The sequence below is a fragment of the Arachis hypogaea genome, chromosome 4 (assembly GCF_003086295.3).
Source record: "Arachis hypogaea cultivar Tifrunner chromosome 4, arahy.Tifrunner.gnm2.J5K5, whole genome shotgun sequence".
Taxonomy (NCBI): domain Eukaryota; kingdom Viridiplantae; phylum Streptophyta; class Magnoliopsida; order Fabales; family Fabaceae; genus Arachis; species Arachis hypogaea.
In genome coordinates, this window is record NC_092039.1 from 99,130,957 (window position 1) to 99,275,135 (window position 144,179).

Genomic DNA, 144,179 nt, shown 5'->3' on the forward strand with positions numbered 1-144,179 from the left:
TATATATATATATATATATATATATATATATATATATATATATATATATATATATATATACCGGGGCGGGTTTAACCTAAACCCGACCCCGCCTCGCCCCGCCCAAGAACCCGCCCCGTTAAAACCTGCCCCGGTGCGGGGGCGGATAATTATCCGCTCCAAACGGTAGGAGCGGGGTGGATACTTGCGGATTCGGGTAGTATTGCCACCCCTATGTGCATTATTATTGCAAATATGAAAGAAAAATTTTGTGAATGAATATCCCTTTGTTTAATATTTTTTTTAGCAAAACTCCGATAAATATTTTCTTAATTTCTTTTGCTTTGTTATATTTATTTACAAGTAATAATGAAACACGTAAAAAAAAGAGTAAAAATAAATTAAAATGAAACATTATCTTATATTTTTTATTGATGGTTTGGATATTTTTTTTACTAGTCAAAAGGAAAATTATTTATTTTTTTCAAATATAACTCGAAGAAAATATATGTAAGAATTACATGACGAAATTGATCAAATTAATCATTATATAAAGCTTTCTAGCTTTTTTTTATAATCTTAACATTTTTATATTTTTTAATAATCTTACTAATTTATTTTTAGTTGTTTACGATATTTTTTAACCTGATAGGTCAAGAATTAATCTGTCATAAATTTGAATTACATTTAAAAATTTATCGCTGAACAATAGATTACTGCATATTCAAAATGAAATTTAAACCCCTGATATTTACTTAATTTCATTTTTACACCTTAAAAAATACAATTATCTTTGACATTCTAGTGTTTATATCATCATGTTGGGTTGGGATTCTAGCAGAAAATTTAAGAGATGAGAGACAACTTGATCACTTCTAAGACATCCTATTTCGTGTTATATCTTATGTTTTATTTTAAACCATATTACATAATCATATAATATTTTTAATTAAAATATATCATTTAAAACATTTGATTATTATTTAATTTTTATTTTTATTTTTATTTTATATTCACTTTTTTAAATTAATTATTTTTTGATTGTATAAAATTATTAAAATAAACATTAAATTTTGTTGAACATCTATAAATTAAAAAAGTAAATACTTTATGATTAATAAAAGTATTCTTTTACTTTTTATAGATGTTTAAAAAAATTTAATGTTTATTTTTATAATTTTATACAATTAATTTTTAAAAAATGAACATAAAATAATAATAAAATTAATTAAATATAAAATAATATTTAATTAAATATTTTATATTATATTTATTAATTAGGAATATAATATGTGATTATGTAATATAATTTAAAAAACTTAATATATAAGTAGTAATAGTTAAGTTGTTTTCCATTTTTTAAGTCTTTTTTTTTAACTCACATTCAAATATAATTAAAAAATTAAAGAAAAATATCTTATTTTTTGTCACAATTTATTTTCTATAAAAAATTATTAGAATACTTATTAACAAATAATTTATATCTATGAGACGTTTAAATAAGTTTTTATTTTAAAAACAGAGACCGTGAATAAAAAATAGAATAAAATAATCAAATTTAAAGACAAAATATGGAAAAATATTTTAATTGTAATACATAATTAAATATATGTATAAAATATTTAATTTGATATTATATTAAAATTAAATTAAAAAATATATAAAAAAATTAATTATTTTAAGAAGAAAGAAAAAAAATTTAATTATAATGATGAGAATGTTATAAAATAACTAATAAGGAAGATAAAATAAAGAAGTGTAAATGAAAGACTCTAGAATTAATATTTACTAATATGAATATCCTACCATAATAACAATAATTTATATATTAATATTGTATTTGTAGTATATGAAGAGAGAAAGAGAAAGAAAAATTTTATATTGTACGCAGAGAGAGAGAAGAAATGCTTTATTGATTGTAGTGTGTTTTCATTCAGAGGCTTAAGCCTCTATTTATAATGAAACATTTTCAAACTACATATAATAGAGTCATCCTTAGTAAAGAGAGTTTCTTTGGAAATGGGCATCCACATCAGAACTTATCACAACACTCCCCCTTCGATGACCATTTAGGATTATTGCCTCGTTAAAACCTTACTAAAGAAAAATCCAACGGAAAAAAACCTTAGTGAAGGAAAAAGAGTACAATATCCTTTAGTGATGGGGATTGCCTCATTAAAAACCTTGTCAAGAAAAACCTAATCGGAAAAAATCTGACCAAGGGAAAAAGAGTACAGTCTCCCCCTCTTGCCGACATCATTTAATATCTCGAAATTGGCGCATCCCAATCTCATGTACCAATTTTTCAAAGGAGGATTTTGGGAGTGACTTTGTAAATAAATCTACCAGATTATCACTTGAACGGATCTGTTGGATATCAATTGTCCCTTGATTTTGAAGATCATGGGTGAAGAAGAATTTGGGAGAAATATATTTTGTTCTATCACCTTTGATATATCCGCCTTTAAGTTGAACAATACATGCTGTATTATCTTCAAACAAGACAGTTGGAGCTATCTTCTGATCAATCAATCCAAATGATGACAGAATATATTGGATCAAACTCCTCAGCCAATAACACTCTCGACTGGCTTCATGTATCACTAGTATTTCGGCATGATTAGAGGATGTTACTGTAATTGTCTGTTTCGTGGACCTCCATGATATAGCTGTACCACCATATGTGAACAGCTATCCTGTTTGAGATCTCTCTTTATGTGGATCAGACAAATATCCAGCATCTGCATATCCAACTAATTGTGACTTGGATCCATAGGGATAAAACAATCCCATATCAACCGTTCCATGAAGATATCGAAAAATCTGTTTAATTCCACTCCAATGTCTTCTGGTTGGAGATGAACTATATATTACTAATAAATTCACAGCTAATGATATGGTACTTCAAGACTAAGGATATCTTCATTTTCTTCTTTAGGACGGAATTGATCCTTTCCCACATCCAAAGATCTTACGATCATTGGGGTACTCAAAAGATGTGACTTATCCATATAAAATCTTTTCAAGATCTTTTATGTGTATGTTGTTTGATGAATAAAGATCCCACTTTTTGTATACTCGATCTGCACACCGAGGCAAAATTTAGTCTTTCCAAGATCTTTCATATCAAACTCTTCTTTTAGAGTTTTTATAATTGTTGGAATCTCTTCAGGAGTTCCAATGATATTTAAATCATCAACGTACACAGCAATTATAATGAATTCAGATGCAGTTTTCTTTATGAAAACACAGAGGCAGATATCATCATTCTTGAATCCGTTTTTGGCCAGATACTCAGTAAGACGATTTTACCACATTCGTCCAGATTGCTTCAGACCATATAAAGATCTTTGCAATTTGACTGAGTATAACCCTTACGAATATTCATATAGATATCCCGATGTAATGAGCCGTATAAATAGGTTGTTACCACATCCATTAAATGCATATGCAGTTTATGATATGCAGATAAACTGACCAAATAACGCAATGTTATCGCATCCACTACAGGGGAATACGTTTCTTCATAATCTATACCGAGCCTTTGTGAAAAATCTTGTGCCACAAGTCGGGCTTTATAGCGCACAACTTCATTTTTTTCATTTCGTTTTCTCATACCCATCGGTATCCAATAAGTTTTACATCTTCAGGTGTACGGATTACAGGTCCAAAGACTTCATGTTTTGCAAGTGAGTCTAATTCAGCCTTCATGGCTTCTTCCCATTTTGGCCAATCATTCCTATTTCGACATTTTTTTACTGATCTTGGCTCAAGATCCTTACTATCATGCATGATATTTAATGCCACATTATATGCAAATATTTCATTGAAAATTGTCTTATTTCGGTCTCATTTCTCTCTTGTAAAGACATAATTTATCGAGATCTCATCATTTTCACAATTTTCAGGTACCTGAACGTCTTCTGGCGTTAAAACTATATTAGAATTTTGGACAACTGCAGGTGTCTTTACTATGTCTTTTTCAACAGGAATCGTATTTACCTCTTTTCTTTTTCGAGGATTTTTATCTTTGGAACCGACAGGCCTGCCACGCTTCTGGCGTGTATTTGCTTCGGTGGCAATTTGTCCAACTGGGATATCAATTCAAATTGGGGCATTTTCCGCTGGTATATAAGATTTAGTTATCCTCTTTGTATCGGAAAATGCATCAGGCAATTCATTTGCTATTCTTTGCAAATGTATAATCTTATGAACTTCTAGTTCACATTGCCCTAACCGAGGATTTAAATGCATCAACAATGATGCATTCCAATTAAGTTCTTTTTTAGGAAGCTTATTCTCTCCCTCTAATGTTGGAAATTTTGATTCATCAAAATGACAATCCAAAAATCGGGCTTTAAATACATCTCCAGTTTGTATCTCAAGATACCTCACTATAGAGGAAGAATCATATCCAACATATATCCCCAATTTTTTTAGGGGTTCCATTTTGGTGCGATTAGGTGGTGCAATGGGAACATATATCGCATACCCAAATATCCTTAAATGGAAAACATTTGGCTGCTGGCCAAAAGCTAATTGCATAGGAGATAACCGATGGTAACTCGTTGGTCTCAAACGAATAAGTGCTGCGGCATGTAAAATAGCATGCCCCCAAAATCAAAGTTGGGAGATTTGTTCTCATAAGCAAGGGTCTAGCAATTAATTGGAGGCGTTTAATAAGTGATTCTGCTAACCCATTTTGTGTGTGAATATAAGCTACTGGATATTCAACACTTATTTCATTAGCCATACAATAAGCATCAAAAGCTTGGAAAATAAATTCACCAGCATTATCAAGACGAATTGCTTTGATTGGATTTTCTGGAAATTGTGCTTTTAATCGAATAATTTGAGCCAGTAATCTCGCAAATGCCAGGTTGCGAGAAGATAATAAGCATACATGTGACCATCTCGAAGATGCGTTTATTAAGACCATAAAATATCTAAAAGATCCACATGGTGGATGAATAGGTCCACATATATCACCTTGAATCCTTTCTAGGAATTCAGGGGACTCAAATTCAATCTTTACTAGTGACGGTTTTAAAATTAACTTTTCCTGAGAACAAGCAGCACAACAAAATTCACTAGTTTTAAGAATCTTCTGATTCTTTAGTGAATGTCCATGGGAGTTTTCAATAATTCTCCTTATCATGGTTGTTCTCGGATGACCCAATCTATCATGCCAAGTTATGAATTCATTTGGGCGGGTAAACTTCTGGTTTACAATGGCATGTGATTCAATTGCACTAATCTTGGTATAATATAACCCAGATGAAAGTGAGGGCAACTTTTCTAATATAACCTTTTTATTTGAATCATGAGTTGCGATACATAAGTACTCATGACTTCCCTCATTCATAGTCTCAATATGATATTCATTTCGGCGAATATCTTTGAAACTCAACAAGTTTCTTAGAGACTTGGTAGACAATAGTGCGTTATTTATTATAAATTCTGTTCCTTCAGGAAACAAAATTATAGCTCTTCCGGAGCCTTCTATCACATTGCCTGAGTCAATAATAATATTAACATATTCTTTTTTGGCACAAGATGGGTAAAATATATAATACTTTTAAGAATAGTGTGTGAACTTGCACTATCCGCAAGGCAAATATCTTTAGAATATGTCCTTGTCATTTTTCTTCAAAAACAAATGATAATAATAATAAAATGAGTAGAAGTACATGCACAGTAAAATTATTCACATGAATACTTAACAAACACATACATATATCAAACTATTCCATCATTGATCAAATAGCCAATATTTCCTTCAAAATCCTTAAAGAAATTAGATATATATTAATGAGTGGTGAAATTTTCATCATTTGAAACAAAATTTGTTTCCTTTTCTTTGTCATCCTTTTTCAAGGATGCTTGATAAAGATCAACTAGATGCCTTGGGGTACGACAGGTACGTGACCAATGGCCCTTTCCACCACAACGGAAGCATTTATCCTCAATTGATTTACTTTGCCCATTGTTTCTTTCTTTATCCCACTTCTGGTGAGATCCTTTCTTGTGAACATAATTTTTTTTCCTTCCATAATTTTTCTCGTTACTAAAACTTTGCCATTTACCTCTTTTGGGGTAATAATTTGCCGCATTTACTTCAGGAAATGGGGCGACACCAGCTGGGCGCGCTTCATGATTTCTCAAAAGTAACCCATTATTGCGTTCAACAACAAGAAAGCAAGAAATTAACTCGGAATATTTTTAAATTCTTTTCCTCGATACTGCTGCTGCAGGAGCATATTCGAGTCATGGAAGGTCGAGAAAATTTTCTCTAACATATCGGGCTTGAGGAAGTATCACCGTCTTTTGATGATTATACCTTTCTTCAAGGTTTTTCCACAGATCTGTAGGATCTTTTAATGTGAGATATTCATTTTTCAATCATACGTTAAGATGACGATGAAGAAAAATTATGGCTTTGGCTTTATCCTTCTGGGATGTATTATTTTCAGCCTCAATGGTATCTCCAAGATCCATTGAATCAAGATGGATTTCAGCATCTATATCCATAATAAATAATTATTTCCAAATATATCAAGTGCATTAAATTCAAGATGAGAGAGTTTCAATATAATGAAAATTTGTTACCTGGAGTCTTCCTAAAATTTGATCAGAGTATTGTGCTGATAACGTGTTATAAAATAACTAAATAAGAAAGATAAAATAAAGAAGTGTAAATGAAAGACTCTAGTATTAATATTTATTAATATTAATATCCTACTATAATAACAATAATTTATATATTAATATTGTATTTGTAGTATATGAAGAGAGAAAGAGAAAGAAAAGCTTTATATTGTACGTAGAGAAAGAGAAAGAAAAAAAATGCTTTATTGATTATAGTGTGTTTTCATTCAGAGACTTAAGTCTCTATTTATAATGAAACATTTTTAAACTACATTTAATAGAGTCATCCTTAGTAAAGAGAGTTTCTTTAGAAATGAGCATCCACATCAAAACTCATCACAACAGAAAAGACGTGGTTACCTGGAGTTTTAAAAATTGTGCAGGGAGGGGGAAGGATTTGACATGTGTGATGTGCGGGCTTAAAATAGATGTCAATGTTTTTTATTCTTCTTTTACTATAAAATGCTATTTACAAATTGGTCTCTCTTTTTTAAGCAAATTCAATTTTTTTTTTACATGTCCTTCAAGATCTTATATTATACTTTTACTACCGAAAAACTCTCCATCAAATCTAACATTAATAAATAATGACATATCTTATTATTATTTACATATATTTTAAAGGAAAAGTCTAGGGGGCCAGCAATTTTATTGCATTTTAGCCAGCATGTAACCAGCAAAGAAAGGTGAGTCATTGGATGAAATCTCACACCAATTTCACGCCATCAAATCATCATTGATGGCTAGTTGATGGCTACCAATTACAAATGTTGCTGCCCCTAGCATTGCTTTATTTTAAATGATTACACTTTGTTAATTTTTAAATATATAAGTAATATACCAAATGATTTTTTTATTAACATTAAACATTACAAAAAAATAATCTATGATACATATATATATATATATATATATATATATATATATAGAGAGAGAGAGAGAGAGAGAGAGATTGATTTAATTCAACCAATATTTTTATAAGAAATTACATGAACAAGTTAAAAGTTATATTATTTGACTAGGTTTAACATTATATTTACTTAAAGTTATACCGATATTTTAAATATGAAAGCTTAAGTTTGACCGGGAATAAGGGAATGTTTTTTTGAAGATGTGAGTAGCGAAAAATGGAGCAGGTGGATTTACACCAGAGGTCAAAGGGATAGTTAAACAGTTCAGATTTGAAATTAAACTCTTGAGGTAAATATATTCAAGATCCTAACATAAAAAATCAAATCTGATATCTAGATTTGTCGTGTTCATCTAAATTCGATTTAAAAAATTGCAGATATGATCCGATTTACGAGGTTATTCGATCATATCAAATTTGATCCAAATTACGGTTTTTAGATAAGTATCTATAAATTCATAAAATAAATAAATAAATAAAATGGGAGTTCTTCAATTTGATATTGAAACAATTTGATTGAAGATTCTGTCCTGATGGCAATGCCGCCGTTAGTGATGTTTTTTTTATAGGTTTTGTACGTACCTAGACTTTAATTTCTCTCAATTGTGTGGTGGAGAGTGTTGAACCAATTATCAAGAAAAAAATTTGACCGTGAATAGAGTTATAATGTTGAGTATTACTATATTAATCTTATATTTGACATTGAATAAAGTTTAAAACTTTTTGTTTCAGTTTTCAACTTTACCTTTTCAAGAACTAACTAAAAAAATGGAAAAATAACGAAAATGAATATCTAAACATGACGTTTAATAGAGTACAAAAAGTCATTTCCTGTAAATTTATAAGAAAAATGGTTAAGAATTAAAAAGATGATAATTTAGAACTCCTCATCACTACCCATTTTGTAAAACACATTGTATTAAACATGTGAAATAAAAGCCTGATTAAGTCAATGACAAAAGCTTTTGGAAATAAGGTAAACAACCAAGTGTCTTTGCCTTGTTGGGACGTTGAATATTATTATCAGTCTATGATGCATGCATGATACATAATTAGTTCATCAACAACGTAAGTTTGGTTTGATATACATTATTGTCAATGTCAGATAAGCATAAACCACAATTATTCAATGATGTAATGGAATCCATGCATGTGATTTAAGCTAAACAATGCAGGTCTTATGGAAATTAATTAAAAGTTTGCTTAATTTATAAGCTTCACATACATTTGTGTGATAGATACATGATACATCCCATTAGCCGCCACTAGCTATTAGGGTGATCATCAGGAGGGATCAAATATATCAATCACACGTTTAATTTGTTCTTTAAAACCATAATATATGCAGTTGCTCCAAATGTTAGAATGGAGAGTTCTGTATTTTTGTCTCTCCTAATTAGTATAAAAAAATATTATGTAAACATAAATTTAACCACTATATATTTATATATAAATATATATTATTTAATTCTTTTTAATATATATTATATCGATTTAATAACTAATTTTTTATGTATAAATATAGCATGATCGTTAATATATACAGCAGCTCTACTGAACTTGAGCTTCATTCATTGTCCTTTTTTTTTTCTACGACTAATTATTATCTGATTTTATTAATCATTTATAATCATTTTAATAAGGGAGATAGCTAATTCGAAATTTAATTTTTTTTTCATGTTCAAAAAGAAGGTTTCATTAGGTTTAGAGCTAATAAAGTGCATTTTGAAAAAATATGATAACGTGAAATGAAATTGTATTGATGAAGTTTAAAATGCATAATACAATACAGAAGTATGCGTTTGTATATCATGAGATATAACTAATGAGTTGTTACATGCTAAGATGTTTATGCTACAATGATTATAATGGCAATTTAATTTTAACAATATTTAAAAATACTGCTAAAATTAAAATGATGTTTTTTATTATTTGGTAATATTTTTTAATTTAAAAAAATAAAAATATTATTAAAATACAAAAAAATATAACTTTAATTTTAATAATATTATTTTAAATGTTGATAAAATTATTTATCCACCGTAACCACTATCATAGTAAGTATTATAGATTTCATCAACTAATTAAGATTTGAAAAATTTCTAACTTGTTAAGTACCGAATAATATTGATGACTAGATCATACTCTTTTTTTTATTAACATGATAGTGTGATATATAAGTTTTTTTTTTATATTTTTTTTCGTGACATAAAGTTTTTTTATATTAGTCAAATATTTTAGTCTCTAACAAATTTTAATAACTAAATCAATTCTTATATCTTATTATGTTAGAAAATTCAATCTTTATCTCAAATTTTATTTAAAAAATCAGCCAAATTAATCTATATCATTATTTAATAAAAATATAATTAAAGTCTTTAAAAAATTCAAAATTCTCATATTAAAATTTTTATACATATAGACAAATAATTCAATATATAAATTAATTTGTCTAATAAAATAAAAATTTGAATATAAATTTAATAATTAAAATTTGTGAAAAATTAGAGTATAAAAAATTCAATTGGAAGTTTGAAAAAATATTACTTTTGTTCTTTTTAGACTCCAACACCATCGCCACCTTGTTCACGTCCTAGCCAGTAGCTAGCGCAGCCCCCTCATGATTCAATGATCACTTTTTGTACATTATTATTGTCAACATTTTTAATTTTAGTTGCTTTGTTGATAGGGTAATATAAGGTCATGAAATGTAGTCAGTTGGTTGATATTCTGGTAAAGTGGAGTAAACATATTTTTGGACGAAATATTACTATCAAATAATAAAAATATGATATGTTGTACGGGTTTTTTCCCTAGTCAAACTTAGTTTTCGCTGAAGAACAAATAGTCAAATAGTTGATATTGAATTTAAGGACTTTTTATTAACTATTTTATTTATTTATTTATTTTTAGAACCTGATTAGTTCAATTAATTTAGCCATTTTCAGTTCAACCATTCTCAGTTCAACCACAAAATAAATAAATAAATAAATACAAAAGTATTTTACTTTCATTTCATGTGAGACTTCTTCTCTCATTGATATAAAACTATCAATTTGGTCTTTCAAAAATTCAGGTACTAATAAAAAAATTCTTGAAAGATATTATCGATAAAAAAATACTTGAATAATTTAAAAATGAGATAAAAATAATTAATAAATATAAATATTATTTTTATATTTTATTTTAATTAATAATTATTATTTATATACGTTGTATTATTTTATTTTATTATTTTAAAATTTGTTTAATAATATTTTAAGAATAAACAGACTTAAAAGAATGAAAAATTGGTTTTATTGAGTTTTCTAGTAGAAATCATTTTTTTTATTTTGCGAATATATTTGATATCCAATCCGAATACAAAAAGAGTGAATATTGGATCAAACTCGATCTTATTATTTTAGTGCAGATTAGATTGAGATTTTAGCCACATTCAATCCGATCCAATTCGCGAACACTCCTAAAATATATTGGTGCTAATATGAGAGTTCTTCAATTTAACACTACAAGAAAACAGCTCTATTGTCGCGCTTTTAAAGCGTGGCGAAAGGATGAAAAAATGTGACAATATCTTTTTGCCACGCTTTTTGAGTTACTGACACGCTTTTAAAAGGGTCACATCTGCTAGTATGGCAGTTGCTCTATCGCCACATTTTTTGTGATCTATCACCATGCTTTATTTTTTGCCACACTTAAAAACGTAGCCGCATGTGAGAGATATGGCCACGCTTTTAAAGCGTGGCGATGGCGAGAGATATGGGCACACTTTTAAAGCGTAGCGATAGCAAGATATACGGCCACGCTTTTAAAGCGTGGCGATAGCGAAAGATACGGCCACGCTTCAAAAGCGTAGGATAGCCTTATCAAATTAAAAAAATCATTTTTCTGATTTTACCTTTATCATTGCACAATATAAATTTTCAGTCTTTTTTATTACCAAATTTATAAATATAGTATATAATTTTTATTACAAGACAAATCAAACAGTAATTAGTGACATATATAATTTTTGCTATAATTATTTTATACATTAATATTCAAATACAAAATAAATATCGAGTTCAAACTCTAATTTCTCAACAAGCTGGCATAAAAGCATAGAAATAATCAAATGGCTAATGCATCATCTCCATATATTAGTCCCACCAAAAAAAAAACACTAAGACACTCTTTTTATATGAATAAAAGAACAGAAAGAATTTAAGAGTTTAAAATTGCAAGTCTCATTATATATAATGAATTCTATGCTTGTCCTCTACCAACTAACAACAAAAATGAAATTATTTAAGAAGAGATAAATTTGTAAGTCACATTATATATAATGAATTATATATGTGCTTTACCATAAAACATATCAAGAGATAAGTCACTTCAAATTAAATCAAAGCTTTCCTAAAAGTTTCTTCCACAGTTTTTATTAAAGATTATATAAATGTTAATCATCACAGAAAGCACAGATCCAACTACCTTGTTACAAGTTACAACTTGTAAGTAAATGAAGAAATTTATAAGCATTTATTCACATTCTTGTAGCACAGCATGCCAACAAAATATTTATAGAAGTGAACAAATCAATAATCTTTTTGGGGTTAAAAGATATTCAAAAGTATTATACTAGTATTAAACCCGTGCGATGCACGGACTTATATTTTAATTTAATATGGTAAATCGAAAATAATATTTTATAATTATAAATTTCTCAAGTTTAGTATAACAATATCATCGTCATTATATAATAAACGTACTTAATATGTTGTTTTATTTTTATTCAAGTAAAATGCAAATGAAACAGTTTGAAGTCTATAATATTTTTGAGCTATAAGGAAAAAGACATGAAAAAATAAGAACATATATATAACTGTAATAGTAGAATGTCAATTTTACACTAAACTTTATATTATAAGGCTAATGACAATTTATCGACAACCAAGTATTTTACTAACCTCATTAGAAAAATAATTGGCATATGATGTTATGCTTCATGTTACTCATTTTATTTCAAGTCTAAAAGTATAGTTAATAAATTAGTTATATCTACGATAAATATTTATACAAAAGTATAAATCATAATATGTTACTAAAATAAAAATACTATTTTTTTATTTAAATATTATTAAAAACTTCGTTGAATACGACATTTGTTGTTGATAAGTTTGGATTGTTGTCTTCATCTAGAAGTAGAATGTTCAGACTATTGCGACTCTTAACTCTTGACAAAGCAACGTGAAGTTACCCATTGGTGAACACTGATTTTAGCAAGTAAAGTCCTATATGCGATAATAATTTACCACATAGTGAAATATCTTGGTTTTTAATGTTTTTCTCCTCATATATAGTACTCGTCAGCTAATAATGTCTAAGTTGTATTCCAAATACGATTTAGTTTGTTACGTTAATACTATTAGATATCAATAGCATCACAAACAGTTTTCTCAATTGATGACCAGACCTTATTAATAGCTGCAATGAATTTTCTATCGTCAAGCAATAGTCTCATAAAATAGAAAATATCTTGGAAGCTAGGATATGTAATCCCATTAACTATTATAATAGACTCATATGTTGTGCAACGTTTTTGAATAATTACAAAATTCTCATATAGTAGATATCACATGTACCCGATGGAATATAGTTTAATCTCCTAATAAAATATTATTTTTTGCGTGGATATCATTTCCTTTCTTCTATATTATAAACAAATTGATTTGAAAACTCAACATACGTTAAAGTTTGACATGTTTTAAATTCTTTGTTGGCCTCCATCCATGCTAAGAACATTTTATCTTTCCCTTTCTCTTAATTCATGATTTTCTCAAGATTATCATCGTATTTAAAGATGATATTTTGTTTTTCAGATAAATAAAAGGCAAATAATTTGTTTGCCAAAATTCTCCACAAAGCCTCCCGTGTAAACAAATACCCATAATTATAAAATCATTTAATCTCATAATACATTTTTTTAAGTATGCTTTATCTTTTATATATTTAATACCAATATATTAATAATAATATTTTAAATAAAAAGATAAAAAAATATTTATTCATCGAAAAAAATTTTTTCCTCAATAAATTAAAATTGTTTAAGCACAAAAAATATAATATAACAAAAATATTTATAATAAAATAAAATTAAAATAATAATCTAAATAGAAAATACTAAAATAAATAAATTTAAATTTATAGAATAAAATCTTGAAACAAATCTAAATAAATAAATTTACATTGAAATAAATATTAAAATTTTTAGATTTTATTTTACTCATCTAATATGTATAAGTGTTTATATTAAAAAAACTAATTATAACTTAAAAAATAACAACAACAAAAATTGTACCAAATTATATACATATATGTTTTATATTTTAAAATTTTAAAATTAAAAAATTCATAAAATTTTAAACACACTTTATAAATTATTTTTTATTAAAGAAATAGTTACAATTTAAAAATTAATAATCAATTATTTATTTTATTTTATAAAGATAAAACCAAGTATTTTTTTAAAAAATAACAACATTTTGACGATTGTTTCATGCAAGTTTGTGTCTCTCTCTCATTCTCAACTCCTTTCTTTCTTTCTTAAATCCTATTCGGTGGAATGAATGAATTCCAAAGAAGTGTTATATATATACGATAATCATAGGTCACGTTTGGCTTTTTTTTTTCACATTGAACAAAAGCCAAATAAATGATTCTCTTTTAATTAATAATAATATTAATTTTTTTATTTTTTTAAATATCTCATTATAATAAAAATAGTTTAAAAATCTTAATGAATTTTAAACTTAAAGTATCATAAAATTTAATTTTAATTACTTTTAAAAAAATATTTTTTTAATTAAAATTCTCAACAAATATAATAAATCATGAATAACGCATTATTCAATTTTTAAAAACTCAAGTTGATATAATATTCAATAACATCTAGAATGGATTAACATAACAAAAAATTGTTATCAATAAGTTTGTTAACTAAAAAATACAACCGAAATTATCAATAAAATAAATAATTTTATCCATGAATTATACTTTTTCTAAAACAATAAAATTACCAACTAAATACGTATAATCGAACTCAGGAGTATTGAGAGTGTCAAAACTCACAAAATTAAATCCATCTCGTGGGATACTTGATAATTCCGGAAGTATGTGCATATCGATATATTGGTTTAAATGAACCACATACTCATGATGTGTAGTCATAAAGTTACCCACATTGAGTTCAAAGATAAAGATTTTCATATGAGTGCCACGTTAGCATATAAGATTTTCATTTGTATTACTATAAAGATAAATGTTCTCTATATTTGATTGGCTTTAATTTAAATTTGAATTAAATTTGTAGATAAAATAAATATTCAAAATTTTAAATATAGCGTTCAAATAAAAAGAATCAACAGATTGTAAAAAAGGTGTTTTCTTAACTATAACTGAGGCGTATTAAACATGGTAGAAATCTTATACGACAAAAGTTGTTACTTAATTTATAAATAAAATTTATCTTAGCAAAATTTAAATAATTAAATATTATCTTTATTTAATTTAATAAATTTAAATTAATTTTTTTAAAAATTTTAATTTGTGAGCAAATAATTTAAAATTAAAAAATAACAACTTAAGTAAATAATAATTTATGATTTAAAAAAGTAATATGTATCTTAAAATTTAAAAAATAACAATCTAAATAAATAAATTAAAATTTAAAAAATAACTACCTAAGCAAAACAACCTAAAATTTAAAAAATAACAACCTAAGTAAAATAATCTAAGCAAATAATTTAAAATTTTTAAATAGAATTTCCTAATTAGCTAGTACAAATTTTAAATTTAAAAAAAAAATTATAAATTAATTCAATTTTATCGGAACAATATTAGAAACAGAATTAAGTATAGAAGAATGTCAAATTAATTTTTTAAATAATATAAATAACCTCACATTTTAATAAGACTAGTAATTCTATTTACTTTAATATAATCTTTTGTAATTAGTATAATAGCTTATAAATTATATAAAATTTTAAAAAATATTTTCAAACTCAATTGCTTACTTAAAATTCAAAAAAAAAGTTTATTTGAATTTAAATTTAAAATTTAAACATAATACTTTAATTAAAAATTATAATTAGATTTTTTAAATAAATACACATTAAAAATCAATAACTAACTTAATTGTATCAACAATAATTCATATGAGAAATTTATAACTTTATGACATTAAATACTAAATTAGAAATTCACAGAATATCAACGGTGTGAATAGAATTAAAAATAAAACCACAAGCAATAACCAAATAACTTCAATTTATATTTAAAAAAATTCTAAATTCCAAACGTATAAATCGAAGAAAACCAAAAGAAAAATAACAACTTAAGAAAAAACAATGTTTCTACCAAAATAAACGTATACTTGATATTATTCTATTAGATAGACTCTAGAAGGAGATTCTGAAACACGTGCATTCAAATTCTCAAGTTTCATTCTCAATCTTGATCTTCTTGCAGATTGAGGTATCTCCTTGCACCTTCGAATCTTCCGACTCCGAGGATAATCACTTGGCTGATGTAATATCATTTTTTAACACTTCAGATTCATCATTGTCCGCAACTTCATTGGAGAATTCAAGTAACAAATTCTGTACAAAATACTACGTTAAATTAAAGACTTCATTCTCACTTTTAATTTTATCTCAATAATATTTTTTTAATAAAATAAAGATCTAACTTTGAGAAAATAAATAAATAAAAGATTCATTTTTTGAACAAATACCTTAGCACATTCTACTTTTTCCCCTTCAATGATTGAGGATGTCTTTGAAATTGGAAGCAAATCATCGATGTAGTCAACATCCTAAAATTATAATTAGTTATTAATTATTATTTAAAAATTAGATACTACTAATTACCAAAGAAGAGAAAAATAAACTGATTTTTAATAGAAAGTGAAAAATGTGGATTATCAGTCATTTTCTTAACTTTATAAGAAGGTGAAAAATGTGGATTATCATATATTTGAACTTCAACGATGAAGAAAAAGGTCTTATCAATTAGGTTGAGAAAAAGTGTAAGTGTATCCCATAGATCTCCTTTCTACAAGGTATTACATAATATATTAATAATAAATAATATAAAAATTACCATTAAAAATATCTTCACTAATGTTTTTAGAAATAAATATTGGTTAGAACTTACCAATAGGAGTGGATCAAGTATCTCTACATAGCTCTTTTCCAGAACTTGTTTTGCCTCTTTGTCAAAGACTACAAAACATGCAAAATAAAATAAAATAGAATTGATTAACAAAAATCAAAGAACAATTAGATGGGAATAAACAAATAAATTTAAAATATAAATAATATAAATTTAAAATAAAATAGAAAAATATTAATAGAAAACTCACGTCTTCATCGAGCCAAACCATCTCAATTGAGTATGGCAATGGAGAATTTCCGTAACTTGGTAGTGTCCATAACCGTATCACTCATATACGTACACACAAATTGTCGATGGTAGGATTGATGTCTGCAATTTTACCAATTCACCAACCATATCCGAGGTTGAATCCGAATCGTCATTCGAAGAAGACACTATCTAATCTTCCATTGATACTACTAATAACTCTTCCATTGAATTAGGTACCGATACTATGGCCGCTCCAAAGAGGGTCACTCTTACGGAAGCCGGTGCTTCGGATTTTGTTCTTCAATCGCTTCATGTGTGTCATCCGGATTTGAATGTTAATTTTGAGCTCAAAACCGCTTTGATCAATCTTCTACCGAAGTTCCATGGACTTCCCGCTCTAGATCCTATTAGACACCTTAGGGACTTCCAAGGTGTATGTTCTACTACTAGCGGGAAGGTTGCGATGAGGTTGCCGTTTGGTCGTGGGAAGAGCTAAATAGTGGTTCTATATTTTGCCCAATGAGATTGTTAGCGATTGGAATTTGCTTAGAAGGGAGTTCCTAGACAAATTCTTTCATGTGGAAGTGATAGATAGGTTACGGAAAGAAATTTTATGCATTGTCCAAGGTAAATCGGAGACTTTATATGAGTATTGAGAACGGTTCTAAAAGTTTCTTGACTCATTCCCCAACCACATGATTGACACTTTAGTGTTGATTAGCTACTTTTGCCAAGGAATGAAACCGCAAGACAAAATCCTTTTGGATACTTCAAGTAATGGTTCCATGACAAAGTATAGAACGGCTGAAGAAGCATGGCAACTCAGCACCAATTTAGCCGAATCCACCCTACATGCTAGACAAAGAAACAATCATCCAAGAACCATCAATGAAGTTTCTTCTAGTGGTGAGACCACCGCCTTCACTAAAACCTTGGGAGAGATGACTAGCATTCTTAAGCAACTCCAAATTAATCAACAACAACCTCAACCTCCACCTCCTCAACAACAACAAAGTCAACAACTGGTTCCCCAAAGAGTGTGTAAAATTTGCTCTTGCTACTCCCATTATACGGATGAATGTCCAAGTCTCCAAGATGACAATACCCTAGCGGCTACTAATGTCTATTACAACCGTTCGAACCAAGGGTATCACCAATAAGGAGGCAATTATAACCAAGGTTGGCAAGACAATTTCAACCAATGATGGAGGGACAACTATAACCAAGGAGGTAGAAACAATGGAGGAAATCAAAGGTGGAACAACAACCATCAACAACATTGTTACCAACAAAACCCACCATACCAACAAAACCAAGGAAAAAACTTGCAAACCTACTAACCACCACACCAAAGGCAAGCACCTCAACGTAATCAACCACAAACCCCTCAAATCACCTATCCTTCCCCTTCTTCCAACCAAAATGAGCCATTCTAATTTTTCAAGGACAAAAAGAACTTTAAACCACACTTGCCTCTAGTCTCATAGGTCTTACATCTACCATCCAAGCTCTTCTAGCAAGTATGGAACCACCTTCTACCCACACTACTCAAGCTTCAAGTTCTCGTGCTTTGCCCTCTCAATATTTACCCAACCCCAAGGGTTGCATCAATGCCATCACCTTGAGGTCAGACACCAAATTGCAAGAGAGGAGTCCGAAGGCACCAAATTAGACTCAAAAAGAGGATGTGGTTGAGGTAGAAGAAATTGAAGAGGAGGATGAGGCACATGAGGTAGTTGAAGAAGAAGTCAACCAACCAAAAAGCAGAGTTTCTAAGGATGGAAGTGTCTTGGAAAAGGCTACTCCAATTCCATTTCCTACATTGATAAGGAAGACCAAGAAGCATGTAGAACTTGATCCCAAAATGGTGGAAATATTCAAAAAGGTAGAGGTAACTATCCCTCTTTTTGATGCTATTTGCCAAGTCCCTAAATATGCCAAGTTTCTAAAAGATTTGTGTATGAATAATGAAAGAATTCATTATTTAGAAACTATTCCATTGGAAAGCTCTATTTCGGCTTTGATGGGTACAATACTGGAGAAATGTGGTGATCCGGGTCCTTGCTTAGTCACTTGCACCATAGATGGGGTCCAATTCGTTGATTGCATGCGTGATCTTGGTGCCTGTGTTAGTATTATGCCTCTATCCGTTTATCATATATTGAAGCTCCCAACATTGAAACGGTCGGCGGCTCGATTTGTATTGGCAGACAAGAGCATAATACCTATGGTTGGTATTACGGAAGATGTGTAGGTGAGTATAAAGGGATGGGTCTTCCCAATTAATTTACATATTCTTGAGATGCCGCCAAGTGAATTCGAAAGAACATCGTCTATCTTGGGAAGCCGTTCTTGAGGACCTCTCGATTCAAACTAGATGTTTTCTCGGGTACTTATTCTTTTAAGATTGATGGAAGAGTTGTGAGCTTTAGTCTTGATGAAGCCATGAGACACCTACCAGAAGATCATTCAATTTTCTGGTGTGACTTGATTGACAATGTTGTGGCCGAAGTACATAATGCTAATCTTGATGAGAAAAGTAGATTCAAGGTCCAAATGTGGGGAGCCCCCACGAATGTGAAGAGAACATCTTATCCACTCTAGTCTTACCGGATGATCAAATGCCGAGTCATGAACAAAGTATAAAGTTGAAATCACTTCCACCCCACCTAAAATATGCCTATCTTGATGAAGATCACAAGCTTCCAGCAATTGTTGCGAGGGAGCTCACCTCCCAACAAGAGGAGAAGTTACTTCGAATCTTGAGGGAAAATAAAAAGGCTATAGGGTGGAGTTTGGCGGACTTAATTGGCATAAACCCTCAAGTGTGTGAACACCGCATCTTCTTAGAAGAAGGAGCTAAACCTATTCGCCAACCTCAAAGGCGTTTGAATCCTATCATTCCAGAGAAGTCCGGTGTTACTACAATCAAGAATGAGAGCGGGGAGCTTATGGCCACAAGGGTATCAAACTCATGGAAGGTGTGTATTGACTATCGTCATTAGAACATGGCCACTAGAAATGATCACTTTCCATTGCCATTCATCGATCAAATGCTTGATCGCTTGTTTGGTAAATCTCGTCGTTATTGTTTCTTAGATAGCTATTTTGGGTACTTTCAAATCCACATTGCTCCAGAAGATCAGGAGAAAACTACCTTCACATGCCACTTTGGAACATATGCTTACAAGAGAATGACATTTGCCTTGTGCAATGCATCAGCTACGTTCCAAAGATGTATGCTGAGTATATTTACGGATCTTACTTGAGCATTGCATGGAGGTGTTCATGGATGATTTTAGTGTCTATAGGACTCCTTTGACTTTTGCTTGGACAAATATGCAAAAGTATTAGAGAGATGTACTAAATCAAACCTTGTTTTTAATTTTGATAAATGTCATTTTATGGTTAGACAATGTATTGTTTTAGGACACATTGTCTCTAATAATGGTATTTCTGTGGATCCAGATTTCTAGTTTGCTTTACCTTTCCTCTATGAGGGAAGTCCGTGCGTTTCTTGGTCATGCAGGTTTTTACCGACGGTTTATTAAGGACTTTAGTAAGGTGGCACTACCACTCTCCCGGTTGTTGCAAAATAATGTTGAATTTGAGTTGAGTGAAGATTGCATGGAGGCATTTGACAAGCTCAAAATTGCTTTGACCCAAGCTCTCATTGTAGAAAGGCCGGACTAGAGTAGGCCATTCGAGTTCATGTGAGATGCATCAAACTATGCAGTGGGAGTGGCACTATCTTAGCGCGAAGGTAACAATCCTTATGTCATTGCCTATGCCTCTAAAACTTTGGATGGAGCCCAACCCAATTATACTATCACTGAGAAAGAATTGTTAGCTATTGTCTTTGCCTTGGATAAATTCTGAGCTTATTTACTTGGCTCAAAGGTAGTAGTATATTCGGATCATGCAGCATTGAAATATTTGTTGGCCAAGAAGGAGTCTAAACCAAGGTTGATAAGATGGGTATTGCTTCTACAAGAATTTGATTTAGAAATCAAAGATAGGAGTGGTTGCCAAAATTTAGTGGCGGAACACTTGAGTCGCCTTAAGCATACAAAAGGCGATCTCACTCCTATCAACGATGTATTTCCCCTTGAGGGCTCGCAAGCAATATCGAAAGTGATCCCTTGGTATGCACCTATTGCCAATTACTTGGTTGGTCGCACCTTTCCTCCCAAGTTCTCTAAGCACCAAAGGGATAAGCTTAAGAGCGAATCCAAATATTATATATGGGATGACCCATACTTATGGAGATGTGGTGCATACCAAGTACTCAGAAGGTGTATCCCACAATCTGAATTCCAGTCTATTTTGGAGGCATGCCACTCCTCTGAGGGAGGTGGCCATTTTGGTCCTCAAAGAACTGCAAGAAAGATTCTAGACTGCAAATTTTTGTGGCTTACACTTTTCAAGGATGCATCTCTCTTTTGTAAGTTTTGTCCACAATGCCTTAGATTTGGAAACATCTCCAAGAAGACTGAAATATCCCAACAAACCATGTTATTTTGTGAGATTTTTTATGTTTGGAGTATTGACTTCATGGGGCATTTTCCAAACTCTAATAATTTCCTCTATATTCTGCTAGTTGTTGACTATGTTTCCAAATTGGTGAAAGCGATTCCCACCCAGACTGATGATGCCAATGTGGTTCTTTCTTTTGTTCGGAATAACATAATTTGTCGCTTTGGATCATCACGAGCAATCGTGAGTGATCAAGGCTCTCATTTTTACAACAAGAGAATGACAGGATTTATGAAGAAGTATGGCATCATTCATAAAGTGGCCATGGCCTATCATCCCCAAACAAATGGCCAAGCCGAGGTCTCCAACCGAAAAATCAAGCACATATTGGAAAAAATTGTAAAGTCTCATAAGAGGGGGACGTGCTAAGCTTGTGATGAGCGGATAATTTATACGCTTTTTGGCATTGTTTTTAGGTAGTTTTTAGTAAGTTCAAGCTACTTTTAGGGATGTTTTCATTAGTTTTTATGTTAAATTCACATTTCTGGACTTTACTATGAGTTTGTGTGTTTTTCTGTGATTTCAAGTAATTTCTGGCTGAAATTGAGGGACTTGAGCAAAACTCTGAAAAAGGCTGACAAAAGGACTGCTGATGCTGTTGGAATCTGACCTCCCTGCACTCGAAATGGATTTTCTAGAGCTACAGAACTCCAAATGGCGCGCTCTTAATGGCGTTGGAAAGTAGACATCCAGAGCTTTCCAGCAATATATAATAGTTCATACTTTATTCGAAAATTGACGACGTAACTTGGCGTTGAACGCCAAGTACATGCTGCTGTCTGGAGTTAAACGCCAGAAACAGGTCATGATCCAGAGTTGAACGCCCAAAACACGTTATAACTTGGCGTTCAACTCCAATAAACGCTTCAGCTCGTGGATAGATCAAGCTCAGCCCAAACATACACCAAATGGGCCCCGGAAGTGGATTTATGCATCAATTACTTACTCATGTAAACCCTAGTAGCTAGCTTATTATAAATAGGACTTTTTACTAGTGTATTAGAGATCTCTGGACGCCTAGTCCTTAGACCATGGGGGCTGGCCATTCGGCCATGCTTGAACCTTTCACTTATGTATTTTCAACAGTGGAGTTTCTACACACCATAGATTAAGGGTGTGGAGCTCTGCTGTACCTCAAGTTTCAATACAATTACTATTACTTTCTATTCAATTCTCTTTTATTCTTATTCCAAGATATACGTTGCACAACACTTTGATGAATGTGATGATCCGTGACACTTATCATCATTCTCACCTATGAACGCGCGTGACTGACAACCACTTCCGTTCTACTCTAGGCCGGGCGCATATCTCTTAGATTCCCAACAGAATCTTCGTGGTATAAGCTAGATAGATGGCGGCATTCATGAGGATCCGGAAAGTCTAATCTTGTCTGTGGTATTCCGAGTAGGATCCTGGGAATCCGAAAAGTCTAACCTTGTCTGTGGTATTCCGAGTAGGATCCCGGTATTGAATGATTGTGACGAGCTTCAAACTCTTGAAGGCTGGGCGTGATGACAAACACAAAAGAATCAATAGATTCTACTCCAACCTGATTGAGAACCGACAGATGATTAATCGTGCTGTGACAGAGCATTTGGACCATTTTCACTGAGAGGATGGGATGTAGCTATCAACAAGGGTGATGCCTCCAGACGATTAGCCGTGCAGTGACAGCGCATAGGACCATTTTCCCGAGAGGATTAAAAGTAGCCATTGATGGTGGTGATGCCTTACATACAGCTTGCCATGGAAAGGAGTAAGAAGAATTGGATGAATGTAATAAAAAAGTAGAGATTCGAGAGGAGCACAGCATCTCCATACGCCTATCTGAAATTCTCACTATTGATTTACATAAGTATTTCTATCCCTTTTTATTTTCTATTTATTATTAATTTTCGAAAACCATAACCATTTAATCTGCCTAACTGAGATTTACAAGGTGACCATAGCTTGCTTCATACCAACAATCTCTGTGGGATCGACCCTTACTCACGTAAGGTATTACTTGGATGACCCAGTACACTTGCTGATTAAGTTGAACGGAGTTGTGAGCCTCTCTAACAGTGCCTGTAACTCTTTTATCACAATTTCGTCCACCAAGTTTTTGGCGTCGTTGCCAGGGATTGTTCGAGTATGGACAACTGACGATTCATCTTGTTGCTCAGATTAAGTAATTTTCTTTTCAAAAATCTTTTTCAAAATTTTTCTTTTCTTTTTCGTTTTTTCCAAAAATATTTTCGAAAAAAATTAATAAAAATCCAAAAAAATTAGAAAATCATAAAAACCAAAAATATTTTGTATTTCTTGTTTGAGTCTTGAGTCAATTTTTAAGTTTTGTGTCAATTGCATGCTTTAAAAATTTTTCTTGCATTTTTCGAAAATCTCATGCAATCATAGTGTTCTTCATGATCTTCAAGTTGTTCTTGACAAGTCTTCTTGTTTGATCTTGATGATTTCTTGTTTTGTGTTGTTTGTTGTTTTTCATGTGCATTTTTCGTTTATTAGAGTCCATGCATTAAAGATTTCTAAGTTTGGTGTCTTGCATGTTTTCTTTGCATCAAAAATTTTTCAAAAATATGTTCTTGATGTTCATCATGATCTTCAAAGTGTTCTTAGTGTTCATCTTGACATTCATAGTGTTCTTACATGCATTATGTGTTTGATCCAAAATTTTCATATTTTGGGTCATTTTTAGGTTTTTCTCTCTCATCTTTAAAATTTCAAAAATAAAAAAATATCTTTTCCTTATTTCCCTTCAAATTTTCGAAATTTTGGGTTGACTTGGTCAAAAATTTTTAAAATTAGTTGTTTCTCACAAGTCAAGTCAAATTTTCAATTTTAAAAAAATCTTATCTTTTTAAAATCTTTTTTCAAAAATCATATCTTTTCGATTTTATCTTTGTTTTTTGAAAATTTTCAAAAATCTTTTTTAAATTATTTTCAAAATCTTTTTCTTATCTTTATATCATATTTTCAAAATTACACTAACAATTAATGTGATTGATTCAAAAATTTGAAGTTTGTTACTTTCCTATTAAGAAATGTTCAATCTTTAAGTTCTAGAATCTTATCTTGAAGTTTTTTGTTAGTGAAGTAAGTAATTTTAAATTTAAAAATTAAATCTTTTTATCTTTTATCTAATCTTTTTCAAAAATTTTATCTTTTTCAAAATTTGATTTCAAAATATCTTATCTAACCTCTTATCTTCTTATCTTTTCAAATTTGATTTTAATATCTTTTTCAACTAACTCTTTGACTTTTTGTTTGTTTCTTATCTTTTTCAAAACCACCTAACTATTCCTTCTCTAATTTTCGAAAATATCTCATCTTTTTCTCAAAAATTCTTTTTTTAAAATTTTAATTTTAATCTTATCTTATCTCTAATTTTCGAAAATTACTAACACCTTTTTAAAATTATTTTCGAATTTTCTATCTCTTCTCTCTTATTCTATTTAATTATTTAATTACTAACACTTCTCTTCACCTAAATATTCGAACCCACTCTTCTTCATTCTTCTCCCCTTTCTTTTTCTACTAACATAAAAGAATCTCTATACTGTAACATAGAGGATTCCTCTTCTTTTCTTGTTTTCTTCTCTTTCATATGAGCAGGAACAAGGAAAAAGGCACTCTTGTTGAAATTGATCCAGAACCTGAAAGGACTCTGAAGAGAAAATTAAGAGAAGCTAAGTTACAACATTCTAAAGGTAACCTTTCAGAAACATTAGAACAAGAGAAGGAGATGGCAGCTGAAAATAATAATAATGCAAGAAGAATGCTTGGTGACTTCACAAAGCCAACGTCCAAATTTGATGGAAGAAGCATCTCCATTCCTGCCATTGGAGCCAATAATTTTGAGCTGAAACCTCAGCTAGTTGCCTTAATGCAACAAAACTGCAAGTTTTATGGACTTCCATCTGAAGATCCTTACCAGTTTTTAACTGAGTTCTTGCAGATTTGTGAGACTGTAAAGACGAATGGAGTTGATCCTGAAGTCTACAGACTCATGCTTTTCCCTTTTGCTGTAAGAGACAGAGCTAGAATATGGTTGGATTCACAACACAAGGATAGCCTGGACTCCTGGGATAAGCTGGTCACTGCCTTCTTGGATAAATTTTTTCCTCCTCAAAAGCTGAGCAAGCTTAGAGTGGATGTTCAGACCTTCAAACAAAAAGATGGTGAATCCCTCTATGAAGCTTGGGAAAGATACAAGCAGTTGACCAAAAGGTGTCCAGCTGACATGTTTTCAGAATGGACCATATTAGATATATTCTATTATGGCCTGTCTGAATTTTCGAAAATGTCATTGGACCATTTTGCAGGTGGATCTATTCACCTAAAGAAAACGCCTGAAGAGGCTCAAGAACTCATTGACATGGTTGCAAACAACCAATTCATGTACACTTCTGAGAGGAATTCCGTGAATAATGGGATACCTCAGAAGAAAGGAGTTCTTGAAATTGATGCTCTGAATGCCATATTGGCTCAAAACAAAGTGTTGACTCAGCAAGTCAACATGATTTCTCAAAGTCTGAATGGATGGCAAAATGCATCCAACAGTACTAAAGAGGCAGCTTCTGAAGAAGCTTATGATCTTGAGAACCCTACAATGGCAGAGGTTAATTACATGGGTGAACCTTATGGAAACACCTATAACTTATCATGGAGAAATCATCCAAATTTCTCATGGAAGGATCAACAAAAGCCTCAACAAGGCTTTAACAATGGTGGACGCAATAGGCTGAGCAATAGCAAGCCTTATCCATCATCTTCTCAGCAACAGCCAGAGAATTCTGAACAAAACACTTCTAATTTAGCCAATCTAGTCTCTGATCTGTCAAAGGCCACTTTCAGTTTCATGAGTGAAACAAGATCCTCCATCAGAAATCTGGAGGCACAAGTGGGCCAACTGAGTAAGAAAGTCATTGAAACTCCTCCCAATATTCTCCCAAGCAACACAGAAGAGAATCCAAAAAGAGAGTGCAAGGCCATTGATGTGATCAATGTGGCCGAATGCACAAGGGAGGAGGAGGACGAAAATCCTAGTGAGGAGGACGAAAATCCTAGTCCTTCAAGCAAGAAGGAGTTTCCTATTAAGGATCCAAAGGAATCTGAGGCTCATACAGAGACCATAGAGATTCCATTAAATCTCCTTCTGCCATTCATGAGCTCTGAAGACTATTCGTCCTCTGAAGAGGATGAAGATGTAACTGGAGAGCAAATTACTCAATATTTAGGAGCTATCATGAAGCTGAACGCCAAGTTGTTTGGTAATGAGACTTGGAAAAGTGAACCTCCCTTGCTCATTAGTGAACTAGATACTTGGATTCAGAAAATTTTACCTCAAAAGAGACAAGATCCTGGCAAGTTCTTAATACCTTGTACCATAGGCACCATGACCTTTGAAAAAGCTCTATGTGATCTGGGGTCAGGGATAAATCTTATGCCACTCTCTGTAATGGAGAAGCTGGGGATCATTGAGGTACAACCTGCCTTGTTCTCATTACAATTAGCAGACAAGTCATTGAGACAAGCTTATGGAATAGTGGAGGACGTGTTAGTAAAGGTTGAAGGCCTTTACATATTTCATAATCTTAGACACTAGGAAGGAAGAGGATGAATGCATTATCCTTGGAAGACCTTTCCTAGCCACAGCAGGAGCTGTGATAGATGTCAACAGAGGTGAATTAGTCCTTCAATTGAATGGGGAATACCTTGTGTTTAAGGCACATGGCCATCCCTCTGTGACAAAAGAGAGCAAGCATGAATAGCTTCTCTCAGTTCATAGTCAAGAAGAGGCCCACAGTCAAACTCTAAGTTTGGTATTAGGAGGCCACAACCAAACTCTAAATTTGGTGTTAAGACCCCATATCCAAACTCTAAGTTTGGTGTTGGGACTATACAACATTGACCTGATCACCTTTGTCGCTCCATGAGAGCCACTGTCAAGCTATTGACATTAAAGAAACGCTTGTTGGGAGGCAACCCAATTTTATTTATCTAATTTTTATTTTATTGTTATTTTGTGTTTTATTAGGAACATGATCATGAGGAGTCACGAAAAAATATAAAAATTAAAAGCAAGATAAAAAACAGCAGAAAAAAAATTACACCCTGGAGAAAGCACAGACTGGCGTTTAACGCTAGTAAGAAGCATCTGGCTGGCGTTCAACGCCAGAACAGAGCATGAAACTGGCGCTGAACGCCAGAAACAAGCAACATTCTGGCGCTAAACGCCAGGAATGTGCCTAGAGGAAAAGCTGGCGCTGAACGCCAGTAACAAGCATGAAACTGGCGTTCAACGCCAGAAACATGTTACATGTGGGCGTTGAATGCCCAGAATGTGCACCACTTGGCGTTTAAACGCCAGAATGGTGTGCAAAGGCATTTTACATGCCTATTTGGTGCAGTGATGGAATTCCTTGACACCTCAAGATCTGTGGACCCCATAGGATCCCCACCTACTATATTCCCACCTTACCTCTTAATCCTATTTTACTCTTCCCCATGTCACACTCCCCAAAAACCCTTCACCAATCACCTCAATCTCTCTTCCCAATCACCTATTCACCACTCACATCCATCCACTCTTCCCCATAAACCCCACCTACCTTCAAAAATTCAAAAACATTTTCCCACCCATTCCCACCCTAAATGGCCGAAACATCACTCCCCCCTCTCCCTATATATACCCTTTCATTCTACTTCATTTTCACACAACACTACCCCCTCTACTATACCTTGGCCGAATCCATCTCCCTTCACTCTCCTCCAATTTCTTCTTCTTCTCTTCTTTCTTTTTTTGCTCGAGGGCGAACAATATTTTAAGTTTAGTGTGGTAAAAGCATAAGCTTTTTGTTTTTCCATTACCATCAATGGCAGCTAAGGCCGGAGAATCCTCTAGAAAAGGAAAAGGGAAGACAAAAGCTTCCACCTCCGAGTCATGGGAGATAGAAAGATTCATCTCCAAGAGCCATCAAGACCACTTCTATGATGTTGTGACAAAGAAGAAGGTGATCCCTAAGGTCCCTTTCAAGCTCAAGAAAAATGAGTACCCGGAGATCCGACATGAAATCCGAAGAAGAGGTTGGGAAGTCCTAACCAACCCCATGCAACAAGTCGGAATCTTAATGGTTCAAGAGTTCCATGCCAATGCATGGATCACTAGGAACCATGATCAAAGTATGAACCCGAGTCCAAAGAATTATCTCACAATGGTTCGGGGAAAATACTTAGATTTTAGTCCGGAAAATGTGAGGTTGGCGTTTCACTTGCCCATGATGCAAGGAGATGAATGCCCCCTACACTAGAATGGTCAACTTTAATCAAAAATTGGACCAAGTCCTTATGGACATATGTGTGGAAGGAGCTCAATGGAAGAGAGACTCCAAAGGCAAGCCAGTTCAACTAAGAAGACTGGACCTCAAGCCTGTGGCTAGAGGATGGTTGGAGTTCATTCAACGCTCCATCATTCCCACTAGCAACCGATCTGAAGTTACTGTGGATCGGGCCATCATGATTCATAGCATCATGATTGGAGAGGAAGTAGAAGTTCATGAGGTCATCTCCAATGAAATCTACAAAATAGCCAACAAGCTCTTCACCATGGCAAGGCTAGCTTTTCCTCACCTTATTTGTCATCTATGTTACTCAGCTGGAGTTATCATAGAAGGAGACATCTCCATTGAAGAGGATAAGCCCATCACCAAGAAGAGGATGGAGCAATGAAGAGAGACCCTTCACGGTTCTTAAGAGATGCATGAGGAAGCTCGTCATCAAGAAATCCCTGAGATGCCTCAAGGGATGCACTTTCTTCCCAACAACTATTGGGAACAACTCAACACCTCCTTAGAAGATTTGAGCCACAATATTGAACAATTAAGGGTGGAACATCATGAGCACTCCATCATTCTCCATGAAATAAGAGAAGATCAAAGAGCAATGAGAGAGGAGCAACAAAGGCAAGGAAGGGACATAGAAGAACTTAAGGACATTGTTGGTCCTTCAAGAAGAAGACGCCACTAAAGGTGGATTCATTCCTTATTCTTATTTCTTTCTACTTTTCGGTTTTTATGTTGTGTTTATCTATGTTTTGTGTCTTTATTTCATGATCATTAGTGTTTAACTATGTCTTAAAGCTATGAATAAATTCTATTAATCCTTAACCTCTCTTAAATGAAAAATGTTTTAATTTAAAAGAACAAGAAGTACATGAATTTCGAATTTATCCTTGAATTTAGTTTAATTAAATTGATGTGGTGACAATACTTTTTGTTTTCTGAATGAATGCTTGAACAATGCATATTTTTTATCTTGTTGTTTATGAATGTTAAAACTGTTGGCTCTTGAAAGAATGATGAACAAAGAGAAATGTAATTGATGATATGAAAAATCATGAACTTGATTCTTGAAGCAAGAAAAAGCTGTGAAAACAAAAAGCTTGAGAAAAAAAAGAGAAAAAATGGCGAAAAAATAGAAAGAAAAAGAAAAAGCAAGCAGAAAAAGCCAATAGCCCTTAAAACCAAAAGGCAAGGGTAAAAAGGATCCAAGGCTTTGAGCATCAATGGATAGGAGGGCCCAAGGAAATAAAATCCAGGCCTAAGCGGCTAAATCAAGCTGTCCCTAACCATGTGCTTGTGGCATGCAAGTCCAAGTGAAAAGCTTGAGACTAAGTGGTTAAAGTCGTGATCCAAAACAAAAAGAGTGTGCTTAAGAGCTCTGGACACCTCTAACTGGGGACTCAAGCAAAGCTGAGTCACAATCTGAAAAGGTTCACCTAGTCATGTGTCTGTGACATTTGTGTATCTAGTGGTAATACTGGAAAACAAAGTGCTTAGGGCCACGGCCAAGACTCATAAGTAGCTGTGTTCAAGAATCAACATGTTTAACTAGGAAAGTCAATAACACTATCTGAACTCTGAGTTCCTAGAGACGCCAATCACTCTGAACTTCAAAGGAAAAAGTGAGATGCCAAAACTGTTCAGAAGCAAAAAGCTACAAGTCCCGCTCATCTAATTAGAATTAATATTCATCGATATTTTGAAATTTATAGTATATTCTCTTCTTTTTATCCTAATTGATTTTCAGTTGCTTGGGGACAAGCAACAATTTAAGTTTGGTGTTATGATGAGCGGATAATTTATATGCTTTTTGGCATTGTTTTTAAGTAGTTTTTAGTAAGTTCAAGCTACTTTTAGGGATGTTTTCATTAGTTTTTATGTTAAATTCACATTTCTGGACTTTACTATGAGTTTGTGTGTTTTTCTGTGATTTCAGGTAATTTCTGACAGAAATTGAGGGACTTGAGCAAAACTCTGAAAAAGGCTGACAAAAGGTCTGCTGATGCTGTTGGAATCTGACCTCCCTGCACTCGAAATGGATTTTCTGGAGCTACAAAACTCCAAATGGCGCGCTCTCAACGAAGTTAGAAGTAGACATCCAGAGCTTTCCAGCAATATATAATAGTCCATACTTTATTCGGAAATTGACGACGTAACTTGGCGTTGAACGCCAAGTACATGCTGCTGTCTGGAGTTAAACGCCAGAAACACGTCATGATCCAGAGTTGAACGCCCAAAACACGTTATAACTTGACGTTCAACTCCAATAAATGCCTCAGCTCGTGGATAGATCAAGCTCAGCCCAAACATACACCAAGTGGGCCCTGGAAGTGGATTTATGCATCAATTACTTACTCATGTAAACCCTAGTAGCTAGTTTATTATAAATAGGACTTTTTACTAGTGTATTAGAGATCTCTGGACGCCTAGTCCTTAGACCATGGGGGCTGGCCATTCGGCCATGCCTGAACCTTTCACTTATTTATTTTCAACAGTGGAGTTTCTACACACCATAGATTAAGGGTGTGGAGCTCTGCTGTACCTCAAGTTTCAATACAATTACTATTACTTTCTATTCAATTCTCTTTTATTCTTATTCTAAGATATACGTTGCACAACACTTTGATGAATGTGATGATCCGTGACACTCATCATCATTCTCACCTATGAACACGCGTGACTGACAACCACTTCCATTCTACTCTAGGCCGGGCACATATCTCTTAGATTCCCCAACAGAATCTTCGTGGTATAAGCTAGATAGATGGCGACATTCATGAGGACCCGGAAAGTCTAACCTTGTCTGTGGTATTCCGAGTAGAATCTTGAGAATCCGGAAAGTCTAACCTTGTCTGTGGTATTCCGAGTAGGATTCCGGTATTGAATGACTGTGATGAGCTTCAAACTCCTGAAAGCTGGGCATGATGACAAACTCAAAAGAATCAATGGATTCTACTCCAACCTGATTGAGAACCGATAGATGATTAACCATGCTGTGACAGAGCATTTGGACCATTTTCACTGAGAGGATGGGATGTAGCTATCAACAAGGGTGATGCCTCCAGACGATTAGCCATGCAGTGACAGCGCATAGGACCATTTTCCCGAGAGGATTAAAAAGTAGCCATTGATGGTGGTGATGCCCTACATACAGCTTGCCATGGAAAGGAGTAAGAATAATTGGATGAATATAATAAAAAAATAGAGATTCGAGAGGAGCACAGCATCTCCATACGCCTATCTGAAATTCTCACTATTGATTTACATAAGTATTTCTATCCCTTTTTATTTTCTATTTATTATTAATTTTCGAAAACCATAACTATTTAATCTGCCTAACTGAGATTTACAAGGTGACCATAGCTTGCTTCATACCAACAATCTCTGTGGGATCGACCCTTACTCACATAAGGTATTACTTGGATGACCCAGTACACTTGTTGGTTAAGTTGAACGGAGTTGTAGTCTTCTCTAACAGTGCTTGGAACTCTTTTATCACAATTTCGTCCACCAAGCAACTGAAAATCAATTAGGATAAAAAGAAGAGAATATACTATAAATTTCAAAATATCAATGAATATTAATTCTAATTAGATGAGCGGGACTTGTAGTTTTTTGCTTCTGAACAGTTTTGGCATCTCACTTTTTCCTTTGAAGTTCAGTGATTGGCGTCTCTAGGAACTCAGAGTTCAGATAGTGTTATTGACTTTCCTAGTTAAGCATGTTGATTCTTGAACACAGCTACTTATGAGTCTTGGCCGTGGCCCTAAGCACTTTGTTTTCCAGTATTACCACCGGATACACAAATGCCACAGACACATGACTAGGTGAACCTTTTCAGATTGTGACTCAGCTTTGCTAGAATCCCCAGTTAGAGGTGTCCAGAGCTCTTAAGCACACTCTTTTTGTTTTGGATCACGACTTTAACCACTTAGTCTCAAGCTTTTCACTTGGACCTTCATGCCACAAGCACACAATTTGATTTAGCCGCTTAGGCCTGGATTTTATTTCCTTGGGCCCTCCTATCCATTGATGCTCAAAGCCTTGGATCCTTTTTACCCTTGCCTTTTGGTTTTAAGGGCTATTGGCTTTTTCTGCTTGCTTTTTCTTTTTCTTTCTATTTTTTCGCCATTTTTTCTCTTTTTTTTCGCAAGCTTTTTGTTTTTACTGCTTTTTCTTGCTTCAAGAATCAATTTCATGATTTTTCAGATCATCAATAACATTTCTCTTTGTTTATCATTCTTTCAAGAGCCAACAGTTTTAACATTCATAAACAAGAAGATCAAAAATATGCACTGTTCAAGCATTCATTCAGAAAACAAAAAGTATTGTCACCACATCAATTTAATTAAACTAAATTCAAGGATAAATTCGAAATTCATGTACTTCTTGTTCTTTTGAATTAAAACATTTTTCATTTAAGAGAGGTGAAGGATTAATAGAATTCATTCATAGCTTTAAGACATAATTAAACACTAATGATCATGAAATAAAGACACAAAACAAAGATAAACACAACATAAAAACCGAAAAGTAGAAAGAAATAAGAACAAGAAATGAATCCACCTTTAGTGGCGTCTTCTTCTTGAAGGACCAACAATGTCCTTAAGTTCTTCTATGTCCCTTCCTTGCCTTTGTTGCTCCTCCATCATTGCTCTTTGATCATCTCTTATTTCATGGAGAATGATGGAGTGCTCATGATGTTCCACCCTTAATTGTTCAACATTATGGCTCAAATCTTCTAAGGAGGTGTTGAGTTGTTCCCAATAGTTGTTGGGAAGAAAGTGCATCCCTTGAGGCATCTCAGAGATTTCTTGATGATGAGCTTCCTCATGCATCTTTTGAGAACCGTGAAGGGTCTCTCTTCCTTGCTCCATCCTCTTCTTGGTGATGGGCTTATCCTCTTCAATGGAGATGTCTCCTTCTATGATAACTCCAGCTGAGTAACATAGATGGCAAATAAGGTGAGAAAAAACTAGCCTTGCCATGGTGAATGGCTTGTCGGCTATTTTGTATATTTCATTGGAGATGACCTCATGAACTTCTACTTCCTCTCCAATCATGATGCTATGAATCATGATGGCCCGATCCACAGTAACTTCAGATCGGTTGCTAGTGGGAATGATGGAGCGTTGAATGAACTCCAACCATCCTCTAGCCACAGGCTTGAGGTCCAGTCTTCTTAGTTGAACTGGCTTGCCTTTGGAGTCTCTCTTCCATTGAGCTCCTTCCACACATATGTCCATAAGGACTTGGTCAAACTTTTGATTAAAGTTGACCCTTCTAGTGTAGGGGAATTCATCTCCTTGCATCATGGGCAAGTGAAACGCCAACCTCACATTTTCCGGACTAAAATCTAAGTATTTCCCCCGAACCATTGTGAGATAATTCTTTGGACTCGGGTTCATATTTTGATCATGGTTCCTAGTGATCCATGCATTGGCATGGAACTCTTGAACCATTAAGATTCTGACTTGTTGCATGGGGTTGGTTAAGACTTCCCAACCTCTTCTTCGGATTTTATGTCGGATCTCCGAGTACTCATTTTTCTTGAGCTTGAAAGGGACCTCAGGGATCACCTTCTTCTTTGCCACAACATCATAGAAGTGGTCTTGATGGCTCTTGGAAATGAATCTTTCCATCTCCCATGACTCGGAGGTGGAAGCTTTTGTCTTCCCTTTTCCTTTTCTAGAGGATTCTCCGGCCTTAGGTGCCATTGATGGTAATGGAAAAACAAAAAGCTTATGCTTTTACCACACCAAACTTAAAATATTGTTTGCCCTCGAGCAAAAGAAGAAAGAAGAGAAGAAGAAGAAGAAGAAATTGGAAGAGAGTGAGGGGAGATGGATTCGGCCAAGGTATAGTAGAGGGGGTAGTGTTGTGTGAAAATGAAGTAGAACGGAAGGGTATATATAGGGAGGGGGGAGTGAAGTTTCGGCCATTTAGGGTGGGAATGGGTGGAAAAATGTTTTTGAATTTTTGAAGGTAGGTGGGGTTTATGGGGAAGGGTGGATGGATGTGAGTGGAGAATAGGTAATTGGGAAGAGAGATTGAGGTGATTGGTGAAGGGTTTTTGGGGAGTGTGACATGGGGAAGAGTAAAATAAGATTAGGAGGTAAGGTGGGAATATAGTAGGTGGGGATCCTGTGGGGTCCACAGATCCTGAGGTGATCCTGTGGGGTCCACAGATCCTGAGGTGTCAAAGAATTCCATCCCTACACCAAATAGGCATGTAAAATGCCTTTGCACCCCATTCTGGCATTTAAACGCCGAGTGGTGCACATTCTGGGCGTTCAACGCCCACATGTAACATGTTTCTGGCGTTGAACGCCAGTTTCATGCTTGTTACTGGCGTTCAGCGCCAGTTTTTCCTCTAGGCACATTCCTGGCGTTTAGCGCCAGAATGTTGCTTGTTTCTGGCGTTCAGCACCAGTTTCATGCTCTGTTCTGGCATTGAACGCCAGCCAGATGCTCCTTACTGGCGTTGAACGCCAGTCTGTGCTTCCTCCAGGGTGTGATTTTTTTTCTGCTGTTTTTTTATCCTGTTTTTAATTTTTATATTTTTTTCGTGACTCCTCATGATCATGTACCTAATAAAACACAAAATAACAATAAAATAAAAATTAGATAAATAAAATTGGGTTGCCTCCCAACAAGCGTTTCTTTAATGTCAATAGCTTGACAGAGGCTCTCATGGAGCCACAAAGGTGATCAGGTCAATGTTGTGTAGTCCCAACACCAAACTTAGAGTTTGGATATGGGGTCTTAACACCAAATTTAGAGTTTGGTTGTGGCCTCCCAATACCAAACTTAGAGTTTGACTGTGGGGGCCCTTCTTGACTCTGAACTGAGATAAGCTCTTCATGCTTGCTCTCTTTTGTCACAGAGGGATGGCCATGTGCCTTAAACACAAGGTAGTCCTCATTCAATTAAAGGACTAATTCACATCTGTTGACATCTATCACAGCTCCTGCTGTGGCTAGGAAAGGTCTTCCAAAGATAATGCATTCATCCTCTTCCTTCCTAGTGTCTAAGATTATAAAATATGTAAAGGCCTTCAACCTTTACTAACACGTCCTCCACTATTCCATGAGCTTGTCTCAATGACTTGTCTGCCAATTGTAATGAGAACAAGGCAGGTTGTACCTCAATGATCCCCAGCTTCTCCATTACAGAGAGTGGCATAAGATTTATCCCTGACCCCAGATCACATAGAGCTTTTTCAAAGGTCATGGTGCCTATGGTACAAGGTATTAAGAACTTGCCAGGATCTTGTCTCTTTTGAGGTAAAATTTTATGAATCCAAGTATCTAGTTCACTAATGAGCAAGGGAGGTTCACTTTCCCAAGTCTCATTACCAAACAACTTGGCATTCAGCTTCATGATACCTCCTAAATATTGAGCAACTTGCTCTCCAGTCACATCTTCATCCTCTTCAGAGGACGAATAGTCTTCAGAGCTCATGAATGGCAGAAGGAGATTTAATGGAATCTCTATGGTCTCTGTATGAGCCTCAGATTCCTTTGGATCCTTAATAGGAAACGCCTTCTTGCTTGAAGGACGTCCAAGGAGGTCTTCCTCACTAGGATTTTCGTCCTCCTCCTCCCTTGTGCATTCGGCCACATTGATCACATCAATGGCATTGCACTCTCCTTTTGGATTCTCTTCTGTGTTGCTTGGGAAAATACTGGGAGGAGTTTCAATGACTTTCTTACTCAACTGGCCCACTTGTGCCTCCAAATTTCTGATGGAGGATCTTGTTTCACTCATGAAACTGAAAGTGGTCTTTGACAGATCAGAGACTAGATTGGCTAAATTAGAAGTGTTTTGTTCAGAATTCTCTGTCTGTTGCTGAGAAGATAATGGATAAGGCTTGCTATTGCTCAGCCTATTGCGTCCACCATTGTTAAAGCCTTGTTGAGGCTTTTGTTGATCCTTCCATGAGAAATTTGGATGATTTCTCCATGATGAGTTATAGGTGTTTCCATAAGGTTCGCCCATGTAATTAACCTCTGCTATTGCAGGGTTCTCATGATCATAAGCTTCTTCAGAAGCTGCCTCTTTAGTACTGTTGGATGCATTGTGATGAGCGGATAATTTATACGCTTTTTGGCATTGTTTTTAGGTAGTTTTTAGTAAGTTCAAGCTACTTTTAGGAATGTTTTCATTAATTTTTATGTTAAATTCACATTTTTGGACTTTACTATGAGTTTGTGTATTTTTCTGTGATTTCAGGTAATTTCTGGCTGAAATTGAGGGACTTGAACAAAACTCAGAAAAATGCTGACAAAAGAACTGCTGATGCTGTTGGAATCTAACCTCCCTGCACTCGAAATAGATTTTCTGGAGCTACAGAACTCCAAATGGCGCGCTCTCAACGGCGTTGGAAAGTAGACATCCAGAGCTTTCCAGCAATATATAATAGTCCATACTTTATTCGGAAATTGACAACGTAACTTGGCGTTGAACGCCAAGTACATGCTATTTTCTGGAGTTATACGCCAGAAACACGTCATGATCCGGAGTTGAACGCCCAAAACACGTTATAACTTGGCATTCAACTCCAATAAACAGATCAAGCTCAGCCCAAACATACACCAAGTGGGCTCCGGAAGTGGATTTATGCATCAATTACTTACTCATGTAAACCCTAGTAACTAGTTTATTATAAATAGGACTTTTTACTAGTGTATTAGAGATCTCTGGACGCCTAGTCCTTAGACCATGGGGGCTGGCCATTCGGCCATGCCTGAACCTTTCACTTATGTATTTTCAACAGTGGAGTTTCTACACACCATAGATTAAGGGTGTGGAGCTCTGCTGTACCTCAAGTTTCAATACAATTACTATTACTTTCTATTCAATTCTCTTTTATTCTTATTCCAAGATATACGTTGCACAACACTTTGATGAATGTGATGATCCGTGATACTCATCATCATTCTCACCTATGAACGCGCGTGACTGACAACCACTTCCGTTCTACTCTAGGTCGGGCGCATATCTCTTAGATTCCCTAACAGAATCTTCGTGGTATAAGCTAGATAGATGGCGACATTCATGAGGATCCGGAAAGTCTAACCTTGTCTGTGGTATTCCGAGTAGGATCCTGGGAATCCGAAAAGTCTAACCTTGTCTGTGGTATTCCGAGTAGGATTCCAGTATTGAATGATTGTGATGAGCTTCAAACTCCTGAAGGCTGGGCGTGATGACAAACGCAAAAGAATCAATGGATTCTACTCCAATCTGATTGAGAACCGACAGATGATTAACCGTGCTGTGACAGAGCATTTGGACCATTTTCACTGAGAGGATGGGATGTAGCTATCAACAAGGGTGATGCCTCCAGACGATTAGCCGTGCAGTGACAGCGCATAGGACCATTTTCCCGAGAGGATTAAAAGTAGCCATTAATGGTGGTGATGCCCTACATACAGCTTGCCATGGAAAGGAGTAAGAAGAATTGGATGAATGTAATAAAAAAGTAGAGATTCGAGAGGAGCACAGCATCTCCATACGCCTATCTGAAATTTCCACTATTGATTTACATAAGTATTTCTATCCCTTTTTATTTTCTATTTATTATTAATTTTCGAAAACCATAACCATTTAATCTGCCTAACTGAGATTTACAAGGTGACCATAACTTGCTTCATACCAACAATCTCTGTGGGATCGACCCTTACTCACGTAAGGTATTACTTGGATGACCTAGTACACTTGCTGGTTAAGTTGAACGGAGTTGTGTCCACACATAACCAATAGCCATTAAATAAATCTCATGCGCTATGGGCTTATTGGACGGCTTATAAGACGCCAATTGGTATGAGCTCGTTCCGGCTAGTCTATGGCAAGACTTGCCACCTACAAGTGGAGATAGAACACAAGGCTTATTGGGCCATCACAAAATGCAACTCAAGATTGGGGGCGGAATCGAAAGGAAGTTACAGCAGCTGGAATTGGAGTGTCTTAGATTTGAAGCTTATGAGCATTTAAGGCTTTACAAAGAGAAGATAAAAGCGGTGCATGACAAGAATATCAGAAAAAGAGAGTTTTAGAGCTAGGGATCTTATCCTTCCCTACAACTCTATACCAACCTCAATCTAGAGTTGTAGAGAAGGATAAGATCTCCAGCTCTAAACTCTCTCCTTCTGATATTCTTGTCATGCACCGCTTTCATCCTCTCTTTTTTTATCCTTGAATTCTCATAAGCTTTCAATCTAAGACACTCCAATTTCACTAGTTGTAACTTCCTTTCGATTTCGTCTCCCCAAATCCTGAGTTGCATTCTTTGACGGTCCAATAAGCTTTGTGCTCTATCTCCACCGGTAGATGGCATTGCCATAGATTATCCAGAACTAACTCATACCAATTGGCATCTTGTAAGCCGTCCAGTAAACCCATAGCGCATCATTGAGCTTAGCACTTCCGTCCCTCCTATGAGGCTTCACAATTTTCACCAATATACGCTTGATTTTCTTTCTGGTTGGAGACCTCGACTTGGCCATTTGTTTGGGAATGGTAAACCGTGGCCACCTTGTGAATGATGCCATACTTCTTCATTAACCCTATCATTTTCTTGTTGCAAAAATGAGAGCCTTGATCACTCATGATTGCTCGTGATCCAAAGTGACAAATTAGGTTATTGCGAACAAAAGAAAGAACTACATTAGCATTATCAGTCCGGGTGGGAATCGCTTCCACCCATTTGGAAACATAGTCAACAGCTAGCAGAATACAGAAAACCATTAAAGTTTGGGAAAGGCCCTAATGAAGTCAATACCTCAAACATTAAAAATCTCATAAAATAACATGATTTTTGTTGGGGTATTTCATCCTTCTTGGAGATATTTCCAAATCCAAGGAATTGTTGACAAGACTTAAAAAAGAGAGATACATCCTTGAAAGGTGTAGGTCACCAAAATCCACAGTCTAGAATCTTTCTTGCAGTTCTTTGAAGACCAAAATGGCCACCTCCCTTAGAGGAGTGGCAGGCCTCCAAAATAGACTAGAATTCAGATTATGGGATACACCTTTGATTACTTGGTCTGCATCACATTTTCATAAGTATAGGTCATCCCATATATAATATTTAGATTCGCTCTTAAGCTTATCCCTTTGGTTCTTAGAGAACTTGGGAGGAAAGGTGCGAGCAACCAAGTAAATGGCAATAAGTGCATACCGAGGAATCACTTCCGATATTGCTCGCAATCCCTCAAGGGGAAATGCATCATTGATAGGAGTGGGGTCGCCCTTTGTATGCTCAACGTGACTCAAGTGGTCCGCCACTCTTATCTTTTATTTCTAAATCAAATTTTTGCAGAAGAAATACCCATATTATCAACCTTGGTTTAGACTCCTTTTTGACCAACAAATATTTCAATGTCGCATGATCCGAATATACTACCACCTTTGAGCCAAGTAAATAAGCCCGGAATTTATCCAAGACAACGACAATAGCTAACAATTCTTTCTCAGTGATAGTATAATTGGATTAGGCTCCATCCAAAGTTTTAAAGGCATAGGCAATGACATAAGAATTGTTACCTTCGCGCTGAGCTAGCGCTGCTCCCACTGCATAGTTTGATGCATCACACATGATCTCGAATGGCCTACTCCATTCCGGCCCTCTTACAATGAAAGCTTGGGTCAAAGCAATTTTGAGCTTGTCAAATAACTCCATGCAATCTTCACTCAATTCAAATTCAACGTCATTTTGCAATAACCGGGAGAGAGGTAGTGCCACATTACTAAAGTCCTTAATAAACCGCCGGTAAAAACCTGCATGACCAAGAAACGCACGGACTTCCCTCACAGAGGAGGGACAAAGCAAACTAGAAAACACATCGACCTTTGCCGGATTCACAGAAAAACCATTATTAGAGACAATGTGTCCTAAAATAATATCTTGTCTAACCATAAAAGAGCATTTCTTAAAATTAGAAACAAGGTTTAATTTTGTACATCTTTCTAATACTTTTGCAAGGTTGTCCAAGCAAAAGTCAAAGGAGTCTCCATATGCACTAAAATTGTCCATGAACACCTCCATGCAATGCTTAAGAAAATCCGCAAATATACTCATTATACACCTTTGGAACATAACTGGTGAGTTCCACAAGCCAATTGACATTCTCTTGTAGGCATATGTTCCAAAAGGGCACGTAAAGGTAGTTTTTTCGTGATCTTCTGGAGCAATGTGGATTTAAAAGTACCTAGAATAGTCATCTAAGAAACAATAATAAGATTTACCAAACATAGTCAATACACACTCTCCATGAGTTTTGCACCATTGTGGCCATTAACTCCCTACTCTCATTCTTGATTATAGTAACACAAAACTTCTTTGGGACGACTTGTACGGGGCTCACCCACTCACTATCCGAAATCGGATAGATTATGTCGGCCTCTAGCAACCGGGTTACCTCCTTCTTCACAACCTCTGAAATAGTAAGATTTAAACGCCTTTGAGGTTGGCGAATAGGTTTAGCTCCTTCTTCTAAAAAGATGCGGTGTTCACACCCTTGAGGGCTTATGCCAATTAGGTCTGCCAAGTTCCACCCTATTTCTCCTCAAGATATGAAGTAACTTCTCTTTTTGGGAGGTGAGCTCCCTTGCAACAATTACCAGAAACTTATGATCTTCATCAAGATAAGCATATTTTAAGTTGGATGGAAGTAGTTTCAACTCTACACTTTGTTTATGACTCGGCATTTGATCATCCGAAAAGAACGGAGTGGGTAAATTGTTCTTTTCACATTCGTGGGGGCTCCCCACACTTGGAGCTTGAATCATACTCTTCTGATCAAGATTAGCATTATGTACTTCGGCCACAACATTGTCAATCAATTCACACAGAAAAATTGAATGATCCTCCGATGGGTGTCTCATGGTTTCATCAAGACAAAAGTTCACAACTCTTCCATCAATCTCAAAAGAATAAGTACCCGAGAAAACATCCCTTTTAAATCGAAAGGTCCTAAAAAACGGTCTTCGTAGCAAGATAAACGATATTCTTTCGGATTCACTAGGCGGCATCTCAAGAATATGAAAATCAATTGGGAAGACCCATCCCTTTATACTCACCAACACATCCTCCGCAATACCAACCACATATACTATGCTCTTGTCCGCCAATACAAACCGAGCCACCGACCATTTCAACGTTGGGAACTTCAATACATGATAAACGGATAGAGGCATAATACTAACATAGACACCAAGATCACACATGCAATCAACGAATTGGACCCCATATATGGTGCAAGTGACTAAGCAAGGACTCGGATCACCACATTTCTCCAGTATTGTACCCATCAAAGCCGAAATAGAGCTTCCCAATGGAATAGTTTCTAAATCATGAATTCTTTCCTTATTCATACACAAATCTTTTAGAAACTTGGCATATTTAGGGACTTGGCGAATAGCATCAAAAAGAGGGATAGTTACCTATATCTTTTTGAACATTTCCACCATTTTGGGATCAAGTTCTACATGCTTCTTGGTCTTCCGTGTCAATGTAGGAAATGGAATTGGAGTAGCCTCTTCCAAGACACTTCCATCCTTAAAAACTCTGTTTTTTGGTTGGTTGACTTCTTCTTCAACTACCTCATGTGCCTCATCCTCCTCTTCAATTTCTTCTACCTCAACCACATCCTCTTTTGCAATTTGGTGCCGGACCCCAAGGTGATGGCATTGACGCCACCCTTGGGGTTGGGTAAAGGTTGAGAGGGCAAAGCACTAGAACTTGAAATTTGAGTAGTGAGGGTAGAAGGTGGTTCTATACGGGCTAAAAGAGCTTGGATGGTAGATGTAAGACCGGTGAAACTAACGACAAATGTGGTTTGAAGTTTTTTTGTCCTTGAAGAATAGAACGGGGTGTCTCATCTTGGTTGAAAGAAAGGAAATGATAGGTGATTTTGGGAGTTTGTGGTTGATTAAATTGAGGTGCTTGCCTTTGGTGGTAGTTGGTAGGTTTGGTAGTTTCTTCCTTGATTTTGTTCATATGGTGAGTTTTGATGGTATGATGGGTTTTGTTGGTATCGGTGTTGTTGATGGTTGTTCCACCTTTGATTCTCTCCATTGTCTATATCTCCTTAGTTATAGTTGTCCCTCCACCCTTGGATAGAATTATCTTACCAACCTTGGTTGTAATTGCCCCCTTGGTTATAGTTGCCTCCTTGTTGGTGATACCCTTGATTCAGACGGTTGTAATAGATATTAGTAGCCGCTAGGGTATTGTCATCTTGGAGACTTGGACATTCATCCATATAATGGGAGTAACAAGAGCGAATTCTGCACACTCTTTGGGGATCCAATTGTTGACTTTGTTGTTGTTGAGGAGTTGGAGGTTAAAGTTGTTGATTAAGTTGGAGTTGTTTAAGAATGCTAGTCATCTCCCCCAAGGTTTTAGTGAAGGCAGCGGTCTCACCACTAGAAGAAACTTTATTGATGGCTCTTGGATGATTGTTTCTTTGTCTAGCATGTAGGGTGGACTCGGCCAAATCGGTGATGAATTACCATGCTTCTTCTACCGTTCTATACTTTGTCAAGGAACCATTACTTGAAGCATCCAAGGCGATCTTGTCTTGCGATTTCATTCCTTAGCAAAAGTAGCTAATCAATCATGTGGTTAGGACATGAGTCAAGAAATTTTCGAAACCGTTTCCAAAACTCATATAAAGTCTCCGATTCACCTTGGACAATGCATGAAATTTCTTTCCGTAACCTATCTGTCACTTTCACAGGAAAGAATTTGTCTAGAAACTCCCTTCTAAGCAAATCCCAATTGCTAACAATCTCATTGGACAAAGTGTAAAACCACTCTTTAGCTCTTCCCTCAAAAGAGAATGGAAAGACATACAACCAAACGGCAACTTCATCGGAACCTTTCCGCCTAGTAGTAGATAATACACCTTGGAAGTCCCTATGGTGTCTAATAGGATCTTGAGCAAGTAAGATTGATCAAAGCGATTTTGAGCTCAAATTTAGCATTCAAGTCCGGATGACGCACATGAAGCGATTAAAGAGCAAAATCCGGAGCACCAACTTCCTTAAGAGTGACTCTCCTTAGAGCGACCATAGTATCAATACCTAAATCGATGGAAGAGTTATTAGTAGTATCAATAGAAGAGTAGATAGTGCCTTCTTCGAATGACGATTCGAATTCAACCTCAGATATGGTTGGTGAATTGGTAAAAACCTTTTCACCACCTCCAAAAGCAAATCGTCTCCGAGCTTGCCTAATGTGAAGTGAAGTTCTTTCAATCTCAGGGTTAAATGTAGCTAAACTCGAATCCGATAATGAACGCGTCATTCAATGAAGGAAGTATAGAACTCATGACAATAAAATAAACTAAACAAAGACTAATCATACCTAACAATTGAACTAACAAACAATCCAGGAAAATGCAAGTATTCACGTATCCGCATATTTACACTAACCAACAACATGGCACACATATTCAACTCCCCGACAAAGGCGCCAAAATTTGATGATGGAATTTATTGCCGGTCTAAAATTTACCAATTAAATCCGTCGTGAGTATAGTCTAAACCAACAAGCTTCTCTTTAGAACTAAGTTAGGTTTAGGTTAAATCTATGTTAGATCTAGGTTTAATTCCATGTTTTCATCCACTTTTCATTTACAATTTCTTATTCTATTGTCTTGATTTCTCTCTTTCCTCATGTTAATTTCTCATTTTAGTTATGTTTATATTATGAACACTCTTGTCAATTTCAACTTCCTTTAATGTAATTTCATGTTTTATGTTTTTGTTGTTTAATTGCTTTGTTATTATTATTTCCTTGCAATTGGTAATTGTAGATTTACATTTCTTGCAATTTTATCTTGTTTTCCTTTTATACCTTCTAAGTGTTTGACAAAATGCTTGAAATGATGTTAGAATAGATTTTTGTGTTCTTGACTTGGGATGGTAACTTAGGAACCATTGAGTTACTAATAACCAAGTGATTGATAATTGAGATCCATTGACACTAGCTCACACTAAATCAATTCGTGAAATGGTTAGGACTTATAGACTAGGATTGATAAAGCTCATTTGACTTTCCTTCACTCGTTGAAGGATGACTTAATGGGATTGATATTTGCAATTATCATATTGTGGTTAGTAATAAGGATAGAGATTCTTAACCATCAACCATTGCCAAGACCTTTTTATCATTTGAGTTTCATTTACTTTCTTGTCATTTACATTTCTTATCCCTTATTCAAAACCACAAAACATACAACCCATAACCAATAATTAAGCACACTTCCCTGCAATTCTTTAAAACAACCCGAGATTTAAATACTTCAGTTTATTTTTAATGGGATTTGTACTTGTGACAACCAAATTTTTTATTGAGAAATTTTTCGTTAGCTTAGAACTATACTTGCAACGAGATTTCAATTGTGAAAATTCTTTACCGACACAATTTTCGTTCGTCAAAATGCACCAAATTCTCCTCCTAGACCCACACAAATTAGCTTTCCTCCAACCATGAGACCTATGCCTTGAGGGTTCAACCTTAATAAACTTAACATCAAACTTCCAACCACTACACCATTCCCTCTTACTCTTAACTCCACAAAGAGCTCTAAGTTGTCCATCCGTTTCAAGCAAACCATATTCAAGTGAAAAAGTAAAGCTTAAGGATAAGAATTTTACCCACTTGAATGTTGTGTTGGATTGTGACTTAGAAAACGATAACTCCAATGGTTTTGCAAGTATCATCCCTTTATGCTCTTCCTTGGTGACTTCCACCTCTTGACAACTTCTTTCAACTTCTCCTTATATTTTCATTGTTTGATGTATACATACACTTATGTGATTGAGGTCTTGTTTCACTTAACTTACATATCCATATGGCATTACCCTATCATTTCTCTTGCAAACCAATGTTAAGCCATTTTATCCCATTTATTCTTTATTTTAGCACATCATTAACTCTAAGCGAAAAATAATAAATATCCCTAATTTGAATCCTTTGTTAGCTTAGACTAGTGAAGTGTACATGAATTGTGAGAAAATTGAATTGGAGAATACATGGCTAGAAAATTGGGCATTTTATGTTCTTAAATGAAAATGTAAAAACGGTTGGGCACTTGTTCATGCATCCAACACATTAATCATATGCATTAACTCACTGAAAAAAAAATAAATAATAAGAAAAGAAAAAGAAAAAAAAAGAGAGAAAATAATAAAAAGGAGACAAAATATCCCAAGGCTAATAAGTGAACTAATGCATATTATTTGTATTCAAAAGACTTCAAGGTGCATGAATTTGTGAAAAAATAGTTAATGGGTGGTTGGACTTTGCATTGTGATAATATAGAATGTCTTAGGGTAGGTGAGAAGTTTAGGTTAATCAAGGATTCGAATTTTGGTCCACTAAACCAAATATATTCTTACCTTGACCCTAACTCCATTACAACGCTTGCAAAGACCTCTTGATATGTGTATTTATGCATTAAATATTATTGATTGGTAGAAGAAGAGCAAGCCTTGGAAAGCAAGATTAGTAGAAAACCGACAGACTCAACTCTCAAACACTAGAGTGATTAGAGTGTATACACTTATAGTGAGGGTTCGATGCTCGATTCTTTGTTTCCGACTTTCATGAGCTTTTTTCATACAAGTTTACTTGTACTTTATTATGTGATTTGAATTAGTGGAATCCAGTTTATATTTGTCTTAGAGAATTTGTTTACTTTTAAACAAGTAAGTAGAAGCATTTAGCATGTAGTTGCATCCCTATAGATAAATTACATTGCATAAGTCTCACTGCTTTCCCTTCACTTGTTTGTCTCACCTGAACTTAGCATGAGAACACGCTAATATTTAAATGTGTGGAGATTTAATAAGCCACTATTTTATGATATATTTTGGAGTGAATTGAGTGAGTTTTGTCAACTATTCTCACACTTATTCATGTAAATTATGTTTTTTATTTCTTTCCTAATTTTGTGCTATGATGAAAAAATGCTTCCTATACCTTAAAATTGTTAATTTTTAATTCTCCTTTATTACCATTCGATGTCGTGATGTGTTTTTTAAGTGTTTTCAAATTTACAAGACATGAATGACTTAAAAGATGAAGATGAAGATGAAGTATGTTAGAGTGGAAGGAACACAAGCAACTAAAGAGTTGAGAAGCGAGGAGCGACGCGCACGCGTCGGCTGACCCGTGCGCGTGATCCAGAACGTCTTTCAGCGATGCGTACGCGTGACTGACGCATACACATAACCGACGCGTACACATGACAGAACGTCACGTGCTGCACGTAACAGAACTCGTTGGGAGCTATTTTTGGGCTGATTTAGACCCTGTTTCAAGCCCGAAAACACAGACTAGAGGTAGGGATGGAGTTGAAACTGAACACACTTCACTTTTCATTCTAAATTTTTTATTAGGTTTGAATTCTAGTGAGAGAAACTCCTACTTCTCTCTAGGGTTTTAGCATTCTTAGTTCATCTTCGCATTGGATATTAGGAAAGCTGTTGCTACCTTCAATTGGAGTCAACTCTTTTATAGTTTACCTTTCTAATTTCTTTACTACTCTTTTTCATTTGATTATTTTGCATTCACGTTTGGATCTTGTGCCTTTTGACTATTATTAATGCATTGAAGTATTTTTATATTTATCTTTATTGCTTGTTTGATTCGTATTAATTATTTGTCCATGCCTGTTTTAATTTAATAAATTTCTCAAAATTACCTTGTCTTTTATTTATTCTTATTATATGTTTATGAAACTGACATTCATGTTGATGGGTTAAAACTCCCAACTTGGTTGGGGGTTGATAATTGGAAACCCTTGAATTGTGACGTTCAAATATTAATCTGTAATTCGAAATTGCTGGCTAACTCAATTTTCACCAACTCAAGTCCTTCCCCACAAAGTGACTAGGACTTGTGAGTCAAAATTAGTGACAACCACTTAACTTTTCTTCAAATGTTAGAAGATAATTAAGTGGAAGCAATGAACTCTTACTATTATATTTGAGCAAGACAACAAAAATAGAAATTCCAGTTCTCTCCCCTAACTAAGGCCTTTTATTTCAAATACATAACACCTCTTGTTATTTGATCATTGCTTTAATTTCTAGTTTCTTTGTTTTTCCGTTCTCAATCTCAAAATTATTCAGAAAAAATCCTGAGCAATAATTTACATTCTGTGTCAACTCTTGGAGACACGACCCTAGATTCTACTCCCATTATTTATTATTAATTGTGACACGCATATTCTAAATTAATAGTGAAAATTTCGTTGATTAAGACTGTACTTACAACGCTATCTTAGAAAATATTTTTGAAAAATTCTCTGATGCTGAGGTCTAAATTTCATATGCTGGTGAAAATGTGTCAAGGTGGAGTGTGCTATTGATGCGTGAGCAGCTTCCCAAAGTTGCAGCATGTACTTGGAGGGTTCAGACGTAGGTCCCGCACTTCAGAAGAAATGTGACTAGGTTGCAGTAAAATATTGCATTAAACAATGCTAATCAATTTCTGTTAATAAAATAATTATAATATTTATTTATTTGCAATATGAACCTGCACACCAATATGTCAATAGTAAAGACTAACTGGACCATGGAAAAGAGGTTGGGCTATTCGGTTAGTCTTGCAAGAAGAAAAGATATGAATAAAAAATTAAAAAGAACTATTGAACCGTTTCATATTTTGGAAAACTATTCATTATACATAATTTACAAAAAAATATTTTTTTAAAATTTTTAAAACCTAAGCTACTCATTCTACATTTTAATTAAAATATAAATAACCTATCATGCTAAGAAATTTTACTTTTATTTAATTTTATATATATTTAATAATAAAAAGAGTGAATTTTTTAAAATATTTATGTCTATTGATATGCTAGTATTTATAATGTGAAACTAAAATTGTATATAAATAAAAAAAATAAACATGTATATAAAAAATATGTTTATACAAAATAATAAAAACTTATATTACAATTATTTTTCTTGTTTATATATTTTTTAATTCAATTTTGTGACAGTGTTAGAATAAAAATTTTATGCATCTATTTAATTATGTATTGTAATAAAAAAAATTTATACATTCATTACGTAGATAATTATCTAAAAAGTTAAATATAATTAAATTATTATATAAAAAATATACCTATATATTTTAAAACATCAAAATAAATTACCATACTTTTAAACAATTATTCTAGTACTCATTATAATTTTTCAATTATTAATTACCTTCAAGGCCAAATAAATTTCTTAACTATTATTGGTTTTAAAATTTGGACTACATATCTACATTTTTTGGACATTAAAATAAATTCTTTTTTATATTTTTTGAGACAAAGAGAGTCCAACTCTAATTAACTTGTCCATAATAATCCATGGCCCATACAATGTTTTCACATCCATCCAGACAAAACAATAAAATTTCATTACTATTATATTATACTTATTTTCCTAAACCAAATTCATTTCTTTTTTTTTCAATCTCGTTGTTAATAAGAAAGTTTTTTGAACAATGGAATCCTCTCCTAAACTGCCTGCTTCCAACTGGAGCGCCTCAAACCATGATGAACACTTTAACGAGACACGTGTAGCCACCACCATGTGACATGCACTCTCTGTAGCTGCTGAAGGGTCTTTCTTTCAGCACCATAACATCTCCCAATACTTTTTGGAAATTCTTAGCTAGCATTTTTCCAACCAGCACCTGAACCTATCGTTCTCGAGGAGCCTGAGTTGGTTAGTGATTATGTACCTGCGATTCCACGAAGTGGGACTTCCCTCCTGAGCCGATTCCTGACTTTACGCAAGGCAATGAGCCGGAACTACGGGATGATGGAGTAGCCCCTATACACGTGAATGGACCTGCGCTCGCGAACGGATTTGTACATAGTGATAGTAGCGCCTCTAGTGGTTCCGAAGGTATAGCTGTAGTGGTTGACGATGAAGAGGAGGAGAATCCAGAGATGGAGATAGATCAGAACGAGGAGATGGATGAGCCACTTGACGATCTACTAAACGGCCACATGTAGATACAGACTGATAGCGGTAGGAGCATTCTTTTGATGACACTCCAGTCTAACATTGACTTATGGTTAGTATCTCACTTGTGTTAGTACACCTGAGAGCTAGGAGCTATAGAGTGGTTAGGCTAGCCTAGGCGCCAACTTAGCTGTTTTTGTATGGGCTAGGTCCTGAGAGTGTCGTGTATATATATTAGCTATGTAAGGTTGACAAGGATGTAGATAGACATGATCTTTTGTAAACGCTCCACGTTCTGTTTATAGTGTACATGATGTATATTATCAGTTATGTTTCATGTTTCTGTATATTCCTTTATATGCCTTTATATGCCTGCCTGTGTATGTTTATTTATATTCTTTTATCGCTTGCATAGTTTTTTTTTTTTAAAGTGACTAGTAACATTGACAACGCTTTAACGAGGAACATGGTATATATTAAATAATAGTTAATAATTAGGAAAAACAAGTTAGTGATGCTTAGCTTCTTGTATGACCATGGCATATCGGAAGTTGGGTCGTTACGTCCATTGCTTCGCTTCTTCTACTTTTCTTGTTGCTTACGATGACTCATCCTGAAAAATATAAAAGGGAATATATTTAAACACAAACACAAGTAAAGCAAGATGAGTAAAGCAAAGCAACGCAATACTTAAATCAAGAAAGTCAGGTTGAATACACTAAAATGAGTTGAATTTATGCGTTTATGACATAAAGAAAAGCAATGTGTGAATTCTAAGTTTGCCGGCAGTTTAAAATTCACACATTGTAGAATTGAAAGCACTATGCCACATTACTTCAATCAAGGTTCAAATTCAACTCAATTAGCATGCCTAAAGTGATTTCAAAATATTTGCAAGCTACCAATTGGTAAACAAGCAACAAGAAATTCAATAATCACTTAGGCAATATAAAATTGATGTAATGGTGAAAGATTGTGCAAAAGAAGAGTTTTTGCATATGATATGTAGTGATTGAAATTCAATTCAAAAAAATTAAACCAAAATGGAATGATACCCTCACATACACATCAAAAACTCAATTAATACAAAAGTTAGTGTCTCAAGCAATCCACTATCACAAGCTATACTTAATGAATTATGCCAAACAAAGTTAAAAATTCTAAATCACATGGTAGCTACAACATGCAATTCAAAATCCAAAATAGTCATAGAGGCATATTCACAAACAACGATGCATGAACTAAACAAGAATAATGTTTAAGCAAAGTAAGAGGAACAAGTTCAACACCAATATACTTCCTATAATCAATAGCACAAGATTAATTTCACGAATTTAAAATCGTTCCTAATATAACCCAAAACCAAACACGATATGCAAGGTTGACACAACTGGATTAAATAGGTCCAAGTTCATTAATCTTGTATTATTGGTCAAAAGACCTCAATCATTCAAAATTCGAACTTTTGGTCAATTAGAAACACACATAAATGCAAATAGCCATAACAAGAGGAAAACAATCATTGATTTTCAAGGATTTGACCAAAGTTTCATTAAAAGATTTTTGAGGCAATTTGACAACCACTTGACATGCAATTATCAAAAGTGCAAAGAAAATGCAACCAAGTGTCAGTTTATAGACCAATTCAAATGAATGTAATTCAACCAAATTTCCAGCAACTTTTCAACAACACAAGCATTAACACCTTAAAGTCCTGAACCTAATCAAACATAATTCAAACAATCATAATCCAAACAATCACAATCTAAATAATTCCAGCAGCAGCTTTTTTAGCAAAACAAGCCTTCTTTTAACATCAATCCGTACAAATTCACTCAGAATGACACAAAATCAGAAGCATTTCGACTAGCCAACAAGCATTAATCACTCCAAGTTCAATTATAACAGCCACAATACCACAGCATATCCAACACAATAGCATCAGCAATTCTCATCAAAGCAACCAACCTCAAACATTCAAGATTCAAAATTTCTTGGTCAATTAAAAGCAAATCAGATTCAATTATCAATGCATAATAACAAGAATCATGTGAAAACAAGCATTGATTTCAAAAGATTGACCCAAAAATTTCCAAGAAAAGCTCTTTGAGGCATATTGTCAAATATTTGGCGTGCAAATGTATCAAACAAACCAAATAGCACAACCAAACATTCTTTTCAGCACCAATTCACAAAAGTTAGCACCAAGAACACAGAAATCAGCAATATATATCAGTAATTCAGCAGCAATTCAGTCAATCCAGTCCAAACCACATGAAATTCAAACTCAAGAAGCATAATAGCATGATTAATTATCTATGAACTAACAATAATCCTACTCTAAAGCAACCTAACAGCAGCAAATAATCCTAACCAAATCAAACTATCAACTAAAAATTAAAATATTACCAATCCTAAATGAACCAAAGTCCAAAACAGAAAACAAATTTAAAGAGAATGAATCAAAAAGCTACTTGAAGACAGGGAAAGAAAATGCAAAGACACGGGGCTGGACCAGGTGGTATCTCTGCGACGCGAGAGAGGAGAATAGGGTTGGCGCGGCGGTGCTGAGCTCGACGGAAAGGGGCTCTGATGGTTGCGATAGGTCTATGGTTCGGACGGGGGAACTCCACGCTGCTGCGTGTTGGTGAAGCAGGGGTTGGCGCGAAGACTCCTGTGCTCGGCGGAGCTCCTGGGCTCGGCGAGAAACAGGGGAAGGGTTCGGACGCGAGAAGGTGGGGCTCTGGCGGCGCTACTGTAGCGCGAAGAGGAGGGTCGGGAGCTGGAGGTGATGGTGAAGGGGGAGAGCTCGCCTGCAGTTGTGGGTGAAGGGATGGTTCAAGGTGAAGCAGGGGCTATTGGTGGCGATTCTGAGAAACGCTGAAGGGTGATGCAGAAAAAAGGGGGTGCTGGCGCGGCGGTGAGGGAGAAGAGGAAACGCGACAAGGGGGTCTGTGAGGGAGAAGAGAAGGGCTGCGGTGAGGAGAGGGAAGGGAGAAGAGAAAGGGGGAAGGAAGCTGAGAGCAAGAATTAGGGTTTCGTTAACCCACCTTGTGCGCACGCATAGGCGCAGCTGGTGTGCATATACAAAAAAAAAAAAAAAAAAAAAAAATTAAGCGAAAGAAAAGGATATATATATATATATATATATATATATATATATATATATATATATATATATATATATATATATATATAAATGGAGAGTTCATATGCTAACGTGGCACTCATATATTGAATTTGAGAGTTCATTTGCTTAAGTGTCGTCACTAGAAATTTTTAGAATTATATTTATTAATTATATATTATAAATTATTATTTATTTAGGTTGTTCTGATTTTAAGTTTTTGTTGTTTTACTTAGGTTGTTATTTTTTAAATTTTAAATTATTTTATTTGTTTAGGTTATTTTATTTAGGTTGTTATTTTTTAAATTTTAGAGTGTTATACTTAGATTGTTATTTTTTTAAATTTTAAATTATTTTACTTTTTTAAATTTTAAATTGTTGTATTTATATTGTTATTTTTTAAATTTTAAATTATTTTACTTAAGTTGTAATTTTTTACATTTTAACACTATTTTTTAAAAATTTATTAATTCTTTTTACCATTATTTTTTAAAATTTTGTTGATTTTTCTAAAATTTGCAGCTACATACATTCTTTTAAAGAAATTTAGAATTTTAAAAAAATTTACTTTAATTATACTTTGGTTGAACTCAATAAGGGTTACTTCAAGACTACACATCATGAGTACGTGGTTAATTTAAACCAGTGTAAATGTATTTTTTTATTAAAAATCAGTTTATTTTTTGCTTCCTTGGTCATTAGTAGTATCTAATTTATAAATAATAATTAATAATTAATTATAATTTTAGGATGTTGACTACACCGTAGTTTGCTTCCAATTTCAAAGGCATCATCAATCATTGAAGGGGAGAAAGTAGAAGGTGCTAAGGTATTTGTTCAAAAAATAAATTTTTTGTTTGTTTGTTCTCTCAAAATTAGATCTTAATTTTATTCAAAAAATATTAGTGAGATAAAATCAAAGGTTATAAAGAAGTCTTTAATTTAACATGGTATTTTGTACAGAATTTGTTACTTGAATTCTCCAATGAAGTTGCGGCCATGATAAATTCGAATTGTTGGAAAATGCTATTACACCAACTAAGCGACTATCCTCGGAGTCGGAAGATTCGAAGGTGGAAGGAGATACCTCAACTTGCAAGAAGATCAAGATTGAGAATGAAACTTGAGAATTTGGATGCACATGTTTTGGAATCCCTTTTAGAGTCTATCTAATAGAATAATGCCAAGTATATGTTTGTTTTGGTGGAAACATTGTCTTTTCTTGAGTTGTTATTTTTTTTGGATCTTTTTGATTTTTATGTTTGGAATTTAAAATATTTTTAAATATAAATTGAAGTTATTTGGTTATTACTTGTGGTTTTATTTTTAATTTGATTCTCACCGTTGATATTCTGATAATTTCTAATTTAATATTTAATGTCATAAAGTTATAAATTTTTTCTTTTGAATTATTATTGATAAAATTAAGTTAGTTTTTAATTTTTAATATTTACTTATTTTAAAAATAAATCTAATTATAATTTTTAATTAAAGTACTATGTTTAGAATTTTAAATTTAAATTCAAATATACTTTTTTTTGAATTTTTAAATAAGCAACTGGGTTTGAGAATATTTTTTGAAAATTTATATAATTTATAAGCTACTATGGTAATTACAAAGGATTATAATAAAGTAAATAGGATTATCAGTCTTATAAGATGTGAGGTTATTTATACTATTTTAAAAAAAATAATTTGACATTCTTCTATACTTAATTCTGTTTCTAATGTTGTTCTGACAAAATCGACTTAATTTAGTATTTTAAAAAATTGACTCAATAAAATGTGCTTTGAAGCACTTGATCGGACGCTCAGGGATTTTATGTCAGTTACCGATCAACATAAGACACATCAATCATTTGGTGGTAAAGTTGTTATTCTAGGAGGTGATTTCAGACAGATACTTCCGGTGATTTCGAAAGGAAGTAGACACGATATATTAGCATCCGCTATTAACTCATCCCATCTGTGGTCATTTTGTAAGGTTCTGAAATTGCATACGAACATGAGGCTTCTAATGTCTTCTTCGAATCAAAATGAAGGTGAAATAAAGAGATTTGCTAATTGGATACTTGATGTTGAAAATGAAAATATTGTCTCTGTTGTTGGTGATGAATCAGAAGTTGAAATTCCAGATGATCTATTGATTACAACTACTGATGACCCTCTCTCTCATTTGGTAGACTTTGCATATCTAAATTTGTTGCAAAACATGTTAGATTACAGGTATTTTCAGAGTAGAGCAATTCTTGCACCCACGCTTGAAAGTGTCGAGAAGGTAAACAATTTTGTCTTGACAATCTTTTCAGGGATAGAAAAGGAGTATTTGAGCTCTGACACAACATGTCAAGCTGATGAGAATGAAGATGTACAACAAGAGTGGTTCACACTAGAGTTCCTAAATGACATCAAATGTTCGGAACTACCCAATCACAAGTTGACTTTGAAGTCAGGAGTCGCAGTAATGCTACTACGAAATATAGACCAGACTTCAGGTTTATGCAACGGGACAAGATTAATAGTTAATGAACTTGGCAGCAATGTAATTGGAGCGACGGTAGTGACCGGTAGAAATATTGGAGATAAAGTGTACATTCCAAGAATGAACTTGATCCCTTCAGATTCAGAATTGCCATTTAAGTTCCAATGAAGACAATTTTCATTAACAGTATGCTTTGCAATGACCATTAACAAAAGTCAGGGTCAATCATTGTCACATGTAGGACTTTATTTGCCAAAATCAGTGTTCACCCATGGACAATTTTATATTGCTTTATCAAGAGTTAAGAGTCGCAGTAGCCTCAAGGTTTTAATTCTAGACGAAGATGGCAATCCAAAGTCATCAACAACAAATGTCGTGTTCAAAGAGGTTTTTAATAATAATTAGGTAAGAATAATATTATTTTCATTTTAATAGCATGTTATGATTTACACTTTTGTACAAATATTTTCTTTAGATATAACTAATTTATCTATAACTCTGTTTTCATATTTGAAATGAAATGTGTAATAAGGAGCACAACATCATATGCCAATTGCTTTTCTAATGAAGTTAGTAAGATACTAGATTGTCGATAAATTTTTATTAGCTTTTTTATATAAAGTTTAGTAGAAAATTGACATGCTATTATTACAGTTATATATGTTCTTATTTTTTCATGTCTTTCTCCTTATGGTTCAAGAATATTATATACTTTAGACTCTTCTAGTTATATTTTACTTTGAATAAAAATAAAATAGCATATTTAACACGTTTATTATATAATGACGATGATAGTATTATACTAAACTTGAAAAATATATGGTTATAAAATATTATTTTTAATTTAACTTATCAAATTTAAATATAAGCCATATATATATATAAAGAGTTGGAGAGCTTACAAGGGATCTCTCAGAGCTTCTCTCACTAACTTCTCTCTATGTTTGTAAAACTGAAGGGTGCCTCATAATGAGAACGAGGCTTCCTTTTATAATTGAAGATTCTACTGTTTCTACAGTACAGTTGAAAATGACCGGTACTATTTCTACAGTACAAGTTGATATGATTAAGAATTTTGTGATTACATAAATTTCAGGATTAAAGACTAATCCTCTCCTAGGTCAATTCCAAAGCAGTCGTCTTCATTCTGGTTATAATCGCTTGAAGATTCTGCTGACGAAGTAGGATCTTCTTTGTGTTTTTTTCTTCTTCGATCATTTGCATAATTTGTTGAAGATGCTTTGCTAGAGTTTCTTTTGATTGAGCACCTGCGAGGGCTGCGGCAATTTGGGCTTTCTGATTGAGAAACAAAACCATTTCTGGATCTGAAATCTTTTGACAATCGGGATTGGATTTGAACCATTCTCTGACCTTTTTTGGGTAGGCCATTGATGAATCAAATTGAGGCCACCATTTGACATAACCACGCCTTTGCAGGATTGGAAAGGATTTTGGGTGGTCTGATTTTGTATATTTGCATTGCCATGAGAATACCCATGCCAAAGAAAAAGTTGAAAAGAATTTTATCATTACAGGAATACGTGGCCTGACTGTTAAATTTTGATTGAAAAAGTTTATACCCTTCATCCGTAGGTGATGGTAAAATTTCTGGAATTGGCCCAAAGAAGTCCCACCATTGGTAGAACCAATTTGAAAAAACATAATTGATTTTTTTAAAAATATATTAACTATGAATGTCTGTGCTAAGTATTTTGGAACCAAAATACTTTAGTCTAGGCCTCCATTTAATCCCAATAACTAAAACCTATTGGGTCATAATTTTGAGAAATTTTTTTAATTTTATTTAGATTGTTCCCAAATTGCTTTGGGGACAAAATTCTAAGGATTTGGATGGTTGAATGGGTTATAAGATCAGGATTGGTTTTGTCTTTATAATGTTTAATAGCTACTGAGTCAGTATCTATTAGGATGAATTCGTAAAATTGGTGGGTCTTGTTGGGTGCCAATGGCCTGAAGTGGAATCCAGTAGAAAATATCTTTGGGATGACTTTGTTTGGTGAGCTATCCCAGAATTTAGTCTCCATATGGATAATATTTGAGGTTTTGTTTGTGAGCCTGTAATTAGTTTGGGCATTTTGTATTTTGGTAGTAATTGAGGATGTTTGGGGTGTTTGGATAATAGCTTTTTCTTTTGGTCTTTGTATGACTATTTTTTGGTTGGCCATTTGGGATATCATTTGTGTTAAGTCAATTTTTTCATCTGACTCACTGCAAATGTCAGCCCAAGTTTTTTTGTTAAGTTTTGTAAGGCCTTGGTCCTGTAGAGCCAGGAGGGTTTCGATTGGGAAGGCGTAGTCTAACTTAGTTTATTTGGATTGATTGGTTGTTGGTTCAATTGGTTGTTGGGCTGGGCTTTTGGAGGATTGTTGGGTAGGTTGTTGGGTAGATGACCCAGTTGGGGTGCTAGACCCAGATTTTCTGATTGGCCCAGGTAGGGCTAGGCGAACGCCTCTGCCTCTAGCATAGGCTAAAGTTGCCTTTTTAGGCATTGTCGTATCCTTGCTTATCTCCCTGCAAATATTCATGTGTGAGAAAGTCAGGGAGAGAGTTTGAGTTACCATTGATGTGCTCAATATCAAAATAAAAAACACTTAAAATGGCTTGCCATCTGGCAAAAATTTGTTTTGATGTAAGGTTTTTAACATCATTTTGCAAAACGTCTTTGGCTGATTTACAATCAACTCGTACTAAAAATTTTTGATTGAGTAAGTCATATTGAAATTTTGTAATGCATAAAACTATGGCTAAAATTTTTTTTTTTAATTGTGGAATACTTTTGTTGAGTGCCATTCCAATGTTTGGATGTAAATGAAATGATACATTCTTTATTATGCAATTTTTGTTTTAGGATACCCCCATATCCTAAATCTGATGCATCCGTTTCCACTATCTTAAATGCATGAAGAACGGGTAGGCAAAGACAAGGAAGATTGCGGACTTTAGTTTTAAGAAATCTAATAATATCAGAATGCTTGTCTGTCCATGGTGGGGGATTTTTCTTGAGTCTATCATGGAGAAGCTTAATGAGATTGTTAAGATTTGGGATGAAATCCGATACATAATTGAGACATCCTAAGAACCTCTGGAGCTGAGGTTTATCAAGGATATAATCTGGAAATTTTTCTGCAAACAAAATCGATCTTTCAATTGGAGTTATAGTTCCTTGGAAAATCATATGACCAAGAAAACGGATTTTTGTTTGGAAAAGAACAATTTTTTATTTAGAGACAGCAAGACCATTTTTTTGGATGACGTACATAAAATTTTTAACATGCTTGAAATGTTCATATAAAGTTTGGGAAAAGATTAAGACATCATCAATATGAACGATCGCAAAGTTTGAGTATGAGTTGAAAATGTCGTTCATGATTTTTTGAAATTCAGATGGGGATTTTTTCAGACCAAAAGGCATTACATTCTATTCATATTGACCGAATGGAACTGTAAATGCTGTTTTATATCGGTCTGATTCTGTGATTTGGATATACCAAAAATCGGATTTCATATCAAATTTTGAAAAAATGTTTGTGGAGTTTAATCTATTAAGCAAATTCTTTTTGTTTGGGATAGGATAACGAATCCATTGCAAAGCTTGGTTCAAAGGTTTGTAATTGATGACAAGTCTAGGGGTTTCTCATTCTATCTCAGCTTATTTATTAACATAAAAAGCAGAACAGGACCAAAGACTCTTGCTAGGACGAATTAATCCTTTATCCAAAAGATCTTTAATTTCTTTTTGACAATGCTGCAAAAGTTGCTCATTCATCTGAATGGGACGGACTTTTGTAGGGATTTTTGATTTCTTGAAATTTTTTTCATAGGGAAGATCAACAATGTGTTCTTTCCTATTCCAGAAGGCATGAAGCAAATCAGAACAGATAGACTTTTCAATTTGATTTGAAAGATTTTTTATTTTATCTTGAATCTTTGGTTGGGAAAGTTGCGATTCAAGGGTTTTGAAAGAGATTTCTTCTTTCAAAAAGCAAATCTATTTGGTCTTGGATTCAATTAAGTTTAGAGATCTCTGCTTTGGTGAGTCTAAGAACTCAAAGAAAGTTACCTGTCCTTTCACAAAAGAGGTTAGTCCAGGAAAATCTGCCAGATATGGAAACAAAAGGATTATGAAAGGTGTCCCTAAGACTACATCATTTTTTATATTCTTTGCTATGATGAATTCGGTGGGAATTCTAAGATTACCCTTTTCAACAAAAACATCAATTAGTTTAAAATTGATACTTAGCCTTTTGCCCGTTATTTAGCTAAGACGTTCAGTAGACTTTTCAAAATATTTTATGGGGATCAGACCTTCCTTAATACAGTTTGAATCTGCACCAGAGTCAAAGAGTGCAATGGTGTCGAAAACAAAATCTTTAACGACAATTCGAACATGAACACGATGCTTCATAAAATAGAACACATTTATTATTCTCAAACTTTCTTTTCCTTCATTGCCGTTAGAAATTTTATTTTCTTGTTTCTTAGAACACTCAGTTTGGTTTAAAAGAGAATCAAGTTCTTCATCATCAGACTCTTCTTGTTGTATTATCTGCGAGAGAATGATTTGATGATTGTCTTGATTTCTTTTGATTTCCTGGATTTCCCTCTTAAGGTTGTTAACCTTTGTTTGGAGATCCTGGATGGTTATGGGACGAATAACTTATTTTTCTAATTTTTTTGAAAATAGGTTTGACGTTATATTTATTGCTAAGGACCAAATTTTTGGGTTTTTTCTCCTTTTGCAAAGATCTTTTCAATTTCAAAAGAAAGCCTTTCTTTTGTTCTGGATTGTCAATAGCCTCGATAGCATCAAATAAGAGATCTTTATCTTTGGATAAAACATTAATTTGTTTAACATCTGAATCTGAGGATGATTCAATGTCATCGACTTGGATGTTATTCATGTCATCCAAAGATTCTGGGTCAGAATCATTATCTGAGCTTTCAATCAAAAGATTATTAATCTGTTCCTCAATCAGAGGATCAAGGTTTATATTATTAATCTTTCCTTTTAACCGACAGCATTTGCTAATATGTTCTGGTCTCTTACATGTATAGCAAATAATGGGGTTTTTGTGTGGGTGATTTTGGAAATTCTTTTGGAAACATTTTTCAATTTTAGGTTTTTGAAAATCTTTTCTAGATCTTCTGAAATTCTTTTTAGGATTAGGTTTAAAAACTTTTCGATTGGATGAACTTTTAGATTTCCTTGGATGACAAGCAAGAAGACCAAATTGTTCACAGAAAGTTCCCAGATCAATACGATTTTAGGTTTTCTCACGAGCAAGTTGCCTTTGGATTTTATCATTTTGACAAATCTTCAGAGCAACCTTTTGGATGAAAGAAATGAGTTGACCATAACTTAACTCGTCATAGGGTATTATCCCGTCTGGGGTTAAGCTACGAATTTTGTCCCTTACTTTATCTCCAGGGATTTGGGGAGTCCAGCAAGAAATGTTTCTTTTCAGAAAGGTTGTTGACTGTCTTCTCTGGTATAGACCCTAGTAAGAAAGGTGTCCTTATACCATCGAAAGTCAGACAAAGTTTTGCATCTAAGATTAGAAAGCAGTTCAGCAGATCGGTCTTTCCAATGAGATGGGTCACTTATGAAGTGGCTTGCTATGGTAAAGATTAAGGTGTTGACAGCATCAGGGATAGGTTCCCCGTCGTCTCCAATGATGGGTTCTTTCTGATCATTGACTTTTATGGCAGAAAAGATTGAGTATTTTTGGTTATCAAAAAGGTAGTTATCCCACCATCCTTTGAGTTGACCACTGAACCCAGAAACAATAACATTGGTTATTGCTTCTTCAGAAGTTTCATGGGCTGCTTGATAGGCTGTGCCTACCATTGTCATATGCTGAAGCATACTCATGATATTATATTCGGTTTTGCCGTCTATGTTCCATTCATAGACATTATTGGCATTGAAGCTGACAAAACCTAGTTCTCTTTCTTTGAGAGCTAGATCTAGAGCAGATGCTCGATTATAACCATACGCAGAGGGTTTGGTTAAACCCTTCCACTTGGTTAGAGAGTTGGTCATAATAGGGCTAACCTTGAGGGATGATTTGGCAGAATCATCACTTTGCTCAGAGGAAGATTCGTTGGAATCATGGCCAAGGGCATTTATGGCTTTGGATGAGGGAGTTTGAATACGAGAGGTAGATTCACCAGAGTTTGTAGGAGTTTCAGGGACAGTAGTAAGACGATTTAGAAGTTGATCGATCTTTTGCATGACTTCTGAATGACTAGATTGTTGTTTTAAAATAGAGGTTTTAAGACTTTGTTTTGCTTTGCTACTCATTTTAAAAGGTTTGAAAAAGGGGTTTTTCAATAGTTTTGGAAATAGAAGTTTCATGGACGTTTTTTGAAGACAAAAGAGATCCTGAAGATGAAAGGTTGTCACCCAAACATTGTAAAAATCTGTTGGTGTAATTTGCCTGTTTAATAAGATTTTTGATATCTTTTGGAGTGACTGCTTCATCTACATTTTTGGTTTTGAATGGAGAGACCATAACTGGGTTATGTCCTTCTGTATTTGAAATAACAAAAGGTCCTTTTGGAGGAAATTCAGATCTGACTAAATTCCCATCTTTAACTTTCCAGGTTGAAATGACATTTGCTAAAAGCGAAGTTTGTTTGTTTTTGAAAGGATAATCAATATTATTTTTGATGGTGTAAGCATGAAACCATTCAAAGAAAGGAATATGCATTTTAACATCATTTAAAAAATTGTAGTACTTTTCTTTGAATGATGAAATTTGAGTAGTTGTATATGTACGTAAATACCATTCTCTGTGGAGGTCATATTCCTCAGATTCAAGGTTTTTACGTAAAGCTTCCCTATTTATAACAAATTCTGTGATACTCATTGGGCATCATTCATAGATGAGTATGTTGGATATTGAATGGAAGATTCTATTTCAACATCATTATCTGAATTCTTACCATCGGTTTGATAAACTGCTTGAGAAATGTTTGAATTATTTTGTAATCCTGAAATATTGATTTCAGAATGTACTGGTTTTGAAATTTTTGAAAACTGAGATTGAGAAGTCACGAAGAAAGACCTTCTTGCTGAAGCAAAATCATTGGATGTTCCTGCTTCAGATCTGGAGGAAAAGGAGTTTCGTCTGTCAAACAAAATCTCTACTTTCCTGGATTCATCCTGTTTTATTTCTCATAAGAGAGGTGCTTGTCTAGGTTGTGTTGAGATGGCTCGGTCAATTGACCATGACTGGGAAAGGTCAATTTCATCCCACCTTATGAGCCTTGGGATCGTGACGTTGGCCTTTGTCATGTCAGTGACAAACAAAGTGGTTTCACGATCTTGGGATTTAAGAAGGACTCTAGAGTTACAAGTGTTTATAACCTTGTATTGAATCCTATAGATTAAAGCAGATGGAATGGATCCTTCTTTCATGTTGAGACCATGAATTCGGATGTTTAGAAAAAGAGAGTCAAGAATGTTAATGTCTAACAAGCTAACAGTTTTGTTTGGGAAATAGTTGAAGTAAACCAGACCATGTCCTAGACTTGTTTCAATTGTTTCGATCAAGGAGTCATGGAAGTTATTGTGTCTAATATCTCTAAGACACATGAGGATGGAGGCATTCAAACCTTCTCAGATGAGAGGCTTGACGGCAACTTGGACACACCCTATGTGGAGATATCTGTAGTGATGGGCATGTTCTTTGACGGATTTTTGGTCAAAAGATGGAATTCCTCACCGGAATCTAGTCCTAGAGAAATGTTGTTTTCAGAGGTTTTGATGATATAGGTTGATTTTCTTTTGTTGTCCTTAGGGACATATAACCCATCTTGAGGGATTTTGGGTATTTCCCAATTGTCAATAGCTTGATTGAGGGTATTTCCCAATTATCAATGGCTTGATTGTCAATTGTCAATGGCTTGAGGGACATATAACCCATCTTGAGGGATTTTGATGATATTGTGTTTGGGAGAAAGTTTCTCAGGACGAGCTACTTTCTTAGTAAGAGGATTGGAGGAAGAATGGATTGGAGAGGTGGAGGAGAAGACTGAGAAGAAGAAGAAAAGCGTCTAGAAAGAGAGCGGAAGAGTTTAGACATATTTTCATAAAATCTGATATCATTGCCATCCTTTGGTTCAGAAAGAACATATTTATTATCACTAAACTATCACTCAAATTTTTTAATCTGGGGTTTTTAACTCTTTTTTTTTGAATCCCTTAAATCCATAGCCACTAGGAGTTCTTACGTTCGGATCTTATCACCTTCAGAAACATTGACAAATTAGTCTTACTACCTAATCTCAAGGGTCTTACTGCTACAGTCCCTTTAAGTGATCAGATTAAACAGCCTGTACTTCCAGATTTAAAGTATTGTTTAAGGTATACAGAAAATAAGAACATGAACAGTAAATAAGAATATGAACAGTAAATAAAATTCCCAGATCCATGAATTTCAGAGATAGTTTAATGATAATAGTAATATTCCTACTTCCCCATCAGGCTCTGATACCAGATGTCCCGAAGTGGAACAAGGAGGGAAAGGGGAATAAGGGGTAGAAGAGAAGGGAGATATCAGCATAATGAATGCAGATGCAAGAACAAATAATTATATTAAGAGAAAAATTATAAACAAAAAAGTTTTTTTTTTTATAACAACTAAAGCATAAACAAAATTTTTTAATCTATTATTTACATTCTAAAAACAAATTCAAATTCAAATTAACAAAATTTCTAATTTTCAAAAATTATTTCAACTCTTTAAACATGCAATTTAAGACAAAAAGACAATTTAAAACAAGATTATTAACTATTCGAATATACAACTTAAAACAAAAATCTGCCAAAGCAAGATAACAATTGAGAGACATATTTACAAGAATGATATAAAGAATAGAAGTTGAAAGATTTTACCATGGTGGGTTGTCTCTCACCTAACACTTTTGTTTATTATCCGTAAGTTGGACATTTTAGAGAGCTCTTATCAAGGAGGCTTGTACTTGAACTCATCCTTGAGCCTCCATCAATACTTGGACTTCTAATGATCTTTGAGACTCCCAACTAAATGCACCAAAGCTTTGATGAAAGTTGAAACAAGCTCCGAGCTCCCAAAATTAATCCACATCATATAATCCGGGCTTCCAAACCTTGTTTTCACACCCGTCTTCAAATTGAACTTCATGATTTCATTCGAGTGACAAGACCTTGACATTCTCACTTGAGCACCCACACACCTTCTGAAATCTACCCAATTTGGCATTCCGCCAACCATTAAAACCAAACTTCAAAGGGTTCAACCTTAATCACCCTAGAATTATGTCTCCAACTACTACCTAACTTTCTCTTACTTTTCAATCCACAATGATTTCTAAGTTGACTATCCATTTCAAGCAACTCATATTCAAGTGGAATAATAAAGTTTAAGGTTAAGGACTTTACTCACTTAAATGGAGGAATGGATGGTGACTTAGGTGGGAAGACTTCAAATGGCTTTGGCAATGTGAGTTCCAATCCTTTTTCTCTTGTTGTATGATCTCCACCTCTTGACAAGCTTTCTCAAGCTTGTTTCTTTTTTTAACTTCTTCAAACTCTTCAACTACTTCTAATTCCTTAGTTTCAACCTTCTTCACTTGCAACTCATGCTTCTACTCCTCTTCTTTTCCTTGAAATTCCAAACTTTCTTCCACTTCACATGCTTCAATTGGAGTTAGGTCTTCACTTTCATCCATAGAATTGCTTGAATTGTTGGAGCAGTGCATCAAGGCCAAGTGAGATAAAGCTCCAGCTAAGATAGTCATGATATTTTCTTGCCTCCTTTGGTACTCTTCTTACTTTTGAAAGAACAATTGGAGTGCTTCCTTCGTTGATGGTTGTGGAAAAAAAGAGGGTTTGTCAATTGAAAAAAGGTCTTCATATGTAGAAGGTGGCTCATATTGGTGAGAATTTTGAGGTGATGTGTATAGAGGTATGTCTTCAAGAGGGATTTGAGAGTATTGGTATTGAAATTGTAGTGGTTCTAAGTATGGTTCATAAGGCACATAAGGATGGTGGTATGGTAGGTATGGTTTTGGCTCATATGGAAGTGTTTGGTGGTAGAACGATGTTTGAGGACAATGTTAATGATAGATTTCATATAAATATGGTGGTTGAGATTGGTAATCAATGCCAAAGGTCACCATAGTCAATTGGTTGGTATGCACTATAGGATGAGTTATGATCATTGTGGCATGGGAGAGGAGATTGCCATGAGAATTGACCATATGAATGTGGTTCCTCCCTCAAATGATAATTCAACCCTTGGTGCACACCATCATTAAGATCGCCATTTTCTATAATATTGTAACAACTAAACTTCAAGCCAAAAGAGTGAGAATTCATAGAAAAGAGAAAAAATAAAAATAAAAGCTATCAAGAAACAAGAAAAACACAATTCTAGCTACTAACAAAAACAAGCAAACAACCAAAAAGCAAGTTACTACATATTAACATATTCACAATAGCCAATAGTATAATACCATTGCAATTTTCCGGCAACGGCACCAAAAACTTGATGTAAGGGATTAATGTCGGTTTAGAATTTTCACAAAAAGAATCTCGTTGCAAGTATAGTCTAAATCGACAATTAATTCTCACAATCAAAGTTTAAAAGGTTGTCACAATACAAACCAAAATAACCGGGAGTAGAATCTCGGGTTGTTCTTGCTAGAAATTGCAATCGAATGCTCATTATTGGCTATGGAGAAAATTGGGAGTGTGGATAAAAATAAACAAGAATTTAAAAGAAGTAAAGAAGCATGCAAGGAATTAAACTCAAAGCAAGTAATCAATAAAAATGGAATTCAAATAGCAAAAAAGAACTCTCGGCAAAGGTTGAGATTTAAGAGTTCCTATCCTAATCATTGACCACAAACATGACAATTGTGAAGAATTAATCCCATTTCATCAACCCTACATCGAGGATAAGTCAAATAGGCATAATTGATCTCAATGCACAAGTACTAGCCAACTCAGTAATTAACTTATTGAAAGACTAGGGTTAGTGGAAACCAAACCAACTAATAATCCTAGTTATAATCAAGATTGGACATCAATGACTCAAAGTCACCTAAGTCCTCAATTCCAAGCCAAGAGTGTGAAAAACTACACTAAAATTAAGGCAAGCATTTTATCAAATACTTGGTGTGCATAAAAAAGAAACATGGTAAATTACAATAATAATAAAATCTAAACTACCAATTGCAAGAAAATAATAACAATAACCCAAACAAGCATCAAGGAAACATAAAACATCAAATTGCATTAAATGGAATCAAACTTAACAAGAGTTCATGAACATAAAAGCAACAAAATAGAGAAAATTAATAAGTAAACTAAGGGAATTGAGATGCTAGAATAAGAAAATATAAAGAAACTAAACTAAAATAAGATCAAAACCTAAAACTACAGAGAAAACTAAGCTAAAATCCTAGAATTCTAGAGAGAAGTTGGAGTTTCTCTCTCTAGAATCTCCTAAAACATGATAAAAAAAACCTAAACTATGACTACTTGGTTCATCCCCTTCAATTCTTAGTTCAATAACATCAGAAATGAGTTGGATTGGGTCCAAAATGAGCTTGTAATCACTGATCATGTGCTGTAATAAATGAGGCACACACTCAAACATGTGTATAAGCACACGATGTGTGCGTACGCCCACTTAACTCCTTGTCCACTATAGATATATGCATATCATTTTAAAGCCCCGGATGTTAACTTTCTAATGCCACTGAAACCGCCTCATTTGGATCTTTGTAGCTCAAGTTATGATCAATTTAGTGCGAAGAGGTTAGGATTGACAGCTTTACAATTCCTTCATTTCTTGAATTCTTTCACTTTGCATGCTTTTTTTCCACTTCTTCAAGTCATTATTGCCTTCAAAACCTTAAATCACTCCAACAAACATATCAAAGCATCGAATGAGAGAAAAGTGAATTAAAATTGGTAATTTTAAGCATAAAAAGCATGTTTTTCACAATTAAGCACAATTTAGAAAGAATTCACAAAAGCATGATATTTTCAATGAATAAGTACAAGTTTATGTGATAAAATTAACTCATTTCAAGCTAAAAATTATCATTAAATATGAATTCATCACTCTTTTGTTCAAGCTGGTCATCTTCTCCACCCTCAAGTGACCTCTTCCCCATGCTTTTTGCGTCTCCAGTTGCCTTCTGCATTTTACACTCACTCACTTCCAATAATAACCTAAGTTACCAAATCTGCAACAATTTCAGAAAACAACTAAAGTCAATCACCATTATGCGATACACGTCACAAAATATCATAGTATTAATAATTAATTGATAACAATAATAAACAAAATAGAGAAACCCTAGCAAAAATAACAACAACAAGCTAGAACAGATCTAGAATACCATAACATAACATAACAATACAAACAAATAAAACCGGGAATTTCACTAAAATCTTCAAATTCCAAGCTTGCCAAACTCTAGTCCCCCAAACGAGCAACCTCAACCACCAAATTCCATGAAGAATTTGAGGGAAAGGGAAAAAAAGAACTAGAAAGGAGCTGAGCTCACCAAGAAAAGCCTTTGCTGGTTGTAGAAGTGGAAGTTAAAGAACAGAACTCGGAATACTAAATTAGATGATGCGTAAGGTAGTAAGGTGTTATTGATGCTGCTCCAGAGAGAGAGAGAGAGAGAGAGAGAGAGAGAGAGAGAGAGAGAGAGAGAGAGAGAGAGAGAGTTTGGTGAGAGAGTTATAGTGGGATCAGAGCAGCGATGTTGGGAGTGTCAGAAGAGAGAGTGCCGACAGAGGCATTGCGAAAGAAGGGAGTGGCGACGGAAGGGGTTAAGGGTTTGCAGCAATGAAAGGGAACGACAGTGGAGGGAGCATGATGGAGGGTTTGCGAGGGACAATCAGAGTCATCGCCAAAAGGAGTGCTAATAGAGGGACCAGGGATTGTGGAAGTGTCAGAAGAGGGAGCACCAACAGAGGCATTGCGAGCGCCAGCGATGTTCTTTGGATTGCTGGGGTTCTTCGCTGTCACTGGTGTTTAGGATTATTTGCTAGTGGTTTAGTGTCTAGGGAACGGCAAAAAAGGTTTCAGGTAAATTGAGAGTGTTTCAAAACTGTTTTGAACTAAAGCTTTTTTTAAATCTTTTAGCCACACTTTTGAAGCGTGCCAAGAGTTAAAGGAAACGGCCACACTTTTAAAATGTCAGTGCAATGAAACCATGTCACCACTCTTTATGGCCACGTTTTTGAAGCATAACAAGAAAAAACGTGGCCGAATCTCTAATCAATCACCACCCTCATAAAAGCTTGGCCATTGACCCAGCGTGGCAAGAAAAAATGTGGCCACAGGCCTATTTTCTTATAGCGTGATATTGAAATAATTTGATTAAAGATCACTCTATCCTCTATTGGTGATAATTTTTTGGGAAATTCTATGGTGCTGAAGTCAGATTCTATCCATAGGTGCTGATTGTGCGTGTCAAGCAGGAAGCAGGGACATGTGTAACTTTTCACATAACAAAAGCAATAATATATGGCAGGCAGCGACAAGTGTTACAAAGAACGGACCCACATTAAATAACTTTTGTCAAAGAGGTTTACGGTAAAAGAAACCTAATCCAGCTATTAAGAGATGGTAATTACAAAAATAATTAAGTTAATTTAGAATTTTTTTGAATATTTTAGTGTGTGGGCCTGAGTTTATGTGGGAGGGATATTGCATGTGGGCTGGGTTTGTATGAGATGAAGTAACCCAGACTTGAAAACCCACATATGAAACAAGAATGAAAAAATAAATAAAAGAAGACGTGTTCTCACTAGCCCACCTGGTTTGAATCACATGAAGGAAGCATATATAGATGTTTTGTGATGTGCGTAGGGAGGAAGAAATAGTAGTGAGTAGAGGCAATCTGCGCTTTATCTAGAAAGGAAGTCAATTGTGTCGCTGGAAAGGACGTGATATCCACCAAAGTAAAGCTTGCTCCGAGACTTGATTCACTGCGTCTAGGGATGGCGCCGATAAGTCTTTCTCAGGTTAACAAGCTAGTTTTTCTTTTTGTGTATCTTATTAGAGTTGATACTTGATATGAAAAATGAGGATTTTTTGAGTAGTGGATATAGAGTCGGATAGTATTTATGAATCAAAAGTGAATCTTGTGGGTTTGGAGGGTTAAGGTTTAAGAAAGATCCAGAAGGGGGTAAAACAAGGTCTTAGGATTTGTTTGTATAAAGATTAATTTAGGTATAGTTGATCAAATTTGATGGAATTGTGGTGAAAAGTGACTAATACATAGTCTTAGCTAGGAAAATAGTAAGAAAAGCCGATTTTTAAAATATTTGTGTTAGGATTCAATCCTGGAATAAAATAAAAATATTATTTCCATAGAAAACTATTCTGGTATTATATCTTGGAATCTAATTTACTTAATATTAGGGAGCACCATTTTTATTACACAATTACTCTCTGCAAGCATATACCACACACAATTTCATCTCATGTTTGGCTTATGAGTTTTCAAGAGTACATATTATTAAAAAACTAATATGAAAGTAAAAAAAATGTAATGTTATTTATGGATACAGTTTGTTTTTATATACTTATGTGTATTCTTCTGGGATATAATATATGAGTTATTTTTCTGTGAAAATAATTTTTATTTTATTTTATTTTGGATAAAAAAATCCATTTGTGTTATAATGGAGTAATTAGCTATAGGTGACATTTACGATGACTATTGGTCATATATTATGTGTTTAAGATTTTTTTGCCTAACACTTTATTTGGATAGACGATGGAAAATAGAAGGAACGAAAATAAGAGAAAAAAAGGGTAGAAAAAATGGATTTTTTATGTGTTGTTCGGATGAAGAGAAAATATATGGAAACAAAATAAAGAGAAAATTTTCTTTTGTTTGGATAGAAATAAAAGTGAGAAGAGAGAAAATCATAATAGAGTGAAATTGCGTAAGTACTCTTATCTAGATTATATGTTAATTAAAGTAGTCGTGCAGCACAACCATGAATTAGCACCTATAGGGATGGTCCATTTGATTGTCACCGAGAAATAAACAAGGCAGCAAAGGCACAAATAGATCGTATGCATGCGCATGGAATCATGGTGCACGAAATTGCAATCACACTTTTGCAATCCCGCACAACTAACCAGCAAGTGTACTGGGTCGTCCAAGTAATGCCTTGCGTGAGCAAGGGTCGATCCCACAGAGATTGTCGGCTTGAAGCAAGCTATGGTTATCTTGTAAATCTTAGTCAGGATATCAGAAATTATTAGGATTGATTGTGAAAAGCAAAAGAACATGAAATGATTACTTGTTTTGCAGTAATGGAGAATAGGTTGAGGTTTGGAGATGCTCCATCTTCTGAATCTCTGTTTTCCTACTGTCTTCTTCTTCAAACACGCAAGTTTCCTTCCATGGCAAGCTGTATGTAGGGTTTCACCGTTGTCAATGGCTACCTCCCATCCTCTCAGTGAAAGCGATTGCATATGCTCTGTCACAGCATAGCGGAATTCATCTGTCGGTTCTCAATCAGGCCGGAATAGAATCCAGTGATTCTTTTGCGTCTGTCACTAACGCCCCACCTTCAGGAGATTGAAGCACGTCACAGTCATCCAATCATCGAATCCTACTCAGAATACCACAGACAAGGTTTAGACCTTCCGGATTCTCTTGAATGCCGCCATCAGTCCTAGCTTATACCACGAAGATTCCGATTAAAGAATCCAAGAGATAACTACTTAATCTAAGGTAGAACGGAGGTGGTTGTCAGGCACGCGTTCATAGTTGAGAATGATGATGATTGTCACGGATCATCACATTCATCCGGATTAAGAACAAGTATTATCTTAGAATGGAAGCAAGCATGATTGAACGAGAAACAGTAGTAATTGCATTAATCCATCAAGACACAGCAGAGCTCCTCACCCCCAACCATGGGGTTTAGAGACTCATGCTGTGGAAGGTACACAAAGAAATGTGTAAAGTGTCATGAGGTCATAAGGTCATCCGGTACAATGTCAAAAGATCCTATTAATAGTAAACTAGTATCCTAGGGTGTACAGAAATGAGTAAATGACGTAAAAATCCACTTCTGGGTTCACTTGGTGTGTGCTTGGGCTGAGCAATGAAGCATTTTCGTGTAGAGACCTTTTCTGGAGTTAAACGCCAGTTCTCATGCCAGTTTGGGCGTTTAACTCCAAGTTTTATGCCAGTTCCGGCGTTTAACGCTGGAATTTCTGAGGCTGATTTGCCATGCCGGTTTGGGCCATCAAATCTTGGGCAAAGTATGGACTATCATATATTGCTGGAAAGCCCAGGATGTCTACTTTCCAATGTCGTTGAGAGCGCGCCAATTGGGCTTCTGTAGCTCCAGAAAATCCACTTCGAGTGCAGGGAGGTCAGAATCCAACAGCATCTGCAGTTCTTTTTGGTCTCAGAATCAGATTTTTGCTCAGGACCCTCAATTTCAGCCAGAAAATACCTGAAATCACAGAAAAACACACAAACTCATAGTAAAGTCCAGAAAAGTGAATTTTAGCTAAAAACTAATAAAAATATACTAAAAACTAACTAGATTATACTAAAAACATACTAAAAACAATGCCAAAAAGCATACAAATTATCCGCTCATCACAACACCAAACTTAAATTGTTGCTTGTCCCCAAGCAACTGAAAATCAAAATAGGATAAAAAGAAGAGAATATACTATAGACTCCAAAATATCAAGGAAACATAGTTCCAATTAGATGAGCGGGACTAGTAGCTTTTTGCCTCCGAACAGTTTTGGCATCTCACTCTATCCCTTGAAGTTCAGAATGATTGGCATCTATAAGAACTCAGAACTCAGATAGTGTTATTGATTCTCTTAGTTGAGCATAATGATTCTTGAACATAGCTAGTGTATGAGTCTTGGCTGTGGCCCAAAGCACTCTGTCTTCCAGTATTACCACCGGATACATACATGCCACAGACACATAATTGGGTGAACCCTTTCAGATTGTGACTCAGCTTTGCTAAAGTCCCCAATTAGAGGTGTCCAGGGTTCTTAAGCACACTCTTGTTGCCTTGGATCACAACTTTATTTCTTTCTTTTTCTTTTTCTTTTCTTTTTCTCTTTTTTTTTTCGAAGATTTTTTTTTTGTATCCACTGCTTTTTCTTGCTTCAAGAATCAGTCTAATGATTTTTAGATCCTCAATAACAGTTCTCTTTTTCCTCCTTCTTTCAAGAGCCAACAATTTTTTTAACATTCTCAAAACAACAAATTCAAGAGACATATGCACTGTTCAAGCATTCATTCAGAAAGCAAAAAGTATTGTCACCACATCAAACTAATTCAACTAGTTTCAATGATAAATTTCAAAATCTTGTACTTCTTGTTCTTTTGTGATTAAAGCATTTTTCATTTAAGAGAGGTGATGGATTCATAGGACATTCATATCTTTAAGGCATAAAATTTCAATTTTATTAATTATGAATTAAAACAAGACTAAAAAATAGATATAAGATGAGACTAGAAAAACGAAAAATAAAAACAAAACAAAGGAAAAAAAACGCAAACATAGGCTCCTAATGATAGAGGTTTTCACAGAGTTAGGACTCAACAACCTTGATTTTGAGAAGTGGATGCTCCCTCGGCTTGAGAGAAGAACTTTTGGCGTTTCAATTCTTGGAGTTCACGCCCCTGCTTCTCTTGCTCCTTCCATTGACCTCTTGGTGATTGGCCGTTCAATGGGTATGACTTCATCTGCTTCCATCTTCACCCCAGCCTCTTTACAGAGCAAGGAGATCAGGCTTGGGTAAGCCAATTTGGTTACAGTGGAATTCTTATTTGCAATTGTGTAGATCTCACAAGCAATCACATGATGAACCTCCACTTCTTTTCCAAGCATAATGCAATGAATCATCACTGCCCTCTTGATGGTGACCTCAGAACGGTTGCTAGTGGGCAATATGGAATGCCCAATGAAGTCTAGCCACCCTCTTGCAATTGGCTTGAGGTCTCCCCTCTTGAGTTGGTTTGGGACACCCTTTGAATTGGTTATCCACTTAGTCCCAGGGAGGCATATGTCCTCTAGAACTTGATCCAACCCTTTATCTACTCTCACCATCCTCCTATTGAAGGAGTCAGGATCATCTTGCAGTTGAGGTAGTTTGAAGATTTCTCTTATTTTGTCCAGATGGAAGTACATAACTTTCCCTCTGACCATGGTTCTGTAGGTATGGTAAGCAGTTCCAGTCATTTTCTGCTTATCTGTTAGCCACAGATTAGAGTAGAATTCCTGAACCATGTTCCTTCCAACCTTTATTTCAGGATTGGTCAGAACTTCCCATCCTCTGTTTCGAATTTGCTCTTGGATCTCCGGATATTCATCTTCTTTCAGATCAAATTTAACTTCCGGGATCACTGACCTCAGACCCATTATTTTGTGATAATGGTCTTCATGTTCTTTGGTTAAGAACTTCTCTTGATTCCAAAGATTCTTTGGATTAGTCTCTTTCTTTCCTCTTGAGTTGGTTTGTTTTCCCTTAGGAGCCATGATCTTGATGAATCTTGGCTTAGTGATCACGGAAAAGCACACCAAACTTAGAGGTTTTGCTTGTCCTCAAGCAAAAAGAGAAGAAATAAGAGAAGAGAGAGAGAGGAAGAGGAAATTCGAATGGTGTGGTGGAAAGAGGAAGCCAAACACGAATTTATAAGGTGAGGGGGAGAGTTTTTTTTTCGAAAAAAGAGAGATTTGAAAGGAGATTTGAGAAGGTATGAAAAGAAATTGAGAAAAGGGTGAGTTTTTTTTTTGAAGAAGATTTGGGATTAATTTGAAATAGATTTGAAGAATGGTTTTGATTTGTGAAGATTTGAAAGTGAATGATCAAAGGTTGAAGTGCATTTATGTAGAAGAGTATGGGTAAAAAGAGGAAAGTTTGAAAAAATTTGAGTTGAAAACAAAAATGTGGTCCCCCCACCTTTCTGGCGTTAAACGCCCAGAATGGCATTCATTCTGGCGTTTAACGCCCAATTGGCACCCCTTTTGGGCGTTTAACGCCCAGCCAGGTGCCCTGGCTGGCGTTAAACGCCAGAAAGCCTTTATCACTGGGCGTTTTTCAAAACGCCCAGGATGCTGCACACCTGGCGTTAAACGCCCAGAATGGTGCCCATTCTGGCGTTTAACGCCCAAAATGGCACCATTCCTGGCGTTAAACGCCCAGAATGGTACCCATTCTGGCGTTTAACGCCCAAAATGCCCCTTACTGGCGTTTTTTCGCCAGTAAGCTCATTTTCTCTGCTTTTTGAGCTGAATCCTTCTGTAACTCTGTGAATTCCTTCATTTTTGATATTTGCCTCTGTAAGAAGTAATCGTACAACCTCCTAATGACTGGGTTGCCTCCCAGCAAGCGCTTCTTTACTGTCTTTATCTGGACCTTCACTGAGAATCACTCAAGTCTCAGTTTTGAGCATTCCTGCTCAAAATTTCCTTCAAGATAGTGCTTGATTCTCTGTCCATTAACAATGAACTTCTTGTCAGAATCAATATCCTGAAGCTCAACATATCCATATGGTGACACTCCTGTAATCACATACGGACCCCTCCAACGGGATTTGAGTTTTCCTGGAAACAGTCTGAGCCTAGAGTTGAAGAGCAGAACTTTTTGTCCTGGCTCAAAGACTCTGGTTGACAACTTCTTGTCATGCCATTTCTTTGCCTTTTCCTTATAAATTTTTGCATTTTCAAAGGCATTGAGTTTGAACTTCTCTAGCTCATTTAACTGGAGCAATCTTTTTTTCACCAGCTAACTGTGCATCCATGTTTAGGAATCTGGTTGCCCAGTAGGCTTTATGTTCCAGTTCCACAGGCAAATGACAGGCCTTCCCATACACCAGTTGGTATGGAGAGGTTCCTATAGGAGTCTTGAATGCTGTTCTGTATGCCCACAGAGCATCATCCAAGCTCTTTGCCTAATCCTTTCTTCGGGCCATCACAGTCCGTTCCAGGATCCTCTTTAGCTCTCTGTTAGAGACCTCAGCTTGCCCATTTGTCTGTGGATGATACGGAGTTGCCACTTTGTGGCTAATTCCATATCTAACCATAGCAAGGTGTAGCTGTTTATTGCAGAAATGAGTGCCCCCGTCACTGATTAGCACTCTGGGAACGCCAAACCTGCTGAAAATGTTTTTCTGGAGGAATTTCAGTACGGACTTGGTATCATTAGTGGGTGTAGCAATTGCTTCTGCCCACTTAGATACATAGTCCACTGCCACCATAATGTAAGTGTTTGAGTATGATGATGGGAATGGCCCCATGAAGTCAATTCCCCATACATCAAACAATTCTATCTCTAATATCCCTTGTTGAGGCATGGCATATCCATGAGGCAGGTTACCAGCTCTTTGGCAACTGTCACAGTTACGCACAAACTCTCGGGAATCTTTATAGAGAGTAGGCCAGTAGAAGCCACATTGGAGGACTTTAGTGGCTGTTCGCTCACTTCCAAAGTGTCCTCCATACTGTGATCCATGGCAGTGCCATAGGATCCTTTGTGCTTCTTCTCTGGGTACACACCTGCGGATCACTCCGTCAGCACATCTCTTAAAGAGATATGGTTCATCCCAGAGGTAGTACTTGGCATCTGAAATTAATTTCTTTCTCTGCACGCTACTGTACTCCTTGGGTATGAACCTCACAGCTTTATAATTTGCAATATCTGCAAACCATGGAGCTTCCTGAATGGCAAAGAGTTGCTCATCTGGGAAAGTCTCAGAGATCTCAGTAGAAGGGAGGGACGCCCCAGCTACTGGTTCTATTCGGGACAGATGATCAACTACTTGGTTCTCTGTCCCTTTTCTGTCTCTTATTTCTATATCAAACTCTTGCAGAAGCAACACCCATCTGATGAGCCTGGGTTTTGAATCCTGCTTTGTGAGTAGATATTTAAGAGCAGCATGGTCAGTGTACACAACCACCTTGGATCCCACTAGATAAGATCTAAACTTGTCAATGGCATAGACCACTGCAAGTAACTCTTTTTCTGTGGTTGTGTAGTTCTTCTGTGCGTCATTTAGAACACGGCTGGCATAGTAAATGACGTGCAGAAGCTTGTTATGCCTCTGTCCCAACACTGCACCAATGGCATGGTCACTGGCATTACACATTAGTTCAAATGGCAATGTCCAATCTGGTGCAGAGATGACTGGTGCTGTGACCAGCTTAGCTTTCAGGGTCTCAAATGCCTGCAGACATTGTGTGTCAAACACAAATGGTGTGTCAGCAGCTAACAGGTTACTCAAAGGTTTTGCAATTTTTGAAAAATCCTTTATAAACCTTCTGTAGAACCCTGCATGCCCCAGAAAGCTTCTGATTGCCTTAACATTGGCAGATGGTGGCAATTTTTCAATTACCTCTACCTTTGCCTTATCCACCTCTATTCCCCTGCTTGAAATTTTGTGCCCAAGGACAATTCCTTCAGTCACCATAAAGTGACATTTCTCCCAGTTTAAAACCAGGTTAGTCTCTTGGCATCTTTTCAAGACAAGTGCTAGGTGATTAAGACAGGAGTTAAATGAGTCTCCATATACTGAAAAGTCATCCATGAAGACTTCCAGAAATTTCTCTACCATATCTGAGAAGATAGAGAGCATGCACCTCTGAAAGGTTGCAGGTGCATTGCACAGACCAAAAGGCATCCTCCTGTAGGCAAACACGCCAGAAGGGCAAGTGAATGCTGTTTTCTCTTGGTCCTGAGGATCTACTGCAATTTGGTTGTAGCCTGAATAGCCATCCAAAAAGCAGTAATAATCATGGCCAGCTAGTCTTTCTAGCATTTGGTCTATGAATGGTAAAGGAAAATGATCCTTTTTGGTGGCGGTATTGAGCCTTCTGTAGTCAATACACATGCGCCACCCTGTGACTGTCCTTGTAGGAACCAGTTCATTTTTTTCATTATGAACCACTGTCATGCCTCCCTTTTTGGGAACAACTTGGACAGGGCTCACCCAGGGGCTATCAGAAATAGGATAAATAATCCCAGCCTCTAGTAATTTAGTGACTTCTTTCTGCACCACCTCCTTCATGGCAGGATTTAGCCTCCTCTGTGGTTGGACCACTGGTTTGGCATTATCCTCCAATAGGATCTTGTGCATGCATCTAGCTGGGCTAATGCCCTTAAGATCACTTATGGACCACCCAAGAGCTGTCTTGTGTGTCCTTAGCACTTGAATCAGTGCTTCCTCTTCCTGTGAATTTAAAGCAGAGCTTATAATTACTGGAAAAGTTTCACCCCCTCCCAGAAATGCATATTTCAGGGATGGTGGTAGTGGTTTGAGTTCAGGCTTGGGAGGCTTATCCTCCTCCTGAGGAATTTTCGAAAATTCCTTTGCCTACTCTAGTTCTTCTTGATCAGGTTGAGCATCTTTGAAGATGTCCTCAAGCTCTGATTCTAGGCTTTCAGCCATATTGATCTCTTCTACCAGAGAGTCAATAATGTCAGCGCCCATGCAGTCATTTGGTGTGTCTGGATGCTGCATGGCTTTTACAGCATTCAACTTGAACTCATCCTCATTGACCCTCAAGGTTACTTCCCCTTTTTGCACATCAATGAGAGTTCGTCCAGTTGCTAGGAAGGGTCTTCCTAGAATGAGAGTTGCACTCTTGTGCTCCTCCATTTCCAGCACCACAAAGTCAGTTGGAAAGGCAAATGGCCCAACCTTGACAATCATGTCCTCAATTATGCCTGATGGGTATTTAATGGAGCCATCAGCAAGTTGGAGGCATATCCGGGTTGGTTTGACTTCTCCAGTCAACCCAAGCTTTCTGATAGTGGATGCAGGTATTAGATTGATGCTTGCTCCAAGATCACATAGAGCTGTCTTGGTGCAAGCACCTTCTAATGTGCATGGTATCACAAAGCTCCCTGGATCTTGAAGCTTTTCTGGTAAGCTCTTTAATATGACTGCACTGCATTCTTCAGTGAGAAACACTTTTTCAGTTTCTCTCCAATCCTTTTTATGACTTAAGATTTCTTTCATGAACTTAGCATAAGAAGGTATTTGCTCAAGTGCCTCTGCAAACGGAATCTTTATTTCAAGAGTCCTTAGATAGTCTGCAAAGCGGGCAAATTGCTTATCCTGTTCCGCTTGGCGGAGTTTTTGAGGATAAGGCATCTTGGCTTTATATTCTTCAACCTTAGATGCTGCAGGTTTATTCCTTACAGAAGTGGTTGAAGAAGCCTTGTTAGAGGGATTACTGTCAGCACTCTCAGGTGTCTGATTCTCCCCAGGCGTCTGAACGCTAGGAATGGGTGAAGTTTGGGCGTTAAACGCCAACTTTTCCCCCTTTTCTGGCATTTGAACGCCAGAACTGGGCAAGGAATAGGCGTTTAACGCCAGCTTTCCTTCCCTTTCTGGCGTTTGAACGCCAATAGCATTCCTCTCTGGGCTCTTACTGTCCTCAGAGGGATTTTGAACAGTGGTTTGGTCGTCCTCTGTCAATTGTTCCTTGTTTGGCTTTTTACTCTTTTGAGCAGTGTTATTCAGGGTCTTCCCATTCCTCAATTGAACTGCTTGACATTCCTCTGTTATCTGTTTAGATATTTGCTGTTTTGCTTGATTCAACTGCAGTTCTATGCTCTTGTTAGCCACTTTAGTTTCATAGAGCATCTCTTTAAAGTCTGCTAACTGTTTTGTCATCAGGAGCAATTGTTGATTAAGCTCATTTATCTGTTCTTGAGGAATAGGGTCAGTGACTACTGTCATGACTTCCTCTTTTGGAGAGAACTCATTGCTAGAATACAAATATTGGTTTCTAGCAACAGTGTCTATAAGCTCTTGAGCTTCTTCAATTGTCTTCCTCATGTGTATAGATCCACCAGCTGAGTGGTCTAAAGACATCTGAGCTTTTTCTGTAAGCCCATAATAGAAAATGTCTAACTGTACCCACTCTGAAAATATTTCAGAGGGACATTTCCTTAGCATACCTCTATACCTCTCCCAGGCATTATAAAGGGATTCATTATCCTCTTGTTTAAAGCCTTGGATGTCCAGCCTTAACTGTGTCATCCTTTTAGGAGGGTAAAAATGATTCAGGAATTTGTCTGACAACTGTTTCCATGTCTTTATGCTTGCTGTAGGTTGGTTATTCAACCACCTTTTTACTTGATCTTTTACAGCAAATGGAAACAGTAATAGTCTGTAGACATCCTGATCTACCTCTTTATCATGTACTGTGTCAGCAATTTGTAAAAACTGTGCCAGAAACTCAGTAGGTTCTTCCTGTGGAAGACCGGAATACTGGCAATTTTGCTGCACTATGATAATGAGTTGAGGATTTAGTTCAAAGCTGCTTGCTTTGATGGGAGGTGTACAGATGCTACTCCCATATGCAGCTGTAATGGGGTTAGCATATGACCCCAGAGTCCTTTTGGACTGATTGATCCCACTTAAGTCCATGATGGACAAAAGGGAAATGATAATGATTGCAAAGAGATAAATTTTGTTTGTTTGTTTTTTTTTGAATTAACGAAAAAAATAAAATAAAACAAAAGAAAATTAAAATAAAAATTCGAAAATCAAAGAAAGGAAATAAGATCAAAGCAAATTGAGAACTGAATCAATTAGTTGATCAAAAAGATTTTGAAAACAGCAATTAAAAAGATATGATTGAAAAATTTTTATGAAAAAGATTTGATTTTGAAAAGAGGAAAGAGAAAAACACAAAAAGACACCAAACTTAAAATTTTAGAAAATCAAACACACAGTTTTCGAAAATTTTTAAGGGAAAAACACAAAGAGGACACCAAACTTAGAATTTTTGTAAATCAAAAAGGGACTAAAAACATGCAAAAATCGAAAATCAAAAGAAAAACAAAAGCATGCAATTGACACCAAACTCAGAATATAGAACTAGACTCAACTAAAAGACTCTAAACCAACAAAAATAAAACAGTCCTAATCTAAGCAACAAGATAAGCCGTCAGTTGTCCAAACTCAACAATCCCCGGCAACGGCGCCAAAAACTTGGTGCACGAAATTGCAATCACACTTTTGCAATCCCGCACAACTAACCAGCAAGTGTACTGGGTCGTCCAAGTAATACCTTGCGTGAGCAAGGGTCGATCCCACAGAGATTGTCGGCTTGAAGCAAGCTATGGTTATCTTGTAAATCTTAGTCAGGATATCAGAAATTATTAGGATTGATTGTGAAAAGCAAAAGAACATGAAATGATTACTTGTTTTGCAGTAATGGAGAATACGTTGAGGTTTGGAGATGCTCCATCTTCTGAATCTCTGTTTTCCTACTGTCTTCTTCTTCAAACACGCAAGTCTCCTTCCATGGCAAGCTGTATGTAGGGTTTCACCGTTGTCAATGGCTACCTCCCATCCTCTCAGTGAAAGCGATTGCATATGCTCTGTCACAGCATAGCGGAATTCATCTGTCGGTTCTCAATCAGGCCGGAATAGAATCCAGTGATTCTTTTGCGTCTGTCACTAACGCCCTGCCTTCAGGAGATTGAAGCACGTCACAGTCATCCAATCATCGAATCCTACTCAGAATACCACAGACAAGGTTTAGACCTTCCGGATTCTCTTGAATGCCGCCATCAGTCCTAGCTTATACCACGAAGATTCCGATTAAAGAATCCAAGAGATAACTACTTAATCTAAGGTAGAACGGAGGTGGTTGTCAGGCACGCGTTCATAGTTGAGAATGATGATGATTGTCACGGATCATCACATTCATCCGGATTAAGAACAAGTATTATCTTAGAATGGAAGCAAGCATGATTGAATGAGAAACAGTAGTAATTGCATTAATCCATCAAGACACAGCAGAGCTCCTCACCCCCAACCATGGGGTTTAGAGACTCATGCTGTGGAAGGTACACAAAGAAATGTGTAAAGTGTCATGAGGTCATAAGGTCATCCGGTACAATGTCAAAAGATCCTATTAATAGTAAACTAGTATCCTAGGGTGTACAGAAATGAGTAAATGACGTAAAAATCCACTTCTGGGTTCACTTGGTGTGTGCTTGGGCTGAGCAATGAAGCATTTTCGTGTAGAGACCTTTTCTGGAGTTAAACGCCAGTTCTCATGCCAGTTTGGGCGTTTAACTCCAAGTTTTATGCCAGTTCCGGCGTTTAACGCTGGAATTTCTGAGGCTGATTTGCCACGCCGGTTTGGGCCATCAAATCTTGGGCAAAGTATGGACTATCATATATTGCTGGAAAGCCCAGGATGTCTACTTTCCAATGTCGTTGAGAGCGCGCCAATTGGGCTTCTGTAGCTCCAGAAAATCCACTTCGAGTGTAGGGAGGTCAGAATCCAACAGCATCTGCAGTCCTTTTTGGTCTCAGAATCAGATTTTTGCTCAGGACCCTCAATTTCAGCCAGAAAATACCTGAAATCACAGAAAAACACACAAACTCATAGTAAAGTCCAGAAAAGTGAATTTTAGCTAAAAACTAATAAAAATATACTAAAAACTAACTAGATTATACTAAAAACATACTAAAAACAATGCCAAAAAGCATACAAATTATCCGCTCATCAAATCACAATGTCCAAAATCCTTGGACATATGGCAAGCATGGCAGGAAGGTATTCTTTGCTTGGGTTCTTGAAAAAAGATGCCTATAATTATAAGTATAAGATGCGATGTGTCAAAATAGCAGACGGAAATACAAATACAGTCCTTGTATATCTTGAAGAGAAGGCTGGGGCTGACTCGATGTCGGTTGCTAGATACAACTTGACTATGGACAACAGACTCGGTAATCTTTTATGGGCTAAGGGAGCAAGTAGATCAGACTACCAATACTTTGGTGATGTAGTAGCCTTCGACTCCACACATAGAAAAAACAAGTATAAAAGGGCTGTTGTGATTTTTTCTGGAGCTAACAACCACAAGCAAACTACTATTTTTAGTTTTGGGTTACTACTTGATGAAAGTGTTGCATTATATTGGTGGATGTTCGAAAATTTTGTAGAAGTAATGTGCTAGAAAAAGCCACTTGTAGTTGTGACAGATGAGGATAAATCAATGACTAAGGCCGTCAAAGAAGTCTTACCAGATGCCACCCATCGATTGTGTGCGTGGCATGTTGAGAGGAATGTGACATCCAATGTGAAGGATGAAAGCTTGAAGGCATTATTTAAGCGGTGGTTGTATATGGACAAGGAGGTTGAAGAATTTGAGGTTGATTGGGAGCAGGCTATTGACGAGTATGGATTGAAGGAGAGTCTATAGGCCAATCTAATGTACGAAAAGAGAAAAATGTGGGCAAATGCATATTTGTATGATAAGTTTTGTGCTAGAAAGAGGAACTATTCTTAGGGTTCAAATCAAAGATGAAAAAGTGGGTGATGCGTGAGCATTTTGTACTATTTTTTCCTTCATTTTCTAGTTTTTTTAGTTAGAAATTATTAAGCTTTATTATATTTTAGTGCAAAAATTCTTTGGATGCTACTTTGAGTTGTTTTTGTATTTTTATTATTTCTGGAGATATTCGGGCGAATTAGGCAGAGTTTTGTGCAAAAACAAAGAAAGTAAGTAGATGTTGTCAACCCTGACCTCCCCGTATTTCAATGAGCATAACTTGAGTTACAGAGGTTCAATTGACGCGGTTTTAATGGTGTTGGAAAGTCAACTTTTAGAGCTTTCCAACAATATATAATAGTCTATACTTTTCTTCTGGAATCACTGCCAAATTTGGAGCTAAACGCCGAACCTGGTGTTTAGTGCCAAAGAAGGATAGAACCAGCGCCAGAACTTCCCCCTACCGGCGTTAAATGCCAGAAAAATACCAGATACAGGTCAAACTCACCCAAGGGAGCATCTTTAGTGGGATTTAGCTTTTAATTGTTATCTTTTATCTTATTCTAGTTATTTTTATTTACAATTAAAATCTTTTAGGTTTAGACTTCATTATTTTATTTTAGTATCAAATAAAATAAGGTTAGAATAAAAGGGATACGATCTCTTATATCTTGGATCTTCTCTCTTCCGTACATCACACTTTTCAGAATTCTAGTTTTCTCTGTAAGTCATGAGCAACCAAACCTCCTTGGTTAAGGTTAGGAGCTCTGTTTATCTTCTATGGATTAAGATTATTACTTTTCTATTTTAATTAATATACTGATTCCGTTTCAAGGATTGTTTTCATTATTAATCTTATGAATCTGGGTAGAACGAGAGTATGACTCTTATTCTACATGAGTTCTTATGATTCTCGAGAGAGTTATCTCGTTTGAATAACAGCTTGAAAATAAATTCCTCCTAAATTGCTAATTACATGATCTAATTGGGATATGTGATATATAATCCTGTTAGCTTTGGATAATTAGAGTTTTTGTGGCTATAAACCAGTTTTTGAACTTAACCCTTTAATCGGAATTAAGTGACCACGAGAGTGGCGGTTAATGAAGGTTAGGGAAAACTAAATCACTAAGAGATTAGGGTTTAGTTTATTACAGTTTGCCACGGAATGAATCATGCATTGTTAAAATAGTTGATAAGAACTTTTAATCTGGAAAAATGAACATCTTCGAAGTCTTAACTGTTTTCTCTCATTTTTTTACACCAAACCTTTTATTTGCTTTCTTTATTCTTTTATTTATTGTTTTATGCGCTTTCAACCATCAAATTTCCTTTTTTGTTCGCCTGACTAAGCTAATTGGATAACCATTGTTGTTCAGTCTGACAATCCTCGTGGGATCGACCCTCACTCACCTGAGGTATTACTTGGATGACCCAGTGCACTTGCCGGTTAAGCTGTGGAAATTCTAAATCTCGCACCAAGTTTTTGGCGCCGTTACCGGGGATTGTTTTTGATTGACAACTACCAGTTGTCTGATTGCTTAGATTAGGTATTTTTCTTAGTTTTGTTTGTTTAATTTTTATTTTAATTTTTGATTTTAGTTTTGTTTATTTTCCTTTAATTTTTTATTTTAAGTTTGGTGTCCCTTTAGTTGTCTTCTTTCTTTTTTAATTTTCGAAATTACTAGTATCTTTTCTTTTTAGTTTTCAAAATTTTAGGGTTTAATTGCTTGCTTTGTTTTATTTTATTTCTTTTCCACAGGATACCTCACTAGAAACTCTTTACACTTTGATGTAGAGATTTTCATTTTCCTTTGTTTTCTGTTTGTGTGTGCAGGAATAGAGAGGAATTAACCATGGACCCGAATGGTAATGAGCAATCCAGAAGGACCCTCAGTTCATACACTACCTCCATTCCTGACTTTTATGGGTGCAGTATTGCTATGCGTCCCATTGGAGCAGACAATTTTGAGCTCAAGCCACAGCTGATCAGTTTAGTGCAACAAACTTGCAATTTCATGGACTCCCACATGAAGATCATAATCGGTTCATCTCTAACTTCCTGCATATCTGTAATAATGTGAAGACTAATGGAATGGATCCTAAAATCTATAAGCTAATGCTCTTTCCATTTGCTGTGAGGGATAGAGCCAAGCATTGGCTTGATACTCATCCCAAGGAGAGCTTCAATACTTGGGACAAGGTGGTCAACAAGTTTCTGACTAAGTTCTTCCCTCCTTAGATATTGACTAAGCTGAAGACAGATGTTCAAACCTTTAGGCAAGGAGAAAGTGAGCCCCTCTATGATGCTTGGGAGAGGTACAGGCTGATGCTCAAGAAGTGTCCTCCTGATATGTTCTCAGAGTGGATTAGAGTACATATTTTCTATGAAGGACTCTCTGATATTTTCAGTCTCTGGATAACTCTGCAGGTGGTTCCTTATACATGAAGAAGACACCTGAAAAGGCTAATGAGATTATTAAGATGGTCACCAACAACCAGTACCCATACTCATCTAAGAGGACTTCAGTGAAGAAAGGAGTTATGGAAGTGGATGCTGTAGATGCAATTCTTGCTCAGAACAAACTCCTATCTCAACAGATGAGTTTTATCACTCAACAATTGAGTAGCATCCAGAGCTCAGTTGCTAAAGTTCATAGTGCTCCTCCAGATGTCCCCCTATGATGTTCCTTATTCTCAGAACTTTAACTAGGGACGGAGGAATCACCCAAACTTTGGGTGCGCGGAGTAGCCTCGGAGATAGTAACCAAATTATGCCAACAACTCTCAGGTAGGTCTTAATCAGAATCAAGTCAACAACCTTCCTTCTCAGCCTCCCTAACCTCAAAGTACCCCTGACTTGGCATCCATTGTTGCAGAACTCACAAAAAGCCAAGAAAGCTTTATACAAAAAGCCTGAGCCTACTTTAGGAATCTGGAGATGCGAATAGACCAGCTAGACAAGTGAACACTTAAGAGATCCTTTGACAGTCTTTCTAGTGACACAGTTTCCAATTCTAGAGAGGAGTGTAAGGCCATCACCATGGTAAGTGAACAAGTGGCAAGTATGGAGACTCAATTTACTGAAAAGCCGGTTGAAAAAGAAGCCCCAGAGAAGAAAGAGGAGAAGGTAGAGCACACCCCTCCTAGGCATCCAGACAATCCTTTTTCCGTCACTCTTGACACACACCCGGCATTACCTAAGGCTTCTGAGTACAAGTCTAAGATGCCATATCCCCAGAGACTGCAAAAGAGGACCAAAGACAAGTAGTTTTCAAAGTTCTTGGAAGTCTTTAGGAAGTTGTAAATCAATATTCCTTTTATTGATGTTTTAGAGTAAATGTCTTTCTACGTTAAATTCATGAAGGAATTATTGTCAAGAAAGAGGATTTTAAAGGGAGATGAGACAATGATCTTGACCAAGGATTGTAGTGCCATAATTCATAACAACTTGTCAAAGAAGATGCCAGACCCAATAAACTTTCAGATTTCATGCACCACCAGGAGCACAACCTTTGAGAAAGCGCTGTGTGATATTGGTACAGGCATCAATTTGATGCCCTTATCCGTAATGAAAAAGCTCATAATTCAAGAGGCACAACCAACAAGGATAGCACTACAAATGGCAGACAAGTCTCTAAAACAGGCACATGGAATAATAGAAAATGTCTTGGTTAAGATTAGAGAACTTTTTCTCCCTACAGATTTCGTGATTCTTGACATGGGAAAAGATGCAAAAAATTTTATGATCCTTGGAAGGCCATTCCTAGCCACTGGGAGAGCTCAGATTGATGTTGACAAAGGAGAATTGGTTATGAGGATGCATGAAGACTATTTGGTGTTCAATGTTTTTAAACCTTCATCACTCTCTGGAGAAGGAGGTACCTACATGTAGAGTTCATTGCTTAAGCCCCCTCATTTGATGAGAACAAATGCAATTTCTCTTGACATCAAACCTAAATTTAGTGTTGGGCATTCACCATCCACTAAGAAGGGAGGAGGTCCTAAGAAGAAGGTACCCAAGGGTTGGAAGAACAAGAAGATCCCCATTGAAGACTTCTTACCGGTGATGAAAGTGGTATTCACTAGAAGTCCAGTCCTATCTCATACAGTAAATAGAATCCTGTCTCTGGAGTATATTGAGTTGATACATGACAGCACAGAAAAGAAGTTCACAGTGAGGGGCGATGATCTCAGCCCCTATGACCCTCCTCCTTAGAGAAGCTAACTGTCAAGTTAGTAACAGTACAGAAGCACTTGTTGGGAGGTAACCCAACCATGAATATCCTTTAGTTTTTATTTCAATTTGAACCTCTTTTAGTTTTCATTTTTATGTATAATTTTCCTTTGTTTAATTATGTTTGTGATCATGCACAATACTTAAGACAGGGACAAAAGAACTCAGAAGGAGGAATAGAACACCCTAGAGCAAAGAGGAATGGCATTTAACGCCATAAAAGGGAGCAGGACATGGCGTTAAATGCCAGGAGGGCATTTAACGCCCAAGAAGGGAGGCAACGCCTAGCGTTAAAAGCCAGGTGGATGTTTAATACCCATGAAGATTTTTCTTTGCTTGGGAACAAGCAAACTTTTAAGTTTGGTGTTGAAGAGCGAGCTTCCTGTTTACTTTATCTTCAATGGCACTAAATGGAGGTGAATCATCTTCACAGAGAGAGCAGCAGCCACCATGACTGAGGTGGTTGAGTTTCATTATCTTTTGCCTATTTTATTTTCTATTTCTTAGTATTCTATCTTATTTCCTGTCTTCTGTTTGAAAGCTTTGTATGATTCATAGTGGTACTTTATTATTTCTCTAGTTTAGTTATTTACTTTGTAGTTTACGTCTATTTTGAAAATTTATTTTGAAAAAAAAATTTGTCTCATGTATTACTCACTGAGCTTGAACAATCAAAAAGAAAAGAAAAGAAGTAGTAAAATGCATGAGGTTTGAGTTATCTTTGATTGCTTTGATGTGGTAGTATTATCTTTGATTCTGAATGCTTGAACTAAACAGTGCATATTTGATCTTGAAGTTGAGAATATTCATCCTTGAGGTACAGAAACTTAGAGAAGTATTATAGATTCTCTGAAATAAGAAAAAAAATTATTCTTGAAGCAAAATAAATAGCAAAAAAAAAAACAAAAAGTAAAAGAAAAATAAAGAAAAAGGTCCAAGGCTTTGAGCATCATTGGTTAGGAGGGTCAAAATTGATCTAAAAGCTCAAAGGAGTGGTTTTTCCTAACCATATGCTTGTGGTGTGAAGGTGTCAAGTAACCGTTAAGACTGAACACCTAAAGTCGTGATCCATTGCTGTTACAGAGTATGCCTAAGGCTCTGAGCACCACTGTCTGGGAGAAATAAAAAACAGAAAAATTAGAACTCAAGGAGTTCTCTAGTTAAGTGCTTGTGGTGTTCTTGTATCAAGTTAACCTTGAAGACAAAACACTTAGAGTCACGACTAAGCTCAAGGTGCAAATCACCAAAGAAAAGAAAAGAAAAAAAAGTTGTGTTCAAGAATCAATTAGAGCATAAAGAAGAGAATCTATAATATCATCTAAGTTCTAGTTCTGAAGGATACCAATGCTTCGGAGCTTCAAAGGATAGTGAGATGCCAAACCTATTCAGAATTAGAGTGTCATTAGCCCCACTCAGTGGCTAGATCTGAGCTTAAATGAACACTCGAGTCTTAGGCATTTTCTCTTCTTGGTCCTATATTGTTTTGGTTGCTTGAGGACAAGCAACAATTTAAGTTTGGTGTTGTGATGCGTTAGCATCTTGTACCCTTTTTTCCTTCATTTTCTATTTGTTTTTAGTTAGAAATTATTAAGTTTTATTTTATTTTAGTACAAAAACGCTCTTTGGATGCAACTTTGAGTTATTTTGGTGTTATTATTATTTCAGGAGAAATCAGGCGAATTTGGCAGAGTTTTGTGCAAAAATAAAGAAAGTAAGTAGATGCTATCATCCCTGACCTCCCCTCATTCCAACGAGCATAACTTGCGATACAGAGGTCCAATCGGCATGATTTTAATGGAATTGGAAAGCCTACTTTCAGAGCTCTCCAATGATATATAATAGTTTATACTTTTCTTCTAGAATCACTATCAAATCTGGCGCTAAATGCCGAACTTGGCGTTTAGCGCCCAAGAAGGACAGAACTAGCGGTAGAACTTCCCCCTACTGGCGTTAAACGCTAGAAAAATGTTAGATACGAGTCAAACTCACCCAAGGGAGCATCTTTAGTGGGATTTAGCTTTTAATTGTTATCCTTTATCTTATTTTAGTTATTTTTATTTACAAGCAAAATTTTTTAGGTTTAGACTTTATTATTTTGTTTTAGTATAAAACAAACTAGGGTTAGTATAAAAGGTAAAAGATCTCTTGTATCTTGGATCTTCTCTCTTCTGCACAGCACACTTTTCAGAACCCTAGTTTTTTCTGTAAGTCATGAGCAATTAAAGGATAATGGAATTGAAAACAAATTCCTCCTAAATTGCTAATTACATGAACTAATTGGGATATGTGATATATAATCCAGTTAACTTTGGGTAATTAGGGTTTTTGTGGCCATAAACTAGATTTTGAACTTAACCCTCTAATAAGAATTAAGTGACCACGAGAGTGGCGGTTAATGAAGGTTAGGGAAAACTAAATCACTAAGAGATAAGGGTTTAGTTAATTACATTTTGTCATGAAATGAATCATGCGTTGTTAAAATAGTTGGTAAGAACTTTTAGTTTGGAAAAGTGAACATCTCCGAAGCCTTAACTGTCTTCTCTCACTGTTTTACACCAAACCTTTTATTTCTTTTCTTTATTCTCTTGTTTATTATTTTATGTGCTTTGATGAGCGGATAATTTATACGCTTTTTGGCATTGTTTTTATATAGTTTTTAGTAAGTTTAAGCCACTTTTAGGGATGTTTTCATTAGTTTTTATGTTAAATTCACATTTCTGGATTTTACTATGAGTTTGTGTGTTTTTCTGTGATTTCAGGTAAATTCTGACTGAAATTGAGGGATTTGAGCAAAACTCTGAAGAAGGCTGACAAAAGGACTGCTGATGCTGTTGGATTCTGACCTCCCTGCACTCGAAATGGATTTTCTGGAGCTACAGAACTCCAATTGGCGCGCTCTCAACGGCGTTGGAAAGTAGACATCCAGAGCTTTCCAGCAATATATAATAGTCCATACTTTATTCGAAGAATGACGACGTAACTTGGCGTTGAACGCCAAGTTCATGCTGCTGTCTGGAGTTAAACGCCAGAAAAACGTCATGATCCGGAGTTGAACGCCCAAAACACGTCATAACTCAGAGTTCAACGCCAAGATATGCCTTAGCTCGTGGATTGATCAAGCTCAGCCCAAACATACACCAAGTGGGCCCCGGAAGTGGATTTATGCATCAATTACTTACTCATGTAAACCCTAGTAGCTAGTCTAGTATATATAGGACATTTATCTATTGTATTAGACATCCTGGATTGTAAATTGAATCCTGTGATCACGTTAGAGAGGGCTGGCCATTCGGCCATGCCTGGACTCTTTGCCTATGTATTTTCAACGGTGGAGTTTCTGCACACCATAGATTAAGGGTGTGGAGCTCTGCTGTACCTCAAGTATTAATGAAATTCTATCTTCTTTTATTCAATTCTCTCTTATTCTTATTCCAAGATATTCATTCGTACCCAAGAACATGATGAATGTGATGAGTCAGATTACCCTCATTATCATTCTCAATTATGAACGTGCGTGATTGACAACCATGTCCGTTCTACATGCAACAGAGCTTGAATGCGTATCTCTTAGATTCCCCAACAGAATCTTCGTGGTATAAGTTAGATAGTTGGCGGCATTCATCTGGATCCGGAAAGTCCAACCTTGTCTGTGGTGTTCCGAGTAGGATCCTGGGAGTCCGGAAAGTCCAACCTTGTCTGTGGTGTTCCGAGTAGGATTCCGATCATGAATGACCGTGACGTGCTTCAAACTTTAACCTGCTGGGCGTTGGTGACAGACGCAAAAGAGGGATTCTATTCCAGTAGGAGCGGGAACCAACCGGTGATTAGCCGTACTGTGACAGAGTGCGTTGCATAGTTTTCACTGCGAGGATGGGATGTAGCCATCAGCCATGGGTGATGCCTCCAGACTGGTTAGCTGTGCGAGTGACAGCCGCACAGGTTATTTCCCCGTGAGGAATGAAAGTAGCCACAGTTGATGGTGAACCCCTATACAAAGCTTGCCATGGAAAGGAGTAAGAAGGATTGAGTAGAAGCAGTAGGAGAGCAGGCGTGCTTGAGCCATGCAGCAGCTGTATATACTTAAAAGATACCTCTACCAATGAATCTGCATAAGTGTTCTATCCCTTTTATTATTTATTTCTTTTTATTATTAATTATTCGAAAACCCATAAACCATTTTTAATCTGCCTAACTGAGATTTGCAAGGTGACCATAGCTTGCTTCATACCAACAATCTCTGTGGATTCGACCCTTACTCACGTAAGGTTATTACTTGGACGACCCAGTACACTTGCTGGTTAGTTGAACGAGATTGTGAAGACAATAAACAATGCCTTCAGAGTATACATCCTTTATAAATACATAACAAGTGATCACAATTTCGTCCACCAAGTTTTTGGCGCCGTTGCCGGGGATTGTTCGAGTATGGACAACTGACGGTTCATCTTGTTGCTCAGATTAGGTAATTTTCTTTTCAAAAATCGTTTTCTTATCTTTTTATCCAATTTTCGAAAAATTAGCTAACAATTAATGTGATTGGTTCAAAAATTTGAAGTTTGTTACTTTCTTGTTAAGAAAGGTTCAATCTTTAAGTTCTAGAATCTTATCTTGTAGTTTCTTGTTAGTTAAGTCAATTTTAAAATTAAATCTTTTTCAAAATATCTTTTTCAAATATATTTTTTTTTTATCTTTTATCTTATCTTTTTCAAAATTTGATTTCAAAATATCTTATCTAACTTCTTATCTTCTTATCTGTTTCAAAATTTGATTTCAAAATCTTTTTCAATCAACTAACTAACTTTTTGCCTGTTTCTTATCTTTTTCAAAACCACCTAACTACTCTTTCCTCTCTAATTTTCGAAAAATTCTCCCTCTCCTTTTCAAAAATTCTTTTTGTTTTAAATTTTAATTTTAATCTCACCTTATCTTTAATTTTCGAAATTACTAACTTCTTTTTCAAAATTATTTTCGAAAATTTCCTTCTCTTATCTTCTTCCATTTAATTATTTAATTACTAACACTTCTCTTCACCTCACTTCATCCAAATCCGAATTCTTCTTCATCCTTCTTCATTCTTCTACCCCTTTCTTCTTCTACTAACATAAAGGAATCTCTATACTGTGACATAGAGGATTCCTTTTTCTTTTCTTGTTTTCTTCTCTTTCTTATGAGCAGGAACAAGGACAAAGGCACTCTTGTTGAAGCTGATCCAGAACCTGAAAGGACTCTGAAGAGAAAATTAAGAGAAGCTAAATTACAACAATCCAGAAATAACCTTTCAGAAATTTTCGAACAAGAGAAGGAGATGGCCGAAAATAATAGTAATAATGCAAGGAGAATGCTTGGTGATTTCACAAAGCCAACATCCAAGTTTGATGGAAGAAGCATCTCCATTCCTGCCATTGGAGCCAATAACTTTGAGCTTAAGCCTCAACTAGTTGCTTTAATGCAACAAAACTGCAAGTTTTATGGACTTCCATCTGAAGATCCTTATCAGTTTTTAACTGAATTCTTGCAAGTCTGTGATACTGTAAAGACGAATGGAGTTAATCCTGAAGTCTACAGACTCATGCTTTTCCCTTTTGCTGTAAGAGACAGAGCTAGAATATGGTTGGATTCACAACCTAAGGATAGCCTGGACTCCTGGGATAAGCTGGTCACTGCCTTCTTGGATAAATTCTTTCCTCCTCAAAAGCTGAGCAAGCTAAGAGTGGATGTTCAAACCTTCAAGCAAAAAGATGGTGAATCCCTCTATGAAGCTTGGGAAAGATACAAGCAGCTGACCAAGAGATGTCCATCTGACATGTTTTCAGAATGGACCCTATTAGATATATTCTATTATGGTCTCTCTGAATTTTCGAAAATGTCACTGGACCATTCTGCAGGTGGATCTATTCACCTGAAGAAAACGCCTGAAGAGGCTCAAGAACTCATTGACATGGTTGCAAACAACCAGTTCATGTATACCTCTGAGAGGAATTCCGTGAATAATGGGGTCCCTCAGAAGAAGGGAGTTCTTGAAATTGATGCTCTGAATGCCATACTGGCTCAGAACAAAGTGTTGACTCAACAGGTCAACATGATCTCTCAAAATCTGAATGGATTGCAACATGCATCCAACAGTACTAGAGAGGTAGCTTCTGAAGAAGCTTATGATCCTGAGAACCCTGCCATGGCAGAGGTTAATTATCTGGGTGAACCATATGGAAATACCTATAACCCATCATGGAGAAATCATCTAAATTTCTCCTGGAAGGATCAACAAAAACCTCAACAAGGTTTTAACAATGGTGGACGCAATAGGCTGAATAATAGTAAGCCATATCCATCATCTTCTCAGCAACAGACAGAGAACTCTGAACAAAATAATTCTAATTTAGCTAATATAGTCTCTAATCTGTCAAAGGCCACTTTCAGTTTCATGAATGAAACCAGATCTTCCATTAGAAATTTGGAGGCACAAGTGGGCCAGCTGAGTAAGAAAGTTATTAAAACTCCTCCCAGTATTCTCTCAAGCCATACAGAAGAGAATCCAAAAGGAGAGTGCAAGGCCATTGATTTAATCAAAGTGGCCGAATGCATAGGGGAGGAGGAGGACGAAAATCCTAGTGAGGAAGACCTCCTGGGATGTCCTTCAAGCAAGAAGGAGTTTCCTATTAAGGATCCTGAGGAATCTGAGGCTCATACGGAGACCATAGAGATTCCATTAAATCTCCTTCTGCCATTCATGAGCTCTGAAGAATATTCATCCTCTGAAGAGGATGAAGATGTGACTGGTGAGCAAGTTGCTCAATATCTAGGAGCTATCATGAAGCTGAATGCCAAGCTATTTGGTAATGAGACTTGGGAAAGTGAACCTCCCTTGCTCATTAGTGACTTAGATACTTGGATTCAGGAAACTCTACCTCAAAAGAAACAAGATCCTGGCAAGTTCTTAATACCTTGCACCATTGGCACCATGAGCTTTGAGAAAGCTCTATGTGATCTTAGGGTCAGGGATAAACCTTATGCCACTCTCTGTAATGGAGAAGCTGGGGATCATTGAGGTACAACCTGCATTGTTCTCATTACAATTGGCAGACAAGTCAATGAGACAAGCTTATGGAATGGTAGAGGACGTGCTAGTGAAGGTTGAAGGCCTTTACATCCCTGCTGATTTCATAATCCTAGATACTAAGAAGGAAGATGATGAATGCATCATCCTAGGAAGACCTTTCCTTGCCACAGCAGAAGCTGTGATAGATGTCAACAGAGGAGAGTTAGTCCTTCAATTGAATGGGGAATACCTTGTGTTTCAAGCACATGGCCATCCCTCTGTGACAAAAGAGAGTAAGCATGAAGAGCTTCTCTCAGTTCAAGGTCAAGAAGAGCCCACACAGTCAGACTCTAAGTTTGGTGTTGTGAAGCCACAACCAAACTCTAAGTTTGGTATTCAAACCCCATATCCAAACTCTAAGTTTGGTGTTGGGACTAGACAACATTGACTTGATTGCTCTGTGGCTCCATGAGAGCCATTGTCAAGCTATTGACATTAAAGAAGCGCTTGTTGGGAGGCAACCCAATTTTATTTATCTAATTTTATTTTATTTTGTTTCTTTGTTATTTTTGTGTTTAATTAGGTACATGATCATGAGGAGTCACGAAAAAATTAAAAAAATTAAAAACAGAGTCAAAAACAGAAGAAAAAAATTTTTCACCCTGGAGGATGCACGGGCTGGCGTTCAACGCCCAGAAGGTGCATCTGGCCGGCGTTTAACGCCAGAACAGAGCACCATTCTGGCGCTGAACGCCCAAAACAAGCAACAACCTGGCGTTAAACGCCAGGATGGTGCACAGAGAGGACAAACTGGCGCTGAACGCCAGGAACAAGCATGAAACTGGCGTTCAACGCCAGAAACATGCATCACATGGGCGTTTAACGCCCAGAACGTGCACCAATGGGCGTTTGAACGCCAGAATGATGCACGAAGGCAATTTACATGCCTATATGGTGAAGGAATGGTATTTCTTTTCACCCCAGGATCTGTGGACCCCACAAGATCCCCACCTACCATATTCCCACCTTACCTTCATTCACCACTTACTTCTATCCACTCTTCCCCACTCACCTTCAAAATTCAAAACTCTTTCCCACCCAAACCCACCCATATAGCCAAATACACCCATCCCTCCATCTCTTCTTCTTCTTCATCATCTTTTCTTTCTTCTCTTGCTCGAGGGCGAGCAATTTTCTAAGTTTGGTGTGGTAAAAGCATAGCTTTTTGCTTTTTCATTACCAGTAATGGCACCTAAAGCCAGAGAAACCTCAAAGGGAAGACAAAAGCTTCCACCTCTGAGTCTTGGGAGATGGAAAATATAAGCCGTCATAGCTCAGTGGTATAACATGTGGCTGCAAATCAAGAGATCCCTGAGATACCTCAGGGGATAAGTTGTCCTCCACACAACTATTGGGAGCAAATAATGTTAAAAACACCAAAATCACTAGGGATCATGCAACAGAAGCAAGGAAAAGACATAAAGAAGCTCAAAAAGCACCATTGGACCTTCAAGAAGGCGCCACCTCACTCAGGTGGATTCATTCCTTGCTCTTATTTCTTTCTGTTTTCGTTTTTAATATTGTGTTTATCTATGTTTTGTGTCTTTACTTCATGATCATTAGTATGTAACCATGCCTTAAAGATTATGAATAATTCCATTAGTCCTTCACCTCTCTTAAATGAAAAATGTTTTAATTCAAAAGAACAAGAAGTACATAATTTTCGAAATTATTAGTGAATTTAATTTAATTATATTGATGTGGTGGCAATAATTTTTGTTTTCTGAATGAATGAATGAACAGTGCATATGTCTTTTGATATTGTTGTTTATGAGTGTTAAAATTGTTGGCTCTTGAAAGAATGATGAATAAAGAGAAATGTTATTGATGATCTGAAAAACATCATGAAATTGATTCTTGAAGCAAGAAAAAGCAGTGAAAAAGCAAAAGCTTGTGAAAAAAAAATGGCAAAAAATTGAGAAAGAAAAAAAGAAAAAGCAAGCAGAAAAAGCCAATAGCCCTTAAAACCAAAAGGCAAGGGTAGCAAGGATCCAAGGCTTTGAGCATCAATGGATAGGAGGGCCCAAGGAAATAAAATCCAGGCCTAAGCGGCTAAATCAAGCTGTCCCTAACCATGTGCTTGTGTCATGAAGGTCCAAGTGAAAAGCTTGAGACTGAGTGGTTAAAGTCGTGATCCAAAGCAAAAGAGTGTGCTTAAGAGCTCTGGACACCACTAATTGGGGACTCTAGCAAAGCTGAGTCACAATCTGAAAAGGTTCACCCAGTTATGTGTCTGTGGCATTTGTGTATCCGGTGGTAATACTGGAAGACAAAGTGCTTAGGGCCAAGGCCAAGACTCATAAGTAGCTGTGTTCAAGAATCAACATGCTTAACTAGGAAAGTCAATAACACTATCCGAAATTCTAAGTTCCTAGAGAAGCCAATCACTCTAAACTACAAAGGAAAAAGTGAGATGCCAAAACTGTTCAGAAGCAAAAAGCTACAAGTCCCGCTCATCTAATTAAATTAATATTCATTGATATTCTGGAATTTATAGTATATTCTCTTCTTTTATCCTATTTGATTTTCAGTTGCTTGGGGACAAGCAACAATTTAAGTTTGGTGTTGTGATGAGCGGATAATTTATACGCTTTTTGGCATTGTTTTTATATAGTTTTTAGTAAGTTTAAGCCACTTTTAGGGATGTTTTCATTAGTTTTTATGTTAAATTCACATTTCTGGATTTTACTATGAGTTTGTGTGTTTTTCTGTGATTTCAGGTAAATTCTGACTGAAATTGAGGGATTTGAGCAAAACTCTGAAGAAGGCTGACAAAAGGACTGCTGATGCTGTTGGATTCTGATCTCCCTGCACTCGAAATGGATTTTCTGGAGCTACAGAACTCCAATTGGCGCACTCTCAACGGCGTTGGAAAGTAGACATCCAGAGCTTTCCAGCAATATATAATAGTCCATACTTTATTCGAAGAATGACGACGTAACTTGGCGTTGAACGCCAAGTTCATGCTGCTGTCTGGAGTTAAACGCCAGAAAAACGTCATGATCCGGAGTTGAACGCCCAAAACACGTCATAACTCAGAGTTCAACGCCAAGATATGCCTTAGCTCGTGGATTGATCAAGCTCAGCCCAAACATACACCAAGTGGGCCCCGGAAGTGGATTTATGCATCAATTACTTACTCATGTAAACCCTAGTAGCTAGTCTAGTATATATAGGACATTTATCTATTGTATTAGACATCCTGGATTGTAAATTGAATCCTGTGATCACGTTAGAGAGGGCTGGCCATTCGGCCATGCCTGGACTCTTTGCCTATGTATTTTCAACGGTGGAGTTTCTGCACACCATAGATTAAGGGTGTGGAGCTCTGCTGTACCTCAAGTATTAATGAAATTCTATCTTCTTTTATTCAATTCTCTCTTATTCTTATTCCAAGATATTCATTCGTACCCAAGAACATGATGAATGTGATGAGTCAGATTACCCTCATTATCATTCTCAATTATGAACGTGCGTGATTGACAACCATGTCCGTTCTACATGCAACAGAGCTTGAATGCGTATCTCTTAGATTCCCCAACAGAATCTTCGTGGTATAAGTTAGATAGTTGGCGGCATTCATCTGGATCCGGAAAGTCCAACCTTGTCTGTGGTGTTCCGAGTAGGATCCTGGGAGTCCGGAAAGTCCAACCTTGTCTGTGGTGTTCCGAGTAGGATTCCGATCATGAATGACCGTGACGTGCTTCAAACTTTAACCTGCTGGGCGTTGGTGACAGACGCAAAAGAGGGATTCTATTCCAGTAGGAGCGGGAACCAACCGGTGATTAGCCGTACTGTGACAGAGTGCGTTGCATAGTTTTCACTGCGAGGATGGGATGTAGCCATCAGCCATGGGTGATGCCTCCAGACTGGTTAGCTGTGCGAGTGACAGCCGCACAGGTTATTTCCCCGTGAGGAATGAAAGTAGCCACAGTTGATGTTGAACCCCTATACAAAGCTTGCCATGGAAAGGAGTAAGAAGGATTGAGTAGAAGCAGTAGGAGAGCAGGCGTGCTTGAGCCATGCAGCAGCTGTATATACTTAAAAGATACCTCTACCAATGAATCTGCATAAGTGTTCTATCCCTTTTATTATTTATTTCTTTTTATTATTAATTATTCGAAAACCCATAAACCATTTTTAATCTGCCTAACTGAGATTTGCAAGGTGACCATAGCTTGCTTCATACCAACAATCTCTGTGGATTCGACCCTTACTCACGTAAGGTTATTACTTGGACGACCCAGTACACTTGCTGGTTAGTTGAACGAGATTGTGAAGACAATAAACAATGCCTTCAGAGTATACATCCTTTATAAATACATAACAAGTGATCACAATTTCGTCCACCATGCTTCCAACCATCAAAACCCCTTTTTTGTTCGCTTGACTAAGCTAATTGGATAACCATTGTTGCTCAATCCGATAATTCTCGTGGGATCGGTCCTCACTCACCTGAGGTATTACTTGGATGACCTGGTGTACTTGCCGGTTAAGCTATGGAAATTCTAAATCTCGCATAAGTGGGTTACCAAAATCAAGCAAGAAGAAGAAAGTCAAATGAGCCAGGGCTCTAAGAAAATATCAAATCCGAAGGCTACATCAGAGAAATCTTTCCTTCTTTGTGCATCATTGAAGATTGTTGAAGAAGCCTTCCCTCTGCATGTACCGAATTGGTAAAATGAAGATTATGGAGCTCTGCTACAAATCAAGGGATAAGAAAGAAACTTCATGGCAAAGCACAAATGAATGGCTTAGATCTTACAAGAAATTTGAAAATGGATGAAAGAGAAGATGGTAGGTATGAATGCATGTAAGGTTCAATCATTGCTGCTACTCTACCTTTCATCTGTGCCGTTATTACTACTGATATTTGGAGAAGAAAAAGTCAAAGTTGTTGAAGTCAAGTTTCAAGCTTTGGAAGCTTTACTCCTCTATTAAAGGGGTAAACGGTCAGAGATTGATTTAAGGTGTGAGAGCACAAAGTTTGGGTTTCCATAGCTTACAAAACTATCCCTTCTTCTCTTTCATGGTTCTCTATTGAATATTCAACTTTCTCAGTTTTATCTTTCTTTATTTTTAATGGAAAAAGGCATTAATGTGAGAAATTAAGAAAAAAACCATTGAGAGAAAAGGCAAAGAGAGTTAGATTTGGAGAAAATCCAAATGTTTATTTCAAATATTCTTTGTACATTTTTCTGTTTTATATTCATGATCTTGAGGGGATTTCCTTGCTAAGTTGGGTGAGCACTTAGTGGTTAAAAGTCTAGGGAGTGAACCTAGTCAAATATAACTTGGGTAGAAGCTGGGTTTGTCCCAGAAAGGATTGAGTTGGATTCTAGGAAAATTGGTGTTTATAATCTTTGAAAGTTAGTGAAAATTCTACCACTGTTGTTGTAAAACCCGATCAAAGCGTAATTAATTAAATAATAAATTAGATTTGAGCGGATATGGTTAGAAAATTTAGCAATCAGAATTTGATAATTTAAATATGATATTTGGATTCAATAAATTTTTCTGAGTCGGAAAACATAGTTTTTTGCATAAAAATGTGCATTGAAATTTTGACCGGCAATGCCGGCTGAGATCTATCTGGTACTGTAGCTGAGAAAATTAATTATAAGTGAATAAGTTTAAGAAATTAGGATTTATGATTAGGATAGGTAGAAGTATTTAAAATGCGATTTAAAGCTCTAATCTTAAAGGTTTTGGTCCAAAATTGGGCTAACGAACAAAAATAAGTGAACCGGGCTCAAGTGGGCCCAAGACCGAACATATATAAACATTAGTTATGAGCATTTTAGCTCATTTACCCTAAAGGATGAGGGTAGGGGCGCAGCTTTGGAGAAGAGAGAAGAGAGGAGAAAACCTAATCCTAGCTCCATCTTCAAATGTCCATAACATTTGCTACAAAACTCCAATTGACGAGCCATTTACATCCAGGGGTTGCTCTTCTCATCCTCAACAATTCTATCTAAGTTTTGTGGTGAGTATTTGATGAGCGGATAATTTGTACGCTTTTTGGCATTGTTTTTAGTATGTTTTTAATATGATCTAGTTAGTTTTTAGTATATTTTTATTAGTTTTTAGTTAAAATTCACTTTTCTGGACTTTACTATGAGTTTGTGTGTTTTTCTGTGATTTCAGGTATTTTCTGGCAGAAATTGAAGGACCTGAGCAAAAATCTAATTCAGAGACTAAAAAGGACTGCAGATGTTGTTGGATTCTGACCTTCCTGCACTCGAAGTAAATTTTATGGAGCTACAGAAGCCCAATTGGCACGCTCTCAACGGAGTTGGAAAGTAGACATCCTGGGCTTTCCAGCAATATATGATAGTCCATACTTTGCCCAAGATTTGATGGCCCAAACCGGCGTTCAAAGTCACCCTCAGAATTCCAAGCGTTAAACGCCAGAACTGGCACAAGAATGGGAGTTAAACGCCCAAACTGGCACCAAAGCTAGCGTTTAACTCCAAGAAGAGTCTCTACACGAAAATGCTTCAATGCTCAGCCCAAGCACACACCAAGTGGGCCCGGAAGTGGATTTTTATGTCATTTGCTCATCTCTGTAAACCCTAGGCTACTAGTTCTCTATATATAGGACCTTTTACTATTGTATTAAGGATCTTCTGATCTTTGGAATCTTTTTCTTTAGATCTTTTGATCATTGGGAGGCTGGCCTCACGGCCATGCCTAGACCTTGTTCTTATGTATTTTCAACGGTGGAGTTTCTACACACCATAGATTAAGGTGTGGAGCTCTGCTGTACCTCGAGTATTAATGCAATTACTATTGTTCTTCTATTCAATTCCGCTTGTTCTTGTTCTAAGATATCACTTGTTCTTCAACTTGATGAATGTGATGATCCGTGACACTCATCATCATTCTCACCTATGAACGTGTGATTGACAACCACCTCCGTTCTACCTTAGATTGGGTGAATATCTCTTAGATTCCTGATACACGATGCATGGTTGATCGCCTGACAACCGAGCGCTCGCCTGACAACCAAGCCAGCCATTCCGTGAGATCAGAGTCTTCGTGGTATAGGCTAGAACTGATGGCGGTATTCAAGAGAATCCGGAAGGTTTAACCTTGTCTGTGGTATTCTGAGTAGGATTCAATGATTGAATGACTGTGACGTGCTTCAAACTCCTGAAGGCGGGGCGTTAGTGACAGACGCAAAAGAATCACTGGATTCTATTCCGGCCTGATTGAGAACCGACAGATGGATAGCCGTGCCGTGACAGGGTGCGTTGAACATTTCCACTGAGAGGATGGGAGGTAGCCACTGACAACGGTGAAACCCTTGCATAAGCTTGCCATGGAAAGGAGTAAGAAGGATTGGATGAAGACAGTAGGAAAGCAGAGAGACGGAAGGGACACAGCATCTTCATGCGCTTATCTGAAATTCCCACCAATGAATTACATAAGTATCTCTATCTTTATCTTTATGTTTTATTCGTATATCACCCATATCCATTTGAGTTTGCCTGACTAAGATTTACAAGGTGACCATAGCTTGCTTCATACCAACAATCTCTGTGGGATCGACCCTTACTCGCGTAAGGTTTATTACTTGGACGACCCAGTACACTTGCTGGTTAGTTGTGCGAAGTTGTGTTTATGCCATGGTATTGAACACCAAGTTTTTGGATTCATTACTGGGGATTATTTGAGTTGTGAAAAGTATTGATCACAATTTCGCGCACCAAGTTTTTGGCGCCGTTGCCGGGGATTGTTGAGTTTGGACAACTGAAGGTTCATCTTGTTGCTTAGATTAGGTATTTTTTTTCGGAATTCTTGAAGATGAATTCTAGAGTTTCATGATGATTTGTTGATGTCTGGCTGGCTGTGAAGCCATGTCTAATTTCATTGGACCGAGGTTTCAACTTATCATCACAAGAGCATGTTGATTTCTATCAATCTTGCTGTTGGAGCAGTGATCTGCTAAGGCTTGGCTGGCCATTGGCCATGTCTAGTATTTTGGACCGAAGCTTTCTTTGAAAGCTTGGCTGGCTGTGAAGCCATGTCTAATTTCTGGACCGGAGTCTTAGACTAAACATTGCATGATTCCTGGAATTCTCATTAAGAATTTTGATACTTTTTTTTTCTTAATTTTCGAAAAAGCACAAAAAAATTTTACAAAATAAAAAAAAAAACCAAAAATATTTTTTCCTGTTGAGACTCTATTCTCATGTTAAGTTTGGTGTCAATTGCATGTTTCTGTTCTTCATGCATTCATGCATGTGTCTTCATTAATCTTCAAGTTGTTCTTGATGGTTTAATTGCTCTGATTTTTAAATTCTCTTGACTTGAGTGTTTATGTATCTCATATGCATTCTCATTTTGTTAGTGTCAGTAGTATACAAACTGTTAAGTTTGGTGTCTTGCATGCATTGTTATTTGATTGCATTTTGATTATTCCTTATTATTAAAAATCCAAAAATATTTTTAATTTGTGTCTTTTCAAGTCAATAATACAGAGGATTGAAGATTCAGAACATACAGCAGAGGAATTACACAGAAAAAGCTGGGCGTTCAAAACGCCCAGTGAAGAAGACAGACTGGCGTTTAAACGCCAGCCAGGGTGCCTGGCTGGGCGTTTAACGCCCAAAAGGGTAGTAGTTTGGGCGTTAAACGCCAGAATGTGCACCATTCTGGGCGTTTAACGCCAGGATGGCACAAGAGGGAAGATTTTGTTTTCAAATCAATTTTTTTTTCAAGTTTTCAAAGTTTTTCAAAATCAAATCTTTTTCAAATCATATCTTTTCAATCAAATCTTTTTCAAAATCAATTTCTTTCCATTTTCAAAAATACTTGCTAACAATTAGTGATTTGATTCAACAATTCAAGTATGTTGCCTTTTTTGTTGAGAAAGGTTTAATGTTTGAATCATATCTTTTCTTGTTAGCCAAGTCATTAATTTTTTTAAAATCAAATCTTTTTAAATTGTTTTTCAAATCATCTTTTCTCAATCACATTTTTTTTAAAAACCAATCATATCTTCTTAACCACATCTTTTTCAAAATAGTTTTCAATCAAATCTTTTTTATTTCTAATTTCAAAATCTTTTTCAAAAATCACTTGATTTCTTTTCCACTCTTGGTTTTCGAAAATCAATTAGTGTTTTTCAAAATGTTTTCAAAATTTTTTACTTAATTTTCGAAAATTTCTTCCCCCCTTCTCACATCTTTCTATTTATGGACTAACACTATTCCTCAATGAACAATTCGAACTCCATCTCCTTTGATAAGTTCGAATTTTCTACCTCTGCCCTCTATTTTTCTTTTCCTCTGACACCTCAAGGAATCTCTATACTGTGACGTAGAGGATTCCATATTTTCTTGTTCTCTTCTCTTTCATATGAGCAAGAGCAAAGACAAAAGCATTCTTGTTGAGGCTGATCCTGAACCTGAAAGGACCTTGAAGAGAAAGCTAAGAGAAGCCAAGGCACAACTCTCTGTAGAGGACCTAACAGAAATCTTCAAAGAAGAAGAACCCATGGCAGCCGAAAACAACAACAATGCCAACAATGCAAGGAAGGTGCTGGGTGACTTTACTGCACCTACTCCCGACTTCTATGGGAGAAGCATCTCTATCCCTGCCATTGGAGCAAACAACTTTGAGCTTAAGCCTCAATTAGTTTCTCTAATGCAACAGAATTGCAAGTTCCATGGACTTCCATTGGAAGATCCTCATCAGTTCTTTGCTGAATTCTTGCAAATCTGTGACACTGTCAAGACTAATGGGGTTGACCCTGAGGTCTACAGACTTATGCTATTCCCTTTTGCTGTGAGAGACAGAGCTAGAACATGGTTGGATTCTCAACCTAAAGAAAGCCTGAACTCTTGGGAAAAGCTAGTCAATGCCTTCTTGGCAAAGTTCTTTCCACCTCAAAAATTGAGTAAGCTTAGAGTGGAAGTCCAAACCTTCAGACAGAAGGAAGGAGAATCCCTCTATGAAGCTTGGGAAAGATACAAACAATTAATCAGAAAGTGTCCATCTGATATGCTTTCTGAATGGAGCATCATAGGTATTTTCTATGATGGTCTGTCTGAACTATCCAAGATGTCTTTGGATAGCTCTGCTGGAGGATCTCTTCATCTGAAGAAGACGCCTACAGAAGCTCAAGAACTAATTGAAATGGTTGCAAATAACCAATTCATGTACACTTCTGAAAGAAATCCTGCAAACAATGGGACTAATAAGAAGAAAGGAGTTCTTGAGATTGACACTCTGAATGCCATATTGGCTCAGAACAAGATATTGACTCAGCAAGTCAACATGATTTCTCAAAGTCTATCTGGAATGCAAAATGCACCAAGCAGTACTAAGGAAGCTTCATCTGAAGAAGAAGCTTATGACCCTGAGAACCCTTCAATGGAAGAGGTGAATTACATGGGAGAACCCTATGGAAACACCTATAACCCTTCATGAAGAAATCATCCAAATCTCTCATGGAAAGATCAACAGAGACCGCAACAAGGTTTCAACAATAGTAATGGTGGAAGAAACAGGTTTAGCAATAGCAAGCCTTTTCCATCATCTTCTCAGCAACAGACAGAGAGTTCTAAGCAGAACACCTCTGACTTAGCAACCATGGTCTCTGATCTAATCAAAACCACTCAAAGTTTCATGACTGAAACAAGGTCCTCCATTAGAAATTTGGAGGCACAAGTGGGACAGCTGAGCAAGAAAATTACTGAACTCCCTCCTAGTACTCTTCTAAGCAATACAGAAGAAAATCCAAAAGGAGAGTGCAAAGCCATCAACATGGCCGAATTTGGAGAGGAGAGAGAGGCAGTGAACGCCACTGTGGAAGACCTCAATGGACGTCCACTGGCCTCCAATGAGTTCCCCAATGAGGAACCATGGGAATCTGAGGCTCAAAATGAGACCATAGAGATTCCATTGAATTTACTTCTGCCATTCATGAGCTCTGATGAGTATTCTTCCTTTGAAGAGGATGAGTATGTCACTGAAGAGCAAGTTGCTAAATACCTTGGAGCAATCATGAAGCTAAATGACAAGTTATTTGGAAATGAGACTTGGGAGAATGAACCCTCTTTGCTCACCAAAGAACTGGATGACTTGTCTAGGCAGAAATTACCTCAAAAGAGACAGGATCCTGGGAATTTTTCAATACCTTGTACCATAGGCACCATGACCTTAAAGAAGGCCTTGTGTGACCTAGGATCAAGTGTAAACCTCATGCCTCTCTCTGTAATGGAAAAGCTAGGGATCTTTGAGGTGCAAGCTGCAAAAATCTCACTAGAGATGGCAGACAATTCAAGAAAACAAGCTCATGGACTTGTAGAGGATGTTCCGGTAAAAGTTGAAGACCATTACATCCCTGCTGATTTCATAGTCCTTGAGACTGGGAAGTGCATGGATGAATCCATCATCCTTGGCAGACCCTTCCTAGCCACAGCAAAGGCTGTGATTGATGTTGATAGAGGAGAATTAATCATTCAAGTGAATGAAGAATCCCTTGTGTTTAAGGCTCAAGGATATCCCTCTGTCACCATGGAGAGGAAGCATGAAGAGCTTCTCTCAAAACAGAGTCAAACAGAGCCCCCACAGTCAAACTCTAAGTTTGGTGTTGGGAAGCCACAACCAACTTCTAAGTTTGGTGTTGAACCCCCACATTCAAACTCTAAGTTTGGTGTTGGGAGGTTCCAACATTGCTCTGAGCATCTCTGAGGCTCCATGAGAAGCCCGCTGTCAAGCTACTGACATTAAAGAAGCGCTTGTTGGGAGGCAACCCAATGTTATATTTTATCTATTTTTCCTTTGTTATTTTATGTTTTCTGTAGGTTGATGATCATGAGAAGTCACAAAATCAATTGAAAAAGCAAAAACAGAATGAAAAACAGAAAGAAAAACAGCACACCCTGGAGGAGGATCCTGCTGGCGTTTAAACGCCAGTAAGGCTAGCAGATGGGCGTTTAACGCCCAGTCTGGCACCATTCTGGGCGTTTAACGCCAGAAAGGGGCACCAGACTGGCGTTAAACGCCAGAAAAGGGCAAGCACTTGGCGTTAAACGCCAGAAATGGGCACCAGCTAGGCGTTTAACGCCAGAATTGGCTCAAAACGCATTTTTGAATGCCATTTGGTGCAGGGATGACTTTTCCTTGACACCTCAGGATCTGTGGACCCCACAGGATCCCCACCTACCCCACCACTCTCTCTCTTCTTCACCCATTCACCAATCACCTCAACCCCTCTTCCCCAAAAACCCTTCACCTATCAAATCCCATCTTTCTCTTCACCACTCACATCCATCCTTCATAAAACCCCACCATTCAAATTCAAACCACTTTCCCTCCCAAACCCACCCATACATGACCGAACCATACCCTCCCCCCTCCTATATAAACCCTTCTTCACTCCTTCATTTTCCCACAACCTAAACACTACTTCTCCCCCCTTTGGCCGAACACAAAGCCATTCCCTTCTCCTCTATTTCTTCTTCTTCTACTCTCTTCTTTCTTCTTTTGCTCGAGGACGAGCAAACCTTTTAAGTTTGGTGTGGTAAAAGCATTGCTTTTAGTTTTTCCATAACCATTTATGGCATCCAAGGCCGGAGAAACCTCTAGAAAGAGGAAAGGGAAGGCAAAAGCTTCCACCTCCGAGTCATGGGAGATGGAGAGGTTCATCTCAAGGGTGCATCAAGACCACTTCTATGAAGTTGTGGCCTTGAAGAAGGTGATCCCCGAGGTCCCTTTCAAACTCAAAAAGAGTGAATATCCGGAGATCCGACATGAGATTCGAAGAAGAGGTTGGGAAGTTCTTACCAACCCCATTCAACAAGTCGGAATCTTAATGGTTCAAGAGTTCTATGCCAATGCATGGATCACCAAGAACCATGATCAAAGTGTGAACCCGGATCCAAAGAATTGGCTTACTATGGTTCGGGGGAAATACTTGGATTTTAGTCCGGAAAATGTAAGGTTGGCATACAACTTGCCCATGATGCAAGGAGATGAACATCCTTACACTAGAAGGGTCAACTTTGATCAAAGGTTGGACCAAGTCCTCACAGTCATTTGTGAAGAGGGCGCCCAATGGAAGAGAGATTCAAGAGGAAAGCCGGTTCAATTGAGAAGGCATGACCTCAAACCCGTGGCTAGAGGATGGTTGGAGTTTATCCAACGCTCAATCATTCCCACTAGCAACCGGTCCGAAGTTACTATAGACCGGGCTATCATGATTCATAGCATCATGATTGGAGAAGAAATAGAAGTTCATGAGGTTATATCCCAAGAACTTTATAAGGTGGCGGACAAGTCCTCTACCTTGGCAAGGTTAGCCTTTCCTCACCTCATTTGTCACCTCTGTTATTCAGTTGGAGTTGACATAGAGGGAGACATTCCCATTGATGAGGACAAGCCCATCACTAAGAAGAAGATGGAGCACACAAGAGACCCCACTCATCATGAGATCCCTGAGATTCCTCAAGGGATGCACTTTCCTCCACAAAACTATTGGGAGCAACTAAACACCTCCCTAGGAGAATTGAGTTCCAACATGGGACAACTAAGGGTGGAGCACCAAAAACACTCTGTCCTCCTCCATGAAATTAGAGAAGATCAAAGAATCATGAGAGAGGAGCAACAAAGACAAGGAAGAGACATTGAGGAGCTCAAGCACTCCATAGGATCTTCAAGAGGAAGAACAAGCCACCATCACTAAGGTGGACCCGTTCTTTAATTTTCTTGTTCTTTATTTTTCTGTTTTTCGAATTTTAGTGCTTATGTTTATCTATGTTTGTGTCTTGTGATCATTAGTGCCTTAGTGTCTATGCCTTAAAGTTATGAATGTCCTATGAATCCATCACCTTTCTTGAATAAAAAAAAAACGTTCTTAATTGAAAAAGAGAAGAATTGCATGAATTTTGAATTTTATAACAGTTTAATTATTTTGATGTGGTGGCAATACTTTTGTTTTTTGAATGTATGCTTAAACAGTGCATATGTCTTTTGAATTTTTGGTTCATGAATCTTGGCTCTTGAAAGAATGATGAAAAAGGAGACATGTTACTGAGGATCTGAAAAATCATAAAAATGATTCTTGAAGCAAGAAAAAGCAGTGAATACAAAAAAAAATTTCGAAAAAAAAAGAGAAAAAGAAAGAGAAAAAGAAAGAAATAAAGTTGTGATCCAAGGCAAAAAGAGTGTGCTTAAGAACCCTGGACACCTCTAATTGGGGACTCTAGCAAAGCTGAGTCACAATCTGAAAAGGTTCACCCAATTATGTGTCTGTGGCATGTATGTATCCGGTGGTAATACTGGAAGACAGAGTGCTTTGGGCCACGGCCAAGACTCACTAAGTAGCTATGTTCAAGAATCATCATACTTAACTAGGAGAATCAATGACACTATCTGGATTCTGAGTTCCTAAAGAAGCCAATCATTCTGAATTTCAAAGGATAGAGTGAGATGCCAAAACTATTCAGAGGCAAAAGCTAAAAGCCCCGCTCATCTAATTGATACTGATCTTCATAGATGTTTTTGGAATTCATTGCATATTCTCTTCTTTTTATCTTATTTGATTTTCAGTTGCTTGAGGACAAGCAACAATTTAAGTTTGGTGTTGTGATGAGCGGATAATTTGTACGCTTTTTGGCATTGTTTTTACTATGTTTTTAATATGATCTAGTTAGTTTTTAGTATATTTTTATTAGTTTTTAGTTAAAATTCACTTTTTTGGACTTTACTATGAGTTTGTGTGTTTTTCTGTGATTTCAGGTATTTTTTGGCTGAAATTGAGGGACCTGAGCAAAAATCTGATTCAGAGACTAAAAAGGACTGCAGATGCTGTTGGATTCTGACCTCCCTGCACTCAAAGTGGATTTTCTGGAGCTACAGAAGCCCAATTGGCGCGCTCTCAACGGCGTTGGAAAGTAGACATCCTGGGCTTTCCAGCAATATATGATAGTCCATACTTTGCCCAAGATTTGATGGCCCAAACCGGCGTTCAAAGTCACCCTCAGAATTCCCAGCGTTAAACGCCGGAATTGGCACAAGAATGGGAGTTAAACGCCCAAACTGGCACCAAAGCTAGCGTTTAACTCCAAGAAGAGTCTCTACACGAAAATGCTTCAATGCTCAGCCCAAGCACACACCAAGTGGGCCCGGAAGTAGATTTTTATGTCATTTGCTCATCTCTGTAAACCCTAGGCTACTAGTTCTCTATATATAGGACCTTTTACTATTGTATTAAGGATCTTCTGATCTTTGGAATCTTTTTCTTTAGATCTTTTGATCATTGGGAGGCTGGCCTCACGGCCATGCCTAGACCTTGTTCTTATGTATTTTCAACGGTGGAGTTTCTACACACCATAGATTAAGGTGTGGAGCTCTGCTGTACCTCGAGTATTAATGCAATTACTATTATTCTTCTATTCAATTCCGCTTGTTCTTGTTCTAAGATATCACTTGTTCTTCAACTTGATGAATGTGATGATCCGTGACACTCATCATCATTCTCACCTATGAACGTGTGATTGACAACCACCTCCGTTCTACCTTAGATTGGGTGAATATCTCTTAGATTCCTGATACACGATGCATGGTTGATCGCCTGACAATCGAGCGCTCGCCTGACAACCAAGCCAGCCATTCCGTGAGATCAGAGTCTTCGTGGTATAGGCTAGAACTGATGGCGGCATTCAAGAGAATTCGGAAGGTTTAACCTTGTCTGTGGTATTCTGAGTAGGATTCAATGATTGAATGACTGTGACGTGCTTCAAACTCCTGAAGGCGGGGCGTTAGTGACAGACGCAAAAGAATCACTGGATTCTATTCCGGCCTGATTGAGAACTGACAGATGGATAGCCGTGCCGTGACAGGGTGCGTTGAACATTTCCACTGAGAGGATGGGAGGTAGCCACTGACAACGGTGAAACCCTTGCATAAGCTTGCCATGGAAAGGAGTAAGAAGGATTGGATGAAGACAGTAGGAAAGCAGAGAGACGGAAGGGACACAGCATCTTCATGCGCTTATCTGAAATTCCCACCAATGAATTACATAAGTATCTCTATCTTTATCTTTATGTTTTATTCGTATATCACCCATATCCATTTGAGTTTGCCTGACTAAGATTTACAAGGTGACCATAGCTTGCTTCATACCAACAATCTCTGTGGGATCGACCCTTACTCGCGTAAGGTTTATTACTTGGACGACCCAGTACACTTGCTGGTTAGTTGTGCGAAGTTGTGTTTATGCCATGGTATTGAACACCAAGTTTTTGGATTCATTACTGGGGATTATTTGAGTTGTGAAAAGTATTGATCACAATTTCACGCACCAAGTTTTTGGCGCCGTTGCCGGGGATTGTTGAGTTTGGACAACTGAAGGTTCATCTTGTTGCTTAGATTAGGTATTTTTTTCGGAATTCTTGAAGATGAATTCTAGAGTTTCATGATGATTTGTTGATGTCTGGCTGGCTGTGAAGCCATGTCTAATTTCATTGGACCGAGGTTTCAACTTATCATCACAAGAGCATGTTGATTTCTATCAATCTTGCTGTTGGAGCAGTGATCTGCTAAGGCTTGGCTGGCCATTGGCCATGTCTAGTGTTTTGGACCGAAGCTTTCTTTGAAAGCTTGGCTGGCTGTGAAGCCATGTCTAATTCCTGGACCGGAGTCTTAGACTAAACATTGCATGATTCCTGGAATTCTCATTAAGAATTTTGATACTTTTTTTTTCTTAATTTTCGAAAAAGCACAAAAAAATTTTACAAAATAAAAAAAAACCAAAAATATTTTTTCGTGTTGAGACTCTATTCTCATGTTAAGTTTGGTGTCAATTGCATGTTTCTGTTCTTCATGCATTCATGCATGTGTCTTCATTAATCTTCAAGTTGTTCTTGATGGTTTAATTGCTCTGATTTTTAAATTCTCTTGACTTGAGTGTTTATGTATCTCATATGCATTCTCATTTTGTTAGTGTCAGTAGTATACAAACTGTTAAGTTTGGTGTCTTGCATGCATTGTTATTTGATTGCATTTTGATTATTCCTTATTATTAAAAATCCAAAAATATTTTTAATTTGTGTCTTTTCAAGTCAATAATACAGAGGATTGAAGATTCAGAACATACAGCAGAGGAATTACACAGAAAAAGCTGGGCGTTCAAAACGCCCAGTGAAGAAGACAGACTGGCGTTTAAACGCCAGCCAGGGTGCCTGGCTGGGCGTTTAACGCCCAAAAGGGTAGTAGTTTGGGCGTTAAACGCCAGAATGTGCACCATTCTGGGCGTTTAACGCCAGGATGGCACAAGAGGGAAGATTTTGTTTTCAAATCAATTTTTTTTTCAAGTTTTCAAAGTTTTTCAAAATCAAATCTTTTTCAAATCATATCTTTTCAATCAAATCTTTTTCAAAATCAATTTCTTTCCATTTTCAAAAATACTTGCTAACAATTAGTGATTTGATTCAACAATTCAAGTATGTTGCCTTTTCTGTTGAGAAAGGTTTAATGTTTGAATCATATCTTTTCTTGTTAGCCAAGTCATTAATTTTTTTAAAATCAAATCTTTTTAAATTGTTTTTCAAATCATCTTTTCTCAATCACATTTTTTTTAAAAACCAATCATATCTTCTTAACCACATCTTTTTCAAAATAGTTTTCAATCAAATCTTTTTTATTTCTAATTTCAAAATCTTTTTCAAAAATCACTTGATTTCTTTTCCACTCTTGGTTTTCGAAAATCAATTAGTGTTTTTCAAAATGTTTTCAAAATTTTTTACTTAATTTTCGAAAATTTCTTCCCCCCTTCTCACATCTTTCTATTTATGGACTAACACTATTCCTCAATGAACAATTCGAACTCCATCTCCTTTGATAAGTTCGAATTTTCTACCTCTGCCCTCTATTTTTCTTTTCCTCTGACACCTCAAGGAATCTCTATACTGTGACGTAGAGGATTCCATATTTTCTTGTTCTCTTCTCTTTCATATGAGCAAGAGCAAAGACAAAAGCATTCTTGTTGAGGCTGATCCTGAACCTGAAAGGACCTTGAAGAGAAAGCTAAGAGAAGCCAAGGCACAACTCTCTGTAGAGGACCTAACAGAAATCTTCAAAGAAGAAGAACCCATGGCAGCCGAAAACAACAACAATGCCAACAATGCAAGGAAGGTGCTGGGTGACTTTACTGCACCTACTCCCGACTTCTATGGGAGAAGCATCTCTATCCCTGCCATTGGAGCAAACAACTTTGAGCTTAAGCCTCAATTAGTTTCTCTAATGCAACAGAATTGCAAGTTCCATGGACTTCCATTGGAAGATCCTCATCAGTTCTTTGCTGAATTCTTGCAAATCTGTGACACTGTCAAGACTAATGGGGTTGACCCTGAGGTCTACAGACTTATGCTATTCCCTTTTGCTGTGAGAGACAGAGCTAGAACATGGTTGGATTCTCAACCTAAAGAAAGCCTGAACTCTTGGGAAAAGCTAGTCAATGCCTTCTTGGCAAAGTTCTTTCCACCTCAAAAATTGAGTAAGCTTAGAGTGGAAGTCCAAACCTTCAGACAGAAGGAAGGAGAATCCCTCTATGAAGCTTGGGAAAGATACAAACAATTAATCAGAAAGTGTCCATCTGATATGCTTTCTGAATGGAGCATCATAGGTATTTTCTATGATGGTCTGTCTGAACTGTCCAAGATGTCTTTGGATAGCTCTGCTGGAGGATCTCTTCATCTGAAGAAGACGCCTACAGAAGCTCAAGAACTAATTGAAATGGTTGCAAATAACCAATTCATGTACACTTCTGAAAGAAATCCTGCAAACAATGGGACTAATAAGAAGAAAGGAGTTCTTGAGATTGACACTCTGAATGCCATATTGGCTCAGAACAAGATATTGACTCAGCAAGTCAACATGATTTCTCAAAGTCTATCTGGAATGCAAAATGCACCAAGCAGTACTAAGGAAGCTTCATCTGAAGAAGAAGCTTATGATCCTGAGAACCCTTCAATGGAAGAGGTGAATTACATGGGAGAACCCTATGGAAACACCTATAACCCTTCATGAAGAAATCATCCAAATCTCTCATGGAAAGATCAACAGAGACCGCAACAAGGTTTCAACAATAGTAATGGTGGAAGAAACAGGTTTAGCAATAGCAAGCCTTTTCCATCATCTTCTCAGCAACAGACAGAGAGTTCTAAGCAGAACACCTCTGACTTAGCAACCATGGTCTCTGATCTAATCAAAACCACTCAAAGTTTCATGACTGAAACAAGGTCCTCCATTAGAAATTTGGAGGCACAAGTGGGACAGCTGAGCAAGAAAATTACTGAACTCCCTCCTAGTACTCTTCCAAGCAATACAGAAGAAAATCCAAAAGGAGAGTGCAAAGCCATCAACATGGCCGAATTTGGAGAGGAGAGAGAGGCAGTGAACGCCACTGTGGAAGACCTCAATGGACGTCCACTGGCCTCCAATGAGTTCCCCAATGAGGAACCATGGGAATCTGAGGCTCAAAATGAGACCATAGAGATTCCATTGAATTTACTTCTGCCATTCATGAGCTCTGATGAGTATTCTTCCTTTGAAGAGGATGAGTATGTCACTGAAGAGCAAGTTGCTAAATACCTTGGAGCAATCATGAAGCTAAATGACAAGTTATTTGGAAATGAGACTTAGGAGAATGAACCCTCTTTGCTCACCAAAGAACTGGATGACTTGTCTAGGCAGAAATTACCTCAAAAGAGACAGGATCCTGGGAATTTTTCAATACCTTGTACCATAGGCACCATGACCTTAAAGAAGGCCTTGTGTGACCTAGGATCAAGTGTAAACCTCATGCCTCTCTCTGTAATGGAAAAGCTAGGGATCTTTGAGGTGCAAGCTGCAAAAATCTCACTAGAGATGGCAGACAATTCAAGAAAACAAGCTCATGGACTTGTAGAGGATGTTCCGGTAAAAGTTGAAGACCATTACATCCCTGCTGATTTCATAGTCCTTGAGACTGGGAAGTGCATGGATGAATCCATCATCCTTGGCAGACCCTTCCTAGCCACAGCAAAGGCTGTGATTGATGTTGATAGAGGAGAATTAATCATTCAAGTGAATGAAGAATCCCTTGTGTTTAAGGCTCAAGGATATCCCTCTGTCACCATGGAGAGGAAGCATGAAGAGCTTCTCTCAAAACAGAGTCAAACAGAGCCCCCACAGTCAAACTCTAAGTTTGGTGTTGGGAAGCCACAACCAACTTCTAAGTTTGGTGTTGAACCCCCACATTCAAACTCTAAGTTTGGTGTTGGGAGGTTCCAACATTGCTCTGAGCATCTCTGAGGCTCCATGAGAAGCCCGCTGTCAAGCTACTGACATTAAAGAAGCGCTTGTTGGGAGGCAACCCAATGTTATATTTTATCTATTTTTCCTTTGTTATTTTATGTTTTCTGTAGGTTGATGATCATGAGACGTCACAAAATCAATTGAAAAAGCAAAAACAGAATGAAAAACAGAAAGAAAAACAGCACACCCTGGAGGAGGATCCTGCTGGCGTTTAAACGCCAGTAAGGCTAGCAGATGGGCGTTTAACGCCCAGTCTGGCACCATTCTGGGCGTTTAACGCCAGAAAGGGGCACCAGACTGGCGTTAAATGCCAGAAAAGGGCAAGCACTTGGCGTTAAACGCCAGAAATGGGCACCAGCTAGGCGTTTAACGCCAGAATTGGCTCAAAACGCATTTTTGAATGCCATTTGGTGCAGGGATGACTTTTCCTTGACACCTCAGGATCTGTGGACCCCACAGGATCCCCACCTACCCCACCACTCTCTCTCTTCTTCACCCATTCACCAATCACCTCAACCCCTCTTCCCCAAAAACCCTTCACCTATCAAATCCCATCTTTCTCTTCACCACTCACATCCATCCTTCATAAAACCCCACCATTCAAATTCAAACCACTTTCCCTCCCAAACCCACCCATACATGACCGAACCATACCCTCCCCCCTCCTATATAAACCCTTCTTCACTCCTTCATTTTCCCACAACCTAAACACTACTTCTCCCCCCTTTGGCCGAACACAAAGCCATTCCCTTCTCCTCTATTTCTTCTTCTTCTACTCTCTTCTTTCTTCTTTTGCTCGAGGACGAGCAAACCTTTTAAGTTTGGTGTGGTAAAAGCATTGCTTTTAGTTTTTCCATAACCATTTATGGCATCCAAGGCCGGAGAAACCTCTAGAAAGAGGAAAGGGAAGGCAAAAGCTTCCACCTCCGAGTCATGGGAGATGGAGAGGTTCATCTCAAGGGTGCATCAAGACCACTTCTATGAAGTTGTGGCCTTGAAGAAGGTGATCCCCGAGGTCCCTTTCAAACTCAAAAAGAGTGAATATTCGGAGATCCGACATGAGATTCGAAGAAGAGGTTGGGAAGTTCTTACCAACCCCATTCAACAAGTCGGAATCTTAATGGTTCAAGAGTTCTATGCCAATGCATGGATCACCAAGAACCATGATCAAAGTGTGAACCCGGATCCAAAGAATTGGCTTACTATGGTTCGGGGGAAATACTTGGATTTTAGTCCGGAAAATGTAAGGTTGGCATACAACTTGCCCATGATGCAAGGAGATGAACATCCTTACACTAGAAGGGTCAACTTTGATCAAAGGTTGGACCAAGTCCTCACAGTCATTTGTGAAGAGGGCGCCCAATGGAAGAGAGATTCAAGAGGAAAGCCGGTTCAATTGAGAAGGCATGACCTCAAACCCGTGGCTAGAGGATGGTTGGAGTTTATCCAACGCTCAATCATTCCCACTAGCAACCGGTCCGAAGTTACTATAGACCGGGCTATCATGATTCATAGCATCATGATTGGAGAAGAAATAGAAGTTCATGAGGTTATATCCCAAGAACTTTATAAGGTGGCGGACAAGTCCTCTACCTTGGCAAGGTTAGCCTTTCCTCACCTCATTTGTCACCTCTGTTATTCAGTTGGAGTTGACATAGAGGGAGACATTCCCATTGATGAGGACAAGCCCATCACTAAGAAGAAGATGGAGCACACAAGAGACCCCACTCATCATGAGATCCCTGAGATTCCTCAAGGGATGCACTTTCCTCCACAAAACTATTGGGAGCAACTAAACACCTCCCTAGGAGAATTGAGTTCCAACATGGGACAACTAAGGGTGGAGCACCAAAAACACTCTGTCCTCCTCCATGAAATTAGAGAAGATCAAAGAATCATGAGAGAGGAGCAACAAAGACAAGGAAGAGACATTGAGGAGCTCAAGCACTCCATAGGATCTTCAAGAGGAAGAACAAGCCACCATCACTAAGGTGGACCCGTTCTTTAATTTTCTTGTTCTTTATTTTTCTGTTTTTCGAATTTTAGTGCTTATGTTTATCTATGTTTGTGTCTTGTGATCATTAGTGCCTTAGTGTCTATGCCTTAAAGTTATGAATGTCCTATGAATCCATCACCTTTCTTGAATAAAAAAAAAAACGTTCTTAATTGAAAAAGAGAAGAATTGCATGAATTTTGAATTTTATAACAGTTTAATTATTTTGATGTGGTGGCAATACTTTTGTTTTTTGAATGTATGCTTAAACAGTGCATATGTCTTTTGAATTTTTGGTTCATGAATCTTGGCTCTTGAAAGAATGATGAAAAAGGAGACATGTTACTGAGGATCTGAAAAATCATAAAAATGATTCTTGAAGCAAGAAAAAGCAGTGAATACAAAAAAAAATTTCGAAAAAAAAAGAGAAAAAGAAAGAGAAAAAGAAAGAAATAAAGTTGTGATCCAAGGCAAAAAGAGTGTGCTTAAGAACCCTGGACACCTCTAATTGGGGACTCTAGCAAAGCTGAGTCACAATCTGAAAAGGTTCACCCAATTATGTGTCTGTGGCATGTATGTATCCGGTGGTAATACTGGAAGACAGAGTGCTTTGGGCCACGGCCAAGACTCACTAAGTAGCTATGTTCAAGAATCATCATACTTAACTAGGAGAATCAATGACACTATCTGGATTCTGAGTTCCTAAAGAAGCCAATCATTCTGAATTTCAAAGGATAGAGTGAGATGCCAAAACTATTCAGAGGCAAAAAGCTAAAAGCCCCGCTCATCTAATTGATACTGATCTTCATAGATGTTTTTGGAATTCATTGCATATTCTCTTCTTTTTATCTTATTTGATTTTCAGTTGCTTGAGGACAAGCAACAATTTAAGTTTGGTGTTGTGATGAGCGGATAATTTGTACGCTTTTTGGCATTGTTTTTACTATGTTTTTAATATGATCTAGTTAGTTTTTAGTATATTTTTATTAGTTTTTAGTTAAAATTCACTTTTTTGGACTTTACTATGAGTTTGTGTGTTTTTCTGTGATTTCAGGTATTTTTTGGCTGAAATTGAGGGACCTGAGCAAAAATCTGATTCAGAGACTAAAAAGGACTGCAGATGCTGTTGGATTCTGACCTCCCTGCACTCAAAGTGGATTTTCTGGAGCTACAGAAGCCCAATTGGCGCGCTCTCAACGGCGTTGGAAAGTAGACATCCTGGGCTTTCCAGCAATATATGATAGTCCATACTTTGCCCAAGATTTGATGGCCCAAACCGGCGTTCAAAGTCACCCTCAGAATTCCCAGCGTTAAACGCCGGAATTGGCACAAGAATGGGAGTTAAACGCCCAAACTGGCACCAAAGCTAGCGTTTAACTCCAAGAAGAGTCTCTACACGAAAATGCTTCAATGCTCAGCCCAAGCACACACCAAGTGGGCCCGGAAGTAGATTTTTATGTCATTTGCTCATCTCTGTAAACCCTAGGCTACTAGTTCTCTATATATAGGACCTTTTACTATTGTATTAAGGATCTTCTGATCTTTGGAATCTTTTTCTTTAGATCTTTTGATCATTGGGAGGCTGGCCTCACGGCCATGCCTAGACCTTGTTCTTATGTATTTTCAACGGTGGAGTTTCTACACACCATAGATTAAGGTGTGGAGCTCTGCTGTACCTCGAGTATTAATGCAATTACTATTATTCTTCTATTCAATTCCGCTTGTTCTTGTTCTAAGATATCACTTGTTCTTCAACTTGATGAATGTGATGATCCGTGACACTCATCATCATTCTCACCTATGAACGTGTGATTGACAACCACCTCCGTTCTACCTTAGATTGGGTGAATATCTCTTAGATTCCTGATACACGATGCATGGTTGATCGCCTGACAATCGAGCGCTCGCCTGACAACCAAGCCAGCCATTCCGTGAGATCAGAGTCTTCGTGGTATAGGCTAGAACTGATGGCGGCATTCAAGAGAATCCGGAAGGTTTAACCTTGTCTGTGGTATTCTGAGTAGGATTCAATGATTGAATGACTGTGACGTGCTTCAAACTCCTGAAGGCGGGGCGTTAGTGACAGACGCAAAAGAATCACTGGATTCTATTCCGGCCTGATTGAGAACCGACAGATGGATAGCCGTGCCGTGACAGGGTGCCTTGAACATTTCCACTGAGAGGATGGGAGGTAGCCACTGACAACGGTGAAACCCTTGCATAAGCTTGCCATGGAAAGGAGTAAGAAAGATTGGATGAAGACAGTAGGAAAGCAGAGAGACGGAAGGGACACAGCATCTTCATGCGCTTATCTGAAATTTCCACCAATGAATTACATAAGTATCTCTATCTTTATCTTTATGTTTTATTCGTATATCACCCATATCCATTTGAGTTTGCCTGACTAAGATTTACAAGGTGACCATAGCTTGCTTCATACCAACAATCTCTGTGGGATCGACCCTTACTCGCGTAAGGTTTATTACTTGGACGACCCAGTACACTTGCTGGTTAGTTGTGCGAAGTTGTGTTTATGCCATGGTATTGAACACCAAGTTTTTGGATTCATTACCGGGGATTATTTGAGTTGTGAAAAGTATTGATCACAATTTCGCGCACCAGTATTTCATTCATATCTGCCCAGTTTTTGAAATTCCCCATTACTATGCATTTTTAGGATAGTTAGTGTTAAAATCTTGTGATTTTGGTTATTTAGGGATACTCTAATAAGGATTCTAAGTGGGTTCTGTCCCTATTTCATATGGGCTGAGGTAAGAAGTGCTCAAACCCTTGTGATTTATCATTCTCATGAATCCTAGGTTAATGTATATTGTGAAATTGGTTATGTTAGTGTATTTGGTGATTTTGGTGCACAATTGGGAGGTTGGTGTTGCTTGAGGAGCTTTGGTGAGACTTGGAGCTAAGGGTTGGTAGAGACTCTCAAGGAGAAGCTCAATTATTTTGGCTACAAGAGGTATAGTTTAAGTTTCATTTAAGTACTGTGTGGTGTGATGAGAATTCCTAGGCTAGATTCCCCTAGGATTAAGTTTGGATTGTGTAAATGGTTGGTGGTAATATGTATAGTTGATATGTATGTAAATTAATGATTGGGTTGAGAATTATGTAAATTGTATGTCTGGTGTGTTGAGAATTTGATGAATTGGATAATAAGTATTGGTTTGTGGAATATGCAATTAAATTGTGAATTTGGGCTGGAGGCCGTGAATTTGGGCCGGAGGCCGGAAAGAGGTAAGGAATGTAAGTTGATGTGTGTATCGTGTGATGATATAAGTAATTGCATGGATTTTAGATATTGAATGTGTGAATAATTAGTTTGGTTATTGAATAATATGGTTTGAGGAATTGAAGTGTGGAATTTGATGGTTTTGGGTGAAATTGCGTAGATGAGGTAGGTTTGGTTTTGGTTGAGTGTAATTATGTGAGTGTTATTGGGTTGTGGTCATTTGGAAGAGTGAAAATGAATTTGACTTGGGAACATTGGAAAAATTGGTAATTTCTATATTTGGGTAAAAACTAATTTTTGACCAACTTTGGTGGTTCGTAACTCGGTCCACGGAGTTTGGAATTCTTCATAATTGAAATTTTATGAAAGTTTATTCAACGATCTTTCCAACGGTTTAGAAATGGTTGAAAAAGGAATTTTGTAGAAGAAGTTATGTGTGTTGGAAGTTTGGGGTTTGAAACTGTGAATTCTATAGCTTTTTAACTTAGTAAAATTTTTGGTAGAACACACTCCCACGCGTAGGCGTGGCCGACGCGCACGTGTCGTTTTCAAAAGTTCACTTCCCACGCGTGCGCCTGGCCGACGCGTACGCTTCAATGTGCTGATCCAATTGCCCAGCCAAATTCCCGAGAGTTGTGCGAGCATCGAGCTGGTTTTGTTCGTGGGGCACAAAACACACCCACGCGTATGCGTGGCTGATGCACAGGCGTCCCTTGGCTTTTCTCCCATCCACGCGTATGCATGGGTGACGCATACGCGTCCATATACTTTTTGGCTTTCCACGCGTGCGCGTGGGCGACGCGCACGCGTGACCCTGTTTTCACCCCGAGGTTAATTTTTGAGTTTTCAAAGCCAAATTTCAGACTTCTAAGTCTCCTTTCTCACCCTTTATGTCCAAAATACTTATAGTATGCCTAGCGATGGAAATAGGCTAGGAGATGTGGTAACTTGTGGATGAAGTAAGGGGAGAATTAATGATGAGTTACGACTAATGATGACTGTGTGGGTTGCTGAGGGTGATGATGGAAGTGCGGTGTATGCCGTAAGCCAAAGGCGTGTATTTGATCATGATTATTGGCTGGTTATTGGTTATACCATGAGTCAGATGGCTATGATAAATATTGATTTATTGCTGGAAATGAAAATATGGCTTTGAATGATTGTTTTATCTTGAGCTCTCTTTCTCGGAAGTGTGACCCCAGAAAGATGAAGGAAGGTGAGGATCCTCTTCCTTGTTCCTCCTGGTATTGTAAAATCGCCCCTAGCGAGATGGTCGGAGGTTAGGATCCTGATGAGCGGATAATTTATACGCTTTTTGGCATTATTTTTAGGTAGTTTTTAGTTGGATCTACCTACTTTTTCGGATGTTTTTATTAGTTTTTATGCAAAATTCATATTTCTGGACTTTACTATGAGTTTCTGTGTTTTTCTTTTGTGATTTCAGGTATTTTCTGGCTGAATTTGAGGGACCTGAGCAAAAATCTGATTCAGAGGCTGACAAAGGACTGCAGATGCTATTGGATTCTGACCTCCCTGCACTCGAAGTAGATTTTCTGGAGCTTCAGAACTTCAAATGGCGCACTCTTAATTGCGTTGGAAAGTAGACATTCAGAGCTTTCCAGCAATATATAATAGTTCATACTTTGCTCGAGTTTTGATGACGCAAACTGGCATTCAAACGCCCCTTCTCTGCCTTATTCTGAAGTCAAAACGCCAGAACTGGCATAAAAATTGGAGTTAAATGCCCAAACTGGCATAAAAGCTGGCGTTTAACTCCAAGAGAAGGCTCTACACGTGTGAAGCTCAATGCTCAGCCCAAGCACACACCAAGTGGGCCCGAAAGTGGATTTCTGCATCATTTACCTATTTCTGTAAACCCTAGTAGCTAGTTTCATTATAAATAGGACCTCTTACTATTGTATTTTCATCTTTTGATCATCTTTTGATCTCTTGATCACATTTTGGGGGCTGGCCTCACGGCCATGCCTAGACCTTGTTCTTATGTATTTTCAACGGTGGAGTTTCTACACACCATAGATTAAGGTGTGGAGCTCTACTGTTCTTCGAGTATTAATGCAATTACTATTGTTCTTCTATTCAAGTCAAGCTTATTCTTGTTCTAAGATACTCACTCGCACTTCAACCTGATGAATGTGATGATCCGTGACACTCATCATCATTCTCACCTATGAACGCGTGCCTGACAACCACTTCAGTTCTACTTAAGATTGAGCATGTATCTCTTGGATTCCTGGTCCACGACACATGGTTGCCTCGCCTGACAACCGAGCCTTCCATTCCATGAGATGAGAGTCTTCGTGGTATAAGCTAGAATTATTGGCGGCCATTTCTAAGATCCGGAAAGTCTAAACCTTGTCTGTGGTATTCCGAGTAGGATCTGAGATGGGATGACTGTGACGAACTTCAAACTCGTGACTGTAGGGCGTAGTGACAGACGCAAAAGGATAGTAAATCCTATTCCTACATGATCGAGAACCAATAGCTGATTAGCCATGCGGGAAACCGTAGAGGACCTTTTTCAATGAGAGGACGGGAGGTAGCCATTGACACCGGTGAAACCCAACATACAGCTTGCCATGGAAGGGAGTAAGAAGGATTGGATGAAGGCAGTAGGAAAGTAGAGATTCAAGAGGGATGAAGCATCTCCATACGCTTATCTGAAATTCCCACCAATGATTTGCATAAGTATCTCTATCTTTATCTTTATGTTTTATTTATCTTTTAATTATGAAAACTCCATAACCCATTTAAATTTGCCTGACTGAGATTTACAAGGTGACCATAGCTTGCTTCAAGCCGACAATCTCCGTGGGATCGACCCTTACTCACGTAAGGTATTACTTGGACGACTCAGTGCACTTGCTGGTTAGTTGTGCGAAGTTGTGACAAAGAAGTGAGATTACAATTGTGCGACCAAGTTGTTGGCGCCATTGTATATCACAATTTCGTGCACCAAGTTTTTGGCGCCGTTGCCGGGGATTGTTCGAGTTTGGACAATTGACGGTTCATCTTGTTGCTTAGATTAGGTAATTTTCTTCTTATTTCAACCTTTATTTTATTTTCAAAAAGTTTTCAAAAATCTTTCAAAAAAAATTTTCTTCTTTAATTTAAAAAAAAATCCCAAAAAATTCATAAAATCATAAAAACTCAAAAATATTTCATGGTTCTTGTTTGAATCGAGGGCCAAATTTTAAGTTTGGTGTCAATTGCATAATTTTAATTGTCTTGCAATTTTTAAAACACATACATTGTGTTCTTGATGATCTTCAAGTTATTCTTGATGAATTGCCTTGTTTGATCTTCATGATTTATTGATTTGCACTGCATGATGTTCTACATATGCATTCTTGCATTCATATGGCATAAACAAGAGAAAGTTCTAAGTTTGGTGTCCTTCATGTTTTCTGTAATTAAGAAAACTGAGTTCTTGATGTTCATCTTGATCTTCAAGATTGTTCTTGGTGTTCATCTTGATGCTCATAATGTTCTTGCATATATCTTGTGTTTTGATCCAAGAATTATATGTTTTGACTCATTTTGTTGTTTTTCAAAATTGAAAATATATCTTCTTGAATAAAGGATATAGCAAAATGAAGATACAAGAACATAAAGCAGAGGATTTACAGAGAAAAAGCTGGGCGTTCAAAACGCCCAGTGAAGAAGGAAAACTGGCGTTTAAACGACGCCAGCCAGGGTACCTGGTTGGGCGTTTAAACGCCTAGTAAGGAAGGAAAATTGGCGTTTAAATGCCCAAATCATGCAGCAACTGGGCGTTAAACGCCCAAAACATGCAGCTCCTGGGCGTTTAACGCCAGGATGACACAAGGAGAGGAATTTTGTTTTCAAATCAAATCTTTTTCAAATCTTCACATTTTTTTTTAAAATCAAATCTTTTTCAAATCAAATATCTTTCCAATCATATCTTCAAAATTATATCTTTTTCAAATAATATCTTTTTAAAATTCTAATTTCAAAAATCTTTTTCTAACTTCTTATCTTTTTCAAATTTATTTCTTATCTTTTTCAAAACCACTTAATTACCTTTTTCACTTTTAATTTTCGAAAAAACATTATTTTTTTTCAAAATTCTTTTTTTACTAATTGTTTTGAATTTTAATGCAAATTTTCAAAAATTATTCCCCTCTCTCATCTTTTTAAACACTAAAGATTCCTCCTCCATTGTCAATTTAAACTCCATCTCTCTTTGACTGTTCGAATTCTTTCTTACCTACCTCATTCTTCTATTCTTAGTTTCCTCTGACACTTCAAGGAATCTCTATACTGTGCCATATTTCCTTTGTTTTCTTCTCTTTCATATGAGCAGGAACAAAGATAAAGGCATACTTGTTGAAGCTGATCCTGAACCTGAAAGGACTCTGAAGAGGAAGCTAAGAGCAGCTAAAGCACAAAACTCTGAAGAAAACCTCACTAAAATTTTTGAAAAGAAAGCAGCAAAAAAATAAAACAATTATGGCCGAACCAAACAACAATGCAAGAAAGATGCTTGGTGATTTTACTACACCAACTTCCAACTTCTATGGAAGAAGCATCTCAATCCCTGCCATAGGAGCAAACAATTTTGAGCTAAAGCCTCAATTAGTTTTTCTACTGCAACAGAACTGCAAGTTTCATAGACTTCCATCAGAAGACCCTTATCAGTTCTTAACTGAGTTCTTACAGATCTGTGATACTGTTAAGACCAATAGAGTTGATCCTGAAGTCTACAAGCTTATGCTTTTCCGTTTTGCTGTAAGAGACAGAGCTAGAATATGGTTGGACTCACAACCTAGAGATAGCCTGGACTCTTGGGATAAGCTGGTCACGGCTTTCTTAGCCAAGTTCTTTCCTCCTCAAAAGTTGAGCAAGCTTAGAGTGGATGTTCAGACCTTCAGACAAAAGGATGGTGAGTCCCTCTATGAAGCTTGGGAAAGATACAAGCAGCTGACCAAAAAGTGTCCTTCTGACATGCTTTCAGAATGGACCACATTAGATATATTCTATGATGGTCTGTCTGAATTTTCCAAGATGTCACTGGACCACTCTGCAGGAGGATCCATTCACCTAAAGAAAACGCCTGCAGAAGCTCAGGAACTTATTGAAATGGTTGCAAATAACCAGTTCATGTATACCTCTGAGAGGAATCATGTGAGTAATGGAACGCCTCAAAAGAGAGGAGTTCTTGAAATTGATGCTTTGAATGCCATACTGGCTCAGAACAAAATATTGACCCAATAAGTCAATGAGATCTCTCAGAGTCTGAATGGATTGCAAAATGCATCCAACATTACTAAAGAAGCATCTTCTGAAGAAGAAGCTTATGATCCTGAGAACCCTGCAGAGGTGAATTACATGGGTGAAGCCTTTGGCAACACCTATAATCCTTCATAGAAAAATCATCCAAATTTTTTATGGAAGGATCAACAGAAGCGAGGCTTCAATAATAACAATGGTGGAAGAAACAGGTTTAGCAATAGCAAACTTTTTCCATCATCATCTCAGCAACAGATAGAGCATTCTGAGCAGAATCCTTCTAGCTTAGCAAACATAGTCTCTAATCTATCTAAGGCCACTCTTAGTTTCATGACTGAAACAAGATCCTCCATTAGAAATTTGGAGGCACAAGTAGGACAGCTGAGTAAAAGGGTTTCTGAAACTCCTCCTAGCACTCTCCCAGGCAATACAGAAGAGAATCCCAAAGAAGAGTGCAAGGCCATTGATGTAATCAAAATGGCCGAACCTGAGAAGGAGGAGGAGGACGTGAATCCCAATGAGAAAGACCTTAGGGAACGTCCAATGGTCAGTAAGGAATACCCTAATGATGAACCAAAGGAATCTGAGGCTCGTACAGAGACCATAGAGATTCCCTTGGATCTTCTTTTACTATTTATGAGCTCTGATGATTATTCATCTTTTGAAGAAGATGAAGATATTGTTAAAGGGCAAGTTGCCCAATATTTAGGAGCAATTATGAAGTTGAATGCCAAGCTATTTGGTAATGAGACTTGGGAGGAAGAGCATCCCTTGCTCACCAATGAACTGAATACATTGGTTCAACAAAATTTACCTCAAAAGAAACAGGATCCTGGTAAATTCTTAATACCATGTACCATAGGCACCATGACCTTTGAGAAAGCTCTGTGTGACCTGGGGTCAGGGATAAACATGATGCCACTCTCTGTAATGGAGAAACTGGGAATCTTTGAGGTACAAGCTGCTAAATTCTCAATAGAGATGGCAGATATGTCTATGAAAAAGGCTTATGGACTAGTAGAGGACGTGCTAGTAAAGGTTGAAGGCCTTTACTTCCCTGCTGATTTCATAATCCTAGACACTAGGAGGGATGAGGATGAATCCATCATCCTTGGAAGACCCTTCCTAGCCACAGTAAGAGCTGTAATTGATGTTGACAGAGGAGAGTTGATCCTTCATGTGAATGAAGAATGCCTTGTAGTAGAGACTCAAGGTTCTCCATCTGTAACCATGGAGAGTAAGCATGAAGAGCTTCTCCCAATACAGAGTCAAACAGAACCTCCACATTCAAACTCTAAGTTTGGTGTTGGGAGGCCACAACCAAACTCTAAGTTTGGTGTTGAGAGATCTCAACCATGCTCTGATCATTTGTGAGGCTCCATGAGAGCTCACTGTCAAGCTATTGACATTAAAGAAGTGCTTATTGGGAGGCAACCTAATTTTATTTTAATTTTATCTATATTATTTTGTTTTCTTTTAGGTTGATGATCATGTGAAGTCACAAAGACAATTACAAAAATAAAGGAAAAAATAAAAAACAGCATTGAAAACAGCACACCTGGAGGAAAGACTTACTGGCGTTTAAACGCCAGTAAGGATAGCAAAATGGGCATTTAAACGCCCAATCTGGCACCTTTCTGGGCGTTTAAACGCTAGAATAGGGCACCAGACTGGCGTTTAAACGCAAGAACAGGGCAACAAACTGGCGTTTAGACGCCATAACAAGAAGAAAAGCTGGTGTTTAAATACGAGAACAGGGTAGCAAACTGGCATTTAAACGCCATAATTGCACTCTAAGGCGTTGTGAACGCCCAATTGGAGCAGGGATGAAGAATTCCTTGGCCCTTCAGGATCTGTGGACTCCACAGGATCCCCACCTCCCCCACCTCTCCCTCTCTCCCTCCATCTCCTCCATTCTCTTCTTTTTCCCCTTCTTTCCTTCTTCTTTTGCTCGAGGATGAGCAAACCTTTTAAGTTTGGTGTGGTAAAAGCATTGCTTTTTGTTTTTCCATAACCATTTATGGCACCTAAGGCCGGAGAAACCTCGAGAAAGAGGAAAGGGAAGGCAATTGCTTCCACCTCCGAGTCATGAGAGATGGAGAGATTCATCTCAAAAGTCCATAGCTCAGTAGTAGAGCATTTGACTGCACATTAAGAGAGCCCACTCATGGACCTCAACAAGAGCATGAGGAAATTCCTCATCAAGAAATCCCTGAGATACCTCAAGGGATACATTTTCCTCCACACAACTATTGGGAGCAACTAAAGATAGGAGCACCAAAATCACTGGGGATGGAGTGATGAGCGGATAATTTATACGCTTTTTGGCATTGTTTTTATATAGTTTTTAGTAAGTTTAAGCCACTTTTAGGGATGTTTTCATTAGTTTTTATGTTAAATTCACATTTCTGGATTTTACTATGAGTTTGTGTGTTTTTCTGTGATTTCAGGTAAATTCTGACTGAAATTGAGGGATTTGAGCAAAACTCTGAAGAAGGCTGACAAAAGGACTGCTGATGCTGTTGGATTCTGACCTCCCTGCACTCGAAATGGATTTTCTGGAGCTACAGAACTCCAATTGGCGCGCTCTCAACGGCGTTGGAAAGTAGACATCCAGAGCTTTCCAGCAATATATAATAGTCCATACTTTATTCGAAGAATGACGACGTAACTTGGCGTTGAACGCCAAGTTCATGCTGCTGTCTGGAGTTAAACGCCAGAAAAACGTCATGATCCGGAGTTGAACGCCCAAAACACGTCATAACTCAGAGTTCAACGCCAAGATATGCCTTAGCTCGTGGATTGATCAAGCTCAGCCCAAACATACACCAAGTGGGCCCCGGAAGTGGATTTATGCATCAATTACTTACTCATGTAAACCCTAGTAGCTAGTCTAGTATATATAGGACATTTATCTATTGTATTAGACATCCTGGATTGTATTTTGATCCTGTGATCACGTTAGAGAGGGCTGGCCATTCGGCCATGCCTGAACTCTTTGCTTATGTATTTTCAACAGTGGAGTTTCTGCACACCATAGATTAAGGGTGTGGAGCTCTGCTGTACCTCAAGTATTAATGAAATTCTATCTTCTTCTATTCAATTCTCTTTTATTCTTATTCCAAGATATTCATTCGTACCCAAGAACATGATGAATGTGATGAGTCAGATTACCCTCATTATCATTCTCACTTATGAATGCGCGTGATTGACAACCATGTCCGTTCTACATGCAACAGAGCTTGAATGCGTATCTCTTAGATTCCCCAACAGAATCTTCGTGGTATAAGTTAGATAGTTGGCGGCATTCATCTGGATCCGGAAAGTCCAACCTTGTCTGTGGTGTTCCGAGTAGGATCCTGGGAGTCCGGAAAGTCCAACCTTGTCTGTGGTGTTCCGAGTAGGATTCCGATCATGAATGACCGTGACGTGCTTCAAACTTTAACCTGCTGGGCGTTGGTGACAGACGCAAAAGAGGGATTCTATTCCAGTAGGAGCGGGAACCAACCGGTGATTAGCCGTACTGTGACAGAGTGCGTTGCATAGTTTTCACTGCGAGGATGGGATGTAGCCATCAGCCATGGGTGATGCCTCCAGACTGGTTAGCTGTGCGAGTGACAGCCGCACAGGTTATTTCCCCGTGAGGAATGAAAGTAGCCACAGTTGATGGTGAACCCCTATACAAAGCTTGCCATGGAAAGGAGTAAGAAGGATTGAGTAGAAGCAGTAGGAGAGCAGGCGTGCTTGAGCCATGCAGCAGCTGTATATACTTAAAAGATACCTCTACCAATGAATCTGCATAAGTGTTCTATCCCTTTTATTATTTATTTCTTTTTATTATTAATTATTCGAAAACCCATAAACCATTTTTAATCTGCCTAACTGAGATTTGCAAGGTGACCATAGCTTGCTTCATACCAACAATCTCTGTGGATTCGACCCTTACTCACGTAAGGTTATTACTTGGACGACCCAGTACACTTGCTGGTTAGTTGAACGAGATTGTGAAGAAAATAAACAATGCCCTCAGAGTATACATCTTTTATAAATACATAACAAGTGATCACAATTTCGTCCACCAAGTTTTTGGCGCCGTTGCCGGGGATTGTTCGAGTATGGACAACTGACGGTTCATCTTGTTGCTCAGATTAGGTAATTTTCTTTTCAAAAATCTTTTTCAAAATTTTTCTTTTATTTTTCGTTTTTCCAAAAATGTTTTTCGAAAAAAATCAATAAAAATACAAAAAAATTAGAAAATCATAAAAATCAAAAATATTTTGTGTTTCTTGTTTGAGTCTTGTGTTAATTTTTAAGTTTGGTGTCAATTGCATGCTTTTAAAATTTTTCTTGCATTGTTTTCGAAAATTCATGCATTCATAGTGTTCTTCATGATCTTCAAGTTGTTCTTGACAAGTCCTCTTGTTTGATCTTGATGATTTCTTGTTTTGTGTCTTTTGTTGTTTTTCATGTGCATTTTTGCATTCATAATTTTCATGCATTAAAGATTTCTAAGTTTGGTGTCTTGCATGTTTTCTTTGCATCAAAAATTTTTCAAAATTATGTTCTTGATGTTCATCATGATCTTCATAGTGTTCTTGGTGTTCATCTTGACATTCATAGCATTCTTGCATGCATCTTGTGTCTTGATCCAAAATTTTCATGTTTTGGGTCATTTTTGTGTTTTTCATTCAATATTTAAAAATCAAAAATATCTTTTCCTTATTTTCCTCTAAAATTTCGAAATTTTGGGTTGACTTGGTCAAAAATTTTTAAAAATTAGTTGTTTCTTACAAGTCAAGTCAAAATTTCAATTTTAAAAATCTTATCTTTTCAAAATCTTTTTCAAAAATCATATCTTTTTCATTTTTTTTAGCATTTTCGAAAATTTCAAAAATATTTTTCAAAATATTTTCAAAATCTTTTTCTTATCTTTTTATCAAATTTTCGAAAATTAGCTAACAATTAATGTGATTGGTTCAAAAATTTGAAGTTTGTTACTTTCTTGTTAAGAAAGGTTCAATCTTTAAATTCTAGAATCTTATCTTGTAGTTTCTTGTTAGTTAAGTAATTTTTAAAATTAAATCTTTTTTTCAAATATCTTTTTCAAATATATCTTTTTATCTTTTGTCTTATCTTTTTCAAAATTTGATTTCAAAATATCTTATCTAACTTCTTATCTTCTTATCTTTTTCAAAATTTGATTTCAAATCTTTTTTCAATCAATTAACTAACTTTTTGTTTGTTTCTTATCTTTTTCAAAACCACCTAACTACCTATCCTTCTCTAATTTTCGAAAATTCTCCCTCTCTTTTTCAAAAATTCTTTTTAATTGTTTTAAATTTTAATTTTAAACTTATTTTTATTTCTAATTTTCGAAATTACATCCTTCTTTTTCAAAATTATTTTCGAAAATTTCTTTCTCTTCTCTTATTCTATTTAATTATTTAACTACTAACACTTCTCTTCACCTCTCTTCATCCGAATTCTTCTTCATCCTTCTTCATTCTTCTACCTCTTTCTTCTTCTACTAACCTGAGGGAATCTCTATACTGTGACATAGAGGATTCCTTTTTCTTTTCTTGTTTTCTTCTCTTTCTTATGAGCAGGAACAAGGAAAAGGGCACTCTTGTTGAAGTTGATCCAGAACCTGAAAGGACTCTGAAGAGAAAATTAAGAGAAGCTAAATTACAACAATCCAGAAGCAACCTTTCAGAAATTTCCTTCTCTTATCTTCTTCCATTTAATTATTTAATTACTAACACTTCTCTTCACCTCACTTCATCCAAATCCGAATTCTTCTTCATCCTTCTTCATTCTTCTACCCCTTTCTTCTTCTACTAACATAAAGGAATCTCTATACTGTGACATAGAGGATTCCTTTTTCTTTTCTTGTTTTCTTCTCTTTCTTATGAGCAGGAACAAGGACAAAGGCACTCTTGTTGAAGCTGATCCAGAACCTGAAAGGACTCTGAAGAGAAAATTAAGAGAAGCTAAATTACAACAATCCAGAAATAACCTTTCAGAAATTTTCGAACAAGAGAAGGAGATGGCCGAAAATAATAGTAATAATGCAAGGAGAATGCTTGGTGATTTCACAAAGCCAACATCCAAGTTTGATGGAAGAAGCATCTCCATTCCTGCCATTGGAGCCAATAACTTTGAGCTTAAGCCTCAACTAGTTGCTTTAATGCAACAAAACTGCAAGTTTTATGGACTTCCATCTGAAGATCCTTATCAGTTTTTAACTGAATTCTTGCAAGTCTGTGATACTGTAAAGACGAATGGAGTTAATCCTGAAGTCTACAGACTCATGCTTTTCCCTTTTGCTGTAAGAGACAGAGCTAGAATATGGTTGGATTCACAACCTAAGGATAGCCTGGACTCCTGGGATAAGCTGGTCACTGCCTTCTTGGATAAATTCTTTCCTCCTCAAAAGCTGAGCAAGCTAAGAGTGGATGTTCAAACCTTCAAGCAAAAAGATGGTGAATCCCTCTATGAAGCTTGGGAAAGATACAAGCAGCTGACCAAGAGATGTCCATCTGACATGTTTTCAGAATGGACCCTATTAGATATATTCTATTATGGTCTCTCTGAATTTTCGAAAATGTCACTGGACCATTTTGCAGGTGGATCTATTCACCTGAAGAAAACGCCTGAAGAGGCTCAAGAACTCATTGACATGGTTGCAAACAACCAGTTCATGTATACCTCTGAGAGGAATTCCGTGAATAATGGGGTCCCTCAGAAGAAGGGAGTTCTTGAAATTGATGCTCTGAATGCCATACTGGCTCAGAACAAAGTGTTGACTCAACAGGTCAACATGATCTCTCAAAATCTGAATGGATTGCAACATGCATCCAACAGTACTAGAGAGGTAGCTTCTGAAGAAGCTTATGATCCTGAGAACCCTGCCATGGCAGAGGTTAATTATCTGGGTGAACCATATGGAAATACCTATAACCCATCATGGAGAAATCATCCAAATTTCTCCTGGAAGGATCAACAAAAACCTCAACAAGGTTTTAACAATGGTGGACGCAATAGGCTGAATAATAGTAAGCCATATCCATCATCTTCTCAGCAACAGACAGAGAACTCTGAACAAAATAATTCTAATTTAGCTAATATAGTCTCTAATCTGTCAAAGGCCACTTTCAGTTTCATGAATGAAACCAGATCTTCCATTAGAAATTTGGAGGCACAAGTGGGCCAGCTGAGTAAGAAAGTTATTAAAACTCCTCCCAGTATTCTTTCAAGCCATACAGAAGAGAATCCAAAAGGAGAGTGCAAGGCCATTGATTTAATCAAAGTGGCCGAATGCATAGGGGAGGAGGAGGACAAAAATCCTAGTGAGGAAGACCTCCTGGGATGTCCTTCAAGCAAGAAGGAGTTTCCTATTAAGGATCCTGAGGAATCTGAGGCTCATACGGAGACCATAGAGATTCCATTAAATCTTCTTCTGCCATTCATGAGCTCTGAAGAATATTCATCCTCTGAAGAGGATGAAGATGTGACTGGTGAGCAAGTTGCTCAATATCTAGGAGCTATCATGAAGCTGAATGCCAAGCTATTTGGTAATGAGACTTGGGAAAGTGAACCTCCCTTGCTCATTAGTGACTTAGATACTTGGATTCAGGAAACTCTACCTCAAAAGAAACAAGATCCTGGCAAGTTCTTAATACCTTGCACCATTGGCACCATGAGCTTTGAGAAAGCTCTATGTGATCTTAGGGTCAGGGATAAACCTTATGCCACTCTCTGTAATGGAGAAGCTGGGGATCATTGAGGTACAACCTGCATTGTTCTCATTACAATTGGCAGACAAGTCAATGAGACAAGCTTATGGAATGGTAGAGGACGTGCTAGTGAAGGTTGAAGGCCTTTACATCCCTGCTGATTTCATAATCCTAGATACTAAGAAGGAAGATGATGAATGCATCATCCTAGGAAGACCTTTCCTTGCCACAGCAGAAGCTGTGATAGATGTCAACAGAGGAGAGTTAGTCCTTCAATTGAATGGGGAATACCTTGTGTTTCAAGCACATGGCCATCCCTCTGTGACAAAAGAGAGTAAGCATGAAGAGCTTCTCTCAGTTCAAGGTCAAGAAGAGCCCACACAGTCAGACTCTAAGTTTGGTGTTGTGAAGCCACAACCAAACTCTAAGTTTGGTATTCAAACCCCATATCCAAACTCTAAGTTTGGTGTTGGGACTAGACAACATTGACTTGATTGCTCTGTGGCTCCATGAGAGCCATTGTCAAGCTATTGACATTAAAGAAGCGCTTGTTGGGAGGCAACCCAATTTTATTTATCTAATTTTATTTTATTTTGTTTCTTTGTTATTTTTGTGTTTAATTAGGTACATGATCATGAGGAGTCACGAAAAAATTAAAAAAATTAAAAACAGAGTCAAAAACAGAAGAAAAAAATTTTTCACCCTGGAGGATGCACGGGCTGGCGTTCAACGCCCAGAAGGTGCATCTGGCCGGCGTTTAACGCCAGAACAGAGCACCATTCTGGCGCTGAACGCCCAAAACAAGCAACAACCTGGCGTTAAACGCCAGGATGGTGCACAGAGAGGACAAACTGGCGCTGAACGCCAGGAACAAGCATGAAACTGGCGTTCAACGCCAGAAACATGCATCACATGGGCGTTTAACGCCCAGAACGTGCACCAATGGGCGTTTGAACGCCAGAATGATGCACGAAGGCAATTTACATGCCTATATGGTGAAGGAATGGTATTTCTTTTCACCCCAGGATCTGTGGACCCCACAAGATCCCCACCTACCATATTCCCACCTTACCTTCATTCACCACTTACTTCTATCCACTCTTCCCCACTCACCTTCAAAATTCAAAACTCTTTCCCACCCAAACCCACCCATATAGCCAAATACACCCATCCCTCCATCTCTTCTTCTTCTTCATCATCTTTTCTTTCTTCTCTTGCTCGAGGGCGAGCAATTTTCTAAGTTTGGTGTGGTAAAAGCATAGCTTTTTGCTTTTTCATTACCAGTAATGGCACCTAAAGCCAGAGAAACCTCAAAGGGAAGACAAAAGCTTCCACCTCTGAGTCTTGGGAGATGGAAAATATAAGCCGTCATAGCTCAGTGGTATAACATGTGGCTGCAAATCAAGAGATCCCTGAGATACCTCAGGGGATAAGTTGTCCTCCACACAACTATTGGGAGCAAATAATGTTAAAAACACCAAAATCACTAGGGATCATGCAACAGAAGCAAGGAAAAGACATAAAGAAGCTCAAAAAGCACCATTGGACCTTCAAGAAGGCGCCACCTCACTCAGGTGGATTCATTCCTTGCTCTTATTTCTTTCTGTTTTCGTTTTTAATATTGTGTTTATCTATGTTTTGTGTCTTTACTTCATGATCATTAGTATGTAACCATGCCTTAAAGATTATGAATAATTCCATTAGTCCTTCACCTCTCTTAAATGAAAAATGTTTTAATTCAAAAGAACAAGAAGTACATAATTTTCGAAATTATTAGTGAATTTAATTTAATTATATTGATGTGGTGGCAATAATTTTTGTTTTCTGAATGAATGAATGAACAGTGCATATGTCTTTTGATATTGTTGTTTATGAGTGCTAAAATTGTTGGCTCTTGAAAGAATGATGAATAAAGAGAAATGTTATTGATGATCTGAAAAACATCATGAAATTGATTCTTGAAGCAAGAAAAAGCAGTGAAAAAGCAAAAGCTTGTGAAAAAAAAAATGGCGAAAAATTGAGAAAGAAAAAAAGAAAAAGCAAGCAGAAAAAGCCAATAGCCCTTAAAACCAAAAGGCAAGGGTAGCAAGGATCCAAGGCTTTGAGCATCAATGGATAGGAGGGCCCAAGGAAATAAAATCCAGGCCTAAGCGGCTAAATCAAGCTGTCCCTAACCATGTGCTTGTGTCATGAAGGTCCAAGTGAAAAGCTTGAGACTGAGTGGTTAAAGTCGTGATCCAAAGCAAAAGAGTGTGCTTAAGAGCTCTGGACACCACTAATTGGGGACTCTAGCAAAGCTGAGTCACAATCTGAAAAGGTTCACCCAGTTATGTGTCTGTGGCATTTGTGTATCCGGTGGTAATACTGGAAGACAAAGTGCTTAGGGCCAAGGCCAAGACTCATAAGTAGCTGTGTTCAAGAATCAACATGCTTAACTAGGAAAGTCAATAACACTATCCGAAATTCTAAGTTCCTAGAGAAGCCAATCACTCTAAACTACAAAGGAAAAAGTGAGATGCCAAAACTGTTCAGAAGCAAAAAGCTACAAGTCCCGCTCATCTAATTAAATTAATATTCATTGATATTCTGGAATTTATAGTATATTCTCTTCTTTTATCCTATTTGATTTTCAGTTGCTTGGGGACAAGCAACAATTTAAGTTTGGTGTTGTGATGAGCGGATAATTTATACGCTTTTTGGCATTGTTTTTATATAGTTTTTAGTAAGTTTAAGCCACTTTTAGGGATGTTTTCATTAGTTTTTATGTTAAATTCACATTTCTGGATTTTACTATGAGTTTGTGTGTTTTTCTGTGATTTCAGGTAAATTCTGACTGAAATTGAGGGATTTGAGCAAAACTCTGAAGAAGGCTGACAAAAGGACTGCTGATGCTGTTGGATTCTGACCTCCCTGCACTCGAAATGGATTTTCTGGAGCTACAGAACTCCAATTGGCGCGCTCTCAACGGCGTTGGAAAGTAGACATCCAGAGCTTTCCAGCAATATATAATAGTCCATACTTTATTCGAAGAATGACGACGTAACTTGGCGTTGAACGCCAAGTTCATGCTGCTGTCTGGAGTTAAACGCCAGAAAAACGTCATGATCCGGAGTTGAACGCCCAAAACACGTCATAACTCAGAGTTCAACGCCAAGATATGCCTTAGCTCGTGGATTGATCAAGCTCAGCCCAAACATACACCAAGTGGGCCCCGGAAGTGGATTTATGCATCAATTACTTACTCATGTAAACCCTAGTAGCTAGTCTAGTATATATAGGACATTTATCTATTGTATTAGACATCCTGGATTGTAAATTGAATCCTGTGATCACGTTAGAGAGGGCTGGCCATTCGGCCATGCCTGGACTCTTTGCCTATGTATTTTCAACGGTGGAGTTTCTGCACACCATAGATTAAGGGTGTGGAGCTCTGCTGTACCTCAAGTATTAATGAAATTCTATCTTCTTTTATTCAATTCTCTCTTATTCTTATTCCAAGATATTCATTCGTACCCAAGAACATGATGAATGTGATGAGTCAGATTACCCTCATTATCATTCTCAATTATGAACGTGCGTGATTGACAACCATGTCCGTTCTACATGCAACAGAGCTTGAATGCGTATCTCTTAGATTCCCCAACAGAATCTTCGTGGTATAAGTTAGATAGTTGGCGGCATTCATCTGGATCCGGAAAGTCCAACCTTGTCTGTGGTGTTCCGAGTAGGATCCTGGGAGTCCGGAAAGTCCAACCTTGTCTGTGGTGTTCCGAGTAGGATTCCGATCATGAATGACCGTGACGTGCTTCAAACTTTAACCTGCTGGGCGTTGGTGACAGACGCAAAAGAGGGATTCTATTCCAGTAGGAGCGGGAACCAACCGGTGATTAGCCGTACTGTGACAGAGTGCGTTGCATAGTTTTCACTGCGAGGATGGGATGTAGCCATCAGCCATGGGTGATGCCTCCAGACTGGTTAGCTGTGCGAGTGACAGCCGCACAGGTTATTTCCCCGTGAGGAATGAAAGTAGCCACAGTTGATGGTGAACCCCTATACAAAGCTTGCCATGGAAAGGAGTAAGAAGGATTGAGTAGAAGCAGTAGGAGAGCAGGCGTGCTTGAGCCATGCAGCAGCTGTATATACTTAAAAGATACCTCTACCAATGAATCTGCATAAGTGTTCTATCCCTTTTATTATTTATTTCTTTTTATTATTAATTATTCGAAAACCCATAAACCATTTTTAATCTGCCTAACTGAGATTTGCAAGGTGACCATAGCTTGCTTCATACCAACAATCTCTGTGGATTCGACCCTTACTCACGTAAGGTTATTACTTGGACGACCCAGTACACTTGCTGGTTAGTTGAACGAGATTGTGAAGAAAATAAACAATGCCCTCAGAGTATACATCTTTTATAAATACATAACAAGTGATCACAATTTCGTCCACCATGGAGCAACAAAGGCAAGAAAGAGACATAGAGGAGTTCAAAATTTCCATTGGATCTTCAGGAGGAAGACGCCAGCCACACTAAGGTGGACTCATTCCTTAATCTCCTTGTCTATTTATTTTCTGTTTTCTGTTTTTGATGCTTTATGTGCTATCCATGTTTTGTGTCTTCACTACATGATCATTAGTGTCTAGTGTCTATGTCTTAAAGCTATGAATAACTCCATGAATCCTTCACCTCTCTTACATGAAAAATGTGCTTAATTACAAAAGAACAAGAAGTACTTGGATTTCAAATTTTATCTTGAAACTAGTTTAATTATTTTGATGTGGTGGCAATACTTTTTGTTCTCTGAATGAATGCTTGAACATTGCATATTTTTGATCTTGTTATTTATGAATGTTAAAGTTGTTGGCTCTTGAAAGAATGATGAACAAAAAGAAATGTTATTGATAATCTGAAAAATCATGAAATTGATTCTTGAAGTAAGAAAAAGCAGTGAAAAAGAAAAAAAAGTAAGTAGCAAAAAAAAAAAGAGAGAAAAGAAAAAGAAAAAGCAAGCAGAAAAAGCCAATAGCCCTTTAAACCAAAAGGCAAGGGTAAAAAGGATCCAAGACTTTGAGCATTAATGGATAGGAGGGCCTAAAGGAATAAAATCCAGTCCTAAGCAGCTAAATCAAGCTGTCCTTAACCATGTACTTGTGGCATGCAGGTCCAAGCGAAAAGCTTGAGACTGAGTGGTTAAAATCGTGATCCAAAGAAAAAGAGTGTGCTTAAGAACTTTGGACACCTCTAACTGAGGACTTTAGCAAAGCTGAGTCACTATCTGAAAAGGTTCACCCAGTTATGTGTCTGTGGCATTTATGTATCCGGTGGTAATACTGGAAAACAAAGTGCTTAGGACCACGGCCAAGACTCATAAAGTAGCTGTGTTTAAGAATCAACATACTTAACTAGGAGAATTAATAACACTATCTGAAATTCTGAGTTCCTATAGATGCCAATCATTCTGAATTTCAAAGGAGAAAGTGAGATGCCAAAACTGTTCAGAAGCAAAAAGCTACAAGCCCCGCTCATCTAATTAGGACTAAGTTTCATTGATACAGTGGGATTCATTGTATATTCTCTTTTTTTATCCTATTTTGTTTTCAGTTGCTTGGGAACAAGCAACAATTTAAGTTTGGTGTTGTGATGAGCGGATAATTTATACGCTTTTTGGCATTGTTTTAGGTAGTTTTTAGCAGGATCTAGCTACTTTTTGGGATGTTTTTATTAGTTTTTATGCAAAATTCATATTTCTGGACTTTACTATGAGTTTTGTATTTTTCTATGATTTTAGGTATTTTTTGGCTGAATTTGAGGGACCTGAGCAAAAATCTGATTCAGAGGCTGACAAAGGACTGCAGATGCTGTTGGATTCTGACCTCCCTGCACTCGAAGTAGATTTTTTGGAGCTACAGAACTCCAAATGGTGCGCTCTGAATTGCGTTGGAAAGTAGACATCCAGAGCTTTCCAGCAATATGTAATAGTCCATACTTTGCTCAAGTTTCGATGATGCAAACTGGCGTTTAAACGTTCATTCTCTGCCCTATTCTGAAGTCAAAACGCCAGAACTGGAATAAAAGTTGGAGTTAAACACCCAAACTGGCATAAAAGCTGGTGTTTAACTCCAAGAGAAGCCTCTACACGTGTGAAGCTTAATGCTCAGTCCAAGCACACACCAAGTGGGCCCAGAAGTAGATTTCTGCATCATTTACCTATTTCTGTAAACCCTAGTAGCTAGTTTCATTATAAATAGGACCTCTTACTATTGTATTTTCATCTTTTGATCATCTTTTGATCTCTTGATCACATTTTGGGGGCTGGCCTCACGGCCATGCCTGGACCTTGTTCTTATGTATTTTCAACGGTGGAGTTTCTACACACCATAGATTAAGGTATGGAGCTCTGCTGTTCCTCGAGTATTAATGCAATTACTATTGTTCTTCTATTCAAGTCAAGCTTATTCTTATTCTAAGATACTCACTCGCACTTCAACTTGATGAATGTGATGAACCGTGACAGTCATCATCATTCTCACCTATGAACGCGTGCCTGACAACCACTTCCGTTCTACTTAAGATTGAGCATGTATCTCTTGGATTCCTGGTCCATAACACATGGTTGCCTCGCCTGACAACTGAGCCTTCCATTCCGTAAAATCAGAGTCTTCGTGGTATAAGCTAGAATTTTTGGCGGCCATTCCTAAGATTCGAAAAGTCTAAACCTTGTCTGTGGTATTCCGAGTAGGATTTGAGATGGGATGACTGTGACGAGCTTCAAACTCGCGACTGTAGGGCATAGTGACAGATGCGAAAGGATAGTAAATCCTATTCCTACATGATCAAGAACCAACAGCTGATTAGCCATGCGAAAAATTGTAGAGGACCTTTTTCACTGAGAGGACGGGAGGTAGCCATTGACGCCGGTGAAACCCAACATACAGCTTGCCATGGAAGGGAATAAGAAGGATTGGATAAAGGCAGTAGGAAAGCAGAGATTCAAGAGGGATGAAGCATCTCCATACGCTTATCTGAAATTCCCACCAATGATTTGCATAAGTATCTCTATCTTTATCTTTATGTTTTATTTATCTTTTAATTATGAAAACTCCATAACCCATTTGAATCCGCCTGACTGAGATTTACAAGGTGACCATAGCTTGCTTCAAGCCGACAATCTCCGTGGGATCGACCCTTATTCACGTAAGGTATTACTTGGACGACTCAGTGCACTTGCTGGTTAGTTGTGCGAAGTTGTGACAAAGAAGTGAGATTACAATTGTGCGACCAAGTTGTTGGCGCCATTGTGTATCATAATTTTATTCACCAGATCCCCTCCTTGGTTCTTCCTGGGCATATGAGAATGTACCTCTTGGGTAAATGCAAGGGTTGTGGTTGCGCCCCACTTGCTCCAGGTGGGTTAGTATAGAGGCTCCCCAGGTGGACGCAAGGATTGTGGTTTTGCCCCCACTTGCCCCGAGTTATGATGAGTGATTTATAAATGTGCAATCATGTGATGTATAAATGACGATATGGTCATGATGAATAATGTTAGAAAATGTTGAATGTGAGTATGCTTGTGTTTTCTCTCTAGTTTTAAGGGTAACAAGGTACTGATACCCTCTAATGGCGACAGGACGCAGATACCCTCTAATGGCGACAGGGCACATATACCCTCTAATGGTGACAGGGTATATACTCCCTCTAATGATATTAATGCGCAATAGAGGGACTATGACCGGGTTAGCTACCGGATGCGTCGGGTTGGCTTGATAACCGACAGATGATATCATCAGCCATAGGGCAAGCATTCATCATTTGCATATGTTTGAATTGTTTGAGTTTGCCTACTTGTTTTGGATTGCTATATCATATATGCTATGTTACCTGATTATGTGCTACTTGTTCTACTTGTACTTTAATTGTGTATTACTTGTCCGTATTGCTTGTGTTTGTACAACTGAGAGGTCCCTCATGCTGGTGTCGGTGGACGTTGAGGGCTATTCTTGAGGAGATGACTTGATGATGTGATTGAATAATGATGATGATTATTGAATGAGATAATTTGAGCTCCCTGGGTAGATGCAGTAAAGTGAATTCACTTACTCCAAGTGAGGATATGATGTATTAATATAGTATGGCTGAGGCAGAATAACTGTTGATGGATTTGTTTTACAATTCTGGTCCTGGTTTTTTGGAGAGTTAGCAAGTTGAGAAGCATGAGAAAGATGAATTAGATTTAGCTTTCCCTTATGACAGTTGCCTGTTCATGGATTAGCAATAATATAGGGTGAATATTTGATGAAAGGAAGTTTAGGATGCTTAGTGAGTTTTTATTACAATACATTGTATTTATTTGGCACTTTTACCATACTAGAAACCCATGAATCGGGGATTCTCATTCCGTATATATCTCTTGTTTGTCCGATACAGGTCCAGGTACTCAAAAGTGAGCTGTGGTTCGTCTGAGAGACGGCAAAGATCTTTTTATTTTGCTTAGAATCTCTCCACCTTTATTATGAAAAGCATATATTATGTATTGAACTCTTTTGAACTTGCCTATAGAAGCTCTTATGTTTCTTTTGGGAGAGATTAGGAGATTCTATTGTCAACTACTTTCATGTTGTATCCTAGCCAGCCTAAACTTCGCGGGTCACGACTAGTGGTTATTTACTTATGTTACATATATCTATCTGTTGTCTATCTCTTAATCTCCTTTGTGCCTTTATCCTTATATCGCTTTCGACTTGACGCTTTATCTTTTTGTTGTCGATGCGTGAGTGATACGACTTAGCGATTTTATTTTTACTCTTTTCAAGCTTTTCGATTAATACCCCTTTCAATTTTATTTATATTTATGTATAAAAATCCACCTGAGAGTCGTACCACCATAATATCATTGACTTATGACTCGAGCATAAGGATTTGAATATTATGGTGTTACAGTTGTAGGCTAGACTGGATGTAGGTCACATTGCACGTGGTGGCTGAACTAGGATATATGGTTGTGTGAATTTTTCTTCTTTACTCTTCTTTTGTTTTCTTTCGTGTAGAGACAAAATAAAATTATCTCCTACATTATTTTTATCTCAGAAGTCACAGCTATTCAAGAAGTAAAAGTTGTTCTGTTCTTGAAAAGCGTCAAGAAGTGACAAAATTAAATTGTCTCCTAAATTTCTATTTGACAGACACTTCGGCAAATAAGTTCACCTCTCCAGTCATAAGTAAAAAGTAAAAGAAGTACAAAAAGGAGGCCATAGATTTAACTCCCTCTTTCTCTAGGCCATTTTGAAACTTTCAATTGGTATCAGTGCTTGGTCTCAAAGAGGTCAAGCTTCACAGCTTGGAAAAAAGATCCAAATAGCCAATAATATGGGTTTGAATATCGTGGCGTATACTCTCTCTGAAGGTCAGTCCAACAATAGACCTTCTTTCTTCAACAGCAAGAACTACAACTACTAAAAAAAGAATGAAGATCTTTGTGCAGTCTATAGATTACAACATCTAGAAGATCATCATGAACGGACCATAAATTTCAACCAAAACAAGCGTTGAAGGAGTTGTAACTCCTAAAGAAGAATAAGAATGGAATGATGAAGACAAGAAAAAGGTGGAATTAAATGCCAAAGCTATCAATATGCTAAACTGCACTATCAGCTTCAAGAAATACTAGAAGGTATCTAAATGCAAAACAGTAAAGAAAATTTGGGATAAACTCCACGTTACTCATGAGGGCATTGGATAAGTAAAGGAGACAAGGATTGACATGCTGAGTGAAGAGTATGAAATGTTTGCTATGACGGTAGGACAAACCATAGATAAAATGTTCAAGAGATTCTCTGTCATCATCAATAGCTTGCATGCTATGGGAATAACTCATTACGAATAGGTGCTAGTGAGAAAAGTTCTGAGAAGCCTAACCAAAGAGTGGGAAAACAAGGCTACTATCATCTCCAAAAGCAATAACTTAAACAAAATAACTTATGATGAGCTGAGAGGAAAGTTACTTGCTTATAAAACCACACACATAAAAAATAAAGGAGTGGTACTAAAATCTTGTGTTGAGTATTTGAAGATGATTCCAGCAACAGTTTATCAGATGACAAAAATTGAATTTTTTGCTACAAAGCTAACGAGGCTAATGAGACAAAAAAGGAAGGAGCAGAGAAGGTAGCTCGAAGGAACCAAAGAGAGACATTAGCAAAGTCATCTGCCATCATTGCAAGGAGCCTGGACACTTCATGTATGATTGTCCCAAGCTCAAAAGGGAATACAAGACAAGGAAGGACAAGAAAAGGTGCTTATGGCCTCATGGAAAGACCTAAAAAATGATTTTAAGAAGATGAAGAATCCAATCACAACTCTCTAGCTTGTCTAATGGGTGATCACAATCAAGATGGTGAGGTAACCTTTTTTGAACTCAATAATGAAGAACTCCATCAAATGATTGATGATCTAACTGAAAAGATTAGAAAATTTCTGAATCAATGCCATGAACTTGAATCTGAAAATGATATTTTGAAGGCTGAAAATGCTTACCTCAAAGAAAAATTAAAAAAGCCAACAATACTGCTAATCTCATGGAAGAAAACAAACGGCTTAAAATTGAAATAAAAAGTCTTAAATAAAAGAATTATGTCACTGCCTTTTTGGATAACATTGAAGAAAATACAAGATTGCACAAAGTGATTAAGAATTTAAATCAGGGCATAGCTAAATTTGCTCAAAGCTCTGAAAACTTAGACAAATTATTAGCTAGTCAAAGACCTCTTTTTGAAAAAGCTGGCTTAGGGTATCATGACAAATTTGAAACTATTTCTGAAAAACCATGTTTCAAAAATGAAGCCTCAACGTCCAAAGACAAAAGATTTTAATCCTTAAATCACTTTGAGAAATCTGCAAAAAAGAATTTTTTTTCATACATACAATAATCTTGGTCATTCATCTATTCAATGCTTCATCTTTGAAAGGAAGATTGAAAATAAAGTTTACAAGGTGATTGGCAAATATAATGCTCTTGGACAACCAAGAAGGTTTAACATTAAAGAATCCAAAATGATTTTGATATCTAAGGTCACTTAAAAGTATTATACATATTTGCCTTGCATCCAAGAAGAAGAAGGACATATGGTACTTGGATAGTAGATGCTCACGGCACATGACTGTAAAGTCCACATTCTTTATCAAGCTCAACAAGTATGATGGAGGCTTTGTGACATTCAGTGATGATGGAAAAGGAAAGATAGTGGTGGTAGGTAAGATTAGTAAGAGTTTTTCTACCTCCATTGATAATGTATTCTTGGTTGATGGACTGAAATATAATCTTCTAAGCATTAGTCAACTATGTGATTTAGAATATTCGGTTATTTTAAAAAAGTTGGAATGCTTAGTTGTTTGTGAACGGTCGGGTGAAACTTTGTTCATTGCTAAAAGATGTAATAATGTGTATGTTCTCATCTTGGAAGAACTTAGGGAACAAAATGTATCTTGCTTTACATCCATAAAATTCAAAAAATAGTTGTGGCATAAGAA

The 144,179-nt window shown here is 36.8% G+C and overlaps 1 protein-coding gene, 2 long non-coding RNA genes and 2 other non-coding genes across 6 annotated transcripts; 1 reads left to right on the forward strand and 4 right to left on the reverse strand.

Annotated features, from left to right (window-relative positions):
• Positions 1-41,331: 41,331 nt before the first annotated feature.
• LOC112795065 (uncharacterized) lies at positions 41,332-42,132 on the reverse strand. The gene has a single exon (XM_025837024.1). The coding sequence runs from the start codon at positions 42,130-42,132 to the stop codon at positions 41,332-41,334; it is 801 nt and encodes a 266-aa protein (XP_025692809.1).
• Positions 42,133-49,230: 7,098 nt separating this feature from the next.
• Positions 49,231-52,927, reverse strand: LOC112797037 (uncharacterized). The gene is made up of 2 exons (XR_003199560.3): positions 52,319-52,927; positions 49,231-50,416 (listed from the first exon to the last, which is right to left on the reverse strand). It is a non-coding gene; the product is annotated as an uncharacterized lncRNA (long non-coding RNA).
• A 16,325-nt stretch (positions 52,928-69,252) lies between these two features.
• LOC140184456 (uncharacterized) lies at positions 69,253-90,412 on the forward strand. Of its 2 annotated transcripts, XR_011881278.1 has the most exons (3): positions 69,253-69,474; positions 84,600-88,710; positions 89,759-90,412. It is a non-coding gene; the product is annotated as an uncharacterized lncRNA (long non-coding RNA). The 2 variants fall into 2 exon arrangements; XR_011881277.1 differs by having other exon boundaries at positions 84,600-90,412.
• Positions 90,413-104,004: 13,592 nt separating this feature from the next.
• LOC112798552 (small nucleolar RNA R71) lies at positions 104,005-104,112 on the reverse strand. The gene has a single exon (XR_003200160.1). It is a non-coding gene; the product is annotated as a small nucleolar RNA R71 (small nucleolar RNA).
• An 8,496-nt stretch (positions 104,113-112,608) lies between these two features.
• LOC112798553 (small nucleolar RNA R71) lies at positions 112,609-112,716 on the reverse strand. The gene has a single exon (XR_003200161.1). It is a non-coding gene; the product is annotated as a small nucleolar RNA R71 (small nucleolar RNA).
• Positions 112,717-144,179: the final 31,463 nt, after the last annotated feature.

Coding starts and splice junctions, on each gene's coding strand:
- LOC112795065 (XM_025837024.1), bottom strand. CDS start 42,132: ATGGGTACAATACTGGAGAAATGTGGTGATCCGAGTCCTTGCTTAGTC.